Consider the following 144,179-nt stretch of genomic DNA (forward strand, 5'->3'; position numbering starts at 1 on the left):
GGTTCCGCTCCGGATTTTCTGTTAGGGTTTACTCCCTTAGCCTTAGTCTCTCCTGAGACGCCCACAAGGCAGGGGGGTTGTTAGCTCGAATCCATGAGCAGGGGCCCTAACAAGTAAACTGTGCAATTTCATGGAGGGAGAGGGAAGGGGGGAGGGGGTGCGAGGGGGAGAGGGTGTGGAGGGGTCCGGGGGGGAGGGGGTGGGAGGGAAGGGGGTGGGGGTAAGGGGTTGCGAGGCTTGTGGTCCATTTCGATCTTGTCCTTGAGGCCCAGTACGTAGTCCAAAAATGTTTTGCACTCCCACATTGCTGCTAATGCTTCCTTTTCAATCACTGTATATCTTCGTTCTGTCTGTGACAATGAACAAGTGGCCTGCATTGTCCAATTTTTTGAACCTGGAACAGGACTAACCCTAATTCTGTTGACGATGTGTTTGCTGCAATAATGGTCACTAGTTCCAGATCATAATGCGCCAAAACCTCCGATGAGGTCAACATTTCATTGATCTTCTCGAAAGAATCTTTCTGGCCATCTCCCCAGCACCAGACATTTCTGTTCTTTAGCAGTAGTCGTAGAGGCTGGTTAAAAGTTGTTAGATTTGGTAGAAATTTCCATACCTGGTTAACCAAACCCATAAATTGCTATAGTTCTGTTGTATTCCTTGGCTCTGGGAAATATTTTACTGCCTTCATCTTCTGTGGATCTATAATGATTCCAGATAGATCAATAATGTGGCCAAGGAACCTCACTGTCGACTGTGAGAATACACACTTGTCATTTAATGTGAGTCCTGTCTCTTGTAAACTGTGTAATACTGCTCTTACCCTTCCATCATGCTCTTCTTGGTTTGCTGCATGAATTAGAATATCATCCATGTGGCAGATGATTCCCTCCGAGCATTCTAGGATTGTTGACATCGTCCACCGGAATATCTCTGGTGCATGGCAATCTGTTGAAGCAAATCTGCCGAAGGGTGTGATAAAGGTGGTTAACAATTTAGATTCCTCACCTAAAGACAACTGCTGGAACCTGCTATTTGTGTCCAACTTTGTGAATATGGAGCTTTTTCCCAACTTGGCAAGGCTGTCGTCGACTGACGCCAAAGGGTAAATCTCTCGCTCTACTGCTTTATTGAGTTGGGTAAGGTCCAGACAAATCCTGATAGACCTGTTTGATTTCCTTACTGGGACCATCCCAGACACCACATAGTGGGTTTTGTCACTACGGAGACAACTCCTTGATTTAGCATGGCATCAATTTTCTTCTTCACCTTTTATAGGAGCGGATGTGGGACCTTTCTCGGTGTGAACAAACATCTTCCTCTTTATGGAGAGTAATATGGGAATCCGTTTTTAATTTCCCTAAGCCCTTAAATGGTTTGGGGAATTCTGCTCTAAAATTGCTGAGCAGTCTCTCCTCTCCCTCGATCTCTTCCACCTTGTATAACAGCTGTAAGGTTAGACAGGCTTTCTTACTAAGGAGCGAACAAGTTCAGTTCCTAATAACATATGGGGTTTCCGGAATGTTGTTATTTCTGTGTGTTAAGGTGGTCTGTATTTCTCCCACAACCTTCAATGGAATCCCTCCTGGCCTGTATAATTTCTCGTTGGTTTTCCTAAGCCTTCCTTTCCTCAGCCAAGGTGTTTGATAGAAAATGTTGCTGCTGTATCTAATTTGAAATTGGTTTTCTTTTCCCCCACCAAAATTTCTGCTTCCCAGCAATCTTCATTTTTCCGCTGTACTTCTCCTAGGAAGGGAGTATTAATTGTTTGTCCCTCCTTTATTTCCTCGATCTTTTTACCCGTCTGCAGCATTTGTTTTCTGCTGTGACAGACCTGCTGAAAGTGCCCCCTTTTCTTGCACCAGAAACATTCAGCTTCCTGAGCTGGACAGTTTTTCCCACCAGTGCTATTCCCGGCCACTTCTACTGCAATTCAGTGTTACAGCCTGTAGGTGCCCTTCCTGCCTCTTGGGCTTTCTGGCGCCATTATTCTCTGTCTCTCAACGGACCCCACTGAGAGTCATGGCCTAAAGAAGAATATTTTTCCTAGATGGCTCTGTCCACAAGGTGGCGCAACACCAAGACATCCAAGCAGATAATGTTTTTGGTGATGGCATCCCACCCCATTACAATCATCTCTGGGTCAAATAAGAACTGTCTGGTTCAGCCTCGGATAGTTGCCAGGGAGAAGGCTGGCTTTGGTGGCTCGGGAACAGAGTTTGTGGTGGGGCCGAAGCCAATGAATTTAATATTCCCAATATTTAATTAGAACAGTGAAAATGTGAATATTGACGCTCAGGATTAGAATATAATGACTGGTCGTAGGAAGTAAAATTTTTACGTTGACCATAGAAATGCTTGGATGGAGGAGGCCAACCATTGAAATGCTGAGAATTCCAAATAGTAGTGCTGTATTCATCTGCGAAGATGTGCAAAATGGGTCTGTCTCTCAATTGATAGCAGCCAATGGCACTGCACCTGTTTCCTGTTCTTCAGTCTACAGCATCAGCATTGTCATCATCAGACTTTCTGGCAGACTCTGGGACATCTACCATAAGTCTGTTGCTGAAAGCAAAGTAATGAATAACACAACAGGTTACCCTAATTTGCCAGATGGCACTGAACATTTTGTGCAATACACTGGACCTATCCAGATACCAGAACCTTCCTTTAAGCAACTAAAAGACTTGTTCAATTCTCATCCTTGCCTTCATGTGTGCTTCAGGATGGGGAGTGCAGCTGCTAGTGCAGCAAGAAATGGAAAAGGCAAAGTTCTAGGAACATTGCCCAGGAGATTCCTGCTCCACCTTCTCAAGGGCAATTAAGGATGGACAATAAACGCTGGCCTAGCCAGCCGTGCCCACATCCCACGAACGAACGAATAACAAAAAAATCCTGCAGACTTCTGGAAAATCCAAGAGGGTTGGCAACCCGACCTGCAGTGAGTCCCAAAATATGGGCAGAAGTCTCCATAAAGCATCTAAGTCAACAGGATCACTTTGATGAAGTACTTCCATCATGGTGAATGAGTACTCACAAACTGCACCTTTTAAACAATGGTACACAATTAGGAAGACACAAGTCCTGAAATTTAGGATGGGTAATGTAATCCTGTCTAACTACATCATTTGTACGTTGCCACCACTGTGAGGTGAATGCTTCCTCAGGCTGCCCTGAAACTTGTCAAGCAGAACCCCCAAATAAATTGGCCCCACCAAAAACTTCTCCTCTACCCCCTCAGAGATACCAATCTTGACTGATGCCTTCCCACAATCGGGTGATTTTAGGGCTATGAGTTCAAATCACTCTTTCCAGGCTTACATTAAAAAGGGAGAGTTTTTTACAGTTTAATTAGACTTAGTAGGAATATTTCACTCATCACACTATTTGGCTTGCTGAAATCCTAGTGATAATGCAGATTGTTTGGACTGGCACGCAACAATATTCGTGGTAACATATCTTCTGTGTGTAAAGTTAAAGGGAAAACTGTAATGTGTTCATAAAGCCAGTTCAGGAAAAACATGTTTTTCATTTTACACCCAGAGAAAAATACATTCCAATTAGGGTTGCCAACTCTGGTTGAACATATTCCTGGAGGTTTCATCACATGACCTCCAGCGTCCAACATTAGTCTACAAACTCTATCATCCTCACGGTACACCGCCTTCCCAAACCGAATGAGTAGGGATTAGATTAGATTAGACCTGATTAGATGATTCTCAACTTCAGTTAAGCAGTCCTACTTCCATCGCCAATTTTTTAATATAACTAATAAGCAAGTCTTCAAAGAAAATTTTTTAAAACACACAATTATCTTAATATCCCGATGATTTTTCTGTAGGATTGTTGGCAGTATTGCCCGACATGACAATCTTCAATTTCTAGAATCCAGGAGGGTTGGTAACTCCAAGCTAACCTGTGCCCTGGGCTGGTTCAGGGTGGGGATGATGCTGTGTGATCCTGGCTGCAATGTTAGTCGGCCAAGCTGGGGGGCGCACAGGCTTGGAGTGAGCGGGGCTGCGGCTGCGGGTTCCCCTCTTGCTGCCGGGGGAGCGGAACGCGCTCTTCGTCGGCTCTCCGCCGTTGTTGTGCGCAGGGCCGAGGCCTGATTCCTGGGACTGGGGTCTAGGGGCGGACTGACCTTTCTCCCTCACAGCTAGCGGAGGAACTCCTCCGGCTCGTCGCCAAGCGCCAAGATGCCGCGGATAATGATCAAAGGAGGTGTCTGGAGGAACACGGAGGTGAGTGACGAGGCTTGTGCCATAGACATAAATGCCAAGGCCTGTCTCCCTATCCCTGGTGCCGGGTTCAGATACCGGGAACCCTTCTCCCTGTCCCGAGGCTGGTGCAGGAACTGATACTGGGGCTTCTCTCCCTGTTCCTAGGTTCGTGCTATAGGCTGAGGTACCGGGGTTCCGGTACTGGACAGACTTTCTCTGTCTGCTCAGCTGCTTCTGGTCTTTTGGGGTGTAATAAATCATGCAAGATGGGCTATTCCAATCTATTCAGAGCCATGCCCTCTCAGTCTGAGCTTTCTCGTTGTGTCTTAATACTGCATCAACAATAAAAACAAAAATATTGCTGAAGTTGGAAATCTAAAATAAATGCTGGAAACACATAGGTCTGTCAGCATCTGTGGAGTGAGAAACCGTTAATGTTTTAGGTCGATGACGAAACGTTAACTCAATTTTTCCCTTCACAGACGCTGCCTGACCTGCTGAGCAATTCCTGCATTCTCTGTTTTTATTTCTTTATGGTGGTGCTGCCTACCCACAGCAACTCGCTAGCTTAGGTTAATTGCCCATCATATAAACAATGTGGTTGACCCCTGTAATACTGTTGAGCATTGTCTTCATGCCAGTTCTAACGGTTTGTGGAATAACTTGTCATAAGTTGGTATACGTGAAGTTTGTTGAGTTTCTTCATGTGGCACTTATTGTATGGCAATAGCCTGCAGCAAAGCAGAGTTGAGAGAATTACTATATTGAAACTATAGAATCAAAAACCAAAGTCACTCCAACCTCAATCAGCGATTTTCAGTATGCAGATAACACTTGTGGGTGCGCTCACTTTGAAACTGAGCTCCGGATCATTGTTCACTCCTTCTCGGAAGCATTTGAGAAATTGGGTCTTTCACTGAACACTCAGAAAACCAAGGTCGTCTTCCATCCAGCTCCCACAGCACAACACCTTCCACCGTCAATCAATCAAGATTAAGGGTAAGATCCTGGAAAATGTAGACCATTTTCTGTATCTTGGGCGCCTCCTATTGGCGAAGGCAGACTGACAAGGTTCGTCATTGCCTCCAATGTGTCAGCTTAGCCTTTGGCTGACTGAGGAAGAGAGTATTTGAGGATCAGGATCTCAAACCTGAGACTAAGATCATGGTTTACCAGGCAGCAGTGATCCCTGTGCTTCTGTACGATTCAGAGACTTGGACGACCTACAGCAGACACCACAAAGCACTGAAAAAGTACCACCAGAGGTGCCTGCACAAGGTCCTCCAAATACAGTGGTAAGAAAGGTGATACAACATCACCGCCCTCTCTCAAGCCAATCTGCCCAGCATCAGGGCGCTAATTACTCAAAACTAGCTCCACTGGGTGGGACATATTATTTGCCTACATGACACCAGACTCCCAAAGCAGCTGTTCTATTCAGAACTTGGTCACTGCAGGAAACTCCCAGGAGAACAGCAGAAACGCTTTAGAGATGTCCTCAAAGCATGTATTGGACTTATCAGCCATCTCTAGAACCATCAAACCAGAGTGGAAGCAAGTCATCCTCGATCCCGAGGAGCTGCCTAAGAAGGACTATAGAAGCTTACAGCACAGGAGGCCATTTGACCCATTGTGTCTGTGCATCCTCTCTACTGGGGCATTGAAAATAAATTTTCTGAGGGCACATTCTCTTTGTGGGAGTTTAAGGAAGAGGGAAATCCAAGGAAAGAGCCTTCCCATTACCAATAGATTTCACAGTAACACTGGTAGACGTCTGAACATATTTGCCGAACCTCTAAGAAAAGGAGAAGCAAATACCTATAGTAAATAACAAAGATTACTTCTTCCTAGAGACATACAGACCAAAAAGCACTCCGGTTCAATCTGATCTTGAATTGACTGGTCTCAGGCTTCAGAATAAACACTGCAACAATTGGGCTCAGCAACAACAACTTGCACTTGTATGGCACTTTAACGTAGTAAGATGCTCCGAGGCGTTTCACAGGTATATTAGAAAATATTGACATTGAGCCACAGAGATGTTAGGAGCCGTCAACAAAATCCTGGTCAAAGAGGTAGGATTTAAGCAGCGTCTTAAAGGAAGATTGTGAAACTGAGAGGTATAGTGAGGGAATTCCAGAACTTTGGGCTTAGATAGCTGAAGGCGCACCTGTCACTGGTGGAGTGATTAAAATCAGGGATATGCAAGCGGCTGGATTTGGAGGACTGCAGAGATCTCTGCGTGGAGGGGGTGTGGTTGTAGGGCAGGAAGAGATTACAGAGAAAAGGAGAAGTGAGGCCATGGAGGGATTTGAAAACCAGGGTGAGAATTTTTGAGTTGAGGTGTTGCTGGACCAACGAGCACAAAGGTGGTGGGTGAACAGTCAAGTCTGGAGGTAACAAAGGTATGGAGAGGGCTTCAGCAGGTGAGCAGAGACAGGGGCAGCATTACGAAGGTGAAAGTCAATGGTCATGGTGATGGAGTGGGTATGTGGTAGGATGCCAAGGTTGCAAATGGTCAGTGATTAGGGAGAAGGAGTCTGCGTTCGGGAACAGAGTTTAAAATGGGATTGAAGGACAATGGCTTCGATCTTTCCAGTATTCAGAGGAAATTGCTACTCATCCAGTACTGGCTGTTTGAGATGCAGCATGACAAATTGGACAGTGGAGGGGTTAGGGAGAGATGGTGGTGTGGTAGAGCTGGGTGTCATTAGCGTACCTGGGGAACCTGATGTGTTTTTTGGATGCTGTCTCCAAGAGTCAGCGTGTAGATGAGAAATGGAGGGAGCCAAAGACAGATCCTTAGAGAGGATGGGCTCCAGAGGTAAGGTGCGGGATCAGGAAGAGAAACCATTGGCTATGACTGGTTAGATAAGAATGGAACCAGGTGAGGGCAGTTCCATCCAGCTGGACGATGGTGGAGAGTTGTCGGAGGCAGATGGTGAGACAACTGTGTCAAAGACTGCAGCTAGGTCGAGAAGGATGAGGCAGAGCTTACTCTGGTCACAGTCACGTAGGATGTCATTTTTGACTTTGATGAGGGCCGTTTCAGTGCTGTAGCAGGAGCAGAAACCTAATTGGAAGGGTTCAAACATAGAGTTCTGGGAGAAATAGGCATGCATTTCGAAGGAGTCAGCACATTCAAGGACTTTGGAGCGAAAAGGGAGACTGCAGATGAGATAGTAGTTTGCAAGGAAAAAGGGTTCGAGGGTTTTTTTGAGAGGGAACTGTTAACATTAGCCAACATGGAGGCTGAGCAGGGCATTTGCGTGGTCTAGTTTAGTGGGACTAGGGTCGAGAAAGCCGGAGGTGGTGTCAGGGACAAGATGAGCTTGTGGGGAGAGAAACTAAAGAAAGATGCAAGTTCCGGGCTAGGGCAAGGGATCCTTTGAGGATGTTTGGCCCAGTGGGCTAGGGGAACAGAGGGAAGCAGCAGAGGCACTGAATAGATGATTTCAATCTTGATGACCGAGCAGTCCATGAGCACCTTGCACTTGTGGATAGAGGTGAACATGGTGGAGGCAGGCGAGAGGAATTTAAGAAGTCAGTTTGTGGTAAAGAGAATCTGGGGATTATTTTTGCATTCCTAGATGACCCTGGGATAGTGAGCAGTTTTGGCAGAGGAGTGCAGGACCCGATGGTACTTTATGTGGGTTCAGCCAGATGTGGCAATGAATGGCTCAACTAGTTTTCCATCATAAACTTTCAAGTCTGACTTAAGGGAGCAGAGATGAAGACTGTACTGGGGGAAGAATCAGGTGAGAGAGAATAATGGTTTTAGTGGGCAAAAGAGCACTATAGGTTGGAGGTGAGGATGTGAATGTGTAGATCAGTAGCTGTAGAAATGTCCAGCTGAATGGAGGGTCAAAGGCTAGATAGCAATCCCAGGTAAGTGAGTGAATGGGGCAAAAGTCAACTACAATTCCTGGTCACTTTCTGAAATCCCTGCTTCAAATGTGCTTGAATGGATACCAAGCAATGACGAATTTAGGCTTGATGCAATGGCTCCCACAATATAAACGCATATTTAAAATAGGTTTGCCAAATAGCTACAACCTGCACCTCAATGGATTCTGGCCTAAGAATGAGTGCTCCATTAGCATATACTACTGCTCTTATGGAAATACAAAATCCTGAGGCTCGTGTAGCAATGAAATACCACAATCTGGTAATAATGCCATATGCAGAATATCCATAGCCAGCTGCTCCAACCGCTGTATTCTAGACCATAAACTTGGTCTTCAAGGTGATGCAATGCGAACTTCATACGTCTTCGTATAGGTACTTTTATTAGAACTTATTTTAATTATCTGCTTGTAGTAGTTAGGGTAGCAGGGTCATTTGAGACCTCGGGTGGTCGTCCCTGCACTTTTGTGAGTCGTCCCAGGCCCAGTTAAGGGTCTCATGCTCAGGGTTACAAGCCATGCCCAACAGCGGAACCAGCAAATTTCTAGTGGTGATGGCGGAAGGGCTAGACCCTCGAAGGACAACAGCTGCTTACAGGTGTAGGATCCTTTGGGAAGAGGACTTGTGTTTCCCTTGAAACAGACATGAGGAAGACAATGGTGAATCACGTCATGTACTTTCTTGCTGGTCATATTGCTAATTTCTCATGGAAATTAAAAAATGGGAGGCTCTTAGGAGCAATTGAAGAGGAAAGCGCAGGACCTTGAGGCGTGGTGAAATGAGCAGAGGACCTGGGCTGCTATGTGATAGATATTGTCCACCACAAATCTCTTGTAACCACATTCCTGGGAGGTTCTCCTGTTCCAAATGATTCTGGAATCGTGAGCAGTTTTGGTAGAGGAGAGCTGTTGCTGATCCATGTGTCACATTTAATTTACATGCTGGCATGGTGCTGTAGCTCAATGTCCTTTTCTGCTCTCACATCGTGACAGCACCGTCTGTCAATGACTAAGGTGTCCAAAGAGGCAATGAAATTGCATTGCTTCAAGTAAACCTTCAGTGTGCCTTTGTTGTCAGCCTTGCTGTCATCTGTGTACCAGTTCTCCATAAAGCACCTCCTCTGGCAACCATACAGCATCCATTCTAATATGGTGATTCAGTCCACTGGAGATGGGCATTGATTATCATAGCTTCAATGCTGCAGCTGTCAGCAGATTCCAGTACTTTTTTGTTGATCTTATCCTGCCATACTTAATCAACAAGTGATCCTTGGGAACACATTCCTCAGGATGTGTAAATGACTCATGGTGGTTAACTCTGCTCTTGCTGAGGCTAAAGGTAGAGTGTAGGATTTTCTTGGTTCAGGCTGGCGCACAGTTTCCAATTTTTCTGAGGCTATGCCAGAATTTGCGTTGTGCATTCAAATGCACTGTTATCGATCTTAGAAAAGATTGTGTAGTTCTGAACCATTTAATAGCAACCACTTAAAATAGTGGATTTGGGATAGCACACTGTCTTTTCATGTCTGGACCTTGCTTCAAACTCAGCCTAAGCTGATACTTGTCAGCCTCTGCTATCAGTTTGCTGGAGTAGATTTTGAGATTGAGCAGTCTCAATCTACTTCGTATGATGTACATCTGACAACATTTTTACTATTTGTTCAAATTAGTAATCTCATTTTGGGGTTTAAAGATCACTGGTGTGATACAAATTCATGCTGGCAATGTTCAGAGATGTGGGTTGATACATTTCTGTGAAGTTTGCTCTTTCCCAGGATGTGACCTGGGAATACTTGATGATGGGTGCAAAAAAGATGTTCATTTCCTTTCACTGACATCTCTTGTCTTGAAGAAAACATTAACAGTTTGGAGTTCTAATTCAAGAGTCTTCAGTAGAATTACAAGATTGTTGATTCCAGGGTGCCAACAAATGTGAGAATTTGATCTAGTAAATTTGTCTTTTCTACCAGTCATAAATGAATCTTCCAATAAATCCATTTTAAACTAAGTTCTAATCAAGCATGCATCAGTACTGATGTTGGTACCACTAGACCAGGCATATGTTTTATTTAGAAAACTTTACTGTTCTGTTTCATTTATTTTACCCTACCTTCCTCTGGTTCCCTTTTTTAAAAAAAGACATCTGTTTCACAAGCTATTTCCCCAGAGACAGGTGACCTTTAATATTGTTGAATTTGAAACAATAGAGAGTAGCCTTGGATTACTGTCCATTTATTTGCGTGAAATTCCTACCTTTTGTCCATTGTCTCTACCTTATAGCGCAGCCAAGACTGGGAGCTAGTTACATCAAAGTCGTGATAAGAGTCCACGCCCTGCCAATTAACAATGGAGAAACACGTACAATGTTTAAAAATATTTTATTAAATGTATTTTTAATGTACATTTAGAAACCTTGTAGATGGAAATATTCCGACTAACCATGGTTCCTATCAGAATTTAAAAACAGAAAGTGCTGGAAATACGCAGGTTTGGCTGCATTTGTGGAGAGAGAAGCAGAGTTAACATTTCAGGTCAGTGACCTTTCATCAGAACTGTTCTGATGAAAGGTCACTGACCTGAAACATTAACTTTGCTTCTCTCTCCACAGATGCTGTCAGACCTGCTGAGTATTTCCAGCACTTTCTGTTTTTATTTCAGATTTCCAGCATCCATGGTATTTTGCTTTTTTCCTATCAGAATTTGTCTGGTTCGACAATCTTAGAGGCTTGTATGCTAAACATGTTTATTTGCTTTAAAATGTCACACATCAGCTCTGTTAAGGTAACATTTGTTTATTTAGGATGAAATTCTTAAAGCAGCGGTTATGAAATATGGCAAAAACCAGTGGTCTCGTATTGCGTCTCTGCTGCACAGGAAGTCAGCCAAGCAATGCAAAGCCAGATGGTAAGTTTGACATTTTGATTCCATTGTATCATAAATTGTTCTTTAAGTCTGTTAGTGAGCACAAAATAGTTGTTGTACAATGGAATCCATCACACAAATGGTGGCGGAAATACTTTAATTCCCTGCCGTCCCTTCACCCCAGTTGGCTGTGGACACGCAATCAATTGAAATTTTCAAGACAGATTTTTGGTAGGTAAAGAATATGGAGAAAAGTTGGCTAAATGGAGTTGAGGAACAGATCAGCAATAATCTGATAGAATGGATGAACAGATTTGAGGGGCTGAATAGTCTACTCCTGATCCTATGTTCCAAAAGGGTGAAAAACGTTTAAAAAACACAGCTTAAGTTAGTTAACATTTTCTTGTTCACTACAACATGAAGCAAAAATAAACGTCGTTCACAGGAAGGTAGAATGTTGTCACTGCATGGTGCCAAAAGTGGTTGAATGTGGTCTTGTTCTTGCAGTTGTCCACACTAAGTTCATGATCTCCGCTTTCTGATCTCACAGAGGAGAGGCCAAGGGGCTTTCACAAATTGGGTGGAGTTAAAAAGGGAGTTTTTCCACGTGCTTTATATTTTTGGACTTTTCAGAAGTTTTTAAAATGCTTGCCCTTTATTTACATTTATCTTGGTTGTGATTAACTGCTTTAATGTCACCAACTGCACAGTGGCGCAGTGGTCAGCCTCACAGCTCCAGCGACCCGTGTTCAATTCTGGGTACTGCCTGTGTGGAGTTTGCAAGTTCTCCCTGTGTCTGCGTGGGTTTTCACCGGGTGCTCCGGTTTCCTCCCACAAGCCAAAAGACTTGCAGGTTGGTAGGTAAATTGGCCATTATAAATTGCCCCTAGTATAGGTAGGTGGTCGGGAAATATAGAGACAGGTGGGTATGTGGTAGGAATATGGGATTAGTGTAGTATTAGTATATATGGGTGGTTGATGGTCGGCACAGATTCGGTGGGCCGAAGGGCCTGTTTCAGTGCTGTATCTCTAAACTAAACTAAACTGCAAGCTTAAATTTTTTGTGCAACTGCACACATGCGCTATTTGTAACAGAAAAAGGCCTGTGTAGTACCTTTCAGGCTGCTGCACAGATGCGTACCCACGAAACATAGCAGGAACGTTGGTCACTAAAAGTTGTATATATTTTTTTCCCAATTAAAGGCCTCAGTGAGTTTTCCAGTTTATTAGCTCTCTAAATTAATACTGTGAAAAACAGATGAGCAAGTTGCACATTGAGAACCATATAATCAAAGATCACTTGTATTTGTGTCAGTTAACGCATTAACTTAAGAACTTGTGTTTAAGATTCAAGTGGTGTACTAGATCTAGGTTTATTAGATGCAGAATATCATTCAGCTTTGCAGCATAGATTAAGAACATAAGAACTAGGAGCAGGTGTAGGCAATTCAGCCCCTCGAGCCTGCTCCGCCATTCAATACGATCATGGCTGATCTCATCTCGGCCTCAACTCCACTTTCCTGCCCGTTCTCCATAATCCTTTAACCCATACTAATTAAAAATCTGTCTATTTCCTAATGTCCCGGCTTCCACCACACTCTGGGGTAGTGAATTCCACAGGCTCACGACCTTTTGAGAGAAGTAATTTCTCCTCATCTCTTTTAATTCTGCTATCCCTTATCCTAAAACTATGACCTCTTGTTCTAGATTGCCCCACCAGAGGAAACATCCTCTCTGACTACTTTGTCAATCCCCCTTAATCATCTTATATACCTCAATTAGATCTCCTCTCATTCTTCTAAACTCTGGAGAGTAAAGGCCTAAACTGCTCAATCTCTCTTCATAAGACAAACCCCTCATCTCTGGAATCAATCTAGTGAACCTCCTCTGAACCACGTTCAATGCAACTACATCCCTCCTCAAGTAAGGGGACCAAAACTACGCAATACTCCAGGTGCGGTCTCACTATTGCCTTGTACAGTTGCAGCAACACTTCCCTACTTTTATACTCTATTCCTTTAGCAATAAATGCCAAAATTCCATTTGCCTTCCTTATTATCTGCTGTACCTGCATACTAGTTTTCTGCGATTCATGCACGAGGACACCCAGATCCCTCTGCACGAAGCACTCTGAAGTTTCTCTCCATTTAGATAATTTGCCTTTCTATTCTGACCCAAGTGGAGAACCTCACTCACACTTATCCACTCCATCTGCCAAATTTTGGCCCATTCAGCTAACTGATCCTTATCCATTTGTAAATTTGTTATTTCTTTATTGCAACTTACTATCCCACCTATTTTAGTGTCATCTGCAAATTTGGCTATAGTACCTTCTATCCCTGCATCCACGTCATTACTATAGGATTGTAAATAGTTGGGGCCTGAGGACCAAACCTTGTGGCACCCCACTAGTTACATCTTGCCAACCAGAAAAGGACCCATTTATCCCGACACTCTGTTTTCTATTTAATGAATTGCCCCTAACCCCACATGATCTTAGCTTGTGTATTAACCTTTTGTGCGGCATCTTTATCAAATGCCTTCTGGAAGTCCAGATATACTACATCTACAGGATCCCCATTACTTGTTACATCTTTGAAGAACTCTAGCAAATTTGTCAAACATGATTTACCCTTCATAAAACCATGCTGACTCTGATGGATTGTGTTTTGACTTTCTAAATGTCATGTTATTTCTTCCTTAATAATGGATTCTAACAATTTCCCAACGACAGATGTGAAACTAACTGGTCTATAGTTTCCTACTTTCTGCCTCCCTCCTTTTTGAATAAGGGCACTATATTAGCATTTTTCCAATCCACTGGAACTTTTTCCGCATCCAGGGAATTTTGGAATATTATAACCAATGGATCCACTATCTCCGCTGCCACTTCCTTTAAGACCCTAGGATGTAGGCCATCAGGCTCTGGGGACTTGTCTGCGTTCAAACTGAATAAGTACTGATATTTCAGTGATTTAGTCACAATACTTCATAAAATAGGAACTAAATAAATTGTTTTTATAATCTGGATTTTGTGGTAGTAATGACAGTGAAACTGTCAGCATTCCCTGCCGTTCCTACAATGAAATAGACAGCTTCAGGAGACTGTAAATGCGCAGAATAGTCTGGAAATCCAGAACTTGCTGTCACTGATTCTATGCTTCTCCAGAAGGTGCGTTATTGAAGTCAACCAGACTGTAATCAATAGAAAATTTTTAAACGGATGAGAACTTCCACTCTTATACTGTTAGTCTCGCTGTAAAAAACCCTTGAAAAGGTTCCAGCTTGTTAAATGAGGTGTTACTGGGTTTTTAATGGCATACTAAGTTCATAATTACTGCTAAACACCCTCACTGACCCTAAGAAGCTAATTTTCTATTTGCAGAATGTCAACTTTCTCCATTATAATAAATTTTGTATGGTTTTAAAATTTTTAAGTTTGCTTCTCTTTATTTTAGCTTCTATCTCAATCCAATCATCATTTTATTTCACAATCTGAAATTTTGAATTAAAAGTAAAGAGATTCAGTGCTCTGAACCTCCAGGTTTGCTGTCTGTGGGGATACTTTATTGTGATTGACTGCTTACCCTGCTTGCTGACATCACTGCTGCACGCCTGGAGGTTCCCTTGGCTTGGCACCAGATTTAAGCTGGTGTAAGGAAAGAAGTCCATAGAGATAGCTAAATCTTTTTGGGCAACTTTCTTCAGTCAGCAGCAAGTGCCATTGCTTTGCCACTGACCACAAAATCCATGCCATTATATTATATATATTTTAATTGCTTGTAGTATTTGAGTGTTCAAGTGTTATTCAATTATTATACTTCTATAAAGATGCATTGATGTCAAGACATTTAAATTGTCTGCTTCTCTTGCTAATTACAGTTAAAAATATTCTAAATCCAAGCCAATGGAACTGCAGACTTGTTTTTCATTTTAAATCATGTTTTTGCTATTTTTCACAAACCAGGTATGAGTGGCTGGATCCAAGTATCAAAAAGACAGAATGGTCAAGAGAGGAAGAAGAGAAGTTACTTCACTTGGCAAAGCTCATGCCAACCCAGTGGAGGACCATTGCTCCAATTATTGGCAGAACAGCTGCTCAGTGCTTGGAACATTATGAGTATCTACTGTAAGTTGGCAGATAACGTGTCTTGAAATTTAGCACCTGTGACCTGATTGTTTTCTTTAAATTCTAGTTTGGAATTGAGACAGATTATCAAGAATTCACAAGAGTGTAATTACTTGTGACATTGCTGTTTAATTACTCCTTCTGTTCAATAGAAAGAAAATTCCCCTACATTTCCTTTGAGCGAAAACGCTATAGCAGAAGTGGGAAGAGAAAAGACTGTTGAAACCCTGGGGAAAACTTATATTGAGGGAGACTTGCAATCGAATATAAATACCTTTAAAGCTGACCAAGTACAGTACTGTAGATAATCTAATATGTTCCAAGTTTTTATTTAAGAGGAAAAACAGTCTTTTTTGAAACATTCTGTCTGACACAAATCATTTGTTTAAACTAGAAATTCAGCTTTTTAAACCATTAAAAACCATGTCTGGGATTTGACAGATTTGGGGAAAAGTATATTTTTTACACTCATGTTCTAGTTAGTTATGGTTTGGAATGGTGTGTCTAGTTTTATAGTGCTGCTTGCGGCTGTCAAGAATTCAGTAGATAATTCCACGTACAGGTGGCAGATGGTAATTTAATCTGTCTGCATTCTTTACCTTGTTTGTTCAAATCCAGTGATGAGCATTAGAATGTGTAAATTGCTTGGAAAAAAGACTGTTGAAACCCTTGGGAAGGCTTATATTGCCATTGTGGGAGACTGTAATTGAATATAACTACCTAAAGGCTGACCAAGTACGGTACTGTAGATCATATAATGTGTTCCAAGTTTTTTTTTATTTGAGGAAAAGCAGTCTTTATTCAAAGATTCTATTTGACAGATGTAAATCATTTGCTTTAACTGGCAAATTGCTCTTAATTTTAAGATTGCCTTTATCTAGGCTTCACTACTTATGTAAAAAGCTGCAGAGATCAAGTATTCTCTTCTTACAATGTAGAGGAGAAAAGGGATTTTTGCATAGGAGAGGTTCTTCATGCCAGATATTTGAAAAAAAATTATTTGAAAGAAATCTGCTCCATATTTCAATAAACTGCTTTAACATCTCCCTCATGTTGGGATTTCTTCCTGGTTTCAATATTTTGCAGTCATTAACATCCTTTCCTGTTCTGACTTGTGCCGAGGTTGTTTTGATACTCAGAAATGGTATAAACTTGGTGTAAGTGATTTGGATAAATCTGATTTCCAGTAGACCATCAATGATCATTGGTCTGCTAGAAATCAATAAGCAAAGTCTCCAAAAGCATGTGTATAGTCACGTTGCACTTGAAAAGTGCTTTCATTTGCAAATAGCAATTTAAATAGAACATCCTATTGAGGATATACATGAGGATGTGGGAATTAATGGTTTATTCTCTGTAAACCATAGGTCTCTATTCTGCATTTATGACAGGTGATTCATTTTTTATTGATGCTTTTTGCACCAATTTAAACTGGTTTTAAACATGTTTTGGTGAGAAGCTTTCATGGAAGAAACAACAGTTTCACATTTCCTATGCACAAAAGATTGAACCAATTACCATCATATTGCTATTGTAACATTTAAAACCTCTACTGTTTAGTTGAAGTAATCAATTTCTTTGGCTGGATCAGTTATTTTGATTTGTGTACACAATGTAGGACAAAAATGACTTTGTGCAATTTGATTTACACATACTGACTTTGGGAAAAATATTTAGAAAATCATTTTTTATGAGATGTTATGCAAATGACGTGATGAACCTGGAAAATGTTTCAGAGACAAGGCTGCCCAGAGAGATCAAGAAGAAGAAACCGCTGATGACCCTCGAAAGCTTAAACCTGGCGAGATTGATCCAAATCCAGAAACTAAACCAGCCAGGCCTGATCCAGTGGATATGGATGAAGGTACAGCTTGGTTAAAATTAGTCATGTTTTAAGGATGGCTCTGTAAAGCTTGCTTTTGAACTACTAAACTGTTACTGTTGTTTTAAGCCCTTTGCAGCTAGAAAGATATAAGGAGGGTGATGGAAGTAAGTAATTCTGTCATTACTCAACAGCAGAGATAGTGGAAGGGTGGGGGGCAGCAGTTGGTCTGGTGGCTACCTAACATTGCTAGGCAGGGTATGAGAGCATGGGTTTCCACAGGGGCAAGGTGTTAAGGACAGGCCCAATTACCAGCAAGTGGCAGGCTTCTTCATCTGGACATGCTTGCTGTTACAGACTGTTACAGATTGAGAGATTAGAAATCTAATGTTTAATATTCTACTACAAAGGGGAGGAATATAGTATTAACCATCTACATTTCTATTACTTTGCTGTATTTCAGGAAATGCTTACTAGGGAATCTGTGGTAAGTGCAAAAGATTCCTGGACATCAATCCCCTGTCAGTCAAGCTGGATATGTCTTGCATCCTGATTAGCATAAAATGCTCAAAGAAAAAATGGTGTAGGAAGCATAGGAAATAGAAGCAGGGGTAGGCCATTCGGCCCCTTGAGCCTGCTCTGCCATTCAACTAGATCATGGCTGATCTACCTCAACGCCATTTTCCCGCACTATTCCCATATCCCTTGATATTTTTAATATCTAGAAATCTATCGATCCATGTCTTGAACATGCTCAATGACTGAGCCTTCATAGCCCTCTGGGCTAGACAATTCCAAAGATCCAGCACCTTCTGAGTTAAGAAATTCCTCCTCATCTCAGTCCTAAATGGCCTATCTCTTATTCTGAGTCTGTGTCCCCTGGTTCTAGATACCGCCCAACCAGGGGAAGCATCCTTTCTGCATCTACCCTGTTGAGCCCTGTAAGAATTTTGTATGTTTCAATGAGATCACTTCTCATCCTTCTAAACTGCCCACACAGGCCCAGCCTCCTCAGTCTCTCCTCATAGAACAATCCCACCATCCCAGGAATTAGTTTGGTGAACTTTCGTTGCACTCCCTCTATGGCATGGAGACCAAAACTCTGCACAATACGCCAGGTGCGATCTCACCAAAGCTGTATACAATTGCAGAAAGACACCTTTATTCCTGTACTCAAATCCTCTTGGCAGTGAAGGTCATCATACCATTTGTTTTCCCAATTGCTTGCTGCACATGCAAGTTCACTTTCAGTGACTCATGAACAAGGGCAGCCAGGTCCCTTTGAACATCAACACATCCCAACCTCTTTCCATTTAAGAAATACTATTCATTTCTGTTTTTCCTACCAAAGTGGATAACTTCACATTTTTCCACATTATACTCATTTAGCCTGTATAAATCCCCTTGAAGCCTCTTTGCATCCTTCTCACAGCTCACATTCCCACCTAGTTTTGTCTCACTCACATTCCCACCTAGTTTTGTCTCACTCACATTCCCACCTAGTTTTGTCTCACTCACATTCCCACCTAGTTTTGTCTCACTCACATTCCCACCTAGTTTTGTCTCACTCACACTCCCACCTGGTTTTGTCAAGAGCCAACAGAACTTTGGTGTGAGTTTTGCATTGGAACAAAATTACCCATGTGTTTGGAATAAAGGGCTTAGTAGATTTATGCAACTCCTGGGGAAGATACAGATCATTTAGAAAAACCAAGTAAGACAGCTTTCGGTCCAACTAGAAATCAACCTGCTCTTTTGATGTGGAATGCGTTTTAGACTCTGTTTGAGGGGGGAGGTGTGAGACAAGATAATTGTGGCAGCACTTCACAGTCAGCCTTAGGACATAGTTATATTGCATTGTTAGCATCTCAGAGCAGTTGCTACATCAGCAATAATTTGTATTTATATGAAGCACCTTTAACGTAATAAAATGTCACTTCACAGGAGCATTATAAAGTAAAATTTGACACTGAGCCACATAAGGAGACATTAGGGTAGAGTTTAGTCAAAGAGGTAGGTTTTAAGGAGCATGTTAAAGGAGGAAAGAGAGGTTTAGGGCCTTGGCAGCTGAAGGCAAAGCCACCAATGGTGAAGTGATTAAAATCGGGGGTGCTCAAGAGGTGAGAATTAGAGGAGCGCAGATATTGGGGATGGTTGTATGGCTGGAGGAGATTGTGTATATTGCGAGATTTGATACCATGGAGGGATTTGAAAACAAGGATGTGAGGGTTTAAAAGTGAGGCATTGCTTAACCAGGAGCCAGTGTAGGTGAGTGAGCACAGGGATGTGGGCAAATGGGAATTTGTGCGAGTAAATACATGGCCAGCAGTGTTTTGGAAGACCTCCAATTATGGAGGGTAGAATGTGGGAGGCTGCCCAGGAGTGTGATGGAATAGTCAAGTCTATAAGTGACAAAGGCATGAATGAGGGTTTCAGCAGCACATGAACTGAGGTGGAGGTAGGCAGTCTTAGTGATGACGTGGATATGAGGTGGGAAGCTCATCTCCGGGTCAAATATGACGCCAAGTTTGTGAATGGTCTGGGTCTGGCTCAGCCTCACATTTGCCAGGGAGAGGGATGAAATCAGTGGCTAGCGAATGGAGCTTGTAACAGGGACTAGACAATATTTAATGGGCTCGTAGATGTTTCTTGCAGCAGTTATTAATGTATATCATTGAGAATGATGGTAGCTAGAACAGGACTTTGCAGATGTGGCATTGCAAAATGAAATTCAAGAATGTAGGTTAAAAATAACAAGTACATCGTGCTGTTCAAAGATGCAACAGAAGTTCCATACACGCAGGAGAAGGTCATGTTGATTTAGCAGTCACCGTTGGTGTCCTGAAAGTTAAGCCAAACTTACTTTAAAACATTTCCAATGACTCTTTGGCAGCTAGATTTCTGTGAGTTGCTGTTAAGATTAAAATGATTAATAAATCTTGTTTAATTAAAATTTAAATGGAAAATGCCATTTGATCATACTTGTTGAACCATGCTGTCATTGTTGAAGCTCCTTCCCAAGTATTTAATGACCCAGTTTAACAAGCCAATAATGAAGTCCTCTAGCATAGATGGAAGTATTATTGTAATTGGAAATTTAGAGATGGCAGACTTACTAAATAGCTACTTTGTATTAAACACAAGAAATGCTGGAAATACTCAGCAGGTCTGGCAACATCACTGACCCGAAACGTTAACTCTGCTTCTGTCGCCACAGATGCTGCCAGACCTGCTGAGTATTTCCAGCATTTCTTGTTTTTATTTGATTTCCAGCATCCGCAGTATTTTGCTTTTATTTTAGTGAGCTACTTTGTATTAGTCTTCACAGTAGATGATGAGGATAAAAGTACCAGATTCAAGGAAAACTAAAATCAAATCAAGAGCAGGAACTAACTAGAGTAATTTTTTTTAATGGTAATGGCAAAACTATTGAAATTAAAGATGGACATATCTCCAGGTCCTCATGGTTTCCATCTAAGGGTTTTAAAAGTGAGAAAATTGTTGATGTATATTATGATCTTCCAAGGCAAACTCAATTCAGGAATTGTCCCCTTAGATTGGAAAATTACCAATGTCCATTATTTAAGATGGGTAGGAGAGAGAAACTCAGAACTTACAGGTCTGCTAGTCTAACATCAGTTGTTTGGGTGGGGGGGTTACTAGAATCTGTTATTTTGGACAGAGTAACTGAGCATTTGGACAAATGAGTTGATCAGAGAGAGCCAGCGTGGACTTGTAATCATGCCTAAGAAAACATGTTGAATTTTTTGAGGAATTAATGAACATGGTAGGTCTGGGAGTTCTATGGATATTATTTGTATGGACTTCCAGAAGGAATTTGATAAGGTTCCACATAAGAGATTATTAACTTAAATGAGAGCACATGGAAATAGATTGTGTTGGCAAAATTGTAGCAGATGGAGTTTAGTGTAGGAAAGTGTGAGGTCATCCACTTTGGACCAGCGAAAGATAGATTAGGATATTTTTTAAATGGCAAGAAGCTAAGTGGATGAACATAGAGATTTAAGGGTCCAAGTACAGAAATCACTAAAAGCTAGTAATCAGGTATAAAAATAATTCAGAAGGCTAATGGAGTGTACATGATTAAATATATTTTGCCAATTAAGAATTATATACATATTAAAATATGCTAAAACATATGTGGTCTTGTGTGGACTTCTATTCAAATCCTGAAAAAGTGACTTGCTGTTTCTTTGCTAAACATCATGAAAAATAATAACTGCATATCAAATGTCATGGTCTATTAGATTTTTCAATATGTTATTGGTTCGTTTGTTCTGCTGTGTAGGACTATATTTTTCTGGTACATTTTTAAAAATTGAGTACTTTCTTCTTCCTCTTGTATATCCCAGTACTGATTTTAGAATGTCCCAGATAACATTTTAAAAAAATCTTTTTATTCTTAGATGAGCTTGAGATGCTCTCTGAGGCTAGAGCTCGTTTGGCTAATACTCAAGGCAAGAAAGCTAAGAGAAAAGCACGAGAAAAGCAGCTAGAAGAAGCCAGGTTAGTCTTTATGACCAAATTTGTACTGCACAATCATGGCATATTTAATGAGCAAATATCCATGTTTTTTGGACAAAAACCTACTGTGAGGAGCATGATATTACATTCCCCAGCTTTTATAATGGATGTGTTCATGCTAACATGATTTACCTGATTTACGCGAAGATATGGTCCCACAGTTAAATATATCATTGTTATGCTTTTGTTACTATCAGTAATGGGCTACTTCAAAACAATATATATTTTGTGATTTACTTGCTGATTTAAAAGAAATCTATTTGGAAACGATTTGGGAAGAATTGAACAATATGATGTTTGTAGAGTAGCAGTTGTCAAGATAGCCATTACTATCTACAGTAGTGGTTTTTTTAATAGTCTTTTTGTATTAACTGCTATGATAGATATATTGTAAATTGTAATAAATTCTTTGTGAAACCATGGTGTATTGTGATAGAGCTTTTTGATGACTGAACTGTCACTGGGTATGTATGGATCAGACTGGGCATAATGGAGTCATGCCTTGGCCGTACATCATTCAATACCGAGTGTGGTTTGAAGCATTTCTCCTTGCTTTCCCTTTTATAAGCTTCCAGCAGCTAAGGAGACTTTTTTTTTTTAAGTTCATTAGTGCAGATTGCTGCTCCTGCCCAAAATAAACAGAACAGATAATATGCTATAACCAGCAACTTTGAAATTGACGTTAATGCAAATATCCCTATTCAATATAAGCGACTGTCTGTTTTAAATGTGGATGTTTTAACTGGTGGGAACTGTATTAAGCTTAGTAATAGATATTTATTCTACAATATAGTTCACTTTCTGTATTTTATACTATATAGCTCAACTATTCTAAGTATGTTATAACATTTTATTTTCTGGGGTTATTCTGCTCTCATATATAAGGACGAGCTCATTGTTTAATTTTCTTCAAGTAATACAGTTTTCTGGTGCAGTTTACATTTATTTTCTTAGTGCAAATAGCTACGTTTTTGTAGTACAGGTAGAGTTTTGCAAATTTTGGATATGCTCATTGTCTCGCAGCATCTAAGAATGATTGTGGCTGCAGGATGATGTCTGAATATGAGGGGAGAACATTTTTCAAAAATAAGTCTGCTTCACCTCCAGCAGCTGTTGTCCTCTGGTATATTAAGCAACATGTGCTGACAACCGTGAAAATAATTGCCTTTTAAAGTACTAGCAGTATTGCAAATTGTTACGACTGAGGTGGGAGGAGTCCCACTTCTCAGCAAGTCACAACATCTATTTTTAAAATGTTTACCCAATTACAGATTCAGTCAATCATACGCTCTACTCTTTATCCCAGAATAAAATGCACCAACCAGATTTCTTTAATAAACACCAAAATTATCAGTTTATTATCAAACAAGGCTTATCCAGTAATGAAGCAAAGCATTAACACACAGATTGCAATATGAAAGTTCCCTTTTTAAATTTCCCCCACCCACCCACACACACACACAAAAACCAGAAATTCTCTCTGCAGGAGTCTTACAAAAAAAAGACCAAAAAAACCTCTGGCCAAATAGTTGCTAATTCTTGAAGAAAGAGAAGATATGGAAAGAGGTCAGTTGTCCCTTTTGGTCTGGCGTCCAAGTATATGGAGGTGGGTCAACTGGGATCTTTTCAGAAGCAATTCGTGCTGGAGATGTCGAGAAATTGTCTGGTAGGCTTTCCAGGAGACGTGGCATCAGGAGTTTCAGGCAACCCACACTTGAATTACAGGGTTTTTCCAAAGACAGGAGGAAAGAGCAGCTAACACACTGGCCTTCTCAGGGTCTCTTCGAGAGGTGCAGGCAAAATGAGCTAGGGTTTCTTTTTCCTTGGCAAGCAAAATACCAACTGTCTTCAAAACAGCTTACACCCCAACTGAACCAAAACAATATCTCAGAAGCAAAACAACAAACAGAAAGTCAACCTCATGACCTCCATAAACCTTGACATGTGGCTTCTCTGTACACATCTTCCCCAGGTCACCAAAGTTTCTGTTGTTTATTGAGCTTAAAGCACATGATTTCCAGCAAAGGTTGTTTTCAACCAACATCTCAGTGTCCTTTCTGTGAACTGTCAACAACAAAACAAAGTCCAACATTTATAAAATCTTCAGCATTCTAATGACTCCATCTCTATAATATAAATGAGTCCTCAAAAAAAAAAAACTCAACAAAAAATATAGAAGTGCCTTCGTAACAAAATGCATGAGTTAATCTATTGACCAGGGCTGCAGGACCCTGCCTTTTTTCAGTAGTCATTGTGGGAATACTGTATTTTGAATAAAACATGCAGCCCTTTAGTCTTTACTTCCATCTTTAAGTATGGTTTCAAACATGTCACCATTGCAAGTCCTACTAATTTCAGACAATTTTTCTTCAAAAAAGAAATTTTAAAAAAGCAAGCTACATAAATATAAAAGAACTTTAATCATTTTTGTGCCGACAACAGCCAAAATATTGCTTGTAAGTGGGGTATTCATCCATAAATAGTTTTTACAATTTATTTTCCTTTTTTTTTTCTGAAACAAACCTGTGTCATGGCTTTGGTTCATATCTAGATGTTTATACCTCAACAAACATCACTGAAAAAGATTATCTGGTCATTATTACATTGTTGTTTATGGGGCCCTCTTTTGTGCAAATTGGCTACTGTATTTCCCACATTACCACAGCAGCTGCATTTCAAAAGTACTTCATTGCCTGTAAAACACTTTGGAATGCCCTGAGGTCGTGAAGCGCGCTATCTGAATGCAAGTCTTAAAAACAGACAAAGATATATTTTAACAAAAAGCATTATTTGATAAAAGTAAGTATCACAAACCCACCCTAGAGCCAGTTGAAATTGACATTATTTTGGTGCTTATCAACTTCAACAAAACAAACATTTGCTAACCTTTCTGCAAAGATAGCTTTCTGGATTGGTCCAGTCAACCTCGGTTTCTTGACCTCCACACTTGTTTGCTGTAAAATTGTTCTGACTTTGGCATCCATCTTACTGTATATCAAATGGAATTTCTAATCAAGTGGAACTGGAAGATGAAACCTTGATGGTAAATTGATAATCTATGTGCTTATTGACTTCTGTTATGTAGGAGACTTGCAGCACTTCAGAAGCGCAGGGAACTGCGAGCTGCAGGCATAGAAATACAGAAGAAAAGGAAAAAGAAGAGGGGAGTGGACTATAATGCTGAAATTCCCTTTGAAAAGAAACCTGCTACAGGTTTTTATGATACTGCTGAGGAAAACCATCAAGCACTTGAACCAGACTTTAAAAGACTCCGCCAGCAGCATCTGGATGGAGAGCTAAGATCGTAAGTTGTAGCAAAAATACTAAATTATAATTATTAGTCTACTTTTACTGTGTTTCTGTTATGCCAATTGCTTACTGTATGAAAATGTGGATACTATACATATTTTTCTTTGTGCAGTGCTTTTTATCCTTACATATATCAAGATGTTACAATTTTGTAACTGCAGTTTCCTAAGCAGATTGAATCTCCTGTGAGTTGGAATAGTCTGATTAATATGCATAGGTTAAAGTAATTAACTTATTTACAGGTAGAACAATGCACAGAGTCAATAAAACATGGAAAGTTTCTGAAAGTAGTAGTTAAAACAGTGAAGAGCGAATCAGTCCATAAGGGTTTCAGAACATATTGCACATATTGATGAGCAACAGAACCTTTGTTAGAGACAGGCCATTTAGTTCCTCAAGCCTGCTCCATCATTTAATGATTTAATGGTTGATCTGTGATCGAATTACCATTGCCCCGAATCACTTAATATCTTTGTTAACAAAAATCTATCAATCTCAGATTTAAAATTAACAATTAACCGAGCAGCAACTACTGTTGGCAGAAGAGTTACAAACTTTTGCCATCTTTGGATTTAAAAGTGTTTCCTAACTTTACTCCTGAAAGGCCTGGCTCTAATTTTTAGGTTATGTGTCCTAGTTCTGGACTCCCAAACCAGCAGAAATAGTGTAGATAAACTGTCAGTTCCCCATAACATCTTGAAAACTTTGACTCCTTAACCTTCTAGGTTCCAGGGAATACAACCCTAGTTAGTGTGATCTCTCCTTGTAATTTAAGCTTTGGAATCCAGGCATTATTTTGTTCATCAATGCTGCACTCCCTCCAATGCCAGTATCATTCCTAAGGTGTGGTACCCAGAGCTGCTCACAGTATTCTAGGTGTGATCTAATTAGAGCTTTGTATATATGTAGCATAACTTCTACCCCCTTTTATTCTAGTCCTCTAGATATAAAAATCAACATTGCATTCGCCTTTTTGATTATTTTCTGTACCTGTCTGACATTTTAATGATCTCAGCACATGGACCCCTAAGTCTCTTTGGACCTCCACTGTTTCTAGCTTTTCATCATTTAGAGAGGACTCCAGTCTATCCTTTTTAGGTTCAAAGTGGATGACCTCACATTTGCCTACATTGAAATCCATTTGCCAGAGTTTTACCCATTCACTTAATCTGTTAATATATATTGGTAATTTTTTACTTCAACCTACAATGTTTACAAGCTTTGTGTCATTGTCAAACTTGAATATGTGGCTCTCTATCCTATCATCTAAGTCATTAATAAATGTGGTGAATAGTTCAGGCCCTGAGATGTTCATTATCCCCGTGTAAATCCGTTTCATCCAAACTCGGACCTTTCCTCTTCTTTGCTTGAGCCTTGTTTCTTGGTTCTGAAGGTTGTGGCAATCTCAAACATAATCGCCTGGATTTTGTAGTAGTAAAGACAGAGAAACTGTCGGTGCTGTGCCTTTGTTAATCCCCTGAAGTTGATAGCAATTTTTGCATGTGCAGTTAAATGTGGAAATCTCAAAGTTGCTGTTACCTGATTCTACATTTCCATAATGTGCGCTGTGGAAGTCAATTAGAAATCACTAAACTGATGAGAACTTCCCCTTTTATGCTGTGATATTGCTGATAAATGCCCCCAAAAAGTTATGAATTGTTAACGAGGTGTAACTGGGTTTTTAACAGCGTTTTCAACTTGCTGACAAGATATAAAACTAACGGTGCTGATCGGCAGCTCATTTTAGAAACTGCCTAATTTTCATTCCTGTTTTTACAATGGAAATGAAAATTGGGCAGTATATATGAGAGGCTGATCTGCAATGCTAGTTTTACATTGAGTCATTACGGCGCAGAAGGAGGCCATCGAGTCCATATTGGCTCTCTATATTTGGGCAACAAGTTGAAAATCTATTCCATCACCTCTTGACATTTGTGTTTAAACCTTCAGGCTGTGCATTTCAAAATTGAGATTTTCCTTGCTGTTGCTATTCACTGCACTGTTGGTTTCAGTGAACTATCGACCACTTCTCAAAGATGTCTCCTGTGTTGTGTTCTGTCACCTACATCTACTACATAGCTATAAACGTAAGCTCTGTTGCTCATATCCTAACTCGCACCAAGTTCCGTTCAGCCATCACTCCTGTGCTCAGTGACCTACATTAGCTCCTGGTTAAATAAGGCCTTGCTTTTAAAATTCTCATGCTTGTTTGCAGATCCCTCCATGGCCTCTTTACCCCCCCCCCCCCCCCATCTCTGTAACCTCCTCTAGCTCTAGCCTTGCAACCCTCCAAGATATTTGGGCTTCTCCAATTCTGGCCTCAACCGCATCCCCAATTTTCATTGCTCCACCATTGGCGGCTGTCCCTTTAGCTACTGACGCCCTAAGTTCTGGACTTCCCTCCCTAAGCCTCTCTGTCTCTCTTTCTTCATTTTACGATACTCCTTAAAACCTACTTCATTTACCTTAACATCTCCTTATGTGGTTTGGCATCAGATTTTGTTTCCGAACACTTTGGGCGGCGCAGTGGTTAGCACCGCAGCCTCACAGCTCCAGGGACCCGGGTTCGATTCTGGGTACTGCCTGTGCGGAGTTTGCAAGTTCTCCCTGTGTCTGCGTGGGTTTTCGCCGGGTGCTCCGGTTTCCTCCCACATCCAAAAGACTTGCAAGTGATGGGTAATTTGGCCGTTGTAAATTGCCCCTAGTGTAGGTAGGCGGTAGGGAAATATAGGGACAGGTGGGGATGTTTGGTAGGAATATGGGATTAGTTTAGGATTAGTATAAATGGGTGGTTGATGTTCGGCACAGACTCGGTGGGCCGAAGGGCCTGTTTCAGTGCTGTATCTCTAATCTAATCTAATCTAATCACTCCTGTGAAGCACCTTGGGACATTTTACTATGTTAGATGCATTATTTAAATGCAAGTTGTTACATCCCACTGTATTTGTCTTCCCTAGTCCTATTTTTGTGCATTTTTCCACATAGAATGATTGGAATGATGTCAACAAGCATGGGCTTGAAAAGGTAAAATTGGGAGGCTAGAATTTGGGAGTGGAGGTGATCAAGGGAGCAGCATGAAGCCTTCTTGGACAAAATGAGTGTGCTGAGGAGATTAGGAAGCATCAGTAGACACTTGAGTTGAAAGCCTCCTTTGGGTAAGAGGACAGGAGGGGGATTGAGGGCTAGTCAGCCAAGAGCCACTGATAGCTGTGCCTTGATTTTGAACCCAAAAGTAATTTTAGGATTAGAGTTAATTAGGTGATGCATTATTAGCGCATTATTCCTCATTTTGCCAGCTCAGTCTCGTTTACATAATTTGGTTAAACTTTCGTGCCACATTGCCCTAACATTGCGAGCTTAGTCATGGGACAGAGTGTACATGAGATAAATAATATCAGCTCTTAAAAGGCTTCGTAGCAGGGGCATTGAGTAATTTTAATGGGATGAGGTCACTTAAAGGTAAAAGGGCATTTTTGAGGATTAAAATGTCAGTCATTTTTGAAGAGGTTTCTAATATTTGTAATGTAAATTTCAGCCTTTGAATAGGCTGTATGGATAACATAAAAATGCCTGGCAAAACAAGTGACTGGCACAATAAAAGTGGAGGCACTGCAGGTTTGTGGTGGAAAGAAAGCTCTATTTGATGGCTGCATAGTGGAGGTGTTGCAGAATGAGATGGCAGCTAGCAGGTTGGCAGTGCAGATGAGTCAAGGTACCCTGTCCCTAGGTAAAATTGAGGTATGCCTAGAGGCAGGTGAGTTGAGGTGCATTTGACCATTTCTGGCAGTGGTTGTGGCTGTTTTACCAAGAAGAATATTGGGAATGGGAGTCTGTCTACAATTTAGTGACGACAAAAATATGAGAGGAGGAAGCCAAACAATTTTGCACATAGTTGACAGCAATATCAATGACAACATGGCAAACAGGCACATATCATGGAATGTTTGAAAATGACTCCACCAGTGAAGGAGTTGGGGCTGCAGTTTTTCCAGGGTCAGAAGGTGAACATGAAAGGTTTTGAGGCAAGGAAAAGAATAGGTAGGAGGAGGGAGATGAAATAATAGAGAAAACTGATTGAAGATGAAGACTTTAGGGATGCACTGTCAATTTGTGTTGTCAAGTTCCAGGGGATGACTGGGCAATAAGAATGGCACAGAAGTTAGTCAAAAACAAGTTTGAAATAAGGATTGGATAAACCCAGCAATTACAAATCAGTCAGCCTAATGGTGGTGTGGGAAAAACTTTAGAGAGAACAATCCTGGAAAAAATGGATTAGCACTTGGAAATTTTTGGGCTAATAAATGGAAGTCAGCATGGATTTGTAAAATTCATGCTTGACTACTTGATTGATTTTCATGATGGTGTAATGGAGAGGGTTGATATATGGACTTCCAAAAGGCGTTTGACAAAGTTCCACATAATAGACTTATTACAATTAAAGCCCATGGGATTAAAGGGACAATGGGAGTATCGATTCGAAATTGACCCAGAGATAGAAAGCTGTGAGTAGTGGTGAATGGTTATTTTTCAGATTGGAGGGCAATGTACAGTGATATTCCCCAAGGGTCAGAATCAAGACCACTGCTCTTTTTGATATATTTTTTTTATTCATTCATGAGATGTGGGCGTTGCTGGCCAGGCCAGCATTTATTGCCCACCCCTAATTGCCCTTGAGAAGGTGGTGGTGGGCTGCCTTCTTGAACCGCTGCAGTGCATGTGGGGGAGGTACAGCCACAGTGCTGTTAGGAAGAGACTTCCAGGATTTTGACCCAGCAACAGTGAAGGAACGGCGATATAATTCCAAGCCCGGATGGTGTGTGACTTGGAGGGGAACTTGCAGGTGATGGTGTTCCCATGCATTTGCTGCCCTTGTCCTTCTAGTTGGTAGAGGTCGTGGGTTTGGAAGGTGCTGTCTAAGGAGCCTTGGTGTATTGCTGCAGTGCATCTTGTAGATGGTACACACTGCTGCCACTGTGCATCGGTGGTGGAGGGAGTGAATGCTTGTAGATGGGGTGCCAATCAAGCGGGCTGCTTTGTCCTGGATGGTGTCGAGCTTCTTGAGTGTTGTTGGAGCTGCACCCATCCAGGCAAGTAGAGAGTATTCCATCACACTCCTGACCTGTGCCTTGTAGATGGTGGACAGGCTTTGGGGAGTCAGGAGGTGCGTTACTCGCCGCAGGATTCCTAGCCTCTGACCTGCTCTTGTAGCCACGGTATTTATATGGCTACTCCAGTTCAGTTTCTGGTCAATGGTAGCCCCTAGGATATTGATAGTGGGGGATTCAGCGATGGTAATGCCATTGAATGTCAAGGGGAGATGTCTAGATTCTCTCTTGTTGGAGATGGTCATTGCCTGGCACTTGTGTGGCGCGAATGTTACTTGCCACCTATCAGCCCAAGCCTGAATATTGTCCAGGTCTTGCTGCATTTCTACACGGACTACATCGGTATCTGAGGAGTCACGAATGGTGCTGAACATTGTGCAATCATCAGCGAACATCCCCACTTCTGACCTTATGATTGTAGGAAGGTCATTGATGAAGCAGCTGAAGATGGTTGGGCCTAGGACACGACATGGATTTGTGCATACAGAGCAGAATTTCAAAGTTGTCAGATGACACGACACATGGAAATAGAGTAAACAACAAGGATAGTAATAGGAACATAGGAGCAGGAGTAGGCCATTCAGCCCATTGAGCCTGCATTGCCATTCAATGCGGTCATGGCTGATCATCCACTTCAATACCTTTTCCCCACTATCCTTCTATCCCCTTCTGTCATTGGTATTTAGAAATCTGTCAATTTCTGCTTTAAACATACTCAATGACTGAACTTCCACGGCCCTCTGGGGTAGAGAATTCCAAAGATTCACAACCCTCTAAGTAAAGAAATTTTTCCTCATTCCCTGTCGTAAGTGGCTTCCCCCTTATTTTTAAATTGTGTCCCCTGGTTGTAGACTCCCCAAGCAGAGGCAACATCTTGGCTGCATCTATCCTGTCCATCCCTTTTAAGTATTTTGGAAGGGTTTCAATGAGATCACCTCTCATTCTTCAAAACTCTAGAGAATACAAGCCCAGTTTCTGCAATCTCTCTTCATAGGACAGTCCAGCCATCCCAGGAACAAGTCTGGTGAACCTTCATTGCGCTTCCTCTATGACAATATCCTAATAAGATAGGAAGACATAGACTAATGAAATAAACAGACACATGGTAGATGAAGTTTAACACAGAAGTTTGAAGTGATGCAATTTGGTAGGAAGAATGAGGAGAGGCAATCTAAACTTAATGGTACAATTTCAAAGATGCTGCAAGAACATAGAGACCTTGGAGTGTATGTAGACAAATCTTTGAAGATGGCAGGACAAGCTGAGAAGGCTGTTTTTAAGAGAGCCTATGGGATTCTTGGCTTTACTAATAGAGGAATAAAATGTGTAACAAGTTATATTAAGCCTTTATAAAATAGTGATTGGGCCTCAGCTAGAATACTGTGGCCAATTCTGGGCACCACACTTTACGAAAGATGCCAAGACCTTGGAGAGGATGCAGAAGAGATTTACTAGAATGGTACCAGGGATGAGGAAACTTTAGTTACGTGTGGAGATTGGAGAAGCAAGGGTTGCTCTCCTTAGAATACAGAAGATTAAAAGGAGATATGGTAGAGAGTTTCAAAATCATGAAGGGTTTTGAAAGAGTAAATAAGGAGAAACTGGCAGGATGCTCAGTAATGAGGACACAGATTTAAGATCATACGCGAAAGAACCACAGGCAACATGAGGAGAAGGAATTTTATGCAGAGTTGTTGTGATATGGAATGCACTACCTGAAAGGGTGGTGCAAGCAGGTTCAATGGTAACTTTCAAAAGGCAATTGGATAAATACTTGAAAAGAAAGCAGTTGCAGGGCTATGAGGAAAGAGCAGGGGCATGCGACTAATTGGATAGATATTTCAAAGAACTGTGTAGGTGCGATGGGCTGAATAGACAGTGAGAAAAACTATTAATTGCTGAGTTAAATAAACAAAAAAAATCCATTCAGGATAGACTTCTTCCAATACTGTTGTCTGATAATGCAGCCAGTTATTGGTTACCATTGAACCGCACAAATGGGATTTGCCTAGACATACAGCTCAATGAAGGCAACTTTTAAATCTTTCTGCCTAAATTCATAAGTATCTTTATTATTACTCTATTTTGTTACAGTGCACTTAAAAGAACAGTGGGAACCAAGTTGTAATGTGCATCTGTGCAAGCTCTCAACCCTGAAATTATTCCCAACTCCTAATGTTTGTCTGACTCTTTGCTTCAAGAAGATTAATGGAATGGGATGTGGGCATTCAAGCTTGCAATGAGACGGGGGAGCTATTGATCGCAATTTCCCTTTTAAAATTAGCACTAAATGTTTGTGAATATATAATTGGTAGCATAGAGGGGAGGTGGTGGCGTAGTGGTAATGTCACTGGACTAGTAATCCAGAGGCTCAGGCTCTGGGGACATGGGTTTGAATCCCACCATGGCAGATGGTGAAGTTTGAATTCAATTAATAAATCTGGAATTAAAATTAAAAGCTAGTCTTGTAAAAATCCATCTGGTTCATTAATGTCCTTTAGGGAAGGAAATCTGCCGTCCTTACCTGGTCTGACCTACATGTGACTCCAGGTCTACATGTGACTTCAGACCCACAGCAATGTGGTTGCCTCTTAAATGCCCTTGCATGCCACTCAGTTCAAGGCAATTAGGGATCCCATTAATTAAAAAAAAAATTAAATTCACAGGTTGGTTGAATCAATATAATCCATAACAGCAGAAACAACTTGGAATTCAAAGTAGGTCTGACTGCCCAAATTTATTCCTGCTGCTTAGCTTTAAAGTTTACAAGTGTGTCAACTGTTGAATGAGAACAGGCTTTAGTAAGTACTTTTGAGCTCAATTATGTAAGTTTTCAGTTTCTTAGCTTTTTCAAATTACTGTGTTTTTCAAATGTTTTGTAGTGGTTTAGAATAAAAACATGCTATAGCCATTTCACAAACTTAAGGAGCTGTTAGACCCCGCACTTGGCTTTCTGCAACCATTGAATGCTTATTTAATATATGGATTATAATATCAACTTTTTATTCAGTGAAAAAGAAGAATCTGAACAGAAGAAAGATAAGCAGCGTCTGAAAAAGAAGAAGGAATCTGATTTGCCTTCTGCCATATTACAGATCAGTGGTGTCTCTGAGTTTACCAAAAAAAGAAGTAAACTAGTTCTCCCCGCACCACAGGTAAGTAGTGCATATTCTAAACACTGCAAAGATAATAGTTGTGTTTTCTCTGTTGTCATCTACTTCACACTGCAGCCTTCCAGATACGTGAATAGAGGAAAGCTACAGTTGCACTATTCCTTAGAGTCCACCCTGGTAGATAGATACATATAGTAGACCCTGTAATCTCAGATTGGTTTGGCAAATTAAAACACTCAATTTTGTAACAGAAAAGGTTGATGAAGGGAATGCGGTGGATATTGCTCATATGGGACTTCAAGAACGCATTTGATAAGGTACTACATAAAAGGCTGGTTAACAAAATTGAGGCTCAAGGAATAGGAGGGTCAGTGTCCAATTGAATAAAAAATTAGCTTAAGGACAGAAAACAGCGAGTCATAGTAAACAATTGCTTTTCAGACTGGAGGATGGTAGACAGTGCTGTTCCCCAAGGGTCAGTGCTGGGACCACTGCTTTTTTGCTATATATAAATAACTTGGATCTTGGAATAAAGAGGAGAATCTCAAAATTTGCTGACGACACCAAACTTGTAGGTGTGACAAACAGGGAGGATGTTATGAACCGCCTGCAACAGGACATAGATAGGCTGGCAGAAAAGTGGTAGATAGAATTTAAAACTGACAATTGTGAGGTGATGCATCTTGGCAGAAGGAATAGGGAGAGGCAATATAGACTTAGTGGCACAGTTCTAAAGAATGTGCAGGAACTGAGGGACCTGCAAGTGCATGTGCATTGAATTTGAAAGTGGCAGGACGTACTAAGAGAGTGGTTAGCAAAACATGTGGAATCTTGGGCTTCATAAATAGAGGCATAGAATACAAAAGCAGGGAAGTTATGCTGAACCTTTATAAAGCTCCGGTTAGGCCCAATTAGAGTATTGCATCCAGTTCCAGTCACCATGCTTCAGGAAGGATGTGAGGGTCCTTGAGAGGATGCAGAGGAGATTTACCAGAATGGTTCCAGGGTTGGGGGATTTTAGTTACAAGGTTAGGTTGGAAAAGCTGGGTTTGTTCTCTTTCGAACAAAAGCGATTGAGGTGAGATTTATTAGAAGTGTACAAGATTATGACAGGTTTGGATAAGTTGGACAAGGAAAACTGTTCCCATTAGCAAACGGTACAAAGACTAGGGGATACATTGACAGTTTTGGGCAAAAGGTGCAGGAGAAATATGCGGAAGCACTTTTTTATACAGCGGATGGTAATGACCTGGAACTCACTGCCCACAAGGGTGGTGGAAGTGGAGACGATCAATGACTTTAAGAGGAGAGAAATAGATTTGCAGGGCTATGGGAATTGAGCCAGGGTGTGGGACTGACTGCATAGTTCTATGGAGAGCCAGCATGGACTCAATGGGCCGAATGGCCGCCTCCTGTGCCGTAAATGACTCTATCTCATAATACTAAAGGAATTGAAGCTTTGCAAGCCAATAAAGAATTATTTGTGTTTCTTTTTAAAAGATCTCTGATGCTGAACTGGAAGAAGTAGTCAAAATTGGTCAGGCTAGTGAGATGGCCTGTCAGACAGTCGAAGAATCTGGAATGCCAAACTCTGCCTCCAATGCTCTCATTTCTGAATATAGCATTGCCAACACTGGTTTGAGTTTGCGAACTGCACGCACTCCTGCAGCCCAGGATCGTATTCTCCAGGTAACCAAACCATATTAAGCTGAACTGGTGCAGATTTTGTATCCAAACTCATGGTACATTGCCATTATTATAGAGTTGTCTTGCAAATATTTCTGCCACTACAATGATCACTATACTACTCATGAATTCTTATAGATGGAAAAATGTTATCTGTAAATTTTTCTGTTCTTTTTGGGCAAGATCCTTGTCTTGGGTAATGTGTGGAGTTCTTTCATTGCCTCAACTGAACCATTATAATTTGGCAGTCTTGTGAATGTCATATTATGTTTTCTAACCCGAAGTTAGACTGTTAACAGTCTAAAGTTCGGATAATTTATGTTTTAAAATACTAGCAAGTAATTGTAGAAGTGTAGTACTGGCCCTTTTAAATTGTTTAGTTCTGGCGACTGGGAAACCTTCTATTGAATTTAAGATTTTTTTTCTGCCATATTTAATTCCGTCTCCTTCAGCTGTTGATGTATTGCTCAGCTGTCCCACAGGCACTAGCGCCCTTGGTATCTTGCTTAAATTCCCATTATTCGTGTGAGCCTTGACCGTAGGCTATTGAACTACACAACATCACAGTTGAGTCAGATCTTATCTTCATCTGATGTTCACATATGAGCACTTCCAGCAGGATTCATTGGACAGAGCAGGACTGGTAATAGCTTACATTTACTTTCTTTAACCCAGCAGCAGTGAGGTCAGTGGTACCATCGCTAATGCTGTGATGGTTGAAATGAGCTAAATCAGCTCATCTCAGGAATCAAACCTGAGTTTGTGCTGGTATTTTTGATCAACTGCTCTCTAAGCTCAATGAGGCAAATTAAAAAATATTGTATAATTATGCATTTTGACTGTAGTTTAGTGTGGCCTCTTGAAGCATTATAAGGTAGCAAAACACAGATTAGGTCTCTGCCTGGCTCTTGTCGTCTATTGAACCATTGTAGGAAGGTACCAGCCAGTTTCAACAGTATGAATTTGAGGGGATTCAGCAGGGATCTGCTCTGGTTTAGAGGCGGATTGATGGAGTGCCAGAAATGGGCTCTTTAGTCATAGGTGATGAGTGACCTCGGGAGAAAGGATGGGGAGAGTAAACAGATAAAACAGAGTCCTGTTGAAATGGCTTTTTCTATTTTGTTCTTCATTGTGTAGGAAGCTCAAAACTTGATGGCACTGACAAATGTTGATACACCTTTAAAAGGTGGGCTGAACACCCCTCTCCATGAAAGTGATTTCTCTGGAGTAACTCCACAGCGACAGGTGGTTCAAACACCAAACACTGTGCTTGCTACACCTTTCAGGTAAACATTTATATGTATTTTCTTAATGCAGCAATTTAATATTTTTTCAACCATTTTGGTTTAAAAAGTAGAACTTTTTGTTTGAAATGATTGACATCTGATTTATTTGCTTAAACTTGTGTAATATTTCTTTTTTTTTTAAAACTTGTTTTTTTATTTTCATATTGCATAGTGACATTATTTTCTAGATTATGTGTAACCTAGACTGTAGAGCATCCTGAGTTGACATTTGGAGAGAAAATATAGTCCATCCTCTTACCACATTATTTATGTTGAGGTCTTGAAAACTGAGCGCAGAGGATAAGCCAGATCGTAAGAAGCAGGTGTAGGTCTGGGAGACATTGTTTCCAGTCAAGGAAAATGAGACAAATGTATCCTTTAACTCCTCCTTGCCAGGGTCAAGGGGGCAGAGAAACACATAGTGAAAGCAAAAATCAGCATTTCAAATTAAAAGCTGAAGGGGAATGATTCCACTTGAAGCTTTTAAGTAGCATCTGCATTTCATCCATCATCTTTTCAGTATTTATATGACTGTTTGGAAGAGAGAAGTCTTTGCAGAGTGAATGACATTTAATAAGAGAAAATTATTTTATTTTTAAAATGTTTAGGACTCCAACACATGGTAGCGACGGTTTGACTCCACGTAGTGGAATGACACCTAAACCTGGCGTTGCAGTGACTCCAGGAAGGACTCCTTTACGAGATAAATTGAATATCAATCCAGGAGAGGAAATGGTGGATTATAATGATCCTTCATACACCAAGCAACTGGTAGGACAAGTGCTATTTCTGGAGTTAATCTTTAAGTCTGTAAAAAAGTATACTTTTATATAGCGCATGACATGCACAATGTTAAATGACTAATCTGAGTTTAAGTACTTGGCTTAACACTAAAATTCCTTCATGTGCTGAACATATTATGCAATATAAATAGCAATATTCTAAACATTTTCCCCTTCAATTTGTTTTTATTTGTATATGGCCTGTAATTTGAGTTTATTTTAATTTGAGGCCAAATACCTTTAAAGGCTTTCAGTACAGATTGAATATGATACTTTGCTATGTATTAAAGCAGGAGAGATGTAGAATATGTGGGTCATTAATCACCAGAGAGCCGTCGAGGCTGGGTCATTGAATATATTCAGGGCTGAGTTTGACAGATTTTGATCTACAAGGGAGTTGAGGGTTATAGGGAACAGGCACTAAAGTGGAGTTAAAGCCACAATCAGATAAGCCATGACCTTATTAAATGGCAGAGCAGGCTTGAGGGGCTGAATGGCCCACTCCTGCACCTATTTCTTGTTTCTTATGTTCTAATTACTAATGAATTACTTCCAACCAGTGAAACTTTTATCATTGGCATTGCTAAATAATTTAGTTATTTATTGCTTGCCATTTTAGTCTTGAGCTAACTAACTTATCCAAAATGATAGAGAATGCCTGACTTTATTTATGTAAAGTGCATCTAAACTATTGTCCTAAAGTTGCAATGTTATAAAAAGGGCCTATAAACAGCAAGATAAACCTTTGCAGGGAAGATGATCCATTTGGTACTAACTGTTTTTGCTATCATTTAGCCTGTTGCTTTATCAAGTGCTTTTTAAATAACCCAGTGTCAATCATTGCTGTCACTAGCGGAAATAATCCAGCCAATGTATTGACACAGTATTGTTGATCATCTGAAACATCCCTTTTTTTGTTTTGTCATTTTTCTCTCATTTTTTCCACGATCTTGTGATGATGTTTGTTCCTATTTGGGTAAGGTTCCATGGTTATTGCAAATCCCTTGATACCTCACCCAAATGCTCTTTTTATAAACATGTAATTCTTAGACCGTGAGAATAGGGAAGGCACCACAGTCCACCTGATCCACTCTTTAGCAGGAGTTACAAGTAATGGGTATGGTAGCATATTAGTTATGAATTTTTAAATTCATTCTTTGGATTTGTGTATCACTGGCAAAGCCAGCATTTATTGCCCACCCCTAGTTGTCCTTGATATTGTGGCAGTGAACTGTCTTATCAAATTGAACTAATAATTCACAGGCTTAGACTAATATTGCAGGGAACGTGGAAATTAAAAGCTGGTATTGGTAAAAGCAGCCATGAAGCTGAAGTCTTAAAAACCTGCTGATTTTTAGGGAAAGAAACCTGTCATCCTTACCTGGCTTGGCCTATATTTGACTCTGATTCAACACTAGCATGGTTGATTCTTAACTGCCCTCTGACATGACTGAGCAAGCCAATCATATCAAAATTTGGACAACCAATGGCCAGGAATAGCCACATCCTGAGAATGATCATTTTTTAAAAATTGTTTGAAAATCTTGACTGATATTTCTCTCCTTAACAACTACTTGCACTTGTATAACTGTTTTAACATAAGTAAATGTCCTCAGGTGGTTCACAGATGGTAATATAGTAAGAGGCACAGGAAGGGAGCAGCATGCTCTACTTCGCTTATGGAATTGGGAACAGGCCAGTGGTTATAGAAAAGTCACAGCTTGCCTCAGTTTTTCAATATTTAGTGTGGCTGTTCAGAGCTAAGTAGTAAACTAATGGTTGTTAAAGGGGAGCTTAAAATGGTTTTCATAGTATCTGATGGGATGTTTTCACAGTACAAATGGTGAACCAGTCATCAAAAATGAACATGAGAATTTGAACAGACTGATGTACAATTGGAAATCTTCATTCAGCAGAGACAGGAATTTTCAGAAGTTCTTGAAAGAGTTGTACTCTCACCTGGAATTCTGCTTCTGGGTGATTACTTTTAGATCACTGCTTAATCATCTTTGATTCATCTTTCTAGATGAGATATGCCTTTCTCTGTAGATGGGAGTTCATCTCCATGCGTTATTCTTGTTTTACTAGCTTCTGTCACTTAGCTACTTTCCGGCTATCTGGGGTTGGGATGGTGTTGCCATTTTGTGTGTCAGCGTTTTTAATGCCCTTCTGCAGGTTGGCCCTGTCTTTAGGGACGGATTTTGTAAACATGAGTATTTTGGTTGGTCACAGACATAATGGGCTAGATTTTATTCTATTTAAATTAGCCCCCGCCTGTAATATTGCGGGGGCTGTGCGATGGCCCTTCCTTGTCAGAAGGCTGCCGAGTTCAAAGTGCGGGCTCTGCGGCGGCACGCTTTGAACTCAGCAGCCTTCTGACGTGGAAGGGCCACCACACAGCCCCTGCAATATTACAGGTGGGGGCTAATTTAAATAGAGGGAGTGAAGCGGCTGCCCCCCGATGACGTAGAGGGGGTGGCCGCCCTGTCCCCGACAATGGCGTGTGGAGCCACTGCACAGGTGCCATTTTTAAAGGGCCTTAAGTCCTTAACACAGATTTTGATTTATAAAGTTAGTGTAGTGCCGATTTTGTTAAAAAAAAATTGATATGGAAACCCTTCCCCAACCCCCCAATGGTCATTTAATTGGCCCTCGTTGACAAAACTCACTTTATTCCCTACCTGAACTTTCCCCCACAACCTTCTATCATTTGCCCTTCAACCCCTTCCCAACATCCCCACAACCAATAAACAGTGTTTTCCCCGCTCCCCCACCCCTCCCGCCCTGAAAATTTTATTCCTCCCCCCCTCCCCACCGTGTTCTTGCCTCGGAACTCCGGATGGATGGCCGTAAAATCGGCGTGGGACAGCTGCCGCCTGTAGGTAAGTTTATTTGCATATCATTTAGATTCATTTTAATATGCTGATGAAGGGCCCACCACCAGGCAGCTGGGGGCCGCACCAAGGTCCCCCCGCTGCCAGTAACATGCAGCGGGCCGTTCTCGAATTTTACTGGCCCCCTCAGTCGCGACCTGCAGCATTGAGGGGCTGGTAAAATTCAGCCCACTGGTTCTGACATTATCAACAAGCACTGTACAGCAGAATAAATTTACATAGTCATCTGATTCTACTAATTTTGACAATTATCTGTCTAGCCTTTGACCCTCCATTCACCACGATAATCCTGCAGCTACTGATCGGTTCAACACGCCCTCACCTACACCTTTGATGTCCTAGTCCTTATTAAAACACTTAGTCTCTCTCACCCTGGTCATTCCCCCGATACAGCCCTCACCTCCACTCTCAAGTCTAAGGGACATAGATTTGAACAGATATGGCAGACAATTGGTTTAACCATCCACCGCCATTGTTTGGCAAGATTTAACAAAACACTGTCAGCTCCTACTCTACGCTGCCAGAACTGCTCACTATTCTAGGAATACAAAGATAACTCTGGCTTGTTATCTCCACTGCAAACCATCTTCTTAAACCCCTCTTCCCTGTCTCCTCCACCCTCACCAATACCAAGTGCAAGGAGCGCATGGATTTCTTTGATACTAAGGTTGAGACTGTCTGCCTCAGTTTCTACCCTCCCTTCTCCTAGCCGTCCAGGCCAAACATCCTCTAAGTGTCTCCCCTACTCTACCCTTGAGCTTGCATCTTTCTCTAGTTTCTCTCCTATCTCCTGTCATGCCCTCTGAAATCATCTTGATCATGAAACCCACCTTCTGTTCCCTCAACTGTATTCCCACTAAACTGTTGACCACCCAACTTTCCTTCCTGGCTCCCAGGTCAGCAGATATTCCTAACGATTTTCCCCCGCAGATACTATTCCCCCTATCCTTCAAATCTGCTGTCATCACCCCTCGTCTCTCAAAAACAACTTCTGACCCCACCGTTCCTGCAAACTCCTCCCCATCTTCCTTTCTTCTCCAAAGTCCTTGAACGTGTTGCCATCTCCCAAATCTGTGCCCAGTTTTCCCAGAACCCCATGTTTGAATCCCTCCAAACAGGTTTCCACCCCTGCTACAGTACCAAAACGGCGCTTCTCAAAGTTAAAAATGACATCCTATGTGACGGTCAAAGGTAAACTAGCCCTCCACGTCCTTCTTGACCAGTACACAGTGTTTTGAAAGTGCTTCTATTATTTTTAATATTTTTACTTTATGAGGACTTGTGGCAAAGCTGAAAAAATTCTATGGATTTTTTTTTTTACCAAGTTCACCGACAGGATAAGATGTTGTTTGAAATCCACCTGTGCTGGAGGCCACCTGTGATTTGGGCTCAGAAAATAGCAGAACCCTTGGTGACCTGAAAAAAAATGGTAACAGAGAAGCCACATGTCAAGGTTTATGGAGGTCAGGAGGTTGACTCACTGTTTGGGGTTTGAGCATTGTCTTCAGTTTTGTTGTGGTGTGAACCGTTTGGAGACAGTTGGTGCTTTCCTGCCAAGGAAAAAGAAATCACCCAGCTCACCACCTTCTCTACCTTTTTGAAGAAATCCTGCCAAGATTCAGTGTGGGAGAAAAATCCCTGGTGCCGTATAGCTCTTGAGGAGATGGGGAAAAAAAAGTGTGTGCTGGCGAAAAGCTTGATGCCACGTTTCTCCTAGAAAGCCTGCTAGAATAATTCTCGACATCTCCAGAATGGACTGCTACTTAAACAAACCCAGTGACCCGTCTCCGTATACTCGGATGCCTGACCAAAAAGGGACAACTAACTTCCTTCCATATCATCTTTTTTTGTCAAGAATTAGCAAGTATTTGCCAAAGTAGTTTTTTTTCTTTTTTTGTAACAGACCTCTGCAGAGTGAATTTCAGTATATTTTTGTGTGTGTGTGTGTGTATAGTTGGAGAATTTTTAAAAAGGGAACTTTCATATTTTAATCGGTGTGTTAATGCTTGCTTCGTTACTGGTTAAGTCTTGTTATATAATAAGCAGATAATTATGTTGTTTGTTAAAGAAAGTTGGTTGCTGAATTTTAAAAAAATTAAAATGTTGCCATTGCCAAAAGGTGGGACATGTTCATGCAGAATGTTGGAAATTACAGGGTAAACCCATGGGACTTATTGGGGTGCACAAGGCTAATGCAGAGAAAGGGGTCCTGACTGGGGTTACGACAGATCAGACTGTAGCTCTGACTGCAGCTGTAAGGCCAAGTACAAAAACCGCTGTGAGTGCGAAGATGTGAACAAGATACCTGAGAGTTATAGGAATTCTTGTCAAAAGGAAAAATAACTCCTTATCCCTCAAGTGAGGTAGGTAAACCTATATACATAGGGATACAGGAGCTTCCTAAACTCTTTTCCTGGGGAAAGGTATAACTTTTCCACCGGAGTGTGCATTGAATGCCAAGGTTTTACTGAATGGTATTGGTAGGGAGTATATGCCCGTACCTTTGTTTCGGGTACTCCTGGAGTGTAACCTAATGTTTGTAGGAGTTGTTCATAGTTTGCCTGTAGAATGAGTTGACCTACTCCTGGGGAATGATTTGGCCGGAGCAAAGGTAGTAGTTTCTCTAGCAGTCACGGAAAAACCAAGTGAAGTTCAAGAGACAGAGCAGATGCAGGAAAAAGTTCCAGGAATTTTTCCTTGATGTATGTAGTGACCCAAGCAATGGCTAAACAAGTTCCATTGTTGGAGGTCAAATTGGAACCACAGTCAGATAGTCGAATGTCTGAAACCTTCTTTGGGGATTTGGATAATCCCAAGGAAATGTTCAGTGTCTTGATCAAAGCTCAGCAAGCCGATCCAGAGTTAAATTAAGTGGCACAATTGGCTGTTGCTGAAGAAAAGGGAATTCCGGAATGCTACTGTATTAAAAATGGGATTCTGATGAGGAAGTGGAGACCTCCTCACAGACCTGTGGACGAAGAATGGATGGTTGTTCATCAGATAGCAGTACCTCTCAAGTATCGCCGGAAAATATTAAGGATAGCCCATAAAATTCCTATAGCAGGACATGTAGGGATCCGGAAGATCCAATCACTTATAGGTCCACATATAGGACGTGGTGCTGTTTTGTAAAATGTGCCATATGTGCCAGATTGTGGGAAAACCGCAACCTGCCATAAAACCAGCATCGTTAATTCCCATACCATTTTTTGGTGAACCATTTAGTAGGGTAGACTGTGTAGGACTTTACTGAAAACAAAAGCAGAACACCGTTATATACTCACTATCATGGATAGGGCTACTTGGTTCCCAGAGGCCATTCCCTGGAGAACAATTTCTGCTGAGGTAGCAGTAGAGAAGTTAACCCAGTTCTTCACTCAATATGGATTACCGATTGAGATTCAGTTGGATCAAGGTTCCAATTTTATGTCCATAATTTTCCAGGAGGTTATGTATAATTTGGGTATAATACAGTTGAAGTCTTCAGCCTACCACCCACAGACACAAGGAGCTTTAGAACGGTACCATCAGACTCTCGAAACGATGACCAGGGCATACTGTCATGAATATCACCATGATTGGGATAAACGACTAGAATTTCTTTTGTTTGCCACTAGGGATTTCCCTACTGAGTCTACCAGTTTCAGTTCTTTTGAATTAGTTTATGGACATGAGATAAGAGGTTCTCTAAAACTAATTAAGGTCAAGCTTTTATAACAGAGGGACAAATCTTCTGTGTTAGATTATGTATCTGTGTTTCGGGAGCAGCTCATGAGAGCCTGCGAGGTTACTCGGGAGCACCTGAAAGCTTCCCAAACAACCTTGAAGAAATGGGCAGACAAGCATGTCAAGACACGAACATTTCAACCAAAGGATGAGGTGTTCATATTACTTCCTTTACATGGTAAACTGCTGAAAGCACAGTTCCGTGGTCCATATAAAGTGGTCGAAAGAATGGGTAAAGTAAGTTATTTGATGGACGCTCCAGATTGCCGGAAAAAGAATCAGCTGTGTCATAGCAATATGTTGAAACAATATCATCGCCGGGAGGAGGATGAGCAAGAATAGATATGTCAGGTAATAGGGATAGTGAAGATGAGACAGAAGGAGGCCTAGATCATTTTCAAATTGAACCTCCTACTATCCGTTTAGCTAATACTGAATTTTTCGGGAGATTGGACACTATGCTTTCATATTTAGATGCAGAACAATGAGAAGACCTAACGAGGCTACTCACAGCATTTAAAGAAGTCTGTAGGGACAAGCCAGGATGTACAACCTTAGCCACACATGATGTAGATGTAGGGGAATCCTTTCCTCTAAAGCAGCATCCTTATTGCTTAAGTCCAGGGAAACAGTCCCAGGTGAAAGTAGAAATTCAATACATGTTGGAAAACCGCCTAATTGAATCCAGTCGAAGCTGCTGGAGTTCCCACGTGGTGTAAGTGCCTAAACCCAACGGTTCAACTAGATTCTGCATAGACTACAGAAATGTTGATGCAGTAACAAAGGCAGGCTCCGACCCAGTTCCTTGTTTGGAAGACCGTATTGACAGAGTGGGCAGTGCCACGTTTCTTGCAAAAATAGATTTGTAAAAGGGATACTGGCAGGTTTCTTTAACACTCCGAGCTAAAGAAATACAGGCCTTTGTCACACTAGACGGTCTATTCCCATGCCAAGTGATGCCATTTGGGCTAAAAAATGCCCCAGCCACTTTTCAGAGACCAATGAACCAAGTTGCAGCCAGTGTTCTTAATTGTATGTTTTACCTTGACGATTTGCTGGTATACAGAGACACTGAGAAGGACCATTTGGAACAATTAGAAACTCTGTTTAGAAAATTACAATCGGCTGATTTGTTAGTAAACTTTGCCAAAAATTCAAAAACCAGAATGCCATACTATTCTGATGGGATTTTACTATTACAGCCCTATTACTTGAAGATTATCCACATTGAAGGAAAAAAAGGGCGGCACAGTGGTTAGCACCACAGACTCAGCTCCAGCGACCCGGGTTCGATTCTGGGTACTGCCTGTGTGGAGTTTGCAAGTTCTCCCTGTGACCGCGTGGGTTTTTGCCGGGTGCTCCGGTTTCCTCCCACAGCCAAAGACTTGCAGGTTGATAGGTTAATTGGCCATTATAAATTGCCCCTAGTATAGGTAGGTTGGAGGGGAATTAAGGAAAGGTGGGGATGTGAGAGGGTAATGGGATTAATGTAGGATTAGTATAAATGGGTGGTTGATGGCCGGCACAGACTCGGTGGGCCGAAGGGCCTGTTTCAGTGCTGTATCTCTAAATAAAATAAAATAAATAAAGTAATATAATTGTGGATGCTTTGTCTAGAATCTAACATTGCTTTGAGATATCTGAATGCAAAGATGGTACAAAGCCAATCTGTATTAGCTACATGTAAAGAGTGAATGGGAATGAGTGTGTAAATGTGTTTTAATAATTCATCTTTTTTTCACTTTTTGTAATGAAACGCATTTAAAAATGGCATTTCATTCCTCCAAGGATGGCGGTGAGGGGGCCGTGAGAGAGAGAGACGGGGCAGAGAGAGAGAGGTGGGGGCAGTGAGAGAGAAAGCGGGGGAGATGACATAGCCATAACACCGAGAGGGAGGGAAGGAGCGAGAGAGACGTGCACAGAGAGAGAGAAGTGGGAGAGAGCGCGATCAAGATCACTCCTGACAAATGGACATCTATCTGGAATACTCTGCATTGCTATAAGTTTGCGGGCAAACATTGACTACTTACGCAACCATAAATGCCAGGTATCTCACTAAATCAGTGTCCAACATAGTGAAGAGAAAGTAAGTCAAAAATTAGTCTCCTCATTTAAATCTTCATGACAAAAATGCACATTTTTTGTTTTGATTAATAGTAAGATAAATTTTTAATACCTTTTATCTTTCTGAAATAGTCTCACCGGCCCCCTGTGTAAGGCAAAAATTGTAATGTGACCCCCAAGGGAAAATGTTGGACACCGCTGCTTCAAGCTTTTAAGCTTATGTTTTAAAATAACCTGGCAGCTATGTAGCAACTACTTAGCAGCTAAGTATGTCAAAGGTCAGTAACTGTAATGTGCATCATTTACTCTCCAGTTTGAAGGCAGATAAGCGGAGTGGCAATGTCATTTGAAAGTTGTCTGTATCATAATTACATTAATGTTAAAAGTGCACCTTTGCTAACAGGTGATAGATTTGGCTTGGATATAAATTGGTTAGTTTAGAGTATAATTTTACAGATAGTGACTAAACATTTTGTAACTGAATAATACATGCAGTAATAACCGCTCAACGTTTTGCAGAACAGCTGTTGTTAATTAGCTTGTCAGAGCTGAATCAAAATCGACAGTGATGGACTAAGATATAGACATAAGTGAATTTAAGAGAATCACTTTATTGGAGGAATTGAAGGGCACTCTTTGTTTGTAATTGTGTTCATCTAATTTTGTCATTAGCTTTGTTGAGCAAATGACATTCTGTCCATGAGGGATTCTGCTGTTGCTGTATTCCTGGTCTCTCAGCCTGTCAAGTTGAATAAACTAGTTTTGGCTCCTTACCGTTAATCTCTCTGTCCCTTCCTGTCCCACTCTGCTTTTCTGAGTTACATGACTTCTGAAGTACAATGTGCTTCACCCTATAAAATTTTCCTGATTTGGAGATCACTGCCTTATTGTTGGCTGCCGTCTTCCGATACATATGACAAGCAGGTGGAGAAGTTGCACAGAGACCATCACGAGTTAAATTGTCTTGTGACAACAGCAGTGGAAGAAATGGTCTGTCTTCCTATTGCTGGTTTTTCTACTGCCTCACCTCAATGACCACAATAACAATCCTCTCTTTGGGTTTCATGGTTTATTGGATGAATTTGCAATCCTGACAGTGTGAATCCACAGAGATCATCCAATAAGGTCATTTACTACCCCGTGACGTGATGTAGCTAGTTCTATTCTGACATCGCATAATATTTTGCTTGCTAGATAACTAATACAGCTGTGTTGTTCCCCATTGATGTTTGTGTGCGTAACTACTTTATTTATGCAGAGATATGTGTTTTGATGGCATTAGATTGGCTGTACACTTCATATACAGCTTAATTGCCCCCATGTCCATGGCTGAGTCAATAATTTTGTCAAATATCCAGGGAGGGAGAGAGAAAGTGAGGATCTACAGGCCAGTTAGCCGAACATCTATCGTTGGTAAAATGCTGGAATCTGTTATTAAGGAAGTCTTAATGCATTTAGAAAAGCACAGTATGATCAGAACAAGTTGACATGGTTTTACTAAAGGGAAGATCCTGTTTGACAGATTTATTAGAGTTTTTTGAGGATGTAACTAATAGGGTAGATAAAGGGGAACCAGTAGATGTAATATACCTGGTTTTCCAAAAGGCATTCAATAAGGTGTCACACAAAAGGTTAATAGGCAAGATAGGGCTCATGGAGTTGGGGGTAATATATGAGCATGGATGGAGGGGGTAATGTACAGGAAACAATGGGTGGGCATAAATGAGGTATTTTCAAGTTGGCAGGTAGTGAATAGTGGAGTGTCATAAGGATCAGTGCTGAGGTTTCAGCTATTTACAATCTATATTAATGACTTGGATGAAGAGACAGAGTAATGTATCTAGGTTTGCTGATGATGCAAAGGTAGGTGGAAAGGTAAACTGGGGAGGATACAGAGAGGCTGCAAAGAGATAAAGACAGGTTAAGCGAGTGGGCAACAAGATAGCAGGAGTAGTATAATGTAGGCAAGTGTGAAGTTATTCACTTTTGTCGTAAGAAGAGAAAAGCAGAATATTTTTTAAAAGGTGTGAAACTTGTAAGTGTTGATGTTCAGAGAGGTAGGTATGCTAATACAAGGAACACAAAGTTAGCATGAAGGGACAGCAAGCAAATAGGAAGGAAGATGGCTTTTGGCCTTGATTAAAGGGGATTGGAGTAGAGCATAGTTGTCCAAACTTTTCGGTCAGAAGGCCGCATTATGATTTTTGTTCGGCCTGGAGGGCAGGTGAGCAGATTTCGAAAGATAAAGGCAATAAAAAGTTAGCTTACTGATAAAAAACAAGAACAAATGTGCATTTTTGTGAAGAAGCTTTAAATAAGAAGACAAATTTATTGACTTACTTTCTTGTCACTATATTGAAAACTAATTTAGTGATATGCCTGGCGCTGTTTTGCTTGCATAAGTAGTCAATCAGTAGGCGGCACACTTGATGTAGCGATGCAGAGTATTCTGGATAGATATCCATCCGGCAGGAGTGATCTTGATCTCTCTCTTTGTCTCTTCCTGTGTTTCCTCCTCCCTGTGTTGTTCCTCCCTCCACCCCCCCCCCCCCCCCCCCACCGTGTCATTCTCTCTCTCTGTGTTCCACACCCATCCCCCCTCTTTCTGTTCCCCCCCCCCAACCCGCCCCTCTCTCTCTCCCCCGCCCCTCTCTCTCTCTCCCCCGCCCCCCCCCCCTCCCCCTAAATTGATCCCTGGGATGATGTCCTATGATGAGTAAATTGAGACTATGTTCTCTGGAGTTTAGAAGAATGAGAGGCGATCTCACTGAAGCATACAAGATTCTGAAGAGGCTGGATGGGGTAGACACTGAAAGGTTGTTCCTGCTGGTCGGGGTATCTAACACACACGGGCACAGTCACAGGATTAGGGGCTGATCATTTCGGACTAAAATGAGGAGAAATTACTTCACTGAAACGCTTGTGATTCTTTGGAATTCTCTACCCCAGACGATTGTGTATGCTCCATCGTTGAATAAATTTAAGGCTGGAATATACAGACTTTTGGTCTTTCAGAATCAAGGGATATGGCAAGTGGGCGGGAAAGCAGAGTTGAAGCCTAAGATCAGCCATGACCGTATTGAATGGCAGAACAGGCTTGATGGGCCATATGGTCTACTCCTATTTCTTGTGTTCTTGATGAATTGAGATGGAGGTTGAAATCGCCGAGGATGAGAAGTTGCTTTGTGCAGAAGCTGAGGGAGGAAAGCAGCGAACATAACGGTGAAAATTGTTTTGTTATTTTATTATTTTTTATTCAGAGATACAGCACTGAAACAGGCCCTTCAGCCCACTGCGTCTGTGCCGACCATCAACCACCCATTTATACTAATCCTACATTAATCCCATTACCCTCTCACATCCCCACCTTCCCTCCATTCCCCTCCAACCTACCTGTTGCATTTGAGCAATAGAGAGCAAACTTTTTAAATGAGGCAATAAGTGTGGAACAAAGGTGAGATGCTCAAAGGAGGAGAAGGAGCCAGAGGAGTAAGGAGACAGACCAAGGTGCTATTTTGCAATAGCCATACTGCCACTTTGACGATCTGGGTGGCACAAGTGGTGGCAGGTATAGCCAGGAGGGGAGGCTTCATTTAGTGGGAAGGTATCATCGCTCCTCAGCTAGATTTCCATCTAGGCCATGATATTAATTTTTTTTTACAAGTCTTCATGATATTAAAGATCTTTTGGGCCTCCTTATCTCGAGAGACAATGGATACACGCCTGGAGGTGGTCAGTAGTTTGTGAAGCAGCGCCTGGAGTGGCTATAAAGGCCAATTCTGGAGTGACAGGCTCTTCCACAGGTGCTGCAGAGAAATTTGTTTGTTGGGGCTGTTGCACAGTTGGCTCTCCCCTTGCGCCTCTGTCTTTTTTCCTGCCAACTACTAAGTCTCTTCGACTCGCCACAATTTAGCCCTGTCTTTATGGCTGCCCGCCAGCTCTGGCGAATGCTGGCAACTGACTCCCACGACTTGTGATCAATGTCACACGATTTCATGTCGCGTTTGCAGACGTCTTTATAACGGAGACATGGACGGCCGGTGGGTCTGATACCAGTGGCGAGCTCGCTGTACAATGTGTCTTTGGGGATCCTGCCATCTTCCATGCGGCTCATATTAAAGATACAGTATTGAAATCCAACATCGAGATTTTATCAAGCCTACAGCTCATTGTGTTGTCACTCTGAACTTTTCAATTGTTGCCCCAACACTTGTAATCGATTTTACTTGTAGGAAAGAGAACATCGAGATCAACTCCGAATGGGTCTGCTAAACCTTCCTACTCCAAAGAATGACTTTGAAATTGTGCTCCCAGAGAATGCAGAGCGTGAGCTTGAGGAACAGGAGACAGAAGATAACTTCATCGAAGATGCTGCTGATGTAGAATCTCGTAGACAAGTAAGCTCCTTCAAAAGTTCTACCAAAGTCGTTTTTCAAAGTTTTTGTGAATGTGCAGTGCATTGTACTTGAATTTACTGAATTGCATTTTAATAGTAATAGTTACATTGGATCACATGGCCAATATTTGAATTCTCGAAACTGGTATGTTCTTTAACTAATGACCTGCTGATAGCTCAGTGGAATAGTACAGTATGTTTAGCATGCATTTGTATTTGAAAGCCAAATTTGTGTTTGGAAGATTCACGTTTTTCATTATTTCCTATTCAGGCCATGAAAGATGCTGAACGTGAGAGGGAATTAAAAAAGAGACACCAATCAGTACAGCGAAGTCTTCCAAGACCTACAGAGGTGAGTATAAAACTTGCGATTTAATATTAAAAATAGGCAGAAAGTGAACTTGGAATTGAAAACTAGTAAATCATCCTACGGCAAGTTGAAAGGATGACTATCCAATCAGTGAAAGAATTGCATTATGAAAAGCTAGCAATAGCAACATGGTGAAAGATCTATGAATCACGTTTTTAGAATTTTTAAGTTTAGGCATTATACAGGTAACTATGGAAATGTTCTTTCAAAATATAAAATTGTAGTGTATAAGCCACGTTTTCTTTTAATTTTAGGTAAATGAAACCATCTTACGGCCTCTGAATGTTGAGCCACCCCTGACTGAGATGCAGAAAGCTGAAGAGATGGTGAAGAAAGAAATGATTATCATGCTACACTATGATACACTTCATCATCCGTATGTAGACCTGTTTGGTAAAAGAGGGAAGGGAGCAGGATCAAGCTCCAGTAATGCTGAGCACATTGCTTTCCTGGAACACAATGGATATGAAAAGATCAGTAAAGAAGACATGAAAAAGGTTTGTTAACTATTGTAATGTTTCAAATAGAACTTGTAACTGATAAATTTGGGTGATGGAACGTTCCATTGAGTGAGTAAAATCTGAAAAGATTTTGAAGAAAAAATTGCATTTTTTTAAAGTTTCCAACTTGGAAGGGGAATAATTCCAGACTGTTCATTCTGAAGGCGACACGTGGAGCTTGTGTTATTTTCCATTGGGATAAAAGAATAAGTGGATATATTATCCAGGACTTTAAAATTCCGGGTGGTAGAGATGTAAGCAGGCTATTTCTTAGTGTGGGCCGAATAGTGGAGACAGGATTAAAATTAATAACTCCACAGGTAGTACTTGAGGTTAGAAGAGACCTTTTCTACTGAGTAGTAGATATGCTGGAAAAGACAGCTGAGGGTCAGTCAGTAAACTTCTTTGGAAAGAAACTGGATGAATATCTGGTTGGGGATGAGATTGGAGCTAATAGGGATTCAACACTGCTGGGTTCACAATGGTTTCTGTGTTGCTGTTGTAGGGAAGAGCAGCAGGTGAGGTTTTGTGGGTGTTAGTGGAGTGCATCAGGTCAGGGTTGAACAAAGGCGATGGGGGAAAAGATCATAATCCAGATCTGGGTTGTCCAACCTTTTCAGGCGCAAGGCCACATTACGATTTTTGCTCGGCCCAGTAGGGGGCCAGTGAGCAAATTTTGAAAGATAAAGGCATTAAAAATTTATCTTACTAAAAAAAAAAATTATTGTTCCAAGAGCATTTGAATGCTCGATATTCAGCATCAATCTTCCTTTTCTTGCTGTATCCATGGGCTGCCAACTATGAGAGGGAAGTGACTCAACTTCAAAATGGTTATAAAACTACCAACAGGTCTTATGCTTTCCCTGGTTGATACTTCCCAACACACAACTATTATCTTGGCCAAGTTCCATGACTCTAATCTGGGTATATGAAATAGGGCAGACTGGGTTTTTAAAAATTACTGGATTTTCTTCAACAATTCCTCCCTTCGCCCACCATGCACCAGGAGCAGAAATTCACCTCCCCACCCCCACCACACAGTCCCTGTGAGCTCCTCTCTCCCCTTCCTTTCTCCACCAATTCCGACTCCCCTTCTTCGTCGCCGCTACCAACTCCAACTTCCCTTCTCCGCCACAAATGCATAGAGCTCTCCTCTTCGCTGCCACCTCAAAGAGTTCACCTACCTCTCCCAACAGTTTTTATTGGTCAGCGCCCAGGATTGACAGGCCTGAACAAAGCGCACGCCTTGATTGGCGGGTCAGAACGAAGCGCACCACGATTGGCGGGCGGACCGAAACCTTTGGCGGGCTGGAGTGTGACCCGTGGGCCGTATGTTGGACAACCCTGATCTGGATCATTGCTTAACTACCTTTGAGAATTAGGAAATAATTATGCTCAACATTCCCTCAGGTGTTAAATGGGTAGGGTAAAATCCAGTGATTGGTAAATTGTGTATGGTGTGCGGAAGGATTAGGTTTGATGAATGAAATGTTTTTCTTCAGTTTTATATTGCCCATCCCACAAGTCAACAGTCACTGTTTCCTCTATGACTCTCGGCTGTCAGAATGCAAGCAACTTGTAGCAATAATAGAAGAATGGGAGGAGGTTTAAAATTTCATAACTAGCAAAGAAAAGAGTGCTATAAGCTAATCATTTTAATGTCTGAGTTTAAAATTTGTTTTAAGTACAGAAAGTATTTTTTAAAAAAGTAAAAATACATTCTTTCGACACCCATGTCATTGCTTCAAAAGGAAATACTGAATTTTATATCAGAGGTATTGACAATCTTGTGGCAAAAAGAAAAGTTAATGGAAATGAATTCAGTATATGCACCCCAAACACCATCATGAAGTATGAGCCTTCTGAATGAAAGGTAGTCTTTTATTCCTTGGACTGTTGTTGAAATATCCCTTGCAAAATTTCTATTTTCTTGAATTCTCTTATGCATTCCTTTTCGTGTACTTGCTACCTAATCCGACATTGGAATGAAGCTCCAAAAATGCCATGCATCTTAAAAAACCTGTCCCTTTATCAAAAATTCCCTGCATATACATCAGTGTAGAATTTTGAAATTAGTACAAAGGTACATGCATTGCATTTTCAAATAGTATAAGATGAATAAAACAATTTGAAAGGAAAAGTGCAACATTCCAAAATGTGCCTTGAGATTGCGAATGGCAAGTGCTGGTGTTACATTTTATAAGTTTCATGTAGAATTTTGTCTTCATTTGCAATTGTATGATATTTTTGACCCTACAATTGAAAAGTACTGGACTGAACAATGCAGTTGATTTTTAGATCTGGAGTAAGGTTAATCTCTTTTATATTAAATATCCAAACTAATGATGTAAAGCTTTTCAGTTATCTCTTATCTGTTCAGCTGCCTGAATTAATTACATTTTAATCTAATTTGCTGGTATGTCCTGATCATTGAAATGCTGCTGGGATCAGTAGCTTGGATGGGCAGTGCAACTTGTTTATTTTCAGATAGTATGGAAATCATAAGGGGCTTTGGGGTATATAGGCACAAAATTACAATAAATGGCTGACTAGTTGTTACTAATTTCTTAAAAACTGATCTGCCTGGATGTTGCAATTGAAGTATAGGTTATGCCACAGTTATAGCCTCAGCTGAAGTATTGTGCTCAGTCTTGGGCACCACACTTAATAAGGATGTCTAGGCCTTGGAGTGAGTGCAGAGGAGATTTACTCGAATGCTACCAGGGATGAGGGCCTTCAGTTATGTGGAGAGATTGTAGAAGGTTCTCCTGAGAGTAGAGAACTTTAAGAGGAGATATGACCGAGGTTTTCAAAAGCATATGAAGAGTTTTGATAGAGTAAAGAAGGAAAAATTGTTTCCAGTGGCGCAAGGGTCAGTAACCAGAGGGCACAGATTTAAGGTAATTAGGAGAAGAATCAGAGATGAGATGAGATTTTTTTAGTAGCGATTTATGATTTGGAATGCACTGCCTGAAAGGGTGTTCGAAGCATATTCAAGAGTATCTTTCAAAAGAGAATTAGATAGATACTTGAATGGATTTTGGTAGAGTAAGTAGAGAGAAACTGTTTCCAGTGCCAAGACAGCCAGTAACCAGAAGGTGCAGATTTAAGTTAATTAGCAAAAGAACCAGAAGGGAGATGAGAATTTTTTTTACGCAGTGAATTGTTGTGATCTGGAATTCATTATCTGAAAGTATGTTGGAAGCAGATTCAATAGTAGCTTTCAAAAGGGAATTAGATGAATGCGTGACGGGAGAAAAAAATTAGAGGGCTATGGGGAAAGAGATGGGGAGTAGGACTAATAGGATAGTTCTTTCAAAGAGCCACAGACATGATGGATTGATTGGCCTCCTTCTATGCTCTATGATTCTATGTATACTGTCATAGTAATTTGAAGGGTCCTTGAATCAAATTGGGTAAACACTTTATCCTTTGTTCCTGTGTATTGTGGGAACTCTAACTCTCGCAAAAGCACCATGCAGTTTATAAGTAATGGAGAGTTTGTGAAAAACTTGGATTAGTACGATTGTATTTGAAGCACTTTGGTTTGGACAAAGAAGTGGTCAGTCACTGTCATACCATTTATTGGGTATTATCAAAAGGATATGGGGACATAGCGCATAGAGTTTAAATTACGCTTGTAGCTGGAAAAGGTAATACTGTTCCTTTGGACAGCTATAGCTGCATATTAACCTTAGCTCTTCGGTCCTTCAATTTTTGTATTATTTAAACTAGTAATGATATGCCAGTCCAGCATGGACCAGGAATAATAATTAGAAAGTCATGGTCATTTATGGCACAGAAGGAGGCCATTCAGCCTATTGAGTCCATGCTGGCTCTCCACGGAGCTGTGCAGTTAGTCCCACTCCCTCGCTTGATCCCCATAGCCCTGCACGTTTATTTCCTTTAAGTGGCTATCCAATTTCCTTTTGAAATCATTGATTCTCTCCGCTTCCACCACCCTTGTGGGCAGCGAGTTCCAGGTCATTACTACTTCCTGCATAATAAAAGTTCTCCCTCGTATTTTACCTGCTTCTCTTGCCCAAAACCTTCAATTTGTGTCCACTATTCCATGTACCATTAGTTAATGGGAACAGCTTTTCCTTGTCTAACTTATCGAAGGCTGTCATAATCTTGTACACTTCTATTAAATCTCCCCTCAATCTCCTTTATTCTAAGGCGAACAATCCCAGCTTTTCCACCCGAACCTTGTAACTAAAATCCCCCATCCTTGGAACCATTCTGGTGAATCTCCTCTGCACCCTGTCAAGGATCCTCACATCCTTAAGTGTGGTGACCAGAACTGGACGCAGTACTTCAGTTGGGGGTCTAATCATGCTTTATAAAGGTTTCATCCTTGTTGGAATTTGCCTAGTGTCACAAGTTTTTTTTTATTGAAAGCTTAGAATTACGTATTTTTTTTAAAAACTGAGAAAAAGGATTTTTCTCTGAAGATTGAATGCTGAAACTTGGTGTTTGAACTGAGCGAAACACAGACTGTAAGACACCTGTTTCCAAGCAACTTAGAGGAATGGCAGGTCAGGATTTATGATTGTCACATGACTGGTCTGTTGATGTTTTAGTTTCACTTTTGCATTGTGAAAAAAGACCAGTGAGCTGGACAAGCTGCATGCAATAAGTTCTTTGCTTTAACCTGCCTGGAGCAAATGAAAAAGAACTACTTCTGAAAAGGATGACTTGCATCTCTTGGAAAGAAATCCTACATTTGAGTTGTGGCTGTGGTCTCCCTGGAGAGGAAAAGACCCAGGAAAAGAAGAATTGCTGCTCTCTTTGGAGAAAAACTGCTTTGCAGCAAAGAAGCCCCTGCATTCGGAAGGTATAGGAGCTTTCTATTGCCTCCAGCCTCTGAAGAATCCGTGCCTCAGGCTTCCTGTTGCCTCTTGTATTTTGGGAGATCCTGAAATCTCAAGAAAGCTTCATTTGCTGGACTGCTACTTCAAAACTCAAGCAGACCTGTTGCTACACCCTTTGCTGAAAGACCTGTTTGACGCCTGCTGCAGACAAATTGCCTTGAACGTCTATCCATCACCCACTGTTCAACAACCTCGCCTGGGAGACTGAGTGGCATCTGACTATTTGACTCTGGGACACCTCACCATACCGGAAACATTCTACCAGAGCTGGATAAACTCAATCATTTTATTTTTTCCTTTTTGTTTAAAGAAACCTGGTTTGGTGTGCTTTATTCTGGGGGACAAACAGAGTGTTTAATTTGGCTATTTTTCAGTAGGTAGGAAGCTTTACTAATATGTTGTGGCCTATGGAGTAGTGGGACTGAATTAACAGTGCATTTCTCCCACCTTGGTCGGAACACGAACCTGTACGTGAAGCATCTCTTCCTTAAAGATAACCCATTGTTTATCAGAAGCCCTATAATCTGAATGACTGTATAAACTGTAATTGCAAAAATGTAGTATTTTGCATTTTCGCGCCACAATGTTTGAAATTTCCTTATGAAGCTTTTGCATGAAAAAATCTAAAATGTCAGATTTAAGCATTCACAGAATCACAGAATAATACAGTGCAGCAGAGGCCCTTCGGCCCATCGAGTCTGCACCGATGCATTAAAAGACCTGACCTGTCTACCTAATCCCATTTGCCAGCACTTGGCCCATAGCCTTGAATGTTATGACGTGCCAAGTGCTCATCCAGGTACTTTTTAAAGGATGTGAGGCAACCTGCCTCTACCACCCTCCCAGGCAGGGCATTCAGTTCATTGTTTTCCCAGGTGGCTGACGAATATGAATTTTTATCTAAGTAACATTTTTTAAAGTGAAAGGAGGGCTGGGAAATATTGTATATTGTTAACCCATATTACTGCTACCCTTCATGAAAAAATACCTTAATTATGGTTTATGGCACCAGTTTCAAGATCCACTTGGTAGGAAAATTGCAAACTTAAGATTACTGCAAGTGTTGCCACTCTGTGCCACTGGATGTCAGTAATATGTTTGCAATAGTGTGCTACAGAGTTTGGCAAGACTAATGTAATGAAAGAATGGACTCATACACATAGAACCAGATACTCTTAAAGTCATCTGCTTTTGTGACAATAAAATAATAACGTTCTTTTCAAATCCACTTCCATTTTCACCTGGACGGCCTGTGAAAGCAGTGAAAAAAGACAACAGCAAGTGTATTTTGACATTGTTGGCTTTTCATTCAAAATTACTCATTTAATATTTTGGTGAATAAAATGGCAAGACACACTAGAAAAACACAAGTCAGTACCCTCAGTATAGAGTTTCAGGTTTGGAGCTATTTGAAGTAGAACCTATACAGTGCATTGTTTTAATTTTCTAAAATAGCTGTTATAATTTATCAAGCCAAAAAATCTTAATATAATACAATGTCCAATAATCGTAGAATCGTAGAGTTATACAGCACAGAAACAGGCCCTTCGGCCCATCGTGTCTGTGCCGGCCATCAAGCACCTAACTATTCTAGTCCCATTTTCCAGCAATTGGCCCGTAGCCTTGTATGCTATGGAGATACTAGTGTTCATCTAAATACTTCTTAAATGTTGTGAGGGTTCCTACCTCTACCACCACTTCAGGCAGTGTATTCCCGATTCCAACCACCCTCTGGGTGAAAAAAACTTTTCCTCAAATCCCCTCTAAACCTGCTGCCCCTTACCTTAAATCTATGCCCCCTGGTTATTGACCCCTCTGCGAAGGAGAAAAGTCTCTTCCTAGCTAACCTATCAATGCCCCTCATAATTTTGTATACCTCAATCAGGTCCCCCCTCAGCCTTCTCTGTTCCAAGGAAAACAACCCTAGCCTTTTCAGTCTCTCTTCATAGCTGAATTGCTCCAGCCCAGGCAACATCCTGGTGGATCTCCTCTGCACCCTCTCCAATGCAATCACATCCTTCCTATAGTGTGGTGCCCAGAACTGTACACAGTACTCCAGCTGGGGCCTAACTAGCGTTTTATACAGCTCCATCATAACCTCCCTGCTCTTATATTCTGTGCCTTGGCTAATAAAGGCAAGTATCCCATATGCCTTCCTAACCACCTTATCTACCTGTGTTGCTGCCTTCAGTGATCTATGGACAAGTACACCAAGGTCCCTCTGACCTTCTGTACTTCCTAGGGTCCTATCATCCATTGTATATTCCCTTGCCTTGTTGGTCCTGCCAAAATGCATCACCTCACACTTCTCAGGATTAAATTCCATTTGCCACGGTTCCACCCGTCTTACCAGCCCATCTATATCGCCCTGTAATCTAAGGCTTTCCTCCTCACTATTTACGACACCACCAATTTTTGTGTCATCTGTGAACTTATCATACCTCCTATATTTACGTCTAAATCATTAATGTACACTACAAACAGCAAGGGTCCCAGCACCAATCCCTGTGGTACACCACTGGTCACAGGCTTCCACTCGCAAAAATAACCTTGACCATTACCCTCTGTTTCCTGCCACCAAGCCAATTTTGGATCCAATTTGCCAAATTGCCCTGGATCCCATGGGCTCTTACCTACTTAACTAATCTCCCATGCGGGACCTTATCAAAAGCCTTACTGAAGTCCATGTTAGGCTGCATCAACTGCTTTACCCTCATCTACACATCTAGTCACCTCCTCGAAAAATTCAATCAAGTTAGTTAGACACGATCTCCCCCTGACAAAGCCTTGCTGACCATCCCTGATTATTCCCTCTCTCCTTTACATGGTCCATCTCCGACACTTCCCTTCCCTTCCTCGACTTCTCTATCTCTATCTCTGGTGATAGGCTGTCTATTAATATCCATTATAAGCCCACTGACTCCCACAGCTACCTCGACTACACTTCTTCACACCCTGCCTCCTGTAAGGACTCCATTCCATTCTCCCAGTTTCTCCATCTCCGACGCAGCTGCTCTGATGATGCAACCTTCCATGACAGCGCTTCTGATATGTCTTCCTTTATGCTCAACCGAGGATTCCCCCCATTGGTTGACAGGGCCCTCAACCATGTCCGGCCCATTTCCTGCACCTCTACCCTCACACCCTCCCCTCCCTCCCAGAACCGCGACAGGATTCCCCTTGTCCGCACTTTCCACCCCATCAGCCTCCATATCCAAAGGATAATCCTCCGCCATTTCCACCTCCGCCATTTCCACCACCTCCAACGTGATGCCACTACCGAACGCATCTTCCCCTATTTCCCCTGTCAGCATTCCGAAGGGATCGTTCCCTCCGTGACACCCTGGTCCACTCCTCCATTACCCCCACCACCTCGTCCCCTTCCCATGGCACCTTCCCCTGCAATCGTAGGAGCTGTAATACCTGCCCATTTACCTCCTCTCTCCTCACTATCCCAGGCCCCAAACACTCCTTTCAGGTGAAGCAGCGATTTACTTGTACTTCTTTCAGTTTAGTATACTGTATTCGCTGCTAACAATGTGGTCTCCTCTACATTGGGGAGACCAAACGCAAACTAGGTGACCGCTTTGCGGAAGACCTCATTCAGTCCACAAGCAGGACCCCGAGCTTCCGGTTGCTTGCCATTTCAAGACCCCCACCCGCCTTGCTCTCATGCTCACATCTCTGTCCTGGGATTGCTGCAGTGTTCCAGTGAACATCAATGCAAGCTCGAGGAACAGCATCTCATTTACCAATTAGGCACACTACAGCCTGCCGGACTGAACATTGAGTTCAATATTTTCAGAGGATGACGGGCTCCATTTTACTTTTATTTTTAGTTATTTTTTTCTTCTTCCTTTTTTTAATATTTTTTTTGTGTTTATTTTATTTTATTTCATCTTAGTTTGTTCAGTTTGCTTACCCACTGTTTTTTTCATGTTTGTACTTGCGGCTGTTCAATTTTCAGTCCATTAACACCCTATCTGTATTAATGCTTTGTCTTTCAACACACCATTAACATATTGTTTGCCTTTGCTCCACGACCTTCTGGTCAGCTATTCTGTGACCTTGTCCTATTTACACCTTCTCCTTTGTTATCTCTTGCCCCACCCCCGCTTTTCTTGCTTATAACCTTCTACATTTTTAATATTTGCTAGTTCTGAACAAGGGTCACTGACCTGAAATGTTAACTCTGCTTCTCTCCACAGATGCTGCCAGACCTGCTGAGTATTTCCAGCATTTCTTCTTTTTATTCCTGATTATTCCCTGCCTCTCCAAGTGGAGATTAATCCTGTCCCTCAGAATTTTTTCCAATAGTTTCCCAACCACTGATGTTAGACTCACCGGCCTGTAATTACCTGGTCTATCCCTGCTACCCTTCTTGAATAATGGTACCACATTCGCTGTCCTCCAGTCCTCTCCCATTGTCAGAAAGGATCTGAAAATTTGTGTCAGAGCCCCTGCTATCACCTCCCTTGCCTCACATAACAGGCTGGGGTACATCTCATCAGGGCCTGGGGATTTATCCATTTTTAAGCCAGCTAAAACATCTACTACTTCCTCCCTTTCAATGTTAATATGTTCAAGTATATCGCAATCCCCTTCCCTGTTCTCTACAGCTACCATAGTGAAAACAGATGAAAAGTAATCATTTAAATCTCACCTATGTCCTCCATCTCCACACACACATTGCCACTTTGGTCCCTAATAGGCCCTATTCTTTCCCTGGTTATCCTCTTGCCCTTAACATACTTATAAAACGCCTTAGGATTTTCCTTTATATTGACCGCCAATGTATTTTCATGTCCCTCTTTGCTCTCCTAATTACTTTTTTAATTACCTCGCTACACTTTCTATACTCTAATGCCTCTGCTGTTTTCAGTGCTCCTAATCTGCCAGAAGCCTCCTTTTTTTTCCTAATCCAATACTCTATATCCCTTGGCATCCAGGGTTCCCTGGACTTGATGGTCCTACCCTTCACCTTAATGGGTACATGTTGGCTCTGAACCCTCACTATTTCTTCTTTGAATGACTCCCACTGGCCTGATGTAGACTTTCCTACAAGTAGCTGCTCCCAGTCCACTTTGGCCAGATCCTGTTTTTATCAAATTGAAATCGGCCTTCCCCCAATTCAGTACCTTTATTTCTGGCCCATCTTTGTCCTTTTCCATAACTACCTTAAATCTTACAGTGTTATGGTCACTATCCATGAAATGTTCCCCCACTGATACTCTACCACTTGTCCAGCTTCATTCCCTAGGATTAGGCCCAGTACTGCCCCTTCTCTTGTAGGACTTTCTACATACTGGCTCAAAAAGTTCTCCTGTATGCATTTTAAGAATTCCTCCCCCTTTAAGCCTTTTGCACTGAGACTATCCTGGTTGATATTAGGTAAGTTGAAATCCCCTACTATTATTACCCTATTATTTTTACACCTCTCTGAGATTTGCCAACATATCTGTTCCTCTATCTCTTCCTGACCATTCGGAGGCCTGTAGTATATGCCCAGCCAAGTGATTGCCCCCTTTTGTTCTTAAGTTCTACCCATATGGCTTCATTTGAGGAACCTTCTCAGATATCATCCTCCTTACTGCAGTAATTGACTCCTTGATCAACAGTGAAATACCAACTCTTTTATTTTCCCCTCCCCCCATCATGCCTGAAGATTCTATACACTGGAATATTGAGTTGCCAGTCCTGCCCCTCCCTCTGACATGTCTCTGTGATAGCAATAATGCCTCTAATAGTAAGAGTCTGCAACATATTTACTGCATGCATTTTTTTTTCAGGCAAGTGATTTATTGACTCTGGAGATGGAGGTTGTAAAACATGGTATGGGGCATGGAGACCTTCCTCTTGACGCATACAACCAGGTATGGGAAGAATGTTACAGTCAGGTGCTGTATCTGCCTGGACAGAACAGGTACACTCGTGCCAACCTGGCTAGCAAGAAGGACCGAATAGAATCACTGGAAAAGAAACTGGAGGTGAGTGTACAATATGAGGAACTGGATGACGCTATAAATAGAAAGCTGTTTAAGTCCCAAGAATGTGGAAAGACTGTTTTTCGCTCATGGTTCAAAGCGACATGAGATAACCCTGTCTAAAACCAGTTTTTTAGAGGACGCAAGATCAATACAATTAAACCTTTCAAACTGAGTGCAGTTAACTGATCGTGATCTCACTTGCAGTTGCTTATGGGCAGTTTGGAAACTAGCAAAATTATTATAAGGCAGGAATATGAGGATCATTGTTGACATGAAAATGCTAGAAGTAAAATTTGTGCAAGACAGATTGCAGATCAGTTTAACCAAAAAGAGCTGTGTTTGAATGAGATTGCCTAAACAGGTTGTGTATTTAAATTAATGAGAATTGACAAGTCAAGGTAAGATAGTAGGGACTCTGCATTGGTTCTGACATGCTAAAGGATGTAGCTGCTAGTCTCGGTCTGCAGCAGGTGGTGAGGGAAACAACAAGAGGAAAAAACATACTTGACCTTGTCCTCACCAATCTGCCTGCTGCAGATGCATCTGTCATGACAGTATTGGTCGGAGTGACCACCGCACAGTCCTTGTGGAGACAAAGTCTCGCCTTCATATTGAAGATACCTTCCATCGTGTTGTGTGGCACTACCACTGTGCTAAATGGGATAGATTTCGAACAGATCTAGCAGTGGGCGGCACTGTGGCGCAGTGGTTAGCACCGCAGCCTCACAGCTCCAGCGACCCAGGTTCAATTCTGGGTACTGCCTGTGTGGAGTTTGCAAGTTCTCCCTGTGTCTGCGTGGGTTTCCTCCGGGTGCTCCGGTTTCCTCCCACATGCCAAAGACTTGCAGGGTGATAGGTTATAAAAACAAGAAATTCTGGAACCACTCAGCAGGTCTGGCAGCATCTGTGGAAAGAGAAGCAGAGTTAACGTTTCGGGTCAGTGACCCTTCATCGGTGATAGGTTAATTGGCCATTATAAATTGCCCCTAGTATAGGTAGGTGGTAGGGAAATATAGGGACTGGTGGGGATGTGGTAGGAATATGGAATTAGTGTAGGATTAGTATAATATGGGTGGTTGATGGTCGGCACAGACTCGGTGGGCCGAAGGGCCTGTTTCAGTGCTGTATCTCGAAAACTAAAAACTAAAACAGTGCAAAACTGGGCATCGATGAGGCACTGTGGGCCATCAGCAGCAGCAGAATTGTACTCAGCCACAATCTGTAACCTCATAGCCCGGCATATCCCCCACTGTACCATTACTGTTCAGCAGGGAGACCAATCCTGGTTCAATGAAGAATGCAGGGAGGACATGTCCGGAGCAGCACCAGGCATACCTCAAAGTAAGGTATCAACCTGGTGAAGCTACAACCCAGAACTACTTGCGTGCCAAACTGCATAAGCAGCATGCGATAGACAGAGCTAAGCGATCCGATAACCAGTGGACCAGAATTAAGCTCCTGCCACATCCAGCCGTGAATGGTGGTGGACAATTAAACATCTAACTAGAGGAGGTGACTCCACAAATATCCCCACCCTCAATGATGGGGGAGCCCAGCACATCAGTGCAAAAGATAAGGCCGAAGCATTTGCAACAATCTTCAGCCAGAAGTGGCGAGTCGATGATCCATCTCTGCCTCGTCCTGAGGTCCCCAGTATCACAGATGCCAGACTTCAGCCAATTTGATTCACACCACGTGATATCAAGAAATGACTGAAGGCATTGGATACTGCAAAGGCTGTGGGCCCTGACAATATTCTGGCAATAGTACTAAAGACCTGTGCTCCAGAACTTGCCACGCCCGTAGCTAAGCTATTCCAGTACAGCTACAACACTGGCACCTACCCGACAATGTGGAAAATTGCCCAGGTTTGTCCTGTAAACAAAAAGCAGGACAAATTCAACCCAGCCAATTACCACCCCATCAGTCTACTCAATCATCAGTAAAGTGATGGAAGGTGTCATCGACAGTGCTAAAAAGCCGCACTTGCTTAGCAATAACCTGCTCTGAGACACTCAGTTTGTGTTCCGCCAGGGCCACTCAACTCCTGACCTCATTACAGCCTTGGTTCAAACATGGACAAAAGAGCTGAACTCAAGAGGTGAGGTGAGAGTGACTGCCCTTGACATCAAGGCAGCATTTGCCTGAGTATGGCATCAAGGAGCCCTAGCAAAACTGAAGTCAATGGGAATCAGGGGGAAAACTCTCTGCTGGTTGGAGTCATACCGAGCTCAAAGGAAGATGGCTGTGGTTGTTGGAGGTCAATCATCTGAGCTCCAGGACATCACTGCAGGAGTTCCTCAGGGTAGTATCCTAGGCCCAACCATCTTCAGCTGCTTCATCAATGACCTTCCTTCAATCATAAGGTCAGAAGTGGGAATGTTCGCTGATGTTGCACAATGTTCAGCACCATTCGCGGCGACTGTGATACTGAAGCAGTCCGTGTAGAAATGCAGCAAGACCTGGACAATATGCAGGATTGGGCTGATAAGTGGCAAGTAACATTTGCGCCACATAAGTGCCAGGCAATGACCATCTTCAACAAGAGAGAATCTAACCATCTCCCCTTGACATTCAACGGCATTACGATTGCTGAATCCCCTACAATCAACATCCTGGGGGTTACCATTGACCAGAAACTGAACTGGAGTAGCCATATAAATACCGTTGCTGCAAGAGCAGGTCAGAGGCTAGGAATCCTGCGGCGAGTAACTCACCTCCTGACTCCCCAAAGCCTGTCCACCATCTACAAGGCACATGTCAGGTGTGTGATGGAATACTCACCACTTGCCTGGATGGGTGCAGCTCCAACAACACTCAAGAAGCTCAGCACCATCCAGAACAAAGCAGCCCGCTTGATTGGCACTCCATCCACAAACATTCACTCCCTCCACCACCGACGCACAGTGACAGCAGTGTGTACCATCTACAAGATGCACTGCAGCAACACATCAAGGCTCCTTAGACAGCATCTTCCAAACCCGGGACCTCTACCACCTAGAAGGACAAGGGCAGCAAATGCATGGGAACACCACCACCCTGCAAGTCCCCCTCCAAGCCACACACCATCCTGACTTGGAACTATATCGCTGTTCCTTCACTGTTGCTGGGTCAAAATCTTGGAACCCCCCTTCCTAACGGCACTGTGGCTGTACCTACCCCACATGGACTGCAGCGGTTCAAGAAGGCAACTCATCACCACCTTCTCAAGGGCAATTAGGGATGGACAATAAATGCTGGCCTGGCCAGCGACACCCACATCCCATGAATGAATCAAAAAAAATGCTGTACTTAACTACTTAATATGTGATGTCTTCAAACCCAAGGTGGAAAAATGTTTAATTCTGCAGCAGTTAAATTTACGATGAACCTATTTTAAAGAACAGTATTACTTTTGTAACAAATTCCCTCTTATGGATGCATATGCAATTACTCCATACAACTTTAACATTACGCTACTGTTCCAATTTCAAATGTCTAAGAATAAAAGGCCTCTTTTGGATTAAGACATTTTTTTGAGTTGTAGTGGTAAATCTATGTGAACATTAAGGTAAGTGGGATGTCAGTACAAGAGACTGGAATACATTTTTTTCACAGCTGGGTTAGTTATGACACAGGACAGGTAAAGAACAAAGCTTTCTGTTGAGATCCACCAATGTGTCACACCCAACTTCAGAAGAGAACCCCTACTACAGCGGTATGACATTTTCCATTTCTCAGATCCAACACCTTTATGGCATCTGAGTGTCAAATTGCAATTTGTGCTTAGTCTTACAGCCAGCCATGACATTTTTCTTCCTGTCAGACTGGGCTATTGAAAACCAGAGATGTTTTCTTTAAAAAAAAAAGGACACAAATTGGTATAAATCTTGATTAGGGAATATAAATTTTTTTGTATGAGCTTCCAGTTTCTTCTTAATCCAAAGGAGGCTTTTTATTTTACGCATTTGAAATTGGAGCAGTAGTGTAATTTTAGAGTTGTATTGTGCAATTGCATATGTATCCATCAGAGGGAGTTAGTCACAAAGTAATATTGTTATTTACTGGGTTAGCTCCTGATTAAAATGTAGGTAGTCAGCAAGTTGGACCATGTGCTGCTGGCAAAAGAATCAAGCCTGAAATGCTGTCAATAAGGTGGCTGCTATTCAGTTTTATTCCAAATCCATTTGATACAAACACATGCAATCCTCTAAAGCCATGATCATTTTGCCAATTGTGGCAATCTTGTCCTTTTTATTTTAATTAAGATTTCCAAACACCGAGATGAACATTGATTGTAGTAGTGGAATTGTTGCCGTTATTCTCATCTGTCACCAGATTTGTTTATTTCCCAAGAACAATTTTGTAGTCAGCAGTGAACAAATGGCGCCAACCATGCATTACACTTACAATTACCCAGGGTTTTGCACTGTTAACTACTGGAGTAGAAAGCCATTTTGGCACAGTTGCCTCTAGAGGGATCTGGGAAGTATGAACAGGGCAAGCAACTGTGTCCCCTTGACCAGTCAGATTGAAGAATCGTTAATGAACCATGCAGAGTCTAAACTAGCAATTGTAGGTTAAAATAGTTAATTCAGTGCTAAATGTACAGAAAACAAAATGTAAAAAGGTAAGAAAGATGGGATAAGAGAGTGATAAGAGATGGAAAGAATAAGTTTACAGCAAAATGTTTTTTTTAAAATCGGCAACAATTTTAATCTGAAGGGATGAGGCTTCGCTCTTAAGTTAATTTTCAGTGCCAGAGAGGGTGTTTGACAGCAATCAAGACTTAATACGCCATTAAAAACTTACTTGCACTGGAATGAGCAAGCCATAACTTTTGTGGCACATATAGTAGGTTTCCATCACAAGTACAGAAACTTGGCATTGTTTATGTGTGTCAATGTTGATTCTCGGTGAAATACTGTTATAGCAAAGCCTGTGGAGCAGGGTAATTTAGACAGCAACTTCCTGATTTCTGTATTAAACTCTGCATGCACAATTGCGGGAAGTTGCTGTCCAATTTACACTCAATGGTGAGCGCTGGTAGCCTCACCACTACTTTTACTGTAAAGTTGTAGTGACTCTTGTAGTATTTGTTAATCAAAATCTGTCTAACATGGATCTTGGCAGTATTAACATTTATGAGGTTTGAGTTAATTAGGGCCAGCATGGATTTGTAAAAGGGAGATCATGCTTGACTAATCTAATTGAATTTTTTGATGAAGTAACAGAGAAGGTTGATGAAGAAAATGCTGTGGATGATGTTTATATGGATTTTAAGAAAACGTTTGATAGGATACCACATAAAATGCTGGTTAACAAAATTGAGGCACATGGAATAGGAGGGTCAGTGTCAAATTGGATTGGATTGGGCGGCACAGTGGCGCAGTGGTTAACACCGCAGCCTCACAGCTCCAGCGACCCGGGTTCAATTCTGGGTACTGCCTGTGTGGAGTTTGCAAGTTCTCCCTGTGTCTGCGTGGGTTTTCGCCGGGTACTCCGGTTTCCTCCCACCACCAAAGACTTGCAGGTTGATAGGTAAATTGGCCATTATAAATTGCCCCGAGTATAGGTAGGTGGTAGGGGAATATAGGGACAGGTGGGGATGTGGTAGGAATATGGGATTAGTTTAGGATTAGTATAAATGGGTGGTTGATGGTCGGCGCAGACTCGGGCCGAAGGGCCTGTTTCAGTGCTGTATCTCTAAATAAAATAAATAAAAATAAAAAATTGACTTAGGCACTGAAAACAGCGAATCATAGTAAATGGTTGTTTTTCACACTGGAGGATGGTAGACAGTGGTGTTCCTCAAGGGTCAGTGCTTGAACCAGTATAAAGTAACAGGCCAAAGGGGAGGATGGCGAGACTGGCGGCAATATAAAGTTGCGGGCCTGAGAGGGAGCACAGCGAGACCAGATGCAGTATGAAGGAACGAGCTGAGAGGGAGCACAGTGAGACCAGCAACAGTATAAAGGAGCGAGTCTGAGAGGGGAGCACTGTGAGACCGGCGGCAGTATAAAATGAGCGAGCCAAGAGGGAGCACAGCGAGACCGGTGGAAGTTTACAGGAGTGGCCTGAGAGAGAGCACTGTAAGACCAGCAGCAGTATAAAGGAGCAGGCCTAAGAGAGAGTACAATGAGACCGTCAGCAGTATAAACATGTGGGCCTGAGAGGGAGGTGCTGACCAACTGCGTTTTGAACTTAATCACGGTGTGACATCACAGGAAAGAAGGTAAATGATTGAGTATTTTTCTATTTTCTGTCTCTAAACTAGGGTACTTGTTCAAGTTAGGAGCTGGGAAATTTAAAATATTCAATCGGTAGTATAACAGTATGTATTGTAATAAGAGTATAAGCACAGCAGGACTCGGGGTATTAATTAAAATTGATAGTTTAAACAGGACACTAAATGGATTGTTAAAAGGGAATAGGGGGTTTTTGTTTAGATCATGGATGGGCAACTGTGACCAGTTGCTTGCAATTCCTGCACCATGTGGGAACTTCAGGAAACTTCATGTGTCTTGGGGGACCGCTTATGTAGGAAGTGTCTCCAGCTGCTTCAGGTCAAGCTCAGGGTTTCCAAGCTTGAGGGGCAGCTGGAATCAGGGAGTAGGAGAGTTTTCTGGATCATGCATTCCAAGAGGTGGTCAACCCACAGGCAGTAGGTGGGTGGCCATCCGGAAGAGGCAGGAAGTGCAGGAGTCTTCAGGTTCTGTGCCACTCAAACCGGTACTCAGCTTTGGAGACTGCTGGGAGTGATGACACCTTGAAAGCGTGCAGTCCAGACCATGGCACCAATGGCCATGGAACTGTACAGGAGGGAGCAGCAGAATTCAGAAATGCATTTGTTATAGGTGGTTCCATAGTCAAGGGAACAGATAGGCATTTCTAGGTTATCCTGAGTCCCGCATGGTGTGTTCCCTCCCTAGTGCCAGGGTAAAGGACATCATGGAGAGGGTGCAGGATATTCTGCAGGGGGAAAGGAGCGAGTCAGAAGTTGTGGTACACATTGGTGCCAACGACATAGCAAAGGCAGGTATTGAAGTCCTATGGTCAGATTTTCAGGAGCTAGGGAGGAAGTTAAAAAGTAGGACCTCAAAGGTAGTAATCTATGGATTACTCCCAGTGCCACGTGCTAGCGAGAGTAGAAATAGCAAGGTAGGGAGAATCAATGCGTGGCTTGAAGCATGGTGCAGGAGGGAAGGCTTCAGATTCTTGGGGCATTGGGGCCAGTTCTGGGGTACAAGGCACCTATTCAAAACGGATGGGTTGCACCTCAACAGGGACTGGGACCAGTGTCCTCGCAGGGAGATTCACAAGTGTGATTGGGGAGGGTTTAAACTAAATTGTCAGGGGATGGGCACCAACATACAGAACTAGAAAAGAGGAAATGTGAGTGCATAATGTGAGAGTGTTGGACAGTATTCGAGAGGGGAGTAGTTCCATATTAGATGGGAGTGGACTGAGAGGGGCTATGAGAAATGCCAAAACAGGATTACAATGCATGTGTGTAAATGCACAAAGTGTGGTGAATAAGTGTGGTGAGCTACAAGCACAAATAGCAGCATGGCAATATGATGTAGCGGCAATAACAAAAACGTGGCTTAAAAGTAGCAAGGACTGGGTGCTTAATATGCAAGGATATAAAGCGTTCAGAAAAGAGAAAAGGAATAAAGGGAGGTGGGGTGGCAGTATTGATTAGGGAAGACATTGCAGTGTCTTGAGGGTGCAAGAACAGAATCCATTTGGTTAGAGTTGAGAAGCAAAAAGGGTATGAACATGCTACTAGTGGTATTCTATGGGCCTCCAAATAATGAGAGAGATAGAGGAGCAAGTCTGCAGGGTAATCGGAGATGTGCAAGAACTACAGAGTGGTGATATTGGGAGACTTTAATTACCCAAATATCGATTTAGATAATTTTAGGGTAAAGGGGCAGGAATGTGTTCAGGAGAACTTCCTTGATCACTGTGTTCTCAGCCCAACTAGAAAGGAGGCATACAAAAACAAAGTGCTGGAAATACTCATCAGAACTGGGTACTAAATAGATTGATGAAAGGTCATAGACCTGAAACGTTAACTATGTTTCTCTCTCCACAGATGCTGCCAGATCTGCTGAGTATTTCCAGTACTTTCTGTTTTCATTACAGATTTCCAGCATCCGCAGTATTTTGCTTTTATTATAGAAAGGAGGCATTGCTGGATCTGGTGCTGGGAAATGAGCTGGGCCAAGTGGACCAAGTGTCTGTTGGGGAGCACTTTGGGTAAGATTGATCATCGTATCATAAAGTTTAGACCAGTAATGCAGAAAAGCAAGAAACAAAATAAGGTAGAACATCTAGATTGGAAGAGAGCTGATTTCAACACGACAAAAAGTGATCTAGCCAGAGTAAAATGGAACCAAAGACTGCCAGGAAGAGCTGTATTGGAACAATGGGTGATCTTTATGGAAGAGATGCTTCAGGTACAGGCTAGGTACATTCCAACAAGGGCGAAAGGTAAGGGAACCAAAAACGGGGCTCTTTGGATGACGAGGGAGATGGCGATTATGATGAAACAAAAAACGAGGGTGTATGATGCATGTCGGGTGAATCCTTCAAATGAGAACCAGGCCATATACAATAAGTTGAGAGGGGAAGTGAAGGGGAAAATAAGACTGGCAAAGAGAGAACATGTGAATAGAATGGCAGTCAACATAAAAGGGAACCTAAAAATCTTCTACCGACATATAAATAGTTTGCTGGCAGTAAGAGATGAAGTGGTCCCTATTGCTTAGAGGTGCAGGACAAGACTAGAATATTTAATGTTTTTTAAAAATTCATTCATGGGATGTGGGCATTGCTGGCTAGGCCAGCATTTATTGTCCATCTCTAATTGCCCGTGTGAAGGTGGTGGTGAGCTGCTGCCCTGAACCGCTGAAGTCCATGTGAGGTAGGTACACCCCACTGTGCTGTTAGGAAAGGAGTACCAGGATTTTGACCCAGCGGCAGTGAAGGAACGGCGATATAGTTCCAAGTCCGGATGGTGTGTGACTTGGAGGGGAGCTTGCAGGTGATGGTGTTCCCATGCATTTGTTGCCCTTGTCCTTCTAGTTGGTAGAGGTCGCGGGTTTGGAAGGTTGTTGTCTAAGGAGCCTTGGTGCATTGCTGCAGTGCATCTTGTAGATGGTAGACACTGTTACCACTGTGCGTCGGTGGTGGAGCGAGTGAATGTTTGTGGCAGTCAAGCGGGGTGCCAGTCAAGCGGGCTGCTTTGTCCTGGGTGGTGTTGAGCTTCTTGAATGTTGTTGGAGCTTCACCCATCCAGGCAGGTCGAAAGTATTCCATCACACTCCTGACTTGTGCCTTGTAGATGGTGGACAGGCTTTGGGGAGTCAGGAGGTGAGTTACTCACCGCAGGATTCCTAGCCTCTGACCTGCTCTTGTAGCCACGGTATTTATATGGCTACTCCAGTTCCATTTCTGGTCAATGGTAGCCCCTAGGATGTTGATAGTGGGGGATTCAGCGATCGTAATGCCATTGAATGTCATGGGGAGATGTTCATTGCCTGGCACTTGTGTGGCGCGAATTTATTTGCATTGAATGTTACATTAATGAGTACTTTATTTCAGTGTTCACTAAGGAAGCGGATGAGAGTAGAGGCAATGGATAGGGTAAATATTGAGAGGGAGGAGGTACTAAAGAGGCTGGCTGTGCTTACAGTAGATAAGTCACCTGGTCCGGATGGCTTGTATCGCAGGTTGCGAAAGGAAGTGGGGGTGGAGATAGCGGAAGGGCTTGCCGTAATCTTCTAATCTTCCTAGATATGGGGGAGATGCCAGAGGTTTGGAGAGTGGCAAATGTTGACACCCTTATTCAAGAAAGGGTGAAATGACAGTCCTTGCAACTATAGGTCAGTTAGTTTAACATCTGTGGTGGGTAAGGTTTTAGATCAATAATCAGGGACAAAATTAATAGACACTTTGAAAGGAGAGCCAGCATGGATTTGTAAAAGGGAGATCATGCTTGACTAATCTAATTGAATTTTTTGATGAAGTAACAGAAGGGAATGCGGTGGATGTTGTTCATACGGATTTTAAGAAAGTGTTTGATAAGGTACCACATGAAAGGCTGGTTAACAAAATTGAGGCTCATGGAATAGGAGGGTCAGTGTCCAATTGGATAAAAAATTGGCTTAAGGGCAGAAAACAGCGAGTCATAGTAAATGTGAAACAAAAACAAGAAATGCTGGAATCACTCAGCAGGTCTGGCAGCATCTGTGGAAAGAGAAGCAGAGTTAACGTTTCGGGTCAATGACCCTTCTTCGGAACTGACAAATATTAGAAAAGTCACAGATTATAAACGAGTGAGGTGGGGGTGGGGCAAGAGATAACAAAGGAGAAGGTGCAGATTGGACCAGGCCACATAGCTGACCAAAAGGTCACGGAGCAAAGGCAAATAATATGTTAATGGTGTGTTGAAAGACAAAGCATTAGTACAGATTAGGTGTGAATACACTGAATATTGAACAGCAGCAAGTGCAAACCTGAAGAAAAACAACCTGAAAAAAACAGTGGGTAAGCAAACTGAACAAACTAAGATGAAATGAAATAAATGCATAAAAAATGTAAAAAGGAATGTAAAAAAAGGAAGAAAAAATAATTTAAAATGTAAGTAAAATGGGGGGCTGTCATGCTCTGAAATTATTGAACTCAATGTTCAGTCCGGCAGGCTTTAGTGTGCCTAATCGGTAGATGAGATGCTGTTCCTCGAGCTTGCGTTGATGTTCACTGGAACACTGCAGCAATCCCAGGACAGAGATGTGAGCATGAGAGCAGGGGGGAGTGTTGAAATGGCAAGCAACCGGAAGCTCAGGGTCCTGCTTGCGGACTGAGCGGAGATCTCCGGCAAAGCGGTCACCCAGTCTGCGCTTGGTCTCCCCAATGTAGAGGAGACCACACTGTGAGCAGCGAATACAGTATACTACATTGAAAGAAGTACAAGTAAATCGCTGCTTCACCTGAAAGGAGTGTTTGGGGCCTGGGATAGTGAGGAGAGAGGAGGTAAATGGGCAGGTATTGCACCTCCTGCGATTGCAGGGGAAGGTGCCCTGGGACGGGGACGAGGTGGTGGGGGTAATGGAGGAGTGGACCAGGGTGTCGCGGAGGGAACGATCCCTTCGGAATGCTGACAGGGGAAGGGAGGGGAAGATGCGACTGGTAGTGGCATCATGCTGGAGGTGGCGAAAATGGCGGAGGATGATCCTTTGGATATGGAGGCTGGTGGGATGAAAAGTGAGGACAAGGGGAACCCTGTCACGGTTCTGGGAGGGAGGGGAAGGGGTGAGGGTAGAGGTGCAGGGAATGGGTCAGACAAGGTTGAGGGCCCTGTCAACCACAGTGGGGGGGAAATCCTCGGTTGAGGAAAAAGGAGGTCATATCAGAAGCACCGTCATGGAAGGTAGCATCATCAGAGCAGATGCGTCGGAGACGGAGAAACTGGGAGAATGGAATGGAGTCCTTACAGGAGGTAGGGTGTGAAGAAGTGTAGTCGAGGTAGCTGTGGGAGTCAGTGGGCTTATAATGGATATTGGTAGACAACCTATCCCCAGAGATGGAGACAGAGAAGTCGGGGAAGGGAAGTGTCAGAGATAGACCATGTAAAGGTGAGAGAAGGGTGGAAATTGGAAGCAAAGTTGATAAAGTTTTCTAGTTCGGGGCGGGAGCAGGAAACGGCACCGATACAGTCATCAATGTACCGGAAAAAGAGTTGGGGGAGGGGGCCTGAGTAGGACTGGAACAAAGAATGCTCGACATATCCCACAAAAAGACAGGCATAACTAGGACCCATGCGGGTACCCATAGCGACACCTTTTACTTGAAGGAAGTGCATGGAGTTGAAGGAGAAGTTGTTCAATGTGAGAACAAGTTCAGCCAGGCGGAGGAGGGTGGTGGTGGATGGGGACTGGTTGGGCCTCTGTTCCAGGAATGGTTGTTTTTCAGGCTGGAGGATGGTAGATCGTGCTGTTCCCCAAGGATCAGTGCTGGGTCCACTGGTTTTGTGCTATATATAAATGACTTGGATCATGGAATGCAGAGTAGAATTTCAAAATTTGCTGATGACAAATTTAGAGGTGTGATATGAACTGCCTGTAACACGACATAGATGGGCTAGCAGAATGGGCAGTCAGGTGGCAGATGGAATTTAATACTGACAAGTGTGAGGTAATGTATTTTGGCAGAAGGAATAGGGAGAGGCAATCTATACTTAATGGCACAGTTCTAAAGAATGTACAAGAACATGGGGACCCGGGGGTGCATGTGTGCCGATTTTTGAGAGAGTGGTTAGTAAAGCATGTGGGATCTTGAGCTTCATAAATAGAGGCATTGAGTACAAAAGCAGGGAAGTTATGCTGAACCTTTATAAAGCTCTGTTTATGCCCCAACTGGAGAATTGCATCCAGTTCATGTCACCACACTTCAGGAAGGATGTGAGGGTCCTTGAGAGGGTGCAGAGGAGATTTACCAGAATGGTTCCAGGGATGGGGGATTTTAGGTGCAAGGTTAGGTTGGAAAAGCTGGGGTTGTTCTCCTTAGTGCAAAGGAGATTGAGGTGAGATTTAATGGGGGTGTACAAGATTCTAACTGGCTTCGATAAGTTGGACAAGGAAAAATTGTTCCCATTAACTAATGGTACAAAGACTAGGGGACACAAATTTAAGATTTTGAGCAATAGATGCAGGGAAATACGAGGGAGCACATTTTTACGCAGTGGGTTGTAATGACATGGAACTCACTGCCTGTAAGGGTGGTGGAAGCGGAGACAATCCATGACTTCAACAGGAAATTGGATGGCCACTTGAAGGAAATAAACTTGCACGGGTTTGGGGATCGAGCGGGGCAGTAGAACTGACTGGATTGCTCCATGGAGAGCCGGCACGGACTTGATGGGTTGAATGGCTGCCTTCTGTGCTATTTATGACTATATAACTTCTGATAGAGCATGTGTTCAGTTTGCCTTCATATAAATAATGTAAAAACTTCAACCTGGAATGCAGGATCCTACTGTATGTTCTTCCAGATTAGAAACATTGTACTCATCTGTTGCTGGAGTTTTTTTTTGCTAAAACTTAAGCTCTGTTGTGTGTTTTTGGGAGTGCCTTTCCATCGGGTAGGGGCACATTTTTCAGCTTAATTACAAATCTTGCTGTGGCAGCAAATATTTAGCTGGTGGCTGAAGTAGCATTTCTGCATCACTGATAAATGTAAAAAAAAAGTATTTGTCAATCAACCATGATGAACACAATATTTAAAAATAAAGTGCTGGAAAGATCTAGGTCAGTCATGGTCTGGGGAAAAAGTTTAATACTTTGGATTTATATCCTTTGTTAAACTATTTTTTATAATGATTACAGATTTGCATGGTTCATTAGCTTTTTAGACTGCTTTATAAATCTATTTTGAAAGATGTACGAAAACCTGTTCAGAGATTTTTGTTTCACAAGAAAAGCTGTTTTGAAGATTGCATATGTATGAATCCCTTTGATTTGCAAATCTTACTGAAGATATAAACTGCATATTAACCCCCTGAGAAGCATTCGTGTAGAAAAAGATTTTGGATACAGTGTACACTGAAGGAAATGGAAAGTCTAAGCTTGCATTATTTTTGGATGGGGTTGTCCTCCAAAGGGTGAAATATAGCTTTAGTATTATGAATTCACTCAAATTCTAGTGAACACCTGCTGATCACATCAGTCTGGAATAACAACATGTGGATGGAATGCAAGTGATCAACGCTGTTTGAAACTGTTAACCTTATTAGGTCATCATGTTTCGTTATGTCTTATGCTGTGTGTTGTACTATGTCTGTTTAAAAATTCACACCATCTTGTCAGTGCATTAGTCAATATTTTCTCTTGTTTTTTCCCCTACCATTATTTTAAGAATTGTGATATTGCATATTGCTGATAATTTAGTGTATTCCCATTGTGCATGTAGTGCGCATGACTATGCACGTTGTGTAAAGCACAGTTTCACCTTGATGTTCCTTGGTGTATTTAGTAAGAATAGAGAATCTTCCTTTTAATCACAAAGTCTAAAGCTGCTTTTATATTAGGTTTGGTGAGGTGATCAAACTGCTGTCTTCCAATATCTAAATCCAATGTAAAGTTGCTAGATTCTCTATGACAGGATCTAGACCTGGTGCATTACATCTGGCATCCCTATCACTCTAGTAAAAGCGGTTTTATAAGATCTGGAGATACCTTTACTAATTGTTGCACCTTCTGGTCCATGCTGTACTACTAGATGGTTAGTTTCCACAGTAACAGCACAAAACATGGACCCTATCAGGAGAAACCTGCAATTATACTGTCTGACTATCTACAGAAAAAAAGACAGGAACAGACCATCTGGTCCATGAAGTCCATACCATCTAGACATGTTGCACTGTAATGCTTTTAGAAAAATTCTAAGCTCTATAATAACCAACATTTGAAACCACAATTTTCTGCAAAAATCCTGTTGACTAAGTTTAAAATAGAAGCAATATGAAAAGGGGAAGCCACTTCTAGTCTAGTGATGTTGGCAATATTTAATACTGGCTCCATTTTTTTGACTGTATTAAAATATGCCAGCATTTTTGGACTCAAATAGTTCAATCTCAAATACAAGAGTATTGTAACTACTGAATTTTAGACCACTGACCACCTCCAGGCGCGTATCCATTGTCTCTCGAGATAAGGAGGCCCAAAAGAAAAGAAAGAAAAAAGAATTTTAGAGATAATGAACTGACCATAAATATGACCTAATTGTCACCTTGGTTTAGAGACAGCACTCTCCTCTGAAGATCATGAGTTCAAGATCCATTCTTGATCTTGATTAGATCTTTGAATAATGCCATGGTACTTTTTATGTCTGCCTAAGAGGGCAGATATGGCTTAAGTTTAATGTCTTATCCAAGAGACCTGACCCAAACAATGCAGTATTGAGGGATGCTGCATTGTTGAAGGTGATATCTTTTTGATGTAAAAGATTGCACGGCATTATTTGAAGAACAGAAGAGTTCTCCCATACTGTGGTCAACATTTGGCCCTCAACCAAAATTACCAAAACAGATTATCTGTTTGTTTATTTCATTTGTTTGTTGGACCTTACTTTGTCCAACTTGGCTGCTGTATTTGTCTACACTGACTACGTTTCAAAAGTAGTTCATTGGCTGTGCAGCTTTTTGGGATGTCTTGAGGTCATGGTAGGCACAATATAAATGCACGTTTGTTTATTCTTTCTAAATAGTTTAAAGCTTGTAAAAGCAATTTTGTTCTCAACTATGTAGGGAAGTGCTGAAAATGTTGTCATGGATGCATACTTTAGAACTTAAGTTTAAACAGTATATTTAGATAGAAATACTTTTAAATAAATTTCACCATGTTTGGGAGTATGTAGTGATGTTAGGTATTTGCAAGAATACACCTAACTATCCAGCAGGGTGCAGCAATAATCTTCTGATGAAGCCGTATTTTTAAACCAGAACTTTATCTCAATGCAGAATAAATAAGATAGTTGCAAATAATGATTTACCTGCAGATGAAAGTTTGTGCATCTTTTTTCATTTAGTGATGGCTTGCTTCTTGATTTTTTTAAAAATTGTTAAAACGTAAAAAGCTGAAAGTGAATCAAAATGATAAATTTCTTGCTCGACCAATCTGCACTGTTAGGTGTTTAATTTGTTAGTTCTTTTGGCTTCATTGGTTAAATATTAGTTACTGAAAATGTTTTAACTTTTAGTATTGAAGTTCAGAACCGGCATAGGACTACATTTTAAAGCCCATCACTGAACTGATTGTGCAGGCCAAGATACAACAAGATTGCTTTAATGTGCAGCAAGGCATTTTGCCTTGTATTTCTGGCAAAAAGTGTTTTATTTTATAATCTACTGTTTTAACAGCCTGCCTTTTTATTATTTTAGGATAGTCTTGCTGTTTCATAGTGTACACAGTTATTTCTAAAACAAAAATGAATGGCAAGAATCGTCATACAGAATAAGCATAGAGAAGCAATGTTTCTTTTTTTAAACTCCATTTTTGGTTGAAAAAATAAGCACAACAGGATTGCAAGGATAGCATGTTGTATTTATACCCAAATGGATAAGTTTCAGTTAATCAAGGAAGTTATTAACAAAGGGTGGGTTTGTTTAAAATATCTTGGCTGGGAAAAGTGGGAAGTAGGTTGGAAATCATTCACACGGGTAGTTCTGAGAATCAGGCAGTAGCAGTTCCATTCAGAAAATTTACGCTGCTTGTATTGGTATTAAAAACAGCTGTGGACCATATTGCAGTAAACGTTTGTAAGTTTGTCAGTATGCTACAACTCTTAAGGTGTGCATGCCTGCTTAGTCCTTTTGTGAGTTGATGGCTTGAAATAGTCATGGCAGTTGTGAACTTTTGCAAGGACGAGTACTAAATGAACACATTTCCAGCCATTGTTTAATGTCCCATCTTTATACATAATTTAATTCAAGTATTTTTTTCAGCCCCTCACTCCAGTCTCCCACGCTACATTATTATGAATTGCAAAACTCTGGCTGCCATTTTGAATCAAAATAGTGATGAAGGATTATACCCAGTGAGGTGGATTGGAATGAAGTCTGAAAACCCAGCATAATTAATGATTTTTGAGTCAGTTTTATCACTTCCCTCAGACTCCTTTTCACAACAATATTAAAAGTAACATTTTGAACTATTTAAAATGGCAAATGGATCAATCCCTGATTATGCATGGTGGTAGGAAAATTATTTTTATTTAAAGCCTCAGTCTTCCAGAAATGGTCTGTATGACCAGGAGAGATGGATGTGCTGAATGGCCTCTTCTGGTTTTTCTTTCTTATAGCCTGTAGTGCTACTTAAATGTAGTGCACTGTAGTACGTTGTGTGCCTCGGACAATATTCAAAAAAACAAGAGGAATTTGAACAACTTAGTGTTTTTTTCCTCCTACGCTGTTGTTTTACCACATGAAATGACCCAAAATTAGGGTGATTAAACATTTTCTTTTAAAGTAAGTATTTAAAGGGGACATACAAAAGAATGTCCTTTTTTTAAAAAAAATAAACCAATGAAAGGGCTTCTTTTTAAAATCCAGTCAAATAATAAATCACTGATTTTACAAATGTGTTGTATAAAGTTATTTATTCACAGAACTCACTGCATCTGTTGCTACTGAGATATTGGGGCAGATGTTTAAAAAGTAACATAGGGCTCTTTTATCAATTAATTTTAATGTAGTCAGTATCAGTTCTATTCAGAAATCCAGTGCAGTGAGAAATCTTCATAAGGTTAATTATTTCAGGTATAGACTTGAAAACTTGTATAATTGAAGTGTTCCGATACTATCTGTTCCAATGCAGTCAACACACTTCCTGTGATTATACTTTGTAATCACACCTATTGTGTCCCAAGACTATAACCTTGGCCCCTTTCTTTTCCTTGTCCATATGTTTTCCCCTTGTTGGCATTATTCACAGGATTGGCGTCAACTTTCATATTATGCTGAGAACATCCAACGTTATCTCTTTGCCACCATTCACCTCGCGTAACTGAGTCATCCAATTGCTTAGTCCTCAATGAGCTAGAATTTCCTTCAGCACAGCATCAGCAAGATTGGAGCCATCACATTTAGTTCTCCTAAAACTCCAAACCTGAGCATCCAACTCCTCCCCATTTCTGACGGCTTCCTCAAACTAAGCCCAAAGGGTACTCTGAGGTGACCGTCCAGTCCCATATTCTTGCCAGCACCAATACTGCCTTCGTCCATCTCTGCAATGTTACCAGTCTCCATGCTCATCTCACTGTCCCTCTACTATCACTGAAAATGCTTAATTGCCTTCAAACTAGATTACTCCAACGTTCTCCTTGCCAGCCCCGCTATCAGTTACAACTCATCCAAACGCTGTTACCTGTATTCTGTACTGCATTAAATCCTATTTTCCCCCATTACTTCTCTCGAGAACTTTCACTGCCACCCTATTCACCCACTGATAAACTTTCGAATCCTTATCCTCATCTAGAAATTCCTCCTTACATCTGGTACCAGATTAAGCCCTATGTTCCTGTGTGCTCCCTCAGCTTTTCTGATTCTGGTTCACCTTTGTAGTCTCCCATCTCTGCAACGCTTTTAGTTGCAGAGTCTTCAGCCATTTTGGCCTCTCTCTAAAATAGTCTACCGAAGCACCATTTACTTGTTATCTCTCTCCTTCAGAATCCTCCTCTTAAACCTTGCTTTTGGTCATTACCCCATATCCTCCTTCCTTCATTTTTGGCCTCTAGTTATTTTTTTCATAACTTAAGTTATGAATTTGAATTGCATTCAAACTTTTTTTTTTAATTACATACTTTTGCGATGTGGGTGATACTAGTAAGATGGTATTTATTGACTATCCCTAGTTTTCCTAAGGGCATTAAGAGTCAACCACGTTGTTTGTAACTGGAATTAGATGTAGGCCAGACTGAGTAGGAATGGCAAGTTCCCTTTACTGAAGACAGTGTTTTTTTATGACAGTGGTTATTTTATAGTGATCACCTAGAAATTCTGCAGATTTATTGAAGTCAATTTGAAAAATTTACATGGTGAGATTTAAACTCATGACTTCAGTGTTGTTAGTCCAGTACCATAATCACTAGGTTACTGTACCCTCTAACATTGAATGTGGTATGCAAGTTCAGTGTAGGATACAGGTCTGCTAAAAGGCAGTTTTTTTCAACAAATTTTGAAGCACTATCCATTCACCAAATTTCTCAGGAGCATTCCCTAAAATAATTTTACCACAATTTGTCATCTGACCTCGTGAGCTTGATTTTGTCCAATTTTGCACTGACATCTACAACTTGTTTAAAATCAGTCAGAATAAATTTGTCATTTTGGCTGCCCTTGTTCATAAAGCAGCAGTAAATTTATACATGGAAAGAGCCTGACATTCCTTCATCTTTGTAATGCTTTGTGCTGTAACTTATCAAATGTCTAATGAAAAAGACTAAGGATAAAATATTTAACTTTAGAAATGTAATTATTCAACCAAACTTGAACTTAACAGTTATTTTGGAATATCACAAGGCCAGAATCTCTTAAAATTAGCACCAAATTGTGTACATTTTTAGGGGGATGCAGCAGTTGATCTCTGATAACTAGTTTCTATTTAATTCTAGAAAATACTGGAAGTACTTTAAGTTATGCAAGTAGCAATTTTTCTTGTTATAGACCAACAGAAATCATATGACCACAGAAGCAAAACAGGCAGCAAAAATGGAGAAAAAACTCAAGATACTGCTTGGAGGATATCAGTCACGTGCTACAGGCCTTATGAAACAGTTGAGCGATCTCTGGGATCAGATTGAGCAGGCACACCTGGAATTATGTACCTTTGAAGAACTGAAGAAGCACGAAGACATTGCTATTCCAAGGCGACAAGAGGTAATTCTAGCAATCTTTGCTTATTTGAATTTTGCAGAATCAGATTAATTTTTGCTTTATAATCAAGTATCCAGTACTTGTCGCAATAGAATGTTTTAAAATGCATTCTTAATAATGGTTTCATATAGTAAGTTGAAATGTTAATTTTGAAACTGGAATTTTTAAAGCCTTTTTAACAACTGTGAAAACCCTTAAGGGCTCACATGCCTATCTCTTTTCAGTAGAAAAGCAGTTTCAATCATAAAGTACAAGCCTTGGTATAAATTAATCTGTGGTACCCCTGCTTTCTCTCTGGAGTATTCAGTCCTAAATTCTATGCAGACTAGACTATCTTTGGAAAGGTAGGATGAAGGGAAGGAAGCATGAGTGTCTTGTATACTACAGAAAACCAAGATTGCAGATTCGAATCTGCATTTTGTTTTACATTGAACAAAGTACTAAATTGGTAGCTTTAGCAATATTAGCTGGAATACTCATTCATCCAAGAATGGTAGCCTTTTCACTTTCCTCAGTAGTCATATGAAAAACTTCTTTAGTAAATGAATTCTGAATTTAAGAAACTTCCTAGGTACTACGGAGAATTGTTCATTGTAGGACTACTGTTGATTTAAAAACTCAAGTATTTGTATTTTCTGAGTCAACTCACTTTAGTGAATTAGATCCAGTAGTTCTATTACTACCTATCTTTGACAGGATACATTTTTTATTTTTCAGAAGTAATATAAGTAATATGTTCTGTAGCTGCCAAATATCTAGGAAAGTTCTGTAGCACATCTTAAGTTTGCAATTCTTCACTGTGCAGTTTAAAAAGTTATAGTGAAACTTATGCTATCAATGTTTTCTGACTTTAGAAGGGATAGTTCCACAAATGAGCCAGTAGTGACTGCATCTCCAATATTGCCTGTTGGTGAATCATTTGATTTATTTTTATTTGCCATACCCTTTTCTAACTCCAAACTCAGTCTTTGAGAGAAGATGTTGCGCGGCAACAGGAGAGAGAGAAGGAGCTTCAGCAAAGGTACGCAGATCTGCTTCTGGAAAAAGAAGGGCTTGTTACAGCCAAGTATTGAAAAGTGGAACAACCTCTGCTCTGCATGCATTTCAGATTGCTCTGTACAGTGAACTCCATTTTAAACAGTGTTTTCTGTTACAATAATGGATATAAAGGAAATTTCAGAAATGTCACCCCATGCAAATTGTGCTTAACATTTTGCTGTAGTATATATGGATCCTTTGTATATTCTACATGGAGAACGCAAGTAATATATGGAGTAAAGTTCATGTTTAAGTACTGCAAGAAAACTGTTAAGCTGATCTACTGTCAAAGCTTCAGTTAAATATTTTCTGAGCATTTCTTAACTGTATGTCAAACTTATGAAAGGGTGATTTGTACTGTGATTTGAGTAACATTCTAATAAAATGTGAAATTTGTTTATCCTTTGTATAATTTAATTTCCTTTTTATTGAGAAAATAATTAAATCTGTGTGCATAAAACCTAAGTATTAAATTGGAGCCAGTGTCATTATGGCACAGAAGGAAGCCATTCGGCCCATCGAGTGCATACCGGCTCTGTAGAGCACTCCAATCAGTTCCATTCCTCTGCTCTAACCCTATAGCCCTACAAGTTTATTTCCCTCAAGTGCACATCTAATTTCCTTTTGAAATCATTCATCATCTCTACTTCCACCATCCTTAGAGGCAGCAAGTTCCAGGTCCTTACCACTCATTGCTTTCAGAAATGTTCTTTCTCACATCCCCCCCCACCCCGTATCTTTTGCCCAAAATCATAAATCTGTATCCCCAGTCCTTGTACCATCAGCTAATAGAGACAGTTTTTCTTTGTCTAACTTAGGACAGGTTTAATTAATCTTGTACACCTCTTATCAAATCTTCCCTCAATCCCCATTGTTCCAAGAAGAACAAGCCCAGCTTCTCCAACCTAATCTTGCAGTTAAAATCCCTCATCCCTGGAACCATTCTGGTAAACCTCCTCTGCACCTCTCGCATACTTCCTAGTGTGGTGACCAGAACTGGAAGCTGTACTCTAGTTGTGGCCTAACCAGAACTTTATAAAGGTTCAGCATATGTTTCCTGCTTTTGTACTCAATATCTCTATTTATGAGGCCCAAGATCCCATATGCTTTGCTAACTACTCTCTTAATATGTCCTTCCACCTTCAAAGAGCAATGCACATGAACCCCAGAGTACACTTTTTAGAACTGTGCTATTTAGTCTATATTACCTCTCCCTATCCCTTCTTCGAGAATGCATCATCTCACACTTCTGTATTGAATTCCATCTGCCACTTGTCTGCCCATTCTGCTGACCTATTCCAGTTCCATGACCTTACCATTAAGCCACCGTCTCCCTATTGGCAAATTTTGAAATTTTATTCTATATTCCAATATCCAAGCTATATTTTATATATGAAAAAGTAGTGGTCCTAGTCCTGAACCTAGGGGAAACACCACTGTCTTACCATCCTCCAGTCTGAAAAACAACCATTTACCACGACTCGTTTTCTGTCCTTAAGCCAATTTTTTTTTTATCCAAGTTGATACTCCCCCTCCTATTCCAAGAACCTCAATTTTGTTCAGCCTTTTAAGTGATACACAAGAACACAAGAAACAGGAGCAGAAGTAGACCATATGGCCCATCGAGCCTGTTCCGCCATTCAGTAAGATCATGGCTGATCTTAGGCTTCAATTCCACTTTCTTGCCCGCTCCCCTTTGTCAAATAAAAATAGATAATGCTGCCTTCTTTTCCGGGTGGGCTCGAAACACCAAATTTCTAGCTAACAGCGGAACGTGCAAACCATTTGCACCGCAGAGACTACTATTATTGACATACTTGCTCTTAATATTTTAGGTTTAGAATTTGAACTTTGAAGATATACACACCAGAAATTCCAATCTTGGTACATATTAGACTCAAATGAAAGAAAACTATTGGTGGACTGAGCCAGAGTTCCCCCATGCTAAATTGTGCCAGCATGTGATCTTGAATGCACAGGACTTTGTTAGAAAGGAGATACTTCGAAAAATTTCTGACCATAAATTATCTAGCCCAGAGCAGCAACAACATGCTTTGAATACACCCGATGACATTAAAAGCACACTTATAGGTATCCTTTTCCATCAATGTTTATGGCTTTCGATTACTTTTAAACCTTCAATCCAAACTTTGAGATGCACTTTAATGTTTAAGTATTACTTGGGGATCAGCTTGAAAAGAAATTCTGACAGCCTACAAAAGGGCCAAAAGAAACTGAAAGTCAGCCCCAGAATAATGCAGCAGAGCAGAGCCCACCTGAAAGCCTCAACATGTCTTTCCTAGTCCTGGCCTCTTTGTTCAAAGGCAATGTACTAGTTATCAGCACTTTGAATATTCCAGACAACAAAGTCAGGAACTAGAAATGAAGCCGTCAACCAGAAGTTTTCCTTCCATTCTGCATCTTATCACTGAATCCACTTCACCTCTAACACCTCTCCTCTTTATTGGGGTTCTTGTGTGAGATGTCGCCTACGGTCTATGGAGTATACTAAGCACTAATATGTTTTACTCGGTCGGGTGTTGCATCTACAATTATTTCATCGTGATCCAACTAACTATCTATGTTTGATGCTGGGAACCATACAATTTGAACGTGCTGAATTCAGTGCTGTACATACGACAACAACTTGGATTTATATAATTCCTTTACCATATTAAAACATCCCAAATGTTTCACAGGAGTGCTCAAAGATAGCAGCGGTTTGATGTCTTACTGCGACTGTTTTGTTGCAACTCCAGAATTGGGAACTTAAACCCCTTTCTCCATCTGTGTAATTTTTGCAAAGGCTTCAAGAAAGTTATAAATGGTGACCCTGTGGCTTTCAAGTATTGCATCCAGAAACTGTTTAGCTACAATGATTGGTCTGTACCAAGAAGGATCAGCAAAGGTGCTTGGGGTAGATCAACCCTACTTAAAATACTAGAGTATTGAAGCATCATTACATTAAGGCACAGGAAGCACAAGGAGATAGGAATGATGGACCAACAGAGTGTAGTGTGTCATGGTTGGAACAGCATTGTGTTGGACAAGTTGGATGAAGGAAAGCCAGCAAGAAATGAGGAAATAACCTATAATGAAATGTGCAGCTCTCAAAATGGGTTATTTCTTTTAGCAAACATTTGAGTCCTGAAAATGGTGCAAAGACAGGAAAAAAATCCATTCAGGCACAGTGGTAATGTTACTGGACTAGTAATCCAGAGGCCTGGACTAATGCTACAGAGACACGAGTTCAAATCCCATCACAGCAGGTGGGGGAATTTAAATTCAATGAATTAATTAATCTGGAATAAAATGCTAGTCTCATTAATAACAATCAGACCAGATTGTCATTAGAAGCCATCAGGTTCACTCCTTCAGGGGAGAAATCTGCTGTCCTTACCTGGTCTGGCCTACATGTGACTCCAGATTCACAGCAATGTGGTTGATTCTTAATTGTTCTCTGAAATGGGCTAGCAAGCCACTTAGTTGTATCAAAACCACTACAGAAAAGTTAAATAACAATAGTACCAGATGGACCACTGGATTGACCGAGGCACGGGAAAAGACCAAGGCACAATCTGCCCAGTCGACCCTGCAAAGTCCTCCGCACCCACATCTGGGGACGTACCAAAAGTGGGAGAGCTGCCCAACAGACAAGTCAAGCAACAGTCTGACAGTCATACTCACCGAATCATACCTTACAGTACCATCACCATTTCTGGTATGTTCTGTAGGACAGACCCACCAGAAGTAGTGGCACAGTGGTATACAGTCAGGAGGGTGGGCCCTAGGAGTCCTCAACGTTGGCTCTGGACCCCATGAAGTCTCATGGCATCAGGCCCAACATGGGCAAGGAAACCTCCTGCTGATTACCACCTACCACCCTACCTTAGCTGATAAATCAGTACTCCTCCATGTTGCACACCACTTGGAAGAAGCCCAGAGGATAACAAGGGCACAGAATGTACTCTGAATGGGAGTCTTCATTGTCCATCACCAGAAATGGCTCAGTTGCACCACTATTGAATGAGCTGACTGAGTCCTGGACTGCCAGACTGGGTCTCCGGCAAAATGGGGAGTGAACCAACACAAGGGATCAACCTATTTGACCTCGCTCTCACCAATCTATCTGTTGCAAATGCATCTGTCCATGACAGCATTGGTAGGCGTGAACACCGCACAGTCCTTGTGGAGACAAAGTCCCATCTTCACACTGAGGACACCCTCCATCGTGTTGTGTGGCACTACCACCGTGCTAAATGGGATAGATTCAGAACAGATCTGGCAACTCAAAACTGGACATCCGCGAGGCGCTGTGGGCTATCAGCAGCTGCAAAATTGAATTCAACCACAATCAGTAACCTCATGGCCCAGCATATTCATACATAATGAACATATGAATTAGGAGCAGAGGTAGGCTATTCGGCCCCTTGAGCCTGCTCTGCCGTTCAATAAGATCATGGCTGATCTGTTTGTGTCTCGAATTCCACACTCATCTACTCCTGATAATCTTTGATTCCCTTGCCTAACTAGAATTTATCTACCTCCACCTTAAAAATATTCAATGACCTCGCCTTCAGCACCTTCTGAGGCAGAGAGTTCCAAAGTCGCACCACCCTCTGAGAGAAAAAAATTCTCCTCATCTCTGTCCTAAAAGGATGACCCCTAATTTTAAAACAGTGCCCCCTCGTTCTGGACTCACCCACAAGAGGAAACATCCTTTGCACATCCACCTTATTAAGACTGTTCAGGATCTTATATACTTCAATCAAGTCTCCCCTCACTCTTCTAAACTCCAGTGAAAACAAGCCCAGTCTGTCCAACCTTTCCTCAAAAGGCAACCTGCTCATTCCAGACATCAATCTAGTAAACCTGCTCTGAACCACCTCAAACGCATTTACATCCTTCCTTAAATAAGGAGACCAAAACTGCACACAGTATTTGAGATGTGGTCTCACCAATGCACTGTATAACTGAGGCATTAAATCCTTTTATTTCCAATTTCTCTCGTAATAAAGGATAGCATTCCATTAGCCTTCTTTATTACTTGCTGGACCTGCGAATTAACTTTTTAGTGACTCATGCACTAGGACACTCAGATCCCTCTGCACCTCAGAATTCTGCAGTCGTTCTCCATTTCAGTAATACTTTGTTTTTTAATTCTTCCTGCCAAAGTAAACAACTTCACATTTTTCCACATTATACTCCATCTGCCAGATTTTTGCCCACTCAGTCAACCTATCTATATCAGTCTGCAACCTCCTTATGTCCTCTTCATAACATGCTTTCCAACCTATCTTTGTGTCATCTGCAAACTTAGCTACCATGCCATCGCTCCCCTCATCTAACTCATTGATATAAATTGTAAAAAGTTGAGGCCCCAGCACAGACCCCTGCGGGACTCCACTCGTTAAATCCTGCCAATCAGAAAAGGACCCATTTATGCATACTCAGTTTTCTGCCAGCCAGCCAATCTTCTATCCATGCTAATACCCCCTACACCATGAGCTCCTACTTTGCGCAATAACCTTTTATGTGGCACCTTGTCAAATGCCTTCTGGAAATCCAAGTATAGTATGTCAACAGGCTCCCATTTATCCACAGTGCATGTTACTCCTTCAAAGAACACCAATAAATTGGTTAAACATGATTTCCCTTTTTCAAAACCGTGCTGACTATTCCCGATTAAGGACCAATCCTGGTTCAATGAGGAGTGGAGGAGAGCATGCCAGGAGCAGCACCAGGCATACCTAAACATGAGGTGCCAATCTGGCAAAGCTACAACACAGGATGACATGCATGCTTAACAGGGTAAGTAGCATGCTGTAGACAGAGCTAAGCAATACCACAAACAACAGATCAGATCAAAGCTCTGCAGTCTTGTCACATGAAGTCGTGATTGTGGTGGACAATTAGACAACTAACTAGAGGAGGAGGCTGCAAAAACATCCACGTCCTCAATGATGAGGAACCCAGCTAATCAGTGCAAAAGAAAAGGCTGAAGCATTTGCAACCATTTTCAGCCAGAAGTGCTGAGTGGATAATCCATCTTGGCCTCTTCCTGAGGTCCCCAGCATCACAGATGCCAATCTTCAGCCAAGTCGATATCACGAAATGGCTGAAGGCACTGGTTACAGCAAAGGCTATGGGCCCTGACAACATCCTGGATGCAATACTAAAGATTTGTGCTCCAGAAATAGCTGCACCCTCAGCCAAGCTTTCCAGTATGGTATTGGCATCTACCGGAACAATGTGGAATATTGCTCAGGTGTGTACTGTCCACAAAAATCAGGACAAATCCGATCCAGCCAATTACCACTGCATCAGTCTTTTCTCAATCATCAGCAAAGTGATGGAAGGTGTCGTTGACAATGCTACCAAGCACCACTTAAATAGCAATAACCTGTTCACTGATGCGTAGTTTGGGTTCCACCAGAGCCACTCGGCTCCAGACCTCATTACAGCCTTGGTCCAAACATGGACAAAAATGCTGAATTCAAAATGTGAGGTGAGAGTGACTGCCCTTGACATCAAGGTAGCATTTGACCAAGTGTGGCACCGAGCAGCCCGCACAAAATTGAAGTCAATGGGAATCGGGAAAAACTCTCCACTGGTTGGAATCATACTTAGCACAAAGGAAGATGGTTGTCAGGACTGTGATGGAATACTCTTCACTTGTCTGGATGAGTGCAGCTCAAACAACACTAAACCTCAACACCATCCAAGACAAAGCAGCCTACTTGATTGGCACCCCATCCACCACCTTAAACATTCACTCCCTCCACCACCAGCGCACAGTGGCAGTAGTGTGTACCATTTAAAGATGCAGTGAAGTAACTCATCAAGGCTCCTTCGACAGCACCTTCCAAACCCACCACCTCTACCACTTAGAAGAACAAGGGCAGCAGACACATTGGGAACACCACTACCTGCAAGTTTCCCTCCAAGTCACACACCATCCTGACTTGGAACCATATCGCTGTTCCTTCAATGTTGTTGGGTCAAAATAATGGAATTCTCTCCCTAATGGCACTCTGGGTGTGCCTACAAAGAGTGCAGTGGTTCAAGAAGACGGCTCATCACCACCATCATAAGGTCAATTAAGAATTAGAATTAGAATTAGAATATTACAGCGCAGTACAGGCCCTTCGGCCCTCGATGTTGCGCCGATCATCTGACCTACACTATTCCATTTACATCCATATGTCTATCCAATGACCACTTAAATGCCCTTAAAGTTGGCGAGTCTACTACTGTTGCAGGCAGGGCGTTCCACGCCCCTACTACTCTCTGCGTAAAGAAACTACCTCTGACATCTGTCCTATATCTTTCACCCCTCAACTTAAAGCTATGTCCCCTCGTGTTTGCCATCCTCATCCGAGGAAAAAGACTCTCACTATCCACCCTATCTAACCCTCTGATTATCTTGTATGTCTCTATTAAGTCACCTCTCCTCCTCCTTCTCTCTAACGAAAACAACCTCAAGTCCCTCAGCCTTTCCTCATAAGACCTTCCCTCCATACCAGGCAACATCCTAGTAAATCTCCTCTGCACCCTTTCCAAAGCTTCGACATCCTTCCTATAATGCGGTGACCAGAACTGCACGCAATACTCCAGGTGCGGTCTCACCAGAGTTTTGTACAGCTGCATCATGACCTCGTGGCTCCGAAACTCGATCCCCCTACTAATAAAGGCTAACACACCATATGCCTTCTTAACAGCCCTATTAACCTGGGTAGCAACTTTCAGGGATTTATGTACCTGGATACCAAGATCTCTCTGCTCATCTACACTACCAAGAATCTTCCCATTAGCCCAGTACTCTGCATTGCTGTTACTCTTTCCAAAGTGAATCACCTCACACTTCTCCGCATTAAACCCCATTTGCCATCTCTCAGCCCAGCTCTGCAGCCTATCTATGTCCCTCTGTACCCTACAACACCCTTCGACACTATCCACAACTCCACCGACCTTCGTGTCATCCGCAAATTTACTAACCCACCCTTCTACACCCTCATCCAGGTCGTTTATAAAAATGACAAACAGCAGTGGCCCCAAAACAGAACCTTGCGGTACACCACTAGTAACTAAACTCCAGGATGAACATTTGCCATCAACCACCACCCTCTGTCTTCTTTCAGCTAGCCAATTTCTGATCCAAAGCTCTAAATCACCTTCAACCCCATACTTCCGTATTTTCTGCAATAGCCTACCGTGGGGAACCTTATCAAACGCCTTACTGAAATCCATATACACCACATCCACGGCTTTACCCTCATCCACCTGTTTGGTCACCTTCTCGAAAAACTCAATAAGGTTTGTGAGGCACGACCTACCTTTCACAAAACCGTGCTGACTATCGCAAATGAACTTATTCTTTTCAAGGTGATTATAAATCCTGTCTCTTATAACCTTTTCCAACATTTTACCCACAACCGAAGTAAGGCTCACAGGTCTATAATTACCAGGGCTGTCTCTACTCCCCTTCTTGAACAAGGGGACAACATTTGCTATCCTCCAGTCCTCCGGCACTACTCCTGTCGACAATGACGACTTAAAGATCAACAACAACGGCTCTGCAATCTCCTCCCTGGCTTCCCAGAGAATCCTAGGATAAATCCCATCTGGCCCAGGGGACTTATCTATTTTCACTCTTTCCAAAATTGCTAACACCTCCTCCTTGTGAATCTCAATCCCATCTAGCCTAGTAGGCTGTATCTCAGTAATCTCCTCGGCAACATTTTCTTTTTCTACTGTAAATACTGACGAAAAATATTCATTTAACGCTTCCCCTATCTCCTCTGATTCCGCACACAACTTCCCACTACTATCCTTGATTGGCCCTGTTCTAACTCTTATCATTCGTTTATTCCTGATATACCTATAGAAAGCCTTAGGGTTTTCTTTGATCCTATCCGCCAATGACTTCTCGTGTCCTCTCCTTGCTCTTCTTAGCCCTCCCTTTAGATCCTTCCTGGCTAGCTTGTAACTCTCAAGCGCCCTAACTGAGCCTTCACGTCTCATCCTAACATAAGCCGCCCTCTTCCTCTTGACAAGCGCTTCAACTTCTTGAGTAAACCACGGCTCCCTCGCTCGACAACTTCCTCCCTGCCTGACAGGTACATACTTATCAAGGACACGCATTAGCTGCTCCTTGAATAAGCTCCACATTTCGTTTGTGCCCATCCCCTGCAGTTTCCTTCCCCATCCTACACATCCTAAATCTTGCCTAATCGCGTCATAATTTCCTTTCCCCCAGCTATAATTCTTGCCCTGCGGTATATACCTGTCCCTGCCCATCGCTAAGGTAAACCTAACCGAATTGTGATCACTATCGCCAAAGTGCTCACCTACATCTAAATCGAACACCTGGCCGGGTTCATTACCCAGTACCAAATCCAATGTGGCATCGCCCCTGGTTGGCCTGTCCACATACTGTGTCAGAAAACCCTCCTGCACACACTGGACAAAAACAGACCCATCTAAAGTACTCGAACTATAGTATTTCCAGTCAATATTTGGAAAGTTAAAGTCCCCCATAACCACTACCCTGTTACTCTCGCTCCTGTCGAGAATCATCTTCGCTATCCTTTCCTCTACATCTCTGGAACTATTCGGAGGTCTATAGAAAACTCCCAACAGGGTGACCTCTCCTCTCCTGTTTCTAACCTCGGCCCATACTACCTCAGTAGACGAGTCCTCAAACGTCCTTTCTGCCGCTGTAATACTTTCCTTGATTAACAATGCCACACCCCCCCCCTGTTTTACCCTCTTCTCTGTTCTTACTGAAACATCTAAATCCCGGAACCTGCAACATCCATTCCTGCCCCTGCTCTACCCATGTCTCTGAAATGGCCACAACATCAGGATCCCAGGTACCAACCCATGCTGCAAGCTCACCCACCTTATTCCGGATGCTCCTGGCGTTGAAGTAGACACACTTTAAACCAAGTTCTTGCTTGCCAGTGCCCTCTTGCGTCCCTGTAACCTTATCCCCTACCTCACTACTCTCAACAGCCTGTACACTGGAACTACAATTTAGGTTCCCATTCCCCTGCTGATTTAGTTTAAACCCCCCCGAAGAGCACTAACAAATCTCCCCCCCAGGATATTGGTACCCCTCTGGTTCAGGTGAAGACCATCCTGTTTGTAGAGGTCCCACCTACCCCAGAAAGAGCCCCAATTATCCAGGAAACCAAAACCCTCCCTCCTACACCATCCCTGCAGCCACGTGTTCAACTCCTCTCTCTCCCTATTCCTCTCTTCGCTAGCACGTGGCACAGGCAACAACCCAGAGATAACAACTCTGGTTGTTCTCGCTCTAAGCTTCCACCCTAGCTCCCTGAATTTCTGCCTTAAATCCCCATCTCTCTTCCTACCTATGTCGTTGGTGCCTATGTGGACCACGACTTGGGGGTGCTCCCCCTCCCCCTTAAGGATCCCAAAAACACGATCGGAGACATCACGTACCCTGGCACCTGGGAGGCAACACACCAACCGTGAGTCTCTCTCGTTCCCACAGAACCTCCTATCTGTTCCCCTAACTATGGAGTCCCCAATGACTAATGCTCTGCTCCTCTTCCCTTTTCCCTTCTGAGCAACAGGGACAGACTCTGTGCCAGAGACCTGCACCCCATTGCTTACCCCTGGTAAGTCGTCCCCCCCAACAGTATCCAAAACGGTATACCTGTTGTTGAGGGAAACGGCCACAGGGGATCCCTGCACTGCCTGCTGGTTTCCTTTCCTTCCCCTGACGGTAACCCATCTACCTACTTCTTTTACCTGAGGTGTGACTGCCTCCCTATAACTCCTGTCAATAATCCCCTCCGCCTCCCGAATGATCCGAAGTTCATCCAGCTCCAGCTCCAGTTCCCTAACGCGGTCTGCGAGGAGCTGGAGTTGGGTGCACTTCCCGCAGATGCAGTCAGCAGGGACACTCTTGGCGACCCCTACCTCCCACATTCTGCAGGAGGAACATACAACTGCCTTTACCTCCATTCCCACTATTCTAGATTCCCAATAAATCTACTGAAAAACCAAACGAAAAAAAAAAAGTCAAAACTTGTTCGCTTAGCAATCCGACGGACTGAACTTTTTAAATAAAAAGCTTACCTTATCAACACACTAGAGTCCTTTTTTTTTTGGTTAGAGGAGGAGGGTGGGTGGGAGACACTACACGTGTAGTGTCTCGGGTACTGCCACTGCCCAAATAAATAGTTTTCCCCTACCCAGCAGTCCCCGGTCCTCCGAAACAAAATGCTGGCCTAGACAGCGATGCTCACATCCCAAGAATGAATAAAAAAAAAGTTTTGTCACAAGGATATTAGTGACTAAGTCATTTACTATTCCACTAATTTTTCTTGAGCTACTTTAAAATATTAGAATTCAAAATACATACAAGCTTCTCCTTTGGAGGAACCCTTATATATTTACCATTAATTTTTCAACAACTTCTTGTCAGAAGACCTGCTCTGCCTAATCAGTCATTAATACAAGTTTTAATATCACCTGAAAGTTGCACTCACCTGGGAAAGAAACAAGTTAGTGCTATATGGATGATGTAAGTGAAGAAGCAAATTATACACTTTATACAGGCCTCTATTTGGCTAAAAAAAAAAATCATGCACATGTTTTCATCACTAGTGGTGCATTGTTTTGGAATTTCAATAATCCGTCACAGAATTGTGGGTCATGTGACCGAATCTATGACTTGTCAGACAATGAGCTTCTAGTTTCAGTCATGCAGCGATATTGATTGTTTCCCAAGAGGGACATAAGGGAAAGTCTAGTACCTTACCAATTTGCCTAGATTCTTGCCAATTTCCTCCCCTCCTCTGCTGGAGCTGCTGGAATGTATCACTGTTTTATAGCTACTCAATGATACTGAATCCTTATTGGATACAGTTCCATGGGCTCAAGTGGCCATTACTAACTGTGAGCATTGTTAGTAAACATCAGCAGACTATTCAAGTACAGGGAGCACCCCAGCCAAGACTGAACCAAGGTCAGATGTACTTCCAGCAGAGATTACTGGATAGTGATTGGGGAACAGGAGCCTTACGCACTGGTCATCTAATTCAGCACAGACAGGGGAATAAAATCTGCAACCTTTCTGATCTCCATATCTGTGGTTAAAGTTACAGCCATCAGGTTGTATGAACTGTTTATGGAGTGGGATTGATAGAGCTAGAACCAGTTTGTTCAGTCAGTCAGGAGAAAGGAATAGCATAGGAAGATTGTAGGGGAAATGGAAGAAATAAAGAAAAACAACCAACTCGTGACTGGTAAATCTTTCCTCTTGATATTCCTGTTTGAAAATCATTTGATCAACCACTGTTACGTATTGATTTTGACTACTTTGTCCATTTTAAAATCATGTAAAATATACAAAGTCTAGGACATTAGTAAGCCGTTAATTAAAAGTGGATTCTTGCTGGCCCCCAATGCTAGACAAATGCTAGAATTATCAGTTGTTTATGCTTAATGCAACTTGAGCAAGCAGCCACCTTTTGAACTCAATCCCTGAGATACCTGAGGACTAACGGGCAGGGAAGGAGAGGAAAAGTAGAATATCATTGTAGGCTTCGAAAAGTAAATATACATAAGTAAACAGAAAGTTAAATAACAGAATCCCAGATGATGTACTCATTGATATTGGGCAATTCAAATCTGTGACCTAGGGTTGAATCCAACCCAGACGATTGAACATTTCCTTTGTCTCCTGCCAGTAGGCTCCTATGTAAATTTGGGCAGTCTGCATTCACTTCCAAATGGATATTGCCTAGAGCATAAACCTTCTCCCTAATTTTGCACTAAATGGACAATAATGGACAATCTCACTTAGAAAGGCAACAGAATATCTATTGTGGGAAAAGAAGAAGGTCATAATGATTGACTTCGGTGATGCTTCATACAGGTTTAAGCTGAGGCACATTGTTGGGGCAGAATTGAAGGAGTGCCATTCTATATTTATTTACAAGAGTGGTTGATGCTTGGGAATGATCTGCCATGCAGGATAGTATAGGGAAAAACATTAGGATCATTCAAAATGGAGGGACAGGAGGCCTATATTAGCATTCTCCCTCCATTGCCCATCTTTGAGCTTATCACCACCTTCTTCATGACAGTCCTGGGATGCTGCAGATGGCTGGAGACCTAGACCCCACCAGCATTGACATGTACTAGATGAAGAAGGGGTAACCAGCATCAGTACCGATGGGGGAGGGAAATTGAAGTCAGGGTGGTGAGACAGTGATAGATTTTTGCCTCATTCACCGCTATCCCTCTCTATTCTGGATGAGGTTTCAGAGGAGAATCCAGCCCTATTTATAAATAAAAGTATTGGGCTGAATTTCCAGGACAGGCGGGAGGGGGTATTGGGGAGAGCTCCTGATCATCCACCATAATCGTTTAGCTATTTTTGCAAGGCTTACATGGCTTTTCCACTGAAGTTACAGTGAATGGCCAAAAGAACCCCTGTGAAAATTCACCCCCTATTAGTTTTAGTCTTTATACATTGATTTGGTAATGCAGTATTTTCACCTTTACAAATATTCAGAAGAATGTGGTTGGAATCCCACATAATACTGAGATTGGAGGGTAATTGTTGATCGTGGGCCACACAGTCTCCATGTATAAGTGTGCAAGTTTTGGATCTTAGGGATTTTGGTCTGTTTATGGAAATAATATTTCTGTTGTGAACACAGGATAGCAGTGTAACAATATCAAAGTTTTTTGAAAGTAGGCTTGGAAAGATAAATATTTTAAATTATATTAATATATCATAACTATCCCATGATCATCCACACACATTTTGGGTTAGCAGAACATTTATATTGGCTAAAAAATTGTTTCCAAAATGCCATTTTCCATTGTTATTTGGACTGGACAATTTCCAGAACCAACTTCTTGTATTTTTGAATTTTTTTTCATCATTTGTTCCACTAAAAAAATTGGAAAAAAGAGTTACCTCTGATGTTGGGTTTTTAAAAAACATAATTTATGCAAAATTACTTTTTAAAGGACGAGATGGTAGATAGTTAAGATGTTGTTTCCTCATAGGTTTTAAATAAGCAATTCATTAGCCTGACTCAACAATTGAAAACATTTTTCACCCCCATTGTATGACAAAGTCTTTGGTCCTTTTTTGATTCAAAGTGATTGTTGACAACGCAGCCGGCCGCTAATGTCATCAGACTGTGCCAAGCCGCGCACATGCGCAAATGGGCTCCTGCTCTCTGCGCGTGCACGACGTTCTGCATTGCCAGGACTGGTTGGCGCATGCCCAGATGATGTCATCGCATAACACGGGGAAGCGGGCTGAGAGTGGCCGAAGACCTTGGTGGCGGCGGGTGCGGGTGCATTCTCCTCCTCCCCACCCCCTGCCCACTCTCTCCCCGCTCCCCGTCCCCCTGCCTGCTCTTTCCGGCCACTGGCTTCCCCCCCTCCACCTGCTCTCTTCCTCCCCCCACCCGCAGTCTCCCCCCCCACCCACTCTCTTCCCCCTTCACATGCTCTCTTCCACCCCCACCCGCTCTCTTCTTCCCCCACCCACTCTCCTCCCCACCGCCCGCTCTTTTCCCCCTCCCCGCCTGCTCTCATCCCCCACCGCCCGCTCTTTCCACCCCCCCCCAGCTCGCTCTCTTCCCCTGGCCCACCCGCTTTCCCCGGCCATTGTGTGTTGCCATGGAATTACATTGCCTTTCTGCGATTATTTGAGCAGCGCCATCTTTAGTCCTGGCAGCTGCCTGAACGTCGCAGACTGTGACGTTTTAGTGGAACAGGCTGCATTTACGCATGTGCCAGTACAGCGCCAGCTAGTGGTTGCGTTGTCAGCAAACGTAGCCTTTTTGATTTTGGTTGTGAACAAAGATAGAGACTAGGAAAAAGACTGGCAGAGAGGTTCCTTTTGGAAACAACAGTTTGTTTAGGCAAGCTTGTTAAAGGAAAAACTGTAAGGGCTTTTGCTGCAGTGAAAATGTTAGAAATGATAGGTAGAAATAATCTTATTTAAGACAAGTAAAACAACCCAGTGATGTGGATTAGCGTCTTTTTTATTTTGTATTATTAGACAAAGATAAATTGTACAGATTGAATTTAACAAGTCTGGTCATAATGCCTGTTTTGTATGTTCGCTTTACTGTAAAATAAAGCAATTATTGATTTGAAGCGGGACTTATCTCCCTAAATTCTTGCTTCCAGAGAGCTTGATGGAGTATATGTGCAGAATACATAAAATGCAGTCCAGATCACAGGATATTGTTATGATGCTGGGTTATGGTACCATAAAAGTGCATACCTGGCAATGTGAATCAACTTCTATAAAGCAAGGCATTCATATTGCTTAAGCCACTGAACCTGGGTAGGTATCTATGGTTGACCCCAATTTCTACCACAGCTCAAACCTTTTTCACATTTATTACTGACATTTATAATTTTAATCTTGTGTCATTGAGCATTATCTCCCACTGTAAGTTATTTTATATTTCTGCATATTGGTGATTGACACTTCTACAGGGACATCATCTTGGTTTTGACAATTTCCAATTATAAATCCAATTTCCTGTTTTATCCCTATGGTTTACCATTCCCACCCTGGAATATGCAGAGGCATTGTGGAGTAGACTTATTTATTCATTCATATTTTATTAAGTTATTTTATTTTCCCCTTTACTTCTTTGCCCATGTCCAAAATCTCAGACAGGAAACTTCCTCCCAGGCATGTGCAAAAACCACTTTAAGCCAAGTGATAAGAGCATGAGTGAGCTTTGTGACTTAATCTGCAATTTTTCTATCCTATCATTCTGAGAAAACACTATATCCATTTCTCTTCTTAACATGTCTCCCAGATCAGGAGCTGATCAGAGCTTTCTCTGTGGAGAATCCTCTTACTATTACATGACACAGCAAATTAATATTCCTTGAAATTATGCCACTTTGTTTGACATGATTACAGTAGGTTTAGTGAGATTACATGAACATCTAATAGAAATATAAATTACAAAATAGGACTGAGGGATGAAAGCAGATGCTATAAAACCACAAAATGACACAAAGAAGCCACTGGTTAGGAGCTCAAACCAAATAATTATTAATTAAATATGTAAATTAAAATGTTGCTTATCTATTTACATTCTTAATTCCCTGACTCTCATGATACTAGCTGTTGTATGAAGCCCAGAGCACAAAGTAAAATAAACATACTCAAAACAATATTGAATATTCTTCTGAACAATTATCAGGTCCTAGAAAGTTGAATTTTGACCAGGCTTAGGCCTCAAAATAATTAGAAACAAATTAGCAAGAAAAGTAACAAAATTAAATACACCTAGAAGCATTTTTGTTCTAATTTTCTAAAGCTTTCTCTATATTATACATTGTTTTCTCCAAATTAGTTTAATGCTATCATAAAAATATTAGCTTATAAGTGAGGACAAAGAATTCTTTCAGAGGGAATAGTAGAAGTGTCTGCTGCACAATATTTAAATATATTATAATTGACTAAGCATTGTGATACCTATATTTGTAGACCACTGAACTAATAAAGAAGATTGATTACAGTCAGACCAGACATTAACATCTTACTTTATTTTCCATAAAAATATTACAAGCATCTTTTACTGTTTTGTCCCAACTAGCAACTCGTTCCCCGTCCTGTGCTCTGTATCCTCACTCGTTGATGCTTTTCCTTTCCTCCTTTCACCACACTGTAAGTTACCAATCCAGTAGAAATGGCACATTTTGAAATCCCAGGTCAAGGAACCTAGAGACAACAGCAGGGACAATGCAGTCTGCCTTGCATTTTGTTATAGTTTTACTTTGATAAAATGTTTTTAATTATACTTTTTCCTCTTTTTAATTTGCTTTTCTTGGTTCATTATCAAAACATTTTTCTTTTTTTGTGCATCCTCAGCATATAAAAGAACAGACCACAACTGAAACTGGGGAAACACACTCCTTGATCATCCTTCTTTTTGTACCCCTTTTATGTCATTATCTTCCCAGCCCTCCACTTTCCTCCCATTATTTTCCTCCCATTGTGTGCAACAGTATCCAACCCATGCTTCACATTTCACTTTTTTACAGCTCTCCATTAACTAGCTGTTAATAACTTGGATTTTTGACACTGTCGTGGTCCTGTAGTTTTTTTTCTCCAAGGAATATGTGGCGTGTCTTTAAGGTTGGAAAAGGAGCCATACTGCTTTGAGAATCAGCAAGTCTCAGGAGTTAGAGAAAGTGCATTTTTGTTGCTGTTGGATACAGCCATATGGAGAGGGAACCAACAAGCTTCAGAGAACAGCCATTCAGGGACCCAGGACCGGATATACAATGTTGCAATTTTCTTTTGAACTAGCATTTTAGTTGAAAACAGACTATTCTAGCTGGACACAAGGGACACAGACAGCTGATGCTAGCACCTGAAAGAAGAGCTCTCAGCCATTTAAACTGAAGGAAGAGAATTTAGTCTGTTTACTTATTATTATCTCTCAAAATTCTAAAAAAAATGAAGCCAAAACAGAGATCTCTGATAATTTAAACTGAAGGAAGGGAAGTTAGACTGTGACAATCTTTTATCCCTCAAAAACTGTGAAGTCAGATTGATTCTATTGAAAGTGTTTGCAAGTTGTTAATTGTTGATCTACTGCAGTCATCGCTGGGGAAGAAAAGCATCACTTACTGCTGGAATTAGGCTACGGACTGTTCTACTGTTGAAGAACCTTTTTCTTTCCCCATCGTACGGCTGTGGAGACTTCAAGCAACATTGGCCTTTTTCATATCTGGCAGGAGTGTAAATTTGCAAGGACTGTATTTTTTTCTATTTTAAATGTTGTCTTAGTAGTGTTTAAGAACTTAGTTTTTCTAATTAAACTGTTAATTTGTTGAATAAAGACACCTGGTTTGGTTAGCCGCATTCGGGGTTTAATAGATAGTACAATTTGGCTGGGTCTTTCTTTAATTTGGAAAGTTTTAAATGATATGTTAGGCAATCTGTGGAGGGACGGGATTGAATTAACAATGCATTTCTCCCACCACAATCAGAATCATATATTTTGATTGGGGGCTTTGACTGGAGCGGTCGGTCGTAACAACACACAGAATCACCTTGCTTTTTGCCCCTGTACCTTCTTAAGGGCAATAATATCCTTTCTATGATTAGATGACCAGAACAACATATCGTACCAAAGATAGTATCTAAAACTTTATACAACAATTATGTAATCTCTTTTAATTTGTATGCAGTTAGAGTTGTTTGGCTTCCTTTGTAGGCAGGACCAAGAATGTTCACCAATTGTGCCAGCTCTTAGTTTGGTTGCAAAACATTAAATAAACCCATCACCAAGAATATATAACAGGATAGATAGTAAAACATATTGTGTTAGATAATTTCTAAAACTCATCCTAATTGTGCTGCTTCGCTCACCATGTAAAGAATTTCTAAAATAGAAACAGAAAATGCTGGAAATGCTCAGCAGATTAGGCAGCATCTGTGGAGAGAGAAACAGAGTTAATGTTCCAGGTCGATGACCTTTCATCATAACTGGGAAAGTTAGAACTGTAATAGCTTTTAAGCAAGTGAAAAGGGGGAGGGTGGATAAAGAACACATGGGAAGGTCTATGATAGGGTGGAAGACAGGAGAGATTAAATGACAAAAGAGTTGGTGATGCAGGGCCAAAGGGAGTGGTAATGGGACAAGTAAAGAAACAAAAGATGTGTCTAGAGGAGGTGTGAATGGCAGAATGATGAACAGCTGCTGTCTAAAAGCAAAAGCAAGAGAAAAACATCACCCTTCAAAAAGGTAAGTGAGGTTTGGGCCTTGCTGGGGACAATCAGCTGGCCCACGGTGAGGGGGATGGGAGTCGGAGTCGAGGGCGGGGAGGGGTAATTTTAGCAGGGTTGGCCCATGCTGCTGGGGGGCCCCTCCGTGGGGTGCTCAACCAGGAGGCGTCCCCCCCACCCAGCCCGCAAGGAAGCCACCAGGTATTACTGGGCGGCCTCCTCAGGTGCTGAAGTGCCTATCCGCCGCTGGTAAGATACCAGCGGAGGCGGGAGGAGGCCCCAAAGTGGCAATTATTTGGCCACTTAAGGGCCTCATTTGGCCTGGGGTGTGCGGGCTGTTTATCCCCGGCCACTGGTAAAATAGTAGCAGGGACGGGTAGGTGACGGGAGTGGCACCCCCGCCTCTCACTCGACTTTACGCCTCCCCAACTGCTCCCAGTTGGGGGGTGGGGGGGTGCGGAGGTGGCGGCATAAAATTCTGGCCATTGACTCATAAAGTCATTTACAGCATAGAAGGAGACCATGCCGCTTTCTGCAGAGCAATCCAGTTAGTCCCAGTCCTCTGCTCAATCCCCGTAACCCAGCTTTTTACACACAAATAACCTTTTGCTCTGTATTTGGTTTCAGCTTCATCCATTACCAACTATAATCAAACAGTGCATGGACCATTTTCTGTTTCACCAGTAATTTCTATATTTCCTAGTTCAATGCTATTCACAAATCATCATCTACACGAATTAGGCAGAAAGTAAGTCTCCTCATAGGTGTTCAAATATCTGAGCTTTCCATGTCAATTAAAGTATTACCAGGTATTTTAGGGCAGCAGATAATAAAGATGTATCTGATACACTACCTGATTTAGTACAACATTACAAAATTGAACATTGAATGAGCCTCTTTAAGAAAAAATGCTGCATGTGAAATTGACTACTGTGTTTTCTGATGTATTAATAATTATGATGAAAGTACATTTAACAGTCAAAACAAAATGGTCCTAACTGCAATAAACCTATCATGTTTAGGAAGTGCACTGTAACTACCACTTACCCTGTTTGCCTAGTATATAACAATGAATTGTTTCCTGCTCTCTTAAGCATAGCTCTATTTTCTTATAAAACTTGATACTCGATACTTCAGGGTGGTCTAAGTGTAGACTAGTGAATACATGGTAAAACTTGCTGAATAAACATAAGAAACTGTCGGTTCCCAGGATGTCATCATAACAACTAGTTAATTCTCAAAACAGAAACTTAAGTACACCATGCCCCATTGTATTTGATAAATGTTGTGAAACAAATATGTTTGTAATATGGTTGTACTCCAAACCACCCTTTCTAAATTAAAATTTGACTTGGTTTTAAATCTGTACTGCTAGAACAATTTGGCAAAAAAGCTAAGTTCCTCTTTCATTTTTTCAATTACTTGTAATTTAAAAGAAGACAGACTTGAATGTTATGCATCTGGATTTAATACCCAAATATTTCAAATGTTCTTTCTTTACAGAACCGGATGCCTTAGGTAAAAAAAAAATCACATAATTTATATATTATGATTCTCTCTGCTTTGGAGAGCTATATTATCAGGCCTGGAAACACACATTATCATGAACTGAAGACTTAAAATGTTTGAGAATGGTAGGTAACTTTAGGTTTATATACACCCACTAGTATTAATCCAATGCTAAGATAGGGCCAAGTGAATCCACAGAAATTTTAACTCATATTTCTCTTTCATTGTATTAAAGCTGACTGTACCCTAGAGAAGCAATGCAAACTGCTTTGCTGAAGCTGGCAGCATCTAGCTTAGGTACATAAAGGGGAATCTCATGAGGCTATACTGCCAGTAAGGGACCTTACCAGCAAGCAAGCGTGGGTAGATAATTGGAATTGCAGTATGTAGTTTGACCCCTTCCCACACTTGTTATTAGCAGGGCACTGGCAGTGGAGACTTTCAAAATTAACCCTACCAAGTTCTAGAACAGTACTATCTGCTCCACAAAGTAAGCAGTTATCCATACCTTTAAGAACACATTGTACCAGCCATTCTGAGAAGTGGGAGCAGTGCTGGATACAGAAGAGATTTGTAATGAATAATGTTTGGAAATGCAGCATTTGGCTTCTCCTTGATGATATAAAGAAGTAGAAATGTTCATCTGGTGTTATCTGATCAAAACTTTTCTTTGCTTTAATGCATGCAATGTTTATTCTCAAATTCATGCACTTTAATGAACATAAAGATTGCAAGATGAAAAAATACCAAGGCCCAACTAGTTCGCCTTCTAATTGTCACATGATACAGCAATAATGGAGTTGTCGACTAATCATAGCAATCAATCTCTATGAATTGGACTACAATAGACCCAGACACAAGGTGAGGAAACACCTATGGCGGAGAGTTTTGGGAACCATCAGTCCAAACTCACCTGTTCCACCCAAGCATGCTACGCTTACTTACCGTATGTCATGTCTCAAATTACTCATATACAATATCTCAAAATGTTAATTTTTGTAAGAAATCTATCTAATTTGCATTTGAATGAATCAATAATAATCTCTGTAGGGAGCCTGTTCTAAAGTTTGACCACACGCTCACCAAGAAACTGCTTCCACAGATTAGTTTCAAATTTACTCCCTTTCAAGCACAGGCCATGTCCTCTGGTTTGACTGTACTGGACAACCTTGTCATGGCCTACATTATTTTACATAGAATTATATAGAATGTACGGTGCAGAAACTGGCCATTCAGCCCAACAGGTGCATGCTTCCACCCTTCTTCATCTAAACCCATCTCAAATATCCTTCTATTCCCTTCTTCCTCATATGTTTACCTAATTTCCCCTTAAACATCAATGCTATTTGCCTCAACTACTCCTTGTGTTAGTGAGTTCCATATTCTAACCATCCTTTGGGTAAAGATGTTTCTCCTGAATTTTCAAATGGATTTCCTCGTGACTATCATATTTATGACCCCTAGTTGTGGTGTCGCCCACAAATGGAAACATCTTCTCCAAGTCTACCCTATCAAGCACATACATAATCTTAAAAGACGTCTATCAGCTCATCCCTTAGCTTTCTCTTTTCTAGATAAAAGAGTCCCAGGCTGTTCAATCTTTCCTGATAGTTATAACGTCTCAGTTCTGGTAAATCCTTGTAAATCTTATTTGCACTGTCTCCAATGCCTCTATATCCTTTTTATAATTTAGAGACCAGAACTGTGTATAGTAGTCAAAGGAAGAGTGAGACCAATTAGGGTCCAAAAAAGATATCTTTATGTGGAGGTAGAGGGCATGGCTGAGGTATTAGATCAGTACTTTACATCTGTTTTTGCTAAAGAAGAGGATGCTGCCAAGCTCACAGTAAAGGAGGCAGTTGTAGAGAAATAGCTTAGGTTGAAAATTAAGAGGAAGTACTTAAAAGGTTGGCAGTGTTCAAAGTAGAAAAGTCACCCGCTCTGGATGGGATGCATCCTAGGTTGTTGAAAGAAGTAAGAGTGGGGATAGCAGAGGCTCGGGTCACAATCTTCTTTAGATATGGGTGCGTTGCTAGAGGACTGGAGGGTTGAAAATTTTACAGCCCTGTTCAAAAAAGGGGAGAGGGATAAAATGGCACCTACAGGTCACTCAGCACAATGTCAGTGGTGGGGAAATATTTAAGGACAACAATCCAAGCCAAAATTTATTGTCACTTGGAAAAATATGAGTTAATAAATGACAGCCAGCATCGATTTGTTAAAGGCAAATAGTGCTTGACAAACTTGATTGCGTTCTTTGACAAAGTAAAGGAAAGGGTTGATGAGGTAGTGTAAATGATGCTGTATATATGGCCTTTAGAAAGACATTTAATAAAGTAACAAAAAATAGACATTTAACAAAATTGAAGTCCATGGGATTAAAGGGGCATTGGCAACATGGATAAAAAATTGGCTAAGGTACAGAAAGCAGAGAGTAGTAGTGAATGGTTGCTTTCCACACCAGACAGAAGTATAGAGTGGTGTCCCGCAAGGGTTAGTTTGAGAACTACTGCTCTGTTTGAGATATATATATACACATATATATATGTTAATGACCTGGATTTGAGTATAGAGGGAATTATTTCAAAGTTTGCAGATTGCTTGGAAATGTAGTAAACAGTGAGGAGGATAGTAACAGACTTCAGGAGGATGCAGAACACTAGTGAAATGGGAAGACACATGACAGATGAAATTTAACGCAGAAAATTATGAAGTGACACATTTTGGTAGAAAGAATGAGAAGATGCAGTATGAACTAAATGGTATAGTTTTAAAGAGGGTGTAGGAACAGAAAGAACTGAGGATGCATGTACACAAATCTTTGAAGGTGGCAGCTGTCAAAGGAAATATGGGATCCATGGCTTTATAAATAGAGGCATAGAATACAAAAGTAAGGAAGTTATGCTAAACCATCATAAATCATTGGTTAGGCCCCAACTGGAGTATTGTGTGCAATTCTAGACACCACACTGTAGGAAGGATGTTAAGACCTTAGAGATGGTGGAGAGGAGATTTACTAGAATGGTACCAGGGATGCAGGACTTCAGTTACATGGAGAGACTGGAGAAACTGGGGTTGTTGTCCTTAGAACAGGGAAGGTTAAGGGGATATTTGATAGAGCTGTTCAAAGTCATGAACGGTTTTGATCAAGTAAATAAGGAGAAACTTTTCCAGTGGCAGAATGTTCAGTAACGAGAGGATGCAGATGTAAATTGGCACCAAGAACCAAAGGCAAGATGGAGAAAACACAATGAGTTGATATGATCTGGAATGTACTGCCTGAAAGGGTGGTGGAAACAGATTTAATAACAACTTTCTAAAGGAGGTTGGATAAATACTTCAGGGGAACATTTTGCAGGCCTATGGGAAAAAATGGCAGGTAAGGGGCTACCTGTGTAGTTTTTTCAAAGACAGCCACAGTGGGCTGAATGGCCTCCTTCTGCGCGAAATTATTTTGTGATCCTATAAGTACTCCACGTGTGGTCTAACCGAGTTTCTGTACGAGTTTAACATAACTTCCCTGCTTTTCAATTCCATTCAATCTAGTCCATTTAGAATCCTAAAAACAGCAATCATAACAATCTTCAAACTTTTTGCCAGTGAGAACATGCTCGCTTTGTATTATCGCTCCTCATAATCCAATCCCTCCATCCCCCTCATTCATTCTTGTTGGACTCTTTTGTATCCTTTCAATAACTACAATATGCAGAGACTTACAAAAAAAATTTAAAGACTGACTGTCACTCTGAGGTTTTATTTTCAAAATCATCAGATACACAGCATTTTAACTAATATTTTTCTTGCCAGAAGCTTCCAACTCATGCTGAGGCAAAGTTCCATGGCACAGGTCATCTCTAGATCATTCTTCACATGAAATCCTAGACAGTGAGTGTTGACAGGTTATTCAACAGTGAGAGTGGGAACCCTGACTGATGTTTCCCTCTCTAGCCCAGGGATACAGAAGCCTTTTGTAGCAATCCTACTATCAACTAGGATTAAGGCAGCCAACACAGTACAGACTAATAATCATACCAGGGGACCTTCTGGACCTGTATGTCTCAGCTACCTATTGTCTTTGCCATCAGGGACCCAAACTTTGCGTACTTTTAACATTCTTTTGCTTAATTTTGTCAGCGTTCTGATTTTTAAGCTATGGGTTTGAAATAGGTTATGGTCCGTTTCCAGGTCCCAACCAGCATTGCACTGACAGGGAGGCTGACACATGAAATTTGTACTCAGGCCTCATTGACATTTTGTGCATGAACTGCTGGTTGCACAATTGAAGAGGGGAGATATCAAGATAAGTCCTAGGGGCCAGTGGGAGGTGTGGTTGGAGCTGGCAATGTAGAGGGGGGATTGCAAGAATGCGGAAGTACTCCTGCTGCTCCTGGCTCCATAGTATTAGCTTGTAGATTTAAAAAAAATTTTTTACCTTTTGTTTGTGGCATTTGTTTAGGCCACAGGAGATGCTGAGGAATCCTATGCAGAGCAGGTTTGGTGCCTGCTCCACCTATCAGACGCAGGTTTTCCAGAGGGGTCCTTAACAGAATTTAACCTATGCAAGGGGTTTAACATCGGTTTCAGGCAGCTGCCTGCGATAAGGTGTGTGACAAATTTAGCAGTGGCCTGAACGCACACGCAGATTGGGTGCTGGCACTACCACTGCTATATTTCTCAATGTTACGCCCATTTAATGCCCAATCATCAGATATATATCAAAGGAAAAGAGCTGAATTATCACACCAAACTGAAGTATCCGAGATTAATGTAATTGTTAATTCAGCTCAGTAAATAAATAAAACATATAAATAAATGTACATACACTTCTGTAGAGCAAGCTTTAGGATGCATATTTCTATGTAAATATCGAACCATATTTTGATTTCTAAATTTGGGAAGATTTCATGTTGCATGCACAGATGGTAGTTCTTCTAGGTACATTCACTTAACTTAAACTACTACAACTATTCCAACATACCTGTGGCTGTGCCATACCATCTAAATACAGGTTACAGTGGACATTCACTATAACACCACTCTGATTTATTTCTGCATTTGCTTATAATTCACAGATGAGATAAGGCAAGATGGGCAACTGTAAGAAATAAAATAGAGATCAATTGTCCTTTTAAGAAATTTCAAGCCAGAGCCATATGATCTTGACTTATTGTAACTATCAACTACCTCCCACCGGTTTCATTCTTAGTTTTCCCTTGATATTAACATCTTTCATAATTTGAGTTGTTTTACTGCATATAAGAAGTTAGGTATTACAAAAAGACTGCTTAGACGTTTATTTACTTTAAGTATTCAAAAATTGTATAAATAAAGAGACATTTTCTCTGCAATACTATGACATTGTGCTTTTCCACCTCCGTTCAGAGTGCAGAAACATTTCTGTACGAGCACTGATTCTGAGTGCTTCCAGTGTTTCCCACTAAACCACAATTTTGTGGTCTGCAAATGTTACTAAGATTTTTGGACAAATCAAAGAAAAGCTTGTTGCAGTGAATAACATTACTAAGATCAAAATGGCTGACACTGACCTAGGCACAAGAGAAAAAAAAGTCTTCATTCAAAGGTTACTATCATCCTTAAGAGCAGATAAAATTAAGAAAATTTCTGAGTATAGCTCCACAATGAATTAAGTACCCAGCTTCAAGATCTGCTTTCTGATGCTGTAGCAATAGTTTGATCTGATAAACGTAACTTTAAAATTCACCATCTGGAGAAAAGCAATAACTCTCTTGGCTTTTGACCAGTCCTAATCATTCTGGGCAAACTAGGATTAGATATGACTATTCTAGGTGAACTCCATGCTAGTTCCCATTCATGCAGTCTTCTTTGAAACTGAGGTTTCACAAATATTAACTCCTGAACGTTAGAACAGGTTGCTAATCTCGGCAGCTGAGCTCTGCTGAATTTCAGTGCAAGTTGCAGTATTTATTATTTTCATATACCCAATCAGGAAAGTCATAGATAGTTGATAAACGTTACAGAAAATCGTTAGCTTGATCTCTCCATAATAAGTCTTTCCAATGTGGCCTTTTAGTGATAATCACATTACTTATGCCCACAGCCACTGAATATGTACTGCTAGTACAAAGACCTGGACTACAGAAACAAATTTCACAAATGATGGAAGTATTTAATACAACGAGCCAGGATTTACAGTGAAGTAAATATAAAGATACATAGCTGTAACCATTTCAGCAGTCCTTACAAAGACCAGGGCCAGGATTTTCAATCACCCATTTGGGGGGGTGCAAGAACAGGAGTGTGTGCACAAACGTCAGTGTCCTGATTCCTGATGCCTTTGGGATGCACTGGTATTTTCAAAGCGAGGGCGGAGGGTGGGGGAGCCAGGAACCCGCTCACCTCCAATTAACAGCCTGTTCAGCTCCTTGAGGAGCTTGTTAATGGGCCAAGGAGGGCAGAAGGCGATTTTCAATTAGCAAGTCGCCAACCCAAACAGTCTGGCGCACATTAGTGCATTTTCTGTCAGCTTCAATGTGGGGAGCAATTAAGTAATTTTTCTATGAGGAAAGTTTTTGCCACTAGGGGTTTTTGTGTGAGATTGGGCGCAGTATCTTCTAGTTGGCGTTTGGCCACTTCTCTGCACGGTGAGGCTGGTGGCCCTCCGATGTCCTGCCTCCTCTCTTCTGCAAGTCACGCTGCCGTCTGCCTTTAAAGATCATGCTCAACAGGTACCTCCCTCCTCTTGGCAGAGCTCAGCGCCACTGATTGGGCACCAAGCTTGCCACCGGTCCAATTAGGGCATCTACATTGGAAGATTGCGTCGCAGTGTGGGGTCGGGATGTGGAAATTACTACCCGGGCGTCAGGTTCCCGAACCCAGATTGAAAATCATGCCCAAATTTCAGATGGGCAAAAGACACATATTCCTATTCTAAAAATCGTTTGGAGGGTCAAACTGGCAAACAGTTTTCTAATTTTTCCTCATTGCATATCTTTTTTGTACATGTTGTATTTAAAATGCGATACTGAAAAGAGCATTTCAGAATTTTGATCCATGGTCAAAACATTAGTGTTCCTGTCCAACTGTGAGTTGATAATGGCAGATAACCTTCTTCAAGCAATGTGTTCAGGGATATAATTTAATTCCATTTTCACTAACAAAGAAGATTACACAATGAGAGTTGAAGAGCTGTAGTTCAGTTTAATTATTATGTTCCACACAATAACAATACTACAGAACAAAGCTTGAGGTCAATGCAATTCACAGATATTGATTTTATAACACATGTCTTCCCCAGTAGTTAAGCCTTAAGCCTAAAATTCAGGTGGTTGGCCTATGAACAAAAAAATACTGTTTGGAATTTCCATGAGTTTCTTTTGACCTTGTGCCATAATTTGGGGGAAAACCTTGGAAACAGCATTAATGGCCAATTACACTATTTCTCTAGGGTTTCCACAGATCTTCCGCTGAAGCTATAGCAGGAGATCGGAGAACTCCTGAAGAAATTCTACATCTAAAAGTCTATATTTACACCAACAATCAATTCTTGAAGAGATCAACTCAGTTTTGGCAAAGAATTTGAAGAGCTCTTGAAGCCCAGTCAACATTGTTCTATTTGTGTTAATGTTTCTTGCTCACTAGTTTCTTCTATTTGAATGCTGTGGGCCTGAAGGTTTGGAAATAACTGTTCTTAGTGCTGTTGCCTCATTGGTAGAGTTGTCAAAAATCAGAGCACCAAGATCTGTTAGCATCTGCAACTTGAGATAAATGCACAATAATGAAAATATGGATGTAAATGTTGTTTATGGCTCTTGAGACTCTTTGTTATTGGACCAAGTGGCTCATGAAGCCAAAGTCTTCTCTAAAGCATTTAGCTTTCACTGGATTACTCAAAAGACAAGCAGTGGAAGAATGAAGGGATCATAACTTTATTTTTACATTTACATTAAAATTTGATTTAAGTATCTGAAAAAGTTCATCTTTACTGAAATAATCTCATAAGGGAATGGTCTCATGTTGACTCCCTATATTCAACAACATTTCAGGATCTAAACAAGAAATGCTGGAAATACTCAGCAGGTCTGGCAGCATCTGTGGAGAGAGAAGCAGAGTTAACGTTTCAGGTCAGTGACCCTTCTTCAGAACTGGCAAATATTAGAAATGTAAAAGGTTATAAGCAAGTAAAGCGGGGGTGGGGCAAGAGATAACAAAGGAGAAGGTGTAAATAGGACAAGGTCACAGAATAGCTGACCAGAAGGTCGTGGAGCAAAGGCAAACAATATGTTAATGGTGTGTTGAAAGACAAAGCATTAGTACAGATAGGGTGTTAACGGACTGAAAACTGAACAGCCGCAAGTGCAAACATGAAAAGAAAAAGTGGGTAAGCAAACTGAACAAACGAAGATGAAATAAAATAAACACAGAAAAAAAAATTAGAAAAAGGAAAAAGAAAAAATGGGGGGCCCGTCATGCTCTGAAATTATTGAACTCAATGTTCAGTCCAGCAGGCTGTAGTGTGCCTCATCGGTAAATGAGATGCTGTTCCTCGAACTTGCGTTGATATTCATCGGAACACTGCAGCAATCCCAGGACAGAGATGTGAGCATGAGAGCAGGGGGGAGTGTTGAAATTCCATTTCAATAATTCAGTTTAAATAATTTCAGAGCATGACGGGCCCCCCATTTTACTTTTATTTTTAGTTATTTTTTTCTTTTTCCTTTTTAAATTTTTTTTTCTGTGTTTATTTTATTTAATTTCATCTTACTTTGTTCAGTTTGCTTACGCACTGTTTTTTTTCATGTTTGTACTTGCGGCTGTTCAATTTTCAGTCCGTTAACACCCTATCAGTACTAATGCTTTGTCTTTCAACATACCATTAACATATTGTTTGCCTTTGCTCCATGACCTTCTGGTCAGCTATTCTGTGACGTTGTCCTATTTACACCTTCTCCTTTGTTATCTCTTGCCCTACCCCCGCTTTACTTGCTTATAACCTTTTACAATTCTAATATCTGCCAGTTCTGATGAAGGGTCACTGACCTGAAACGTTAACTCTGCTTCTCTCTCCACAGATGCTGCCAGACCTGCTGAGTATTTCCAGCATTTCTTGTTCTTATTTCAGATTTCCAGCATCCGCAGTATTTTGCTTTTATTATGACATTTCAGTATCTATTCATCAGTAATGAAAACAGATACAAGGTTGTGTTCAAAGAATTATTTTAGCTGCACTTTACACAAGTATGTCCTCCAGTTCACTATGTTGTAATAATTCCTTTGTACATTTAAAGATTATTTTATAAAGTTATATATTAGCTCGACATAATCAGATACCAAACAAAAACATTGGGCTGCATTTTACTAGCCCATTAGCGACAGGCTGGGAGGCGGGAGTGCTGGTAATATGGCAGGGGAAGGTACCGGGAGGGGAGCCTGACATTTTCCTGCTGCCACGGCATATTACCAGTGGTGGGAACCACAGTGGCGCAGCCGCTCACTCGGCAGCCAATTGAGGCAATTAAATGCCCAATTAAGGGCCACTTCCCGCCACCGCCGGCATTTTACCAGTGTTGGGAGGAGCTGCTGCCGCATGGGAAGATCACCAAGTAAATCCTGGTGGCCTCGCAGCGGGGTTCCCGAGGGAGAGGGCCTCCTTAATGGCAGCTCCATGGCCCACGGAGGGGCCCTGTGGCTAAGGCGCTGTCACTGGAATATGACATCCTGTCACCCTGGTTGTCAGCACCTGCCTGCCTGTTCCCAGCTTGCTGAAAAAAACGTACCCTGTCTTCGAAGGTGCCTTGGCATGGAGGCGTCCTCTTCCTCATCCAGCAGCCTTAGCAGTGGCCACCACTAGGGGTGGCACTGCCGAGGCTGCCGAGCTGCCTGCCCTCTGATTAGCCTAACAGTGCTGGGAGGCGGACCGCCATCCTTAATTGGTTGCCACTGGGAAAATGCCACCTCAGGGTCTTGCTGCCTGCTGGTGCAGGGTCGGCTCCCTCTTTTGGTCCCAGCGGCAGGGTTTCCTCGATGGTGCTAAAATTCAGCCTATTAAAACAATTTTGATATGTACAAATGTCCGTACTCATAAATATTTTATGAAGGATGTGAATGCATAAAGAAATCCATAATTATTAAATCATCTTACATTTTCAACTAAAACTCACATTACTTAACTAAAATAACTGATTTATTAACTCTTATCATATGCTCTATCGTCTTAAACATTGTATATATTAGTCATTGAAGAAATAAAAGTCTGCGGTGACCAGTTGCCCTATTTTACTGTTGGGCACATTGCCAGGAAGTCTGAATGGCCTATACATTTACTGTGAGACAATTTGAGGAGTGAGAGACGTGGTGCTGCCAGTTCTACAGACATAAAGTGGAAATAAATTGTGTAGCTTTGGTCTTACTGTGTTTTTTTAGACCATAGAAGGTCACTTAAAAGCTTTCAAAGTTTCCCACCAGTCTTTTTAACTGTTGTTATGTCTAGCTATGCAACCATTAGTCTTTATTAAAGGTGATTTGAGGACATTTTCATATTGGTCTTCTGTCCAGAAGCAAAGTTTTCATGCAAACTGCCAATAAGTCGTTTTATGTTCCAAAGCAAATAAAACAGCCCTGCAAATGTAATGATAGTGACTAAATAGATGGAACAAGTTCATCCAGTAGCTCAGTTGGTAAATTTGCTGCGCATGACCCAGAGTATCAGGAATGTCCCAGGTCCAATCATTGGTCTATGCTGAGTTAGCTGTCCTTAGCCAAGTTAGCTGTGAGGCACCTCTGGGCTCTACGATAGGGGGAAAAAATGTTTTTACTCCTGATGGCGATCCAGTGGCCCACACTAGAGGTTGTGTATGTGAGAATGAGGTTGAACTTAGTTGTGTTGCCCCAGCAGTCGAATAGATTGATATCACTCTGGAGGCAATTTTAACCTAATTCAGCCATTGGAAACCTGATGTCAATGGAGACTAATATTGGGCAGTGTAAAACTGACATTGCACCCGATCCCATGGGTTTCCCATCCAGCAAGTTAAGTTAAAATGACCATGATACTGTTCACACATGAAGATTGGTCACTTGGATGAGTTATTGGAGGCAGCTATTACTTAAAGAACTATATTCTACATCTAGCCTGATATTCCACATCCCAGAGTGTTGAAAGAGGAGGCTATGGAGGTAGTGGATGCATTGGTGATCATCTTCCAAAATTCTATAGATTCTAAAATGGTTCCTGCAGATTGGAAGGTAGCAAATGTCACCCCACTACTTAAGAAGGGAGGGAGAGAGAAAACAGGGAACTACAGACCTGTTAGCCTGACATCAGTAGTAGGGAAAATACTAGAATCGATTCCAAAGGATGTGATAGATGGACACTTGGAAAATAATGATCTGAGTGGGCATAGTCAACATGGATTTACGAATGGGAAATCATGTTTGACGAACCTGTTGGAGTTTTCTGAGGATGTTGCTAACAGAATAGATAAAGGGGAGTCGATGGAAATAGTATACTTGGATTTTCAGAAGGCTTTTGATAAAGTCCCCCACAGGTGGTTGGTTAGCAAAGTTAAAGTACATGGGATAGGAGGTAATATACTGGCATGGATTAAGGATTGGTTAACAGGCAGAAAACAGAGAGTAGGAATAAACAGGCCATTCTCGCATTGGTAGGCTGTGACTAGTGGGGTACCGCAAGGATCAGTACTTGGGCCCCAGTTGTTCACCATATATATCAATGATTTGGATGTGAGGACCAACTGTAATATTTCCAAGTTTGCAAATGACACAAAACTAGGTGGGAATGTGTGTTGTGAGGAAGATGCAAAGCGGCTTCAAGGGGATTTGGACAGGCTAAGTGAATGGGCAAGAACATGGCAGATGGAATATAATGTGGAAAAATGTGAGGTTATCCACTTTGGTAGGAGGAATAGATGTGCAGAGTATTTCTGAAATGGTAAGAGATTAGAAAGTGTAGATATACAAAGGGACCTGGGTGTCCTCGTCAATAAGTCACTGAACGCTAACATGCAGGTGCAACAAGCAATTAGGAAGGCTAATGGTATGTTAGGAAGGATATTATTGCCATAGAGGGAGTGCAACAAAGGTTCACCAGACTTGTTCCCGGGATGGCGGGACTGTCCTATGAAGAGAGATTGGGGAAACTGGACCTGTATTCCTTAGAGTTTTGAAGAATGAGGGGTGATCTCATTGAAACCTACAAAATACTTAAAGGGATAGGCAGGGTAAATGCAGCTAAGATGTTTCCCCTGGTTGGGGAGTTTAGAACCAGGGGACACACTTTCAAAATAAGGGGGTAGCTACTTAGGGCCGTGATGAGGAGAAATTTCTTTACTCAGAGGGTTGTGAATCTTTGGAATTCTCTACTACAGAGGGCTGTGGAAGCTCAGTCATTGAGTATGTTTAAAGCAGAGTGACAGATTTCTAAATACCAATGACAGAAAGGGATATGAGTTAATGTGGGAAAAAGGCATTGGAGTGGATGATCAGCCATGATCATATTGAATGGCGGAGCAGGTTCGATGGGCTGAATGGCCGACTCCGGCGCCTATGTTCCTATAACTCAGTATAGCACAATGCCTTCAAGGGAAGAAGGAAAAGGGAGAAAACTGAAAAAAACACAATGAAAAATAATACTTAGGCCCAGCCTACATACATAGCAGGCTTACTTCTATACGAGAGTGGTCCTAAAGGAAGAGTGCTAAATTGGGGGAAGGCCAACTATACCAAAATTCAGCAGGAGCTGGGGAATGTAGATTGGGAGCAGCTGTTTGAAGGTAAATCCACATTTGATATGTGGGAGGCTTTTAAAGAGAGGTTGATTAGTGTGCAGGAGAGACATGTTCCTGTGAAAATGAGGGATAGAAATGGCAAGATTAGGGAACCATGGATGACAGGTGAAATTGTGAGACTAGCTAAGAGGAAAAAGGAAGCATACATAAGGTCTAGGAGGCTGAAGAAAGACGAAGCTTTGAAAGAATATCGGGAATGTAGGACCAATCTGAAACGAGGAATTAAGAGGGCTAAAAGGGGTCATGAAATATCTTTAGCAAACAGGGTTAAGGAAAATCCCAAAGCCTTTTATTCATATATAAGGAGCAAGAGGGTAACTAGAGAAAGGATTGGCCCACTCAAGGACAAAGGAGGTAAGTTATGCGTGGAGTCAGAGAAAATGGGTGAGATTCTAAATGAGTACTTTGCATCGGTATTCACCGAGGAGAGGGACATGACAGATGTTGAGGTTAGGGACAGAGGTCAAGTCGGCATAAGGAGAGAGGAAGTGTTGGGTATTCTAAAAGGCATTAAGGTGGACAAGTCCCCAGGTCCGGATGGGATCTATCCTAGGTTACTGAGGGAAGCGAGAGAGGAAATAGCTGGGGCCTTAACAGATATCTTTGCAGCATCCTTAAACACGGGTGAGGTCCCGGAGGACTGGAGAATTGCTAATGTTGTCCCCTTGTTTAAGAAGGGTAGCAGGGATAATCCAGGTAATTATAGACTGGTGAGCCTGACGTCAGTGGTAGGGAAGCTGCTGGAGAAGATACTGAGGGATAGGATCTATTCCCATTTGGAAGAAAATGGGCTTATCAGTGATAGGCAACATGGTTTTGTGCAGGGAAGGTCATGTCTTACCAACTTAATAGAATTCTTTGAGGAAGTGACAAAGTTGATTGATGAGGGAAGGGCTGTAGATGTCATATACATGGACTTCAGTAAGGCGTTTGATAAGGTTCCCCATGGTAGGCTGATGGAGAAAGTGAAGTCGCATGGGATCCAGGGTGTACTAGCTAGATGGATAAAGAACTGGCTGGGCAACAGGAGACAGAGAGTAGCAGTGGAAGGGAGTTTCTCAAAATGGAGACGTGTGACCAGTGGTGTTCCACAGGGATCCATGCTGGGACCACTGTGGTTTGTGATATACATAAATGATTTGGAGGAAAGTATAGGTGGTCTGATTAGCAAGTTTGCAGATGACGCTAAGATTGGTGGAGTAGCAGATAGTGAAGGGGACTGTCAGAGAATACAGCAGAATATAGATAGATTGGAGAGTTGGGCAGAGAAATAGCAGATGGAGTTCAATCAGGGCAAATGCGAGGTGATGCATTTTGGAAGATCCAATTCAAGAATGAACTATACAGTAAATGGAAAAGTCCAGGTCAGTAGAGTGGTCAAGAAGGCATACGGCATGCTTTCCTTCATCGGACGGGGTATTGGGTACAAGGGTTGGCAGGTCATGTTACAGTTGTATAGGACTTTGGTTCGGCCACATTTGGAATACTGCGTGCAGTTCTGGTCGCCACATTACCAAAAGGATGTAGATGCTTTGGAGAGGGTGCAGAGGAGGTTCACCAGGATGTTGCCTGGTATGGAGGGCGCTAGCTATGAAGAGAGGTTGAGCAGATTAGGATTATTTTCATTAGAAAGACGGAGGTTGAGGGGGGACCTGATTGAGGTGTACAAAATCATGAGAGGTATAGACAGGGTGGATAGCAAGAAGCTTTTTCCCAGAGTGGGGGATTCAATTACTAGGGGTCACGAGTTCAAAGTGAGAGGGGAAAAGTTTAGGGGGGATATGCGTGGAAAGTTCTTTACGCAGAGGGTGGTGGGTGCCTGGAACGCGTTGCCAGCGGAGGTGGTAGACGCGGGCACGATAGCGTCTTTTAAGATGTATCTAGACAGATACATGAATGGGCAGGAAGCAAAGAGATACAGACCCTTAGAAAATAGGCGACATGTTTAGCTAGAGGATCTGGATCGCCGCAGGCTTGGAGGGCCGAAGGGCCTGTTCCTGTGCTGTAATTTTTTTTTTCTTTGACTCCCAGGGCAACTCTCTCTCAACTGTATACCACTCTGCTGCCACCTCTGCTGGGAGAGGACATACCCAGGAATGGTGATGACCGTGTCTGGGACATTGGAAGGTATGATTGTTACGTGATCAGTCTGTGGGACAGCTCTCCTAATTTTGGCACAAGCCACCAGATGTTTGTAAGGAGGACTTTGCATGCTCGACAGTGCTGGTTTTGCCATTATCTTTTCCGGTGCCTAGGTCGATGCCGGGTGGTCTGTCCGGTTTCATTCCTTATTGACTTTTTAGGGGTTAGGTACAACTGAGTGGCTTGATATGGCCATTTCAAGAGTCAACCACATTGATTTGGGTCTGAAGTCACATGCAGGTAAGCACAGCAGATTTCCTTCCCTAAAGGACATTTGTGAATCAAATGGGTTTTTGCGACAATTGACAATGGTTCCATGGCCATCATTAGACTAGCTTTTTAATTCCAGATTTTTTTATTAATTGAATTCAAATTCCACCTTCTGCCATGGTGGGATTTGAACCCATGTTTCCTGGGTCTCTGGGTTACTAATCCAATGACAATACCATTACACCACTGCCCCCCATGATCTGCCCAAAACACTGTGCTTGGGAAGAACTTGCCCAGCAATGGGTCTCTCAGGCTCCTGAGCAAGGGAGCATTCTGCATTAATCTTTTAAGAAATAAATATATATCTTTCACTTTTGGGGCCCACATAGGTTCTTCTGGAGGCCAGTTCTTCTTTGGCCTCCTTATCTCGAGAGACAATGGGTAAGCGCCTGGAGGTGGTCAGTGGTGTGTGGAGCAGCGCCTGGAGTGGCTATAAAGGCCAATTCTAGAGTGACAGGCTCTTCCACAGGTGCTGCAGAAAAATTTGTTTGTCGGGGCTGTTACACAGTTGGCTCTCCCCTTGCGCTTTTGTCTTTTTTCCTGCCAACTGCTAAGTCTCTTCGACTCGCCACACTTTAGCCCCGCCTTTATGGCTGCCCGCCAGCTCTGGCGAACGCTGGCGACTGACTCCCACGACTTGTGATTAATGTCACAGGACTTCATGTCGCGTTTGCAGACGTCTTTAAAGCGGAGACATGGACGGCCGGTGGGTCTGATACCAGTGGCGAGCTCGCTGTACAATATGTCTTTGGGGATCCTGCCATCTTCCATGCGGCTCACATGGCCAAGCCATCTCAAGCGCCGCTGACTCAGTAGTGTGTATAAGCTGGGGATGTTGGCCGCCTCGAGGACTTCTGTGTTGGAGATACGGTCCTGCCACCTGATGCCAAGTATTCTCTGGAGGCAGCGAAGATGGAATGAATTGAGACGCCGCTCTTGGCTGACATACGTTCTCCAGGCCTCGCTGCCATAGAGCAAGGTACTGAGGACACAGGCTTGATACACTCGGACTTTTGTGTTCCGTGTCAGTGCGCCATTTTCCCACACTCTCTTGGCCAGTCTGGACATAGCAGTGGAAGCCTTTCCCATGCGCTTGTTGATTTCTGCATCTAGAGACAGGTTACTGGTGATAGTTGAGCCTAGGTAGGTGAACTCTTGAACCACTTCCAGAGCATGGTCACCAATATTGATGGATGGAGCATTTCTGACGTCCTGCCCCATGATGTTCGTTTTCTTGAGGCTGATGGTTAGGCCAAATTCATTGCAGGCAGCTGCAAACCTGTCGATGAGACTCTGCATGCACTCTTCAGTGTGAGATGTTAAAGCAGCATCGTCAGCAAAGAGGAGTTCCCTGATGAGGACTTTCCGTACTTTGGACTTCGCTCTTAGACGGGCAAGGTTGAACAACCTGCCCCCTGATCTTGTGTGGAGGAAAATTCCTTCTTCAGAAGACTTGAACGCACGTGAAAGCAGCAGGGAGAAGAAAATCCCAAAAAGTGTGGGTGCAAGAACACAGCCCTGTTTCATGCCACTTAGGATAGGAAAGGGGGGGCCAGTACACCTCTGCTTATTCAATGTGCCAATCAGCACTCCTACATTAAATCCCCCTCCAGTTTCAAGAGCAGGAGCTTGCGGCTTAGGGTGTCCATGCTCCTCCCCGGCTATCACTGGCCTTGCACGGGAAAGAAATTCCATCCCTTACATGCAAAGAAAAATTCCCAAAAATGGTGGAAAGCTGGGCCAACTGGGTCTTTGTTGGATTTCCGGGGGTCCTGCTCGTCTCCTGCTGTGAATTATCATGGTCGACTGGCAGAACCTCTGTGGAAATTTGCCCTCTATCTTTGTGAATTTGAGGCACATCAAGATGCGAGATGTTAGTGCTGAAAAATGAACACTTTTCATTTTGGGTACCAATTAGCAGGATCAAGCACTTCAGCTCAGATATATATAGTATGGTTAGATGCAGAGTATTTGGGTGGCGCAGTGGTTAGCACCGCGCAGCCTCACAGCTCCAGGGACCCAGGTTCAATTCTGGGTACTGCCTGTGCGGAGTTTGCAAGTTCTCTCTGTGACCTTGTGGGTTTTCGCCGGGTGCTCTGGTTTCCTTCCACTGCCGAAGACTTGCAGGTGATAGGTAAATTGGCCATTATAAATTGCCCCTAGTGTAGGTAGGTGGTAGGGAATATGGGATTACTGTAGGGTTAGTATAAATGGGTGGTTCTTGGTCGGCACAGACTCGGTGGGCTGAAGGACCTGTTTCAGTGCTGTATCTCTAAATAAAATTTTAAAAAAATATTTGCAATAAGGCCAGGGAGACATAATGGAAGCAGTTCTACAATAAAAAAAATGTATAAGACCAGCTTGACACAAGCTACCAAATATCTCCTACAACCATAGTAACTACACTGTCAAAATCATTTGTACACTAAATGTTTACTAAGGAAATTATTTCAGCATATGCTTCACAAGGATCTCAAGCATTGTTCAAGAATGATTTCCAGTCGTTGAATGTAGTTTTTAATTGAGCTGCCTCAGCAGTTGCCATCTGTCAGCATCCATTGGATATATCCGTGTTGAAAACTAACTGGGGCCAACAATGGCAGCAAGAAAATCATTAATTTGAAATGGATAAGAATTTTACTTATGACACTGTTTAATCTTAACCAAGACTATGAGAAATGCCTAAAAAGAAAGAAAAGAAAGAACTTGTATGTGTATAATGTCATTCCTGACCTCTGGATGTCCCAAAGTGCTTTATAGGCAATAAGTACTTTTAAACTGTAGTTACTGCTGTAATGTAGGAAACATAGCAGCCAATTTATGCACAGCAAATACCCACAAACAGCATTGTGATGATGACCAGATCATCGGTTTTAGGTGTTAGTTGAGGAATAAATATTGGCCAGGACACTAGGAAGAACTTCCTTGCTCTTCTTCAATAAGGATCTTTTATGTCCACCTGATAGGGTGAAACATCTTATCCAAGAGACAGCACTTCCAACAGTGCAGCACTCCCTCAATACTGTACTAGAGTGACAGTCTAGATTTTGTGTTCAGGTCCCAGGAATTGGATTAGAACCCAACCTGCTGACTCAGAGGAAGTATCCTAGTACTGAACCAAGGCTGATACTAAGAAATTATTGTTGCTTCAAAATCTTGTTTGCATTACCCATTGATTCAAAAGAAACATGGCAAATGCTCACATGATGCAGAGGCAGCACGGTCAGTGTGGGAGAGAGGGAAACGACAATAGCAGCAAAGTTGGCAAAGGCAACATTGAAGCTGGTGTCAGAAAATATATTGGAGACAAAACAGAACTATTTCCAACCCTACATTTCCCCGCCACAAAGGCCTCTCCCCTTGAAATAAATGCTTCCCCTCAATGAAACTGAAATAAAGGGCAGAATTTTAACTGCCAAGGGGAGATGTGTATGGGTGTGAACAGGGGGGTTAAATCCCTAAAAAAATGCCAGCGGGTTAGGAACCTGCCATGATCCCATCCACCTCTGGTTTCACTGGGACGTGTTTCAAGGCAAGCAGGAAACCCCATGGAGCTGTCGGGACAGTCATTTAAATATTTAAGCAAGCAATTAATTGAGTTTTTAACCTTGAATTCATACTCTTAACAGCCATCGCACAGGTTTCGCGAGCTGTGTGGAACTCACCAGGGTCAACAAAGCAAAGCACAGTGGGGACTCATTGATCAGTGAAACTGACAGGCTTGGAAAGCTTTTAAACAGTGAACCTGCATAGATGCTGGCGTGCCTTTGGGAAATGCTTGTGTTCACAGCACTTACTCTGAGAGTGTGCTTTCACTGCTTCACAGGTGATGTCTAACTTCTTGGAAGTCATTTCACCTGCCTTGGACCTCACTGCAGCATGGGAGCAGCTTATGCACCTTGGACCTGAGAATCAAGAGGAATAGCATCAGCAGCACTAACGGCACAGAAACAGCAGGAGCAACATTAGCACCAGCATCACTGCCTTCTCCTCAGCTACATGGCACTCCACAGGACAGAGGGGATAAACACAGAGCTTTAGCTAGAAGGAGGCGATACCCCCAACACAGGATCTACAGGCAGAGGATCAGTTTTCTCGACATATCTGAGCAGCAGTGCCTCATGGGGCAGAGGCTCTAATGGTAGGTCATTGCTGACATCTGCAGCCTCCTAGAACAAGACCTCCTTTACAGTGAACCAGGTGGACACGCATTGCCAGTGGCTTCAAGATTGTTATCATTGGAGGGCCAACTCTTGGGTCTCTGCCTATTCCTAGAGTTGTGCACCGTCTTCTCCTGCAAGGAGAGAAGAAAGCAGAGAGTTATGAGTGTCATAAATAGAATGTGTGGGAAGGATGGAATGACACCAATTGTAGTGGGTGACTTTGAGGCATGGGTGTGAGAGGGCAATAGGCTGAGGGTGAGTATGAGTGTTGGCTGTTCGGATGGGGATGTGACGTGGTACCTGGAGTGGAGCTGCAAGGTGTGTTGGTCTGAGAAGTGCTGTGCGGGAGATTACTGAGAAAGTCAGAGTGTGTGGCTTGGCACCTGAAAATTGGATGCCACTCACCTTTCCTGCCCTCCTAACATCGTTGAACCTCTTAGGGCATTGTATCCAGGCTAGAGGGACCATACTCCTGCTGCACACTTCCTCAATCACTTCCATCCTTGCCTGCTTGGTTTGAGAGGCTGGCCTTCTCCTCCCATCTGCGAGGAACAGCACTTATTCAGTCCCTCAGATCCGACAGCAGGACCCTGGTTGGTGATCAGGGGTTGGGGTGTGGTGTGGGGCAGCCTTTCCGTTCCTGTGGTTGCTGAAGCCTCAGGAAGCAATGTAGATTGCAGCCACTCTGACCCCTGCCAGGATCTTTAACTAGAAATCCTTCCTTTGAAAGATGCAGGTCATCAGCATGCCCACAATCTGATTGGTTGGGAACGTGAGAGCGGGATTCTAATGCTGCAGCTGAGGTAAAGAGCCATGGCAAAAGCTGCTACTCTGACAAATGGGTTCACAACCGCTTCTGGCACTGCCCCCTGCCCCCGCCTCCACTGCAAGTGGGTCTGTTACATTAAAATTCTGCCGAAAGTCTTCCTAGCTCTATGCTATGCCACCATCTTAGCCCTAAACCTAGTCCTACATCGAATCCAAACCGTAACTCTAAACCTAATCATAACAGTAACCCTAATCTCAACTCTCACATTAACCCTAAATCAATCCCTAAATTAAATCCTTAATCAAACCCCAATGCTCGCCCTAAACTGAAGACCAACACCAACCGTAGCCCTAAACCCAACTTTAACCCTAAACCCAATTCCTCTAACACAAACTTAGGGAGACTGCATTCCAGGAGAAAATCTATAGGGGGCACTGGTGGCAAGGTAAGTCAGTTCAATGGCGATAAGACTGAATGTAAGGCTGGGAGAGGCAGCAGCAAAGTTATGATAGTAGTAAAACATGCTGGCAAGCAAGCAACAATCTAACAGGAGCAGCAAAAAGACGCAGTAGGTTAACTATAAGGCTGGTGGGAGAAGTTCCAGACTGGAGTCATGAGCCATATCACGAGTGGATAACCTTTGTCACAGAAGCCATCTTTTTACTTGACAAGGTGGGCCCAATACAGGTGGAACAGAAGACAGCCGCAGAATGAAGGAATCGTGACAGCTGCCAGGATAATGGAGATTCACCTGCATGATGCCAGTGCCTATGATCGCGCAACAGCTGTACATTGAGGAAGTGAAATCCCTTTTGGTTCATGAAAATGGCTGAGTTCACATAAGGTGCACACAAGACAATGTACGTGCAGCCAATGGCACCCTGCACCATGGAGAAGCCTGCAATCCCTGAAACCCCTTATGCTCACTCTGCCTGCTTGTCTCTGGCAAGAGGGAATGAGATTTAACTGTTTTCTGTGTATAGAGAGCCTCAGTGACGTCCTTTATGCATTAGTGTACAGCAAACTGTGAGATGTTGCTTATATCGCCAACAGTACCCTGGAAAAAGCTAGACACATAAAAATTAAGAACCACGGTCACCCTGACAACCACAAGCAATGCTGTCCTTGCCCTGCTTTGTGGTTGCAATTGTGGCTGCAGCAGTTGGCAGACTTCAGTCACTACCTCTTTTGTAGAGCGAAGACATCTCATGCATTTGTCTGACTGAGGTAAGAGAATTGGCCCGAATGACCCTTGTTGAATATGACCACACGTTGAGAGCCTTTCTCTCCCTTCTCCTCTTATCTCTTCTAGCAACTTGACCTGCTCTGTGTGACCTCTTTTCATTCTCTCAGTCATGTTCAATTCCCAGCGGAAGCCCTACCAGGCCACTCATGTCTGGCAACAACTTGGTTCAGCACAAGGGTGGCACAGTGGCGCAGTGGTTAGCACTGCAGCCTCACAGCTCCAGGGACCCGGGTTCGATTCTGGGTACTGCCTGTGTGGAGTTTGCAAGTTCTCCCTGTGTCTGTGTGGGTTTTCTCCGGGTGCTCCGGTTTCCTCCCACAAGCCAAAAGACTTGCAGGTTGATGGGTAAATTGGCCATTATAAATTGTCACTAGTATAGGTAGGTGGTAGGGAAATATAGGGACAGGTGGGGATGTTTGGTAGGAATATAAATATGGGATTAGTGTAGGATTAGTATAAATGGGTGGTTGATGTTCGGCACAGACTCGGTGGGCCGAAGGGCCTGTTTCAGTGCTGTATCTCTAATCTAATCTAATCTAAGCATTTAAATGAACAAGAAAGTAGTTTAGCTCCAGCCAGACCTCTCCCTGCAGACTGTTCAAACTTCAGGCAAGGATAGGAAAGCTCTGAAAAGATGTACAAATGCACCAAAAGCCAGAAGAAATAATCCAGCAACTAACCTGTAAGTATTTCATGATTCCTTTAAATAGCATTGGTTGGGGGTGTGTTTCATTTCATTTAACATCGTGTACAGCAGTGTGAGATTAAGACAGGGCATGAACTGGTGTGTTGTATACTGATTTGCGTCATGATCTACCTGCTCTGCAAGCTGCCGGCAGTCATTAGGTGCACATGCGCAAACCCTTTACGAAGATGGCGTCCTGTCCTTGCTGTCAGACGTGTGCGCGAGCAACATGGACCCCATTTTTGAGCATTGTGTGGTTGCATAATCGCCTAAAAAAAAAACAAGTGTTACAAAACTCAATTTGACCCCAGTTGAGTCTAAACCAGGTGTACGTTAGGACAGTTAATTCACTGCCAAATCATGTACAGACAGCAAAATAAAGAGAGGGTAAGAAAGATGGGATTATGAGAGTGGCAGACAGAAAGAAAGATTGAAAAATAGATTATTTTTTAAGGTCAGCAACAATGATTAATATCTGAATAAATGAAATTCTACACTTATAAAAGTTAATTTTCAGTGCCAGAGTGGTTGTTTGGCATTACTTGAAACTTATCATTCCCTTAAACTTGAATGGACAAACTCTAATTTTTTCTGAGGTGTTTAATAGGTATCTAGTGGGTAAGTACAGTCTTCCATGTGTTTCAATGCCGAGTCTCTTGATGAGATACTGTTATGGCACAGCATGTAGAGAACAGGGTAACGTCGACCTCCTGATGTCTGCATTTAACTGTGCGTCTGCAGCCGGCAAAAGTTGCTGTCCGATTTACTCTTTAATGAGCGCAGATAGCATCATTGTTATTTCTACTGCAAAATCTGGGGCCAATATTTAAATGAGTTCACGTGCCTCAGATTTTATCAGCAATTTGGATTTAATGGCTACAGACCAAGTTTCCTGGGGCTCAAGAAATCTGGCAGCTAGAGGAGGGCAGGATCTAGCAGATGCAGCAGTTAAGTGTTTTTCCTGTCGGTGGGCCAAAAGGAGCAGGAATGCTTCCCCTCAACTCCTCAAATAAGAGTGCTAAGATCCGCCTTCTTCCTTGCAATCCCCCACCCCCAGTTATCTCAGCAGGACATCCACCTTCCCAGATTTTCAGAGTTTTCTGCCCACTGACAGGAGCTCCCACTTGCTCCCTGCCTCCCCATAAAAAATCGGGGCCTTAAGATTTCATGAGGTTTGGTTGTGGTGAGTTGGCATGATTGGTTTGCAACATAGAAAAGAACATCCATTTATATAGTACAGAACGTTCAGCATCAGAGAGAGGAAGGTCAGAGGGTATAGTGAATACACGGCAAAGGGTCAGAAGGTAGTGAAGGGGAAGAAGGATCTGGAGGGGCATTAGTCCCCATCAGCTGCTGGAGCTTGCATTCCTTAACACCTGAAATATTTTGAGTCCTTTGCTGAGTACAGAACATTTGTATCCATTTATATAGTACCTTTTACATTCCTAAAATATTCACAGTTAATGAACTATTTTTGAAATATACTCACTCTTGTTTTGTCGACAGAAGCGTAGGCCAATTTTCACACAGCAAGGCCCCACAAACAGCAATGAGATATGATCAGTAGTGTTGGTTGAGGGATAAATATTGGCTACAATGACAGATGTTTGAAATGATTGGAACAGCCAGGAATGCTAGGGAGTTGTGATGAATGTGTATTCAAGAGAGTGATATTAATCTTATGAAAAAGATTAATAATCCTGGCAGGTGTGATGGTAAACTCTAAATCAATATTCTCCTGATGTTGGATTCCAGGGGCCTTCCTTCTCCAGGGAAATTTTGTGGAGCACAATGTGCAACCATGATGCAAGAACTTGCTCAGGAGCACACTGCAGTAGCCCTCCAGATCCAGCAAGATACTGGAACCTTCCCTGTTGTACCCTAATAGTTACTACTCTAGTGGCTGAATGTGCCTCATTGCACCAATGTCCAGCTGCTGAGGATGGCACTCAAACTGGGCTCATGAGCCATGGAATCCGTCTTATCATCCAGAGACTGGGCACCTGACCATCCCCCTTAAGTAGAACTGGGAAGCTAGACTGCCTCATGATAACGGAAGTGGCCTGGGTTTTGTGTTGAAAACAATGGTGAGGCTATCAGTGTTTACCATTATTAGGAAGAACATTGGACTGCAACTTCCGGTGTTGCACAAATGCATTCAAACATGTGTTATGACTAGGTAAGAAAGGGTCTAAAGGTACCTCTCAGCCTTCACCTGGTCTTACCGTAAAAGGGATTAATTTTTAAAACGCTGTGTTTTTTAGCTCCCCTTTGGTGAATCCTTGTTCACCGCTTTCCAATTATAAGGCAAAGAAACCAGCACAAACAGGCTAAGGTTTAAAGAAGAAAAGTTGAAATTTATTAAACTTAAACCTATATTCTAATTTGGTTCACGCCTACAGATAAACAACACGCCCACGCTAACATGCACACACGATACACACATGCAGAAGGAGACAGAAAGAAAACAGAAGAAATAAAGTGGAAAGGTTTGAGGCAATATCTGAGGAGGTTTTTTGTGTTACGGTTCTTCGAGCTCACAGTAGAGTCCTTGATTGTAGGTAGATCTTGCTTTTTGTTGGGGCCCAGTATTCTTCTTAAACCTTGATTGCTGTAGGAGACGTTTCTCCCTTGGGATTCATGTGTCTTCAGTGGATTCAAAGGTTTGTGAGAAAGAGATGGGAGCAGGCAGATGAGAGAGGCTGTGGCGAGCCAGCCAGGAGAAATCTTCTCAGTCCAGGAGCATTCTGCTTTTTGCCCAAACTGTTTGTACAAATTCAAAAAACCCAGGTTGCCGAGCAGGTTAGTCATGTGACTAGCTGGTTTGACCATGCCCATTTGTGTATTTGGCCATCTTAGCAGTCAACCTGAATGCGAGCTCCCCCATCTGCAACGCCTAGTGATCAAAAGTCCATTGTGGGTTGAATGTGTCAGGGAATGGCTGCTTTGACCTTCCAAACACTGTCTGTTAATATGCAAATTTCTTTTCCAGCCAAGGCTGATCTGTCCAACAAGTCCTTTCTTCACTCCAGTAACAGTTTAAAATCAATGTTCACAACAAAATTAATATGCCTCATTCTTGGCAGGTGGGGGCCTAGCATGACGCATGTGAATCCAGAAGTTGCAGTCTGAGTAACCCCGCTCCTCCACAGGCTGCACTGTAACATTTCTTGTTGATAGACTGAGCATGGGGTACTTGCCCATTGATTCCTCACTAAAGATACCATAAAAATTTAGGACTTAAACATTCAGGAGTAATTGAATAATTGATAATTACTACCAAACAACCTCCCTAGCCCTGAAAATTTAATTTTATATCTAGGGAGTCTCATTCTTTCAGAAGTTAGTTAGTGTTGGAGATTTTGAAAAAGTATATATTTTTTTTACTTTTTCTGAGTGTCTCTCATATCCCTCTTTCTCTCTTAATTCCATGTTTCTTTCCCAATATTTACCTTACTTTTTAGATTTAAATCTAATTTATACTTTCTGCTTTATACATTCTGGCTTAGATTCTGCGGCCGGAATTTAACGCAGTCCCAGCGAGTCGGATGGTGGCGTAAAATTGAGTGACAGGCTCCGGGAGGTGTACCCGCCCCAATTCCGCCTCCAAACAAGTTTACAGAGGTCTGGTGGGGGGGCGGGGGGTGGGAAACGGCCCGCCCGCCTGAGGCCAATCAAAACCCTTAAGTAGCCACTTGACGGCCACTTAAGGGCCCTCGCCCACCTCCATGGGTATTTTACCCATGGCAAGCGGGTGTGCCGGGGACGTGAAAGGCCGCCCAGCGATAGCTGCCGGCCTTTCCGCGCCCCGGGGTGGGGCATGGATGTCGGGCACAAGGTGCCCGATTGAGGGCCACCCCAACTCCCAACCCAAGGGATCCAAGATGCCCCCCTCCCCCCAAACGAACACCCTAGCCTCACCAGGGCATGACCGATCCCCCTGGTGAGGCAACCCAAACTTACCCACTCTCTTGGGTCCATGGCGTCAGCTGGGCTGCAGTCCCAGCAGTGGCCACCGCTCCCAGTGGCGCTGCTGAGACTAAGAGCTGCCGGCCCGCTGATTGGCCGGCAACTCACTGAGGCGGAACCTCCTCCCTCAAGTGGGTGGAAGTCCCTCCTCGGGCCAATTAAAGCCTGTGGATCCATAAAATACGGGACGGATCCCCAGGCTGGGCGGAAGCGGGTTCATCAGCAACATTTACGTCGGAGTCCGGCTCCCATCCGCCTACTGTAAAATTCCGGCCTGCATGTCTCAGTGAGGATTTTTAAATCTAATTGGTTGAAGAGTCTCACTGTATCTTTCCCTGCATATAGATACCACAGATGCCCTTAGAGGGCACCACATTGGATCAGACAGTGAATTTGAGCAAGTCTCCACTCAAAAGCCCACAAAAACTTTGTGAGAAGCCATTCCTTCACCACTGATGACAAAATCTGGGCCACTGTGACAGCTCTCAACAAAGTTGGCATTCTCATGGTGAACTTGTTGCAACTGGTCAGAATCTATTTGAACATTTGGGAGTAGCATCCCTTTCTGCGAAGGAAATTTAAAGGATCAGCATAGGGGCTTGCAATGCAATGCGTGACTAATCTATTGCACCCTGAACTTAACTTTCTAGGACAAAATTGCCCTTTCATGGTGCTGCCTTGATGTCATAGAACCATAGAAATTTACAGCACAGAAGGAAGCCATTTGGCCCATCATATCTGTGTCAATTCTTGGCCAGATTAATCCAAATTAATCCCATTGCTCCACCTTGTCCTCACAGCCTTGTACATTTCACTGCATTTAAATTTTCCCTTAAGAGAAGCAATGATCTTTACCTCAACCATTGCCTGCAAAATATTCCATGTTCCAACAATCCTCTGTCCTCATTTCGTTGTGATAATTTTAAACTGATGACCAATTTATTATTGGCATGCCAACCAGAAAAAATAATCTTTCTCTTTTCACTCTATTAAATCCCTTCATAATTAAAGAAATCTTTATTAAATCTCGTCCTAGCTTTCTCTGTTCTAATGGAAACTGTCATGCCAATAAGGATAAAGATCCCAACTTTGTTGAAGAGGGTGTTGGTGACCAGGCTGAATGCAGGATTGTACAGCACCCTGTTTGATGTTATGCAGTTTCTGCGTTGCAGCTGGAAGGGAGCCAATGGCACCAGTTTGAGAACTGGACTCTTTTTGATTGCCACTGCAATCTTTGCTGTATTTCCGGGTGTGGAAGTTAACACTGACCTTTCAGGCCTTCTTATTCTGTGAAGGCATCTCTTCACTCATGCCGTTGTAAGACCTCTACAGCCTTTATACTCATGGGGTCGGGGTTGGGGGTGAGAAGTACTGGCAGGTTGCTGTCATCCTTTTCCAATATTGTCTCATTCTTTTTTGCTTCCTTTGAGTCTCCTCTTCCTCTTACATCAACATGCTATAGAGTAGAATTCCTTAGGAAACCTCATAGTCTTAAATTCAATCCTTTATTTTGGATGGGGATCGAAAAGTTGCACAAAGTCCCTCTCTGGCAGTTTTAACTCCACCTCAGCAGCTTCCCAATGGGAATAAAATTACCAAAATGCAGCCAAAGCTGGGGGATATGAGTAAAACTGTTCTATGGTTAAAAGGCCTTTAAATTATGATCCTGGAAAGGCGCAATAGCTCATTTATCCCGTCATAGGAGGGTAATAATGACAGGAATTTTGAGGCGTACTCTCGTCCCATCATTATCATTGAAACTACATGGCAATGCTGATAAAGGGACGAGTGGAGGAACTATTTGCTTCTACATCTGAGGTTATACCTGTCAGGAAGGATTAGAGAAGCAGAGGCTCTTTTCTTTAGAAAAGACAAGACTGAGAGGTGACCTGATAGAAGTTCTTAAGATTATGAAAGGGTTTGATAGAGTAGACATAGAGAAAATGTTTGTATTTGTTGGGAGGCCAAAACTAGGGGCCATAAGTATGTTAGTGACTAATAAATCCAATAGGGATTTCAGAAGAAACTTGTTTACCCAGAGAGTGGTTAGAATGTGAAACTCACTATTTAAAAAAGTAGTTGAGGTAAATGGTACCCATGCATTCAAGGGAAAGCTGGATAAAGTCATGAGTGAGAATGGTGTAGAGGGTTATGTTGATAGAGTTAGATGAAAGAGGGTGGGAGGAGGCTCATGTGGAACATAAACACCAATATGGACCAGTTGGGGTAAATGGTCTGTTTCTGTGCTGTACGTTCTATATAATTCCATGTACATCAGGAGGAAATTGCATTGTGGCTGAAATGGGGTGGAAAGCTGGAGAGAACGGGTCCAGCCCCGATATTCACTCTCCTCAACATTCATCCACCACTATTACACCCCATTAGTGCCCAAAACACCAAGGAAATTTAGGTCTTATAGTTTTAGTGATCAGCTCATCTCTATCTGGCCAGCAGTGATCTTGTGGTGCATACCTGTCCCGGTGCCTCAGAACTGTGCTGACCTTGTTTGGTTGGTTCTTATATGGCTACCTGGTGTTCTATTCTGAGGCCTTCAATATTTCAACATTTCCAAGAAAGCACACTATTTATCACATTGCATTGACCTAATGTCCACCTATTATAGATTTTGTCTCTTGGTTCATGCTCATATCAATTCTCTATAACTAGCTTACAGTGGTTAGCACCGCAGCCTCACAGCTCCAGCGACCCGGGTTCAATTCTGGGTACTGCCTGTGTGGAGTTTGCAAGTTCTCCCTGTGTCTGCGTGGGTTTCCTCCGGGTGCTCCGGTTTCCTCCCACATGCCAAAGACTTGCAGGTTGATAGGTTAATTGGCCATTATAAATTGCCCCTAGTATAGGTAGGTGGTAGGGAAATATAGGGACAGGTGGGGATGTGGTAGGAATATGGGATTAGTGTAGGATTAGTATAAATGGGTGGTTGATGGTCGGCACAGACTCGGTGGGCCGAAGGGCCTGTTTCAGTGCTGTATCTCTAAACTAAACTACTCTAACTTCACATCTATTTTGGGCAGAAGTTTAAAATCCCCTGTACCCTCCACTTAATGACTTAGGAATTAATGTCATGACAAATATAAACATAAAATAAACCTATTCTTAAGTAAAACAACAATATGTTCCCTTGATTAGTCAGATGATTAAGACAGTGAGTAGCTGAATAAACCAAACCCGGAAGGTCCCAATAAAAACAGAAAGTGCTGGAAATACTCAACAGGTTTGGCAGCATCTGTGGAGAGAGAAGGAGAGTTAAGGTTTAAGGTCAGTGACCTTTCATCAGAGCTAGCAAAGGTTAGAAACTTAATAGGTTTTAAGCAAATAAAGCGGGGGTTGGAGGGGGGCGGTGCAGAAAGAGAACAAAAGGGAAGGTGTGTGATAGGACAGAGGGCCGGAGAGATTAACTGACAAGGAGGTCATGGGGCAAAGGCAAAGACAGTGTGATAATGGTCTGGTGAAAGACAAAGTATTACTGCAGAGAGAGTGTTAATGACAGAAAAACAAACAGCCCTAGCCAAAAGCACAAACATGAAAAACCCAGTAGGCAGGCACATGATAAAAAAAGGGCCAGTCATGCTCTGAAATTATTGAACTCAATGTTGAATCCAGAAGGCCGGAGTGCCTAATCAGAAAATGAGCTGCTGTTCTTTGAGCTTGTGTTGATGTTCGCTGGAACACTGCAGCAGGCCCAGAACAGAATGGTGGGCATGAGAGCAGGGAGTGGGTGTTGAAATGCAAGCAACCGGAAGTTCGGGGTCATGTTTTCGGACTGAGTGGAGGTGTTTCGCAAAGCGGTCACCCAATCTGCATTTGGTCTCCCCAGTGTAGAGGAGACCACGTTGTGAGCACCGAATACAGTATGCTAAATTGAAAGAAGTACAAATAAATCGCTGCTTCACCTGGAAGGAGTGTTTGGTTCCTTGGATGGTGAGGAGAGAGGAGATAAAAGGCCAGGTATTACACCTCCTGCGATTGCATGGGAAGGTGCCATGGGAAGGGGACAAGGTGTCGGGGGTAATGGAGGAGTGGACCAGGGTGTCGCAGAGGGAATGATCCCTTCAGAATGCTGACAAGGGAGAGGAGGGGAAGATGCGTTGGTAGTGGCATCACGCTGGAGGTGGCGGAAATGGCGGAGGATGATCCTTTGAATGTGAAGGCTGGTGGGGTGGAAAATGAGGACAAGGGAAACCGTGTCGCGGTTCTGGGAGGGAGGGGAAGGGGTGAGGGCTGAAGTGCGGGAAATGGGTCGGACACGGTTGAGGGCCCTGTCGCAGAAGTGCGGGAAATGGGTCGGACATGGTTGAGGGCTCTGTCAGGTTGCTTTTATTCCAGGAAGTTCCTGATCTGTTAGTTGATTTCAGCCAGAGGCACTATATGATCACAGCACCCTAGATTTAAAGAAGAAAATTCAAATAGGGCCCCTGCTGTAGATTGTCACCAGGTGCTCCTGCTGGATGTGTCTGTGTGTGGACATTGGGTGAGGACACAATTGAATGTGATGTCCCTTAAGGTCGAACAGCCTGCTCACATTCACTGTCTAGGCTTGCATGCAATGAATGGCCACTTGGCCAAGATACAGAAGTGTGGCTTTGGTCTATTGAAACGTGCCCCAACATGGAATCAATACCACAAGAAGAGGAGGAGGGGAGAAAAAGGAAAGAAAAAATAGGAGAAAAATCCAAGCTATCAGATTCCTGTTACTGGAAACTAAGTTCTCTGATATATTGGCCTGCATTCAAGTTTTTCTCAAAGAAAGGTGTGTTTTAAAAATATGTTCCCTTGGGAACATCTCAAACACAAGAAGACATTTCTTGTAGAGCATTAAGAAAATAATAATCCTACTCTGGAAAAATTGAGTGACTCCTGCTTGCAGACTGTTGCAGTAGCCAACAACTAATCTTCTCCCATCTGGCAATTCTGGACTCTGTTAAGGTTCTGAACTTAGAGAAGTTTCCTCCTGAGTTTCCTCAATCTTTTATGGCAGATATTTGTCTAATACCCTGATTATACATGTCACTGGGGGCAAATACACAGGAAATTCCATCCCTGTATGTCAACTGCATTGGTGAGCGATTGCTATCCTCCTGACCTGCATTTAGACAGGAGTTATTGCAAAAGCAAAAGGCTTTTGCAACATTGTTTGCTTCCACTTGAGGCAGCCTATAGCAGCTCGTGTAAAACATGCAGCAGTGCGCCTTCAACATCACGGCAGCCATGCAGGACAGATTTACTCAAATGCTGTGAACGGTTTCTTCACAACCATTGGCAGGGGAGCCACAAAAGCAGTGAGGGAGGGAGCAAACAGCAAACAACTTTCTCATGCTAGTACCATGCCTGTTGCTACTGAAACCTTGGGTACTCCGTTGCAAGAATTTGTCTTGGTGGAATGGATAAGGACCTTTAAAGTCAGTTTTTAGTTATAATTTAAAAACCTGGGCTCTCTCAAATGTTCTCAGTTTTTATTTGGAGCATGACAAACCAGGGGGGAAAGGAACCCATAAAGCCCAGTAAATTTGGAGAAGATCAGTTTTTATTTTGAATATCATGAACCATCTTCAGCTGCTTCATCAATAGCATTCCCACCATAATAAGCATCATAAAGTCAGATGTGGGGATACTCACTGATGATTTCACAGTGTTCAGTTCCATTCATGACTCGCCAGACAATGATGCAGCCTGTGCTCACATGCAGTAAGACCTGGACAACACTCAGGCTTGGGCTGATAAGTGGTATGTAACATTCATACCACAAAATACCAGGCAATGACCATCTCCAACATGAGAGAGTCTAATCACCCCCCTTGGCATTCATTGGCATTCCCATCAATGAATCATCCACTAACAACATCCTGGGGGTTACCATTGACCAGAATATTACCTGGACCAGTCACATAAATACTATGGCTACAAGAGAAAATCAGAGACTCAAATGTGATAGGCTTCTCACCATGTACCACCCTATCTGAGATGCTGGACCCACCGAAGTGTGTGTATCTGCGCTGGTGCAAGATGCATAGGAGTCATGTTATGGTGCATTCTCTGAGTCCTCTTCTGAGGACTGCTCAGGTTCATCCCTCATCTCCTGAGCCAGCTCCGGCAATGCACCTGTGGGAGATGAAAGACATGAGTTAGTGGTGAAAGTAGGTGAAATTGGGTTCCAAGTTAGCATCGTGCAGATCATGATATTTAGTGTATTGATGACATCTATTCAACACGAGTGAAAGTTAATTGCCAAGTGGCAGTGTGATGTCTAATGCTGTCACCAGGTCTCAGGAACATCCCCATCTCTCTATTGGCAATGGCCAGTACTGCTGCCACCCTGATCTCCAGGGCTTCCTCCTCCATCGAGGCAAGGGTGGCCATGGCTGCAGCTCCACTCCTGGTTCTCTGCCTCTCCCTGGAAATGTTGGTTCTCTTCTCCTGCAATGAGATAAGATAGAGTTAGGAATATGAGAAGTGAAATGAATGCTGAGAATGGAGGATGAACATTTGAGGAGGGTGACTGTGAGGAACGAGTACAAGAGAACAATAAGATGTGAGTTTGAGTGTTGTCAATTAAGATGGAGATTTGTGGAGGAGGCTTGAGAGAAAGGAATGTGCATGGCAACAAGGTGTGTTAGTCAGGGGAGTGCTGTGCAGAAGGATTCTTGGGAGGTGAGAGAGTGATGGTTTCCAGCTAAGAGTTGTCGGACACTTGCCTTGCCAGATCTCATGAGGTCATTAAACATTTTCCAGCACTGGATCCAGGCCATTCTGCTGCTGACAGCCTCTGCAACTTGAAGCCACGCCTGCTTGGTGAGACTGGCTGGCCTCCTCCTGCCTCCTCAGGGAACAGGACATCTCTTTGTGCCCCACTGCATCAATTATGACCACCAGGGATGAGTCCGTGAACCAGGAGCAGCCTTTCCACATCTTCCATCCATGCTGCTGCTCTTTGTTCCCTCACACTTGTATCCTACAATTGTGAGTCTTGCCACGGTCCCATAAATTGAGATTCTTCATTGCTTGCTTTGGTGCATCATCCTGTCCACTCTCCCTGATTGGTTGGGGAACCCAGTGGTGGGATGATAATGTCATTGCTGTGGAAAAGATCCAGTTACACAAATTAGTTAATCAGGTCTCGACCCAAAAATGGTCCCCCCATTCTGGTAGGGACGAAGTTCAGAAGATTCTGCCCTAAGGTCTTAAATCTGAACAAATTGCCCACATCCCATGAAACGAATATATAAAAAAAGCAAACTACATAGGTATGAGGGGCGAGTTGGCTGAGGTAGATTGGGAAACTAAATTAAAGATACGACTGTAGATAACCAGTGACATATATTTAAAGAATCGACAATATACATTCTCTTAAGGAATAAAACCCTATGGGAAAAGTGGTCCAACCATGGCTAACAAGAGAATTTAAAGGTAGTATTAGATTAAAGGAAGAGGCTCATAATTTTGCGAAAAACAATACTATGCCTGAGGATTGAGAGAATTTTAGAAATCAGCAAAGGAGGACCAAGACATTGATAAAGAGAGAAGAGAATATGAAAGTAGACGAGCAAGAGACATAAAACAGATTGTAAACTTTTCTATAGATATGTAAATTAGAAGGGATTAGTGAAAGTAAACATGCTTTCGTTACAGGAAAAATTATAATGGGGATAAGGAAATGGCAGAGACATTAAAAAAATACTTTGGGTTGAATTTTCGCCACGCAGGTGGGAAACAGGAGCTGGGTTTGTTTTTGGGTCAGAAACCCGTCTCTGGTGGAAAACTGATTAAAATTAAGATTTTCACAGGGGTGAGCCCTTAATTGATATGGAGACAGGTTTTCTGCCCACTTAGAGCCAGTGGGGCAGGAATGGAGGTGGGTCTGATGAAGTGTGGGACTCATTTACACTCACATGGCAGTCATAACTGAGGCTGCTGGTGTCCTGGGGGAGAGATCTGTGTGAAGTTATCCATTTTGGTAGGAAAAATAGAAAAACAAAATGTTTTTTAAATGGTGAGAGCCTGGGAAATGTTTACATTCAGAGGGACCTGAGTGTCCTTGTACACGAATCATAGAAAGTCAACATGCAGGTACAGCAAACAATTAGGAAGGCAAATAGTATGTTAATATTTGTTAAAAAGGGGTTGGAGTGTAAAGGTAAAGAAGTCTTGCTACAATTATACAGGGCCTTAGACCACAGCTGGAATACTATTTGCAGTTTTGGTCTCCTTACCTACGGAAGGATATAGTTGCCTTAAATGCTTAGTGCAATGAAGGTTCACTAAATTGATTTCTGGGATAAGTGGATTGTCCTATGAAGAGAGAATGTGTAGACAAGACCTAAAATCCCTAGAGTTTAGAAAACTGAGAGGTGATCAAATTGAAACATATGAAATTCTTAAGGGGCTTGAAAGGGTAGTTGTTGGGAGGATGTTTCTCCTTGCTGGGGTGCCTGGAAATAGAGATCACAGTCTCAGAATAAGATCCTGACAATTTAGGACTGAGATCAGGAGAAATTTCTTCATTTGAAGGATTGTTAATTCAAAATCCCAGGGAACTGTGAATGCTCAGTCGTTGAGTATGTTCAAGACAGAGATCAACAGATTTTTGGGAACTAAGGGAATCAAGGGAATTGGGGATAGTGCAGGAAGGTGGAGTTGAGGTAGAAGATCAGCCATGCCTTGTTGAATGGCGGAACAGGTTCGAAGGACCAAATGGCCTACTCCAGCTCCTATTTCTTATGTTCATATTGTTCTTACATTTCTGCGTATCTTTACAGCCTGTAGCATGATGTCTAGGAATGCCTCAGAGAACCATGGGGCAGTCTTCCCTCATTGAGTCTCCACCACTTGAGTTACTGTCTCTCACTTGCCTTTTGTAGAATGGTTCCCTTCTGTCCCTTGCTGTGGTCCTATAAATAATGAAGCTTCAACAATCAGGTGCAGGTCGTGATCATGCCCGCCTGCTGGGAAACCCAGAAACCGAATACTAATGCCATGGCTCAGTTATACAGCCAATGAAGACCCCACCCCTTGACCTTGCAGGTTCCTGGCCTGCTGCCGGCCTCCCCCACTACAAGAGGGCCTGAACTTTCAAATTCAGTCCTTTGGGTCCACAACATTTGGGTGAATAATTAATATTTACTCAAAAAAATGAATATTGTAGTGATTCCAACAAATTATGTATTAAACAAAGGAATAACAGCCTCAAATCACTCAGGTTACAATCTTGACTGTTAGGTTAGGATCACGGCCAAAGGTGCATTCAACACCTCTTTGGCACCCACCTGCCAACGGATATTGGCTTCTGCCTGTCTTTGGGACAGAGTATCTAGACCCCTCCAACTGGAGGATCGGCTCCCATATAAAGGGCCTAGTTCATGATTTTTTTTTTAACTGTTTATGCTCTGGAGTCTAGGTCACTAATTTGGTCTGTGCTCCATCGTTGGAACTCAGATCAGCCCTTGTGTGGACGAGTCCAGCTCATCTTACTGTGTGTACTGGCCAGAACTGCAACACTGGATACCCCTCTGGACCAAGGAAGTCCTGGCTAAGGGAGTCAAAGCCCCCAAACCATCATTTGCCTTTTAAGGGGAAGATGGAAAGGTACTAAGGAAGCTCCCAAAAATGGGGAGACTCAGTTATACTGGATATCTACTATTTCCCTGAGAGTTCCGTCTCTCTCCCTCCGGAGTTATACCAGAAGAACAAAAGAACCCCCGCAGAATTTCAAGTCCAAAATTTACTTCTGTTTGTTAATTGTATATCAATTGTGTTTAATTATATGCAGGTGGAGAGCATTAATTGGATCTTATCTGAACACATATAAAAAGATACTTACTGAAACTGTGTGGGGGTTGAGTTAGGAGGTATATGCTGCAATGTTTCACTCTGTAAATAAATATAAGACTGAGTAAAGATTTGCTCCAGTATCATCCTTCACCAACTGGCTTTCTGGAATATAACACTATTTCTCACTTTAAAAATCATTTTTAGATGTTAGTCTGAGGTACTGTCATAGCAACAAACAGACATTTCCTATACAAACAATGATAGAGTATCAACAGTCAGCACATCTGAATATTACACCAGTAAAGTTACTTCATTTACTTTCACAGGTGGTCATCCACACCTGTGTGTTAATATGTTTCAAAAAAGTTTCTGTTCATGTTGAGACAGGAGAGTTCCCATCTCAAGGATATTGTTCACAACTGCTCGTGTTATTTATACTTGTCACAGATTGCAGATTTTAAGCTGGAGAGAATCCCTCAGGTATACTTTGTGTTAAATTTATGTCCATTTAACAGTGACAGCTTTATGTTTAACTATTAAAGAATTTGGAATTCCAATGTGAAATTTCTGTGGACAGATTTTTGCCGATAATCTGGAATGCACTGCCTGAAAGGGTGGTGGAAGCAGATTCAACATTAACTTTCAAAAGGAAAGTGGATAAGTGCTTAAAAAGAAAAAAAAAATTGTGAGGCTATGGGGAAAGAGCAAGAGAGTGGGGCTAATTGGATAGATCTTCAAAGAGCTGGCACAGGCATGATGCGCTGAATGGCTTCTTTCTGTACTGCATTTAGGGCGGCACAGTGGCGCAGTGGTTAGCACTGCAGCCTCACAGATCCAGCAACCTGGGTTCAGTTCTGGGTACTGCCTGTGCAGAGTTTGCAAGTTCCCCCTGTAACTGTGTGGGTTTCCGCCGGGTGCTCAGGTTTCCTCCCACAGCCAAAGACTTGCAGGTTGATAGGTAAATTGGCCATTGTAAATTGCCCCTAGTGTAGGTAGGTGGTAGGAGAATTGAGGGAAGGTGGGGATGTGGTAGGGGATATGGGATTAATGTAGGATTAGTATAAATTGATGGTTGGCACAGACTCAGTGGGCTGAAGGGCCTGTTTCAGTGCTGTTTCTCTCTATGACTTTATGATGTCCTTCAGAATTATTCCTATTCTTTTAAATATCTTAATGTATCTCTCATGAAATTGCTTTTTGAATTAATTTTTTAAAAAGCCTGTATCTTCCTCCAACTGCCTTATTGCATATCTCCCATTCCAACTTTTTGTTTCAGTCTGTCTATTTGCCCCTCTCTTTCAGTCTCCATATTTTTCTACATAGCTCTTGCATTCTTTAGGACAGATTTTCACTTTCTTAGTGCCCTGGTTTGGGTGCAGTAGGATGGCAGAGGTTGGAAAAACTGACAGTATTCAGGTCTGCTAGAGTCCAGTTGGTTTGAGACCTCACTGACTCTTCCCATGGAGCATAGGCAGCTAGCTGAAGCTCCCTCTCTAAGCAGGCAGGCGACTCATTAGCCTTTACAAAATGGGGCAAGGAATGGAGCTGTTCCATAGTCCAGCCTACACATGTGATGGCTGCCAAGTCCCAAACACGCTCAGTGAAAACTAGCGGGCGGGAAGTCTCAGGTGGATCTGCAGACTTTACAGCTAAGTGAAATGGGTCTTTTAAAGGGTCTTCTTGTAATATTTTCCTTTTTTCCAGTTGGCACCTTTTTTTAATCTTTCATGAATCTTTGCGCTAGTTTTTTGTGTGTCTTGCCTGAGCTCCCTTTATTTGGCACCAGAGGGTTTGCCTCTAAGGATCCTTCAAGCTTACATGTTTGGAGGAGGAGCTTTGAAGGGATGTCAGGCAGGACTTACTGCATGAGAGATGGTTTGTGCCCTGCCACCAGCAAACAAACCCTCAAATCATCAGTGGAAGGAACATACCCCAATTTGGTATATGTAGTTGTTTAACTTTAGCTTTGCAAAGGAAACTGCACCTGTTGATATCTGGTGGCATTACAATCGGCTGTGACTAACTCATTAACTCCAATCACAGTTTTTTGCTGAGGTAACAGAGAGGGTTGATGGGAGTAATACAGTTTTTTATTACTTAGCAAATGCAAATGCCTGGAGCCAAGCGATTGCCTCCTCATTTGCTGAGTTTAAGGTGATTAGTTTGCCACTTAGTCTGTAGAGGGGACAGTCCTCGGTAATGTGCAGCATTGTTTGTGTCTCTCCACAAATGCATAAAGGGTTTGTACTGAGCCTCCAGTGGTGGAGGTTGGCTGCACAGGGGCCCTGGCTTATGCTGAACTTGTTCAGCAAGGACCACTCTCACCATGGTAGTTCAAAGCCTACCATTTGATAGATGGGGTTTGTCACAAGGAACTTGTTAATGACTTCCTGTGTTTTCCATGCTTTGATCCAAAGGATGTCTGCTGGTAAATCATGCTCAGGAAATTTGCTCCATATGGGGCACCGAGATAGAAGGTGGGCGGTAGGTGGATTGAACATGTCATTATGGAGTGGAAAGTGGTGTAGTATGGATGGCTTCAACCAACTTGTGGGTTTTCGTCAATCAGCCTGTGTGTGATGTTTGCAAGGACAGGAAGCCAGGGAGGGGTGTTGAGTGGAGGGTTCCAGTTATGGTGCACATTGTTGCATTCAATTGAGTATCAACAAGATATGTGTGTGATGACCTATGCCAGACAGGTGCACAGTACTCTGCTGCTGTGTACGTAGGGCAAGTGCTGAGGTCCGGAGTGTTGTGGCAGCAGTCCCTCACGTAGATCCAGCAAGTTTATTTAATAGGTTGTTTCTGGTTTTGACCTTTGCTGCTGTTTTCTTCAGATGCTCCCGGAAGGACAAAGTCCTATCCAGAGTCACTCCTAAGTATAAAAGCAAAATACTGCAGATGCTGGAAATCTGAAATAAAAACAAGAAATGCTGGAAATACTCAGCAGGTCTGGCAGCATCTGTTGAGAGAGAAGCAGAGTTAACGTTTCAGGTCAGTGACCCTTCATCAGAACTGAAGAAGGGTCACTGAGCTGAAACGTTAACTCTGCTTCTCTCTCCACAGATGCTGCCAGACCTGCTGAGGATTTCCAGCATTTCTTGTTTTTATTTCACTCCCAAGTATGTTGGGTTGGGATCATTCTTTAGTCTCTGACCATCCATGTAGATACACAATTATTTTTTGGCACTGGCATGGTGAAGGTGGAATATACTGGATATGGTTTTAAAGGGATGCACAGTGATGACCATAAGTGAGTAACTCTTGCATAACTGCTGGCAGAAGGAGCAAAAAGACTCAAAGACCACAGGAAAAAGGACAGGACAAGAAGATAGTGGTTTTCCACTGCATGTTAGAGATATTGGTGGAGTTCATGATAAACAACACAGTGAATGCTCTATTTTTCTAAAACTTCAGGTTTGATGTGTTTCACCCAACTTTTAGTGAATATCTATGCTCAACGAAGTGAAAATGGCAGTACAGGAAAACAGATTCATTTTGTACCTTCCAGGATTAATTACTCACCAATAACATGCTCACCAATGCTCTGGCTCTGCCAGAACTACTCAGCTCCAGGCCTCATCACAGCCTTGATCCTGACATGGACACAAGAGCTGAATGCCAGAAGAGAGGTTAGGATAGCTATCTTCAACATCAGGGCAGCATTCAACTGAGTATGGACCGAGAGGCCTGAGCAAAATTCAAGTCAATGAGGATCAAAGGATAAAACCCTCCAGGGGTTGGAGTCATACCTGTGGCAAAGGAAAATAATTGTGATTGTTGGAGACCAATCATCAAAACCCTGGGACATCTCTGCAGATGAAACATCCTTAGACCAACCATCTTCAGCTGCTTCATGAATGATGTTTTCAGGAATGGGGCCATTTGCTGTTGATTCCCCAATAGTCAGCTCCATTTCCTCCTCCTTTGATAATGATGCATTCAGTGTCAGCCTACACAGGATGTGGAACACATTTAGGTTCGAGCTGACTAAGGAACAGATAACGTTAGCACTATACAAATGCCCAGTAATGGCGATCTCGAACAAGAGAGAACCCAGCCATATCCTCTTGACCTTCAATAGCACCACCCGCACTGAATTCTTCACTGTCAACAGTTTAGGGTAGGGGTTTGCAACCTGCAGCTCTGGAGCCACATGCGGCTCAATAAGGACTCATGTGCAGCTCCTGATCTTGATGGATCAAACCCATTTTGATGGAAATTAAATCGCTTGTTTCATTTTTGCAAACTTTTATTAACATTGTACCTGTGACAAAGTATCATTCAATTAACAACATTTTTGTAAAAACTTGTAAAATGTTGTTGAAATGTGTTATTGTCCTGTTTTTCATTCTTATTGGCATTTGAGTAATACATTAGAATATATGAACTAGGAGCAGGAGTAGGCAATTCAGCCCCTCAAGCCTGCTCCGCCATTCAATATGATCATGGCTGATCTCATCTTGGCCTCAACTCCACTTTCCTGCCCATTCTCCATAGCCCTTCAACCCATTTCTAATTAAAAATCTGTCTATCTCCTCCTTAAATTTACCCAATGTCCCGGCATCCACCGCACTCTTGGGTAGTGAATTCCACAGATTCACGACCCTTTGAGAGAAGTAATTTCTCCTCATCTCTGTTTTAAATCTGCTACCCCTTATCCTAAAACTATGATAAAAGCAAAATCAAGAAATGCTGGATTCACTCAGCAGGTCTGGCAGCATCTGTAGAAAGAGAAGCAGAGTTAACGTTTCGGGTCAGTGACCCTTCTTCGGAACTGACAAATATTAGAAAAGTCACAGATTATAAACAAGTGAGGTGGGGGTTGGGCAAGAGATAACAAAGGAGAAGGTGCAGATTGGACCAGGCCACATAGCTGACCAAAAGGTCACAGAGCAAAGGCAAACAATATGTTAATGGTGTTTTGAAAGACAAAGCATTAGTACAGATTAGGTGTGAATATACTGAATATAGAACATCAGCAAGTGCAAACCTGAAGAAAAACAACCTGAAAAAAACAGTGGGTAAGCAAACTGAACAAACTAAGATGAAATGAAATAAATGCAAAAAATGTAAAAAGGAATGCAAAAAAAAGGAAGAAAAAATAACTAAAAATGACTAAAAATGAAAGTAAAGTGGGGGGCTGTCATGCTCTGAAATTATTGAACTCAATGTTCAGTCCGGCAGGCTGTAGTGTGCCTAATCGGTAGATGAGATGCTGTTCCTCGAGCTTGCGTTGATGTTCACTGGAACACTGCAGCAATCCCAGGACAGAGATGTGAGCATGAGAGCAGGGGGGAGTGTTGAAATGGCAAGCAACCGGAAGCTCAGGGTCCTGCTTGCGGACTGAGCGGAGATGTTCCGCAAAGCGGTCACCCAGTCTGCGCTTGGTCTCCCCAATGTAGAGGAGACCACACTGTGAGCAGCGAATACAGTATACTACATTGAAAGAAGTACAAGTAAATCGCTGCTTCACCTGAAAGGAGTGTTTGGGGCCTGGGATAGTGAGGAGAGAGGAGGTAAATGGGCAGGTATTACACCTCCTGCGATTGCAAGGGAAGGTGCCCTGGGACGGGGACGAGGTGGTGGGGGTAATGGAGGAGTGGACCAGGGTGTCGCGGAGGGAACGATCCCTTCGGAATGCTGACAGGGGAAGGGAGGGGAAGATGCGACTGGTAGTGGCATCACGCTGGAGGTGGCGAAAATGGCGGAGGATGATCCTTTGGATATGGAGGCTGGTGGGATGAAAAGTGAGGACAAGGGGAACCCTGTCACGGTTCTGGGAGGGAGGGGAAGGGGTGAGGGTAGAGGTGCGGGGAATGGGTCGGACACGGTTGAGGGCCCTGTCAACCACAGTGGGGGGAAATCCTCGGTTGAGGAAAAAGGAGGTCATATCAGAAGCACCGTCATGGAAGGTAGCATCATCAGAGCAGATGCGTCGGAGACGGAGAAACTGGGAGAATGGAATGGAGTCCTTACAGGAGGTAGGGTGTGAAGAAGTGTAGTCGAGGTAGCTGTGGGAGTCAGTGGGCTTATAATGGATATTGGTA

General features: G+C 42.3%; 1 protein-coding gene across 1 annotated transcript; it reads left to right on the top strand.

The window, feature by feature from the left end:
* Positions 1-4,036: 4,036 nt before the first annotated feature.
* Positions 4,037-82,430, top strand: cdc5l (CDC5 cell division cycle 5-like (S. pombe)). Its single transcript, XM_068024406.1, has 16 exons — positions 4,037-4,241; positions 10,926-11,029; positions 14,955-15,116; positions 16,853-16,980; positions 21,366-21,465; positions 24,569-24,787; positions 32,908-33,052; positions 34,511-34,699; positions 35,834-35,982; positions 36,591-36,753; positions 49,681-49,845; positions 50,116-50,196; positions 50,469-50,711; positions 61,378-61,575; positions 80,783-80,995; positions 81,958-82,430. The coding sequence occupies exons 1-16, from the start codon at positions 4,197-4,199 to the stop codon at positions 82,063-82,065; spliced, it is 2,412 nt and encodes an 803-aa protein (XP_067880507.1). The 5' UTR covers positions 4,037-4,196; the 3' UTR covers positions 82,066-82,430.
* The last annotated feature ends 61,749 nt before the right edge of the window (positions 82,431-144,179 follow it).

This window comes from Heterodontus francisci, chromosome 3, assembly GCF_036365525.1.
Source record: "Heterodontus francisci isolate sHetFra1 chromosome 3, sHetFra1.hap1, whole genome shotgun sequence".
NCBI classification, from domain to species: Eukaryota; Metazoa; Chordata; class Chondrichthyes; order Heterodontiformes; family Heterodontidae; genus Heterodontus; species Heterodontus francisci.

Bases quoted from the DNA above. Each gene is read 5' to 3' on its own strand.
- cdc5l (XM_068024406.1), top strand. From the start codon at position 4,197: ATGCCGCGGATAATGATCAAAGGAGGTGTCTGGAGGAACACGGAG. The intron at 16,981-21,365 runs GTACAGCTTGGT...TTTTATTCTTAG, and splicing joins TCCAGTGGATATGGATGAAG to ATGAGCTTGAGATGCTCTCT. The intron at 61,576-80,782 runs GTGAGTGTACAA...TTCTTGTTATAG, and splicing joins CACTGGAAAAGAAACTGGAG to ACCAACAGAAATCATATGAC.